This window comes from Heteronotia binoei, chromosome 3 (genome assembly GCF_032191835.1).
Source record: "Heteronotia binoei isolate CCM8104 ecotype False Entrance Well chromosome 3, APGP_CSIRO_Hbin_v1, whole genome shotgun sequence".
Taxonomy (NCBI): Eukaryota; Metazoa; Chordata; class Lepidosauria; order Squamata; family Gekkonidae; genus Heteronotia; species Heteronotia binoei.
The window spans coordinates 126,973,274-127,117,452 of NC_083225.1; positions in this window are offsets into that span (position 1 = coordinate 126,973,274).

Genomic DNA, 144,179 nt, shown 5'->3' on the forward strand with positions numbered 1-144,179 from the left:
CTGCTGGGATTGAACTCAGGTCGTGAGCAGAGTTTAGGACTGCAATACTGCAGCTTTACCACTCTGCTCCATGGGGCTCTTATAGCAATCTAAAACAGCAACCTAAAAAGCAACTTTAAAAAGGGAACAATCAACCCAAAAACTTCAAATTAACACAAAACTCAGAGCCAGTAAAGGAGAGGAGGTGGCATAGTACAGCCTGATCTCATCAGATCTCAGAAGCTAAGCAGGATCAGTGCTTGGAAGGGTTTTCTACCGCTGATGAGTCATATATCTTCAGATGTATTAAATGGAGACTATGGGAATCGGAGGAAATGAAATTACGGCCAACTGACCCTTATATTTGCTCTCCAGCTTCCTTAGGTCTTTATGCTTTTTGTGGCAAAATGCCCAATTATCTATCAGACCTAACCACTCCAAGTCATCGCAGGGCATTTATGTTGGCTAGACTAAACGCGTTTCCCTCCAAAGTTTTACAAGGGAGATATCAGCGAGTCCCTTTAGCCGACAGACTTTGCTCCTGTGGAGCAAATACCCCTGACTCAATCCAGCATATATTGCTTGATTGTTCTTTATACCATAACCTCCGTAAAGATTTATTTGGCAAGCTTTCTTTTTCTCCAGATTTGTCTATTCTGCCACCCTGTTATTATTTATTGAGTGATACTGAGGGGGTGGTTAGTGAGGCTGTGGCAAAATTTCTGGCTGACATCCTTAAATTTAATTGTGACCATGTTTGAATGCATCTGTAAGCTCAGTTTTATTTTGATTTTATCTCCAATGTTTAAATTTTTATATTCTGTGTATTTTTATCTGAATCTATTATGCCATTAAAGGTTTGGTATGGTATGGTGCTTGGAAGGGACACCCTACCTTGAATTAGGAAGCTAAAAAGGTAAAGGTAGTCCCCTGTGCAAGCACCAGTCATTTCTGACTCTGGGGTGACATCATATCACGACATTTTCATGGCAGACTTTTAATGGAGTGGTTTGCCATTGCCTCCCTAGTCATCTACACTTTACCCCCAGCAAGTTGGTACTCATTTTAACAAACTCAGAAGGATGGAAGGCTGAGTCTACCTTGAGCTGGCTATCTGAACCCAGCTTCCACCAGGATCAAACTCAGATCATGAACAGAGAGCTCGAACTGCAGTACTGCAGTTTTACTACTCTGCGCCATGGGGCTGCTACATAGGAAGCTACATACTGGGAAATTCCATTAAGCACACAAGGACTTACTTTCTGGTATAAATTTGCTTAGGAGCAGACTGCACAGCCAGTGAATCCATTACTGCCAAGAAACCACTTCCTCGAGTGTTAGGGCCCATGTTAGCAGCAGTATTATATGCAAAGGTATCCAAGAATAAGGTCTGGAGTTCATCTGATTTTTTTTTTCAGTCCTGTTATTAGCCAACAAACAAACTCAGAAAGAGTAAAACCTCTCATAGCTGGACTTTTCCCTTATCTAGATCCCCCCCCCCCGTTGTTGATTAACTTTAAAACTTTAGAAAAGAACAAGAGTCCAGTAGCACCTTAAGGACTAATAAAACCTGTGGCAGGATATGAGCTTTCATGACCACACACTGGGTTCAGTGTGGCTTACACCCAAGTAAGCTTGCGTACAAGTGAATGCCTTCACTTGCAGATGGAACCTCACCCAGAGCCTTGTTCTAGAGCCTATTGTATTTTTCTTTACAATGGGCCTTATTCCACGTGTGTGTGTGTGTATGTGTATAGTAAACAGACAATTTATGAAATAAAATTAGTTCAGCCAGCTCTGAATCAATCAAGAACAATTTATTGCAAGAAGAAACAGTCACAGAGTAACACATGCAAAACTGCAACTATATACAATCTGGCCATGTTTAATCACACCCCTCCTCCCCAACAGGCAACAGTTACTCCTGTTGACTCACTCCAGAATCCTTCATTTGCATCTGTTACAAGTTGTTACATGCCTACCATCCTGATTGGTCAGTTCTTCCAGGCTTCAGGATCCTGGTTTGCAAGGAATGCCTGTCTCAAGCTCAGACAACAAGAACCCAGTGAGATGCAATACATAATACCCCTCTCTCCTAAGTTAGGACTGTACTCAGTTGCACATACAGTCTTGTAGGTTTTGGAGGCGAGCCCACATGTTCTGGAAGCACAGCAGTTCCATAGCTGGCTTTGGTACAGCTGGCGCAGTCACCCCACAAGGAGAAGCAGTGTCTGGAGTAGTCACCTCGCAGGGAGTTCATTGAGTTCATTGCCTCACCTCTTCTGTTGGAGTTTTCTATCCCCTGAATGTGTACCTTTGAGGGTCAGTGGATTCCAAGAACAGAGGGCTGCAGTAAAAGTGGGGAGTTGGTTAAAATTACCCTTTGCCTCTTTTACAAATATTGAGTAGAAATGGCACATATCATCGAAGTCCATATTATGAATATTTTATGCTGTGGGGTATGTCTATCCTAAACACTATAGATGATCTATCAGGTCTTATGGAATCAAATTGTTTCACTGACTGAAAAGCAAGACTTGATTCCTCAAGAAAATAAAGAATGTCACCCAATAGGCTAACATTATTGCAATTCTAGTGAACAAATCAGCATTATTTTGTTCTGCATACAACATGTATGATCCAGCATTTTGTGCATCTGTCACTACTACTTGCATACCAAAATTGATCGATCAGTTAAAAAAAAAAATATGATAAAGGTGGAAAATGTAGTGTAATGCTTGACATTAACAGTTTTATTTTTTTAAATGGTTGTTATAGGTATAGCTGAAGGAAAGGCCAATAAATCTTGATATTCATGTAATTTGGATTTGTGCACATGCCATCTCTTTCTGGATACGTTCCAAAATATTTAGGATCAAAATGTCAATATTTCCATGGTGCAGCAAGTCGCAAATGAAAAATTGAAACCTTTCTTCAAATAGTTGTACAGCTATGCAATTTCTATCAAGTATATTAATGTAAACTAATGCACAATGCTTGAAAAAACCTCAGTGGTTGCTAAGTTTCTAAATATCTGATCTACAAAATCTGGACTATTTTTAATTGCTGATATAAAAATTGATTTTGAAAGTTGTGGACAGTCAGAAGACCAAAACATGTTGCCTGTGGCTACATTTCAAGAAGATCAGTGTGTGAAATTGAGCTGTTTCAAAAATCTGTCCATACTTTTAATTGCTAGGCTTCTCTTTCAAACTGCAAGTCCAAAAATGAAACAAAGAAAAGGGTATTTGCAATATCACCAGGTTATTTCCACTTATCTTTTGTGTGTGTATGTGAACACTTTAAACTACAACTATTTAGAATTTCAAATGATGTGAAATTTAATATTATCAATGTTAATAAAGATTTAATAATTTCTATAACTAACCAAACATAATTGTTGACAACTGGCACTTTGGCTGTACTTCATTTTAAGCAGATGCCCAGAGGCAAGTTTGAAATGAAGAATCTTCCTCTCCAGGTGGCCCAGCACCTGCAGTTTGTGGTGGTTTTTTGTTGTTGTTGTTGGTTATGAGTCTACACTGGCACCAATTGATGAAGCTGATGTTTTCTGCTAAATTCCCTCCACATCTCTTTCTTATCTGGACCTTATGATCAGGGAGATGATGTATTCTTTTTCTTCACAATAAGCCAGGCTTCAGATCTCCTTCCTCTGTTGTGCTTGGTATGAACTCTGTTGCCAGGTGACAGATTGTGCAAGGCTTTGACTGAATAATGGCTGTTATAAAAGGGTTCATAAACTATTCTTGCCTTTTTAATCACACTTCACTACTTTTCTAAAGCCAGGCAACTTGTGGAACTGGATACTTTCCCAAGGTTGAAACAAGTTAATGGCCATCTCCTTCCGAGAGTTGGTCTGGAGTTTGCCCAGGCCATATTAAAAATGTAGAAGCTTAAAGAAGGTGTGTGGGGGGGTGAATTCTTGTGATGCAACTTCCTACTTTGAAATTTCGTTCTATTATTTGGATGTTCTCATATTTAGAGAAATACATGTAATGCAATCCTTTATATTTTAAAGGATGTTTCACTTGGCATAGAAACCCTCCCCCATAAAGATATGAGAGACCAAGCATGGGTTCAACCAGGGGTCGTTTTGTAGAATAGGGGGTGGAGCTCATTAGCATATGCCACACACCCCCAGCCAAAAGCAACCTGATGCAAGAAAGGAGAGCCCCGGGTGAGCAAGGCCTGCTTGGGATGGCTAGATATCCAACCAGCCCAAGCAGGCCTCACTCGCCTGGGGCTCTCCTGCCCCCCCCCCCAGTCAAAAGTCCAGCAAGCCACCTGCCAGCCAAAATCACATGAGAAGTGGAGAAAGGGTGGTTTGGGCTTCTCCATGGGTTAATGAGGGCTGCTGGGGGGGGGGGTGGCTGGCTGGCTGCCCACTCTCCTAATCCAGGAATTGTTATGCAGCTGCACCTGCTACTCAATGGACAAGATGGGGGGAGGAAGAGGGGGAACCCTCTGAAAAGTTCAGGAGCTGTGCTCCTGTGAGCTTCTGCTGAATCTGAGGCCTGGGTTCAACTAATATACTTATTAAACTATATTCAACTTATGTAAATGGCTGATTGACATCAGAGTCAATTTCAATAAGCTGACATCAATTTCAATAAGCTGACAATTTGGATAATGGACTGCATTAGGTGCTGTGATTTGTTTCTTACAGGTGCAGTCATATCACACAGCCTGGTCATCCTGGTACACATCTTTCCTGGGCAAAAAGAAGGGCAGATGTAAGTGCTGGAGGGACTCAGTTGGCTTTCTCCCTCTGGCAAATGTTCAATGGTGTTGCAAGAGGGCAAATATTATGATGGCAGCTCCTGTCCTCTTTCCACCAGGTCTGGGGAGGCAGCATTTGTCCCAAAATTGTAGTAGTAGTACACTTAGTTGAGAATGATTGAGTGCAGACTAAAGATGATGCACTAGTGATAAGAGTAATTAGGGACAAGAAGAATTCAGACAGACTGGCCCAGAGTATCGTTGACTTGGTTGGAGCTCCTCTAAGAGTGGTCTGGAAAGGCACATTTACTTCTCTGACCATTGAGAAAGTTCAGCATAATGAAAATATGTGCATCAAAAATGCACTTTGGAGTGTGTGTGGGGGGGTTGTACCTCATTCTTCCATCTACCATGATATGCCATATCTGTATAGAAATGATGGAGTCCACCCATCTGAGGACAGGTGTGGCATTTATCTCACTGATCTTCTTGAAGGCCTGTGTCAGCAGGTGGGATAAGGGGTGTGGCAGGAATGGGGTTGGTTTCTTTGTATAGGTTGGGTTAACTGGCAAGCATTCTGAGACAGCTTTGTGCTTGAGGGTATGTCCGGAACAGGCCATCATATGCATGCAGCTGGGTATGCTGTGAAGGAATGTACTTGATGCTATGTGGCATCTTTTGAACCTGGTAGTAGCCTTGCAGCATGTCAGGGAATAGAGATAAGAACATAAGAGAAGCCGTGTTGGATCAGGCCAATGGCCCATCCAGTCCAACACTCTGTCACACAGTGGCCAAAAAACCCCAAGTGCCATCAGGAGTTCCACCAGTGGGGCCAGGACACTAGAAGCCCTCCCACTGTGCCCCACCCCAAGCACCAAGAATACAGAGCATTGCTGCCCCAGGCAGAGAGTTCCAACAATACACTATGGACCTCTGCTCCATATGCTTATCCAATCCCCTCTTGAAGCTGTCTATGCTTGCAGCCACCAACACCTCCTGTGGCAGTGAATTCTATGTGCTAATCACCCTTTGGGTGAAGAAGTACTTCCTTTTATCTGTTCTAACCCGACTGCTCAGCAATTTCATTGAATGCCCATGAGTTCTCGTATTGTTGTGAGAAAGGGAGAAAAGTACTTCTTTCTGGGCACTTCTCTGTATATACAGCTGGGGAGAATCTGTCAAGTCAGCAATCTGTCTGGATACCTACTGCAGTCCACCATCAAAATGCCATTATCAAGACCTGGCATGTGCTATGCCTTAAAGAGACTATTAAACTGCAGGCACAGCAGCACCAGTTTCCTGACTAAATGCATTGCCCTAGGGCTGCACAATGACTGGGTGTGGACACCACAGCAGCATTCTCTCACCAGAAAATGATCACAGAATTCATCAGCCCACTTCCCCACAAAAAGACTGCTATCATTATCAGAAGAAAAATTCTAGAAACATTAAAGCACACAGCAAACCCTGCTTCTCCCAAGTAGGCAACTATCTCTGCACAAACCAACGGCTCAGAAGATATATGCCAAACTCAAGCCCCCCAGCAGCATCAAATTGGACCTGTAAATTTTGACTAGCTGTCTCCAAGAGAACACTCCACTGAAACTTTATAACAAACCACACAGAAGCATCTTCCTTCAGCTGGCTGGTAACTCAAAACTTATAGGTTCCCTTGACCACCTTTGGCGGGCTCTCCTGACACCATTTGTGGCATCTACTATGCTCTAAGAAAAATCCTACTTGGGGCTACCCCTGAACATGCAAAATTAAGATGTCCTATCAGAGACTGCATCTCCCTTAGAGTAAACTTCCTACTCATCCAAAGAGCCCTCAGAAGGACTGCACACTTCTGTAACTAGTACACAGGGAGTTGCAAGCCTCAGCAATTGTATCGGTTTATATGGCTAAAAATGATAAACATCTAGACAGTCTTTTCAGATGCCAAAGGAACACCCAGTTCCTGTGCCAACTCTGCAAAGCCCATCATGAGCCAAGCACATTTCCCCAAGTCACTTGGTCCTGCAAACAAAAAATTATCCAATTAGTGTGTCATGTGCAGTGTCCTTGCTTTTTCCTTAATTCCCCATCCTAACAGCCAAGCACAAAATGGAACATCCCATGGACAACACCTCATCAAAATAGAATTGCTCTTCAAATTGCCCAACAGATCAAAATCATTGGGATGCATGAGTGAAGCTGAAATGCAACTTAACATTACACTTCCCTAACCACGGTGCCCTTACACAGGACAACACCGTAGCAACTACAGAATCAAAAGATGCACACCAGATGGAATATAGCTCCTCAAATATCCTCATTTACTGATTCACCCCATAAAAATGACTAGAGACAGAAAATTCTACATTCCCCAGAGGACTTCTTCCATGCCACTCCTAATGGAGAAATCCTCAAATTCTTTAAGACCACGGTCTGGAAAGGCCCCAGTATCCTATCTTCTTTTTTCTTTCCTTAATTTAATCCTAACCATATCCTCTAAACCCAAGACTGACCTCAAATTCTGTGCCCTATAGCCTTCATATGGAATCCTAAACCATGAGTAAATTCTTCCAATGAATAAACAGCAATCTAACCCAGGGGTGTCAAACTTATTTGTTATGAGGGATGGATCTGACATAAGTGAGACCTTGTTGGGCCAGGCCATGTTGGGCCGGGCCATGTGTGTACAGCCGAGGATGAACCAATTGCAGACAGCTTAGGACTGATTGCCACCCCCTGCTTATAGCACATTATCTGACACTTTAAAAATCAGATGCCTACTGTCAGAGTATCTCCCACACATGGCCCATGCTGAGCCCATACACTCTGGCCAAAGTTGCTCTCTCTCCTTGTCCCAAGCCAACTCTGGGTCCAAAGTAACTCACATCCTAAAATTCTCATCATACCTCAAGCAAGCTGGTCTGGCATGTTTAGCAAATGCCCTATGGATGTATATACTTAATGCTGGGGCTTTCTCAAGCTGAATTTGGATGACAACTTACATAAATACTCTAGCCCCTTAACCAATTGTCCCATGACCTCTCAGCCTGGCACATCTTAATATGCTCTCTCTTTAGCCCTCTCATCTGTCACCTCAGGGTCATGGAAAAGTAATAAAAACATCTATGTATTCACCACACTGTCTTTACCTTAGTGAGTGGCAGAAAGTGATCTCCAAGTGGTAAAGACTGCTTGGCTTTTGGATAATGTTTGGGCAAAACCTGCTGTTGACCTAACTTGGAAATCAGACCCATTAAGAGGGCAATCAACTGTGAAGCACTAGGCGGATTTCTGGGGGAGGAAAATGCCGAGCTGAGCTGTCTCTCATAGCGGGAGCAGGCTGGAACTTCTGTTCGGGGTAGTGGAAGGCAAATTAATGCCTACTGCCTACTTTTCTCAGAGAAAAGTCCAAGACATGTACGGAAAACTGAGGAGATTTACCTTGGCTTAAAGGGAGCCCCGGAGGAGACTTCTTTGAGGCTTTGAGGGGTCTCAGGGGAAGTTGCATAGTCATCATCTGCAGAAGTGCCCAGAGTCATTTATTTGACATAAGCTCGTCAGGATCCTAACCTTCTTGGACATTGCTAAACATCTAAAGCTTTGAAAGTCCAGTGGAAACTTGGATAATTGGAAGAAAAGGTACAGAAGATTATTTTTTCATTCCAGAGCTATTTATAGCCTAAAGGGACAAAATTAAAAGGTGGGAAAAGAAAGTATAGAAAGCTTGGAAGAAGAGGGAAGGAAGAGGTGAAATTTGGATTTTATAAATATAAAGGACAGTGTTAAAACTGCTAAAAAGTGAGAAGAAATTTATTGTTTTGTCTTCTTGGGGTTTGGAAGTAAAAGCAACATCGTCTCACTGGAACAGACCTGCAGCACATCTGAGCAAGACAGGAAGTACGTCAAGTATCGTGAGATCTCCTTGTGAGTTGGTGGCAACAAAAACAGGAAGCAGTAGAAAGAAAACCTACTCTAGGAATATATACCATTGAGAAACATCGGCGGCCATTGCTGGGAGGCTAAATTAAAAACATTGTTTTTAAAAGAATTTGGGATATCAAAAATTGTTGGAATCAACTGAAAAGAGGGTAAGAAGATAAGTACTATTGGTCATATTATTTGTGGGCTCCTCAGAATTTTTTAAAAGGAAAAAGAAATTATAAGAAATAAAAAGTCGCGGCCCCATTTTGGAAAATTTAAAGATTTAAAAAATAAATATATGGACTTTGGGGGCTCAGATGATGGCGAAATTGGGCTTGCCATAAAGGGCAAGTCCTAATCTATTGAACCTGATAGTCAAATTGAAAATTGGTGAGGTCAAAATTGTTATTTTTGGAAGGGTTTAAAAGTCTTAAAACTTCATATCTTGGCCTAGGACGCTCTGAGGAAGATGAAATAAAGCTTATTATAAAAAGTAAGCCCAAATCTCTTGAATCTGATAACTAAATATGAGATTTGTGAGATTAAAATTTTTGATGTTTTTTTTTAAATGTCTGAAGCCAAGCAGCCCCGAACAAGGGCTCTTTCAATGGAAAATTGCAGGAACAATTGGATGCAATGGAAGCCAGAATGATGAGAGGGGTCAGGAAGATGATAGATGAATCGAAAGAAGAAATTATTGCAGAGATTAAAAAAGACATGGAAGATCTCAGAAAGCAAACTGGGGAAACAGTTAAGAAAGTGCAGGAAGTAGAAGGAAAAATGAAAGTATATGATTCCACCTTGTTGAAAATTCAAGAAAAAGTGACAATTCGTGACTGCAAATTGATGGAAACTCAGATACGTCTGAGAGGAGTACCTGAAGTGGAGGATGGTAATCTGAAAGGATATATAATAAAAATAATTGCAGAATTCCTAGAAGAAGATCCTGATGAGACCAAAAATATGTATGACTATGTGTACAGAGTGAATTCACTTTTTGCCAAGAAAAATAATTTACCAAGATATGTTGTTATAAAATATATGACAAAGGAAATGGTGGGAAGGATCATGAACAAAAATTTTGAAAAGGCATTGATAGTGGGAGGCAGTAAAGTGAGAATCATGAAGGAGCTGCCAAGGCAAGTGATAAATGATAGGAGAACATACAAAAAGTTGACAGAAAAATTGAGAGACAATGGCATGAGGTTTAGATGGATAATACCTGAAGGTTTGAGCTTTGAACTCCAGGGGAAAAGAGTCACAGTTACAAATGCTCAGGAGTTGTGTAGATTTTTTGAAGAAAATAAAGAATTTGCACCATGATGGATTACAAATTATTGTCTTGGAATGTTAATGGACTAAATTCACCACAAAAAAGAAGGGCAACCTTTCATTGGATTAAGAAACAAAATTGTAATATAATTTGTTTGCAAGAAGTACACATTAAACTAAAGGATTATAAATGTTTATGCAACAAACAATTGGGAGCAGAGTTTTTTTCACTAGCTGAACAGAAGAAAAGGGGAGTGGTTTTATATATTAAAAAATTGGAGCCAAAATTAGTATTTAAAGATAAGGATGGAAGATTTGTAGCAGCGGAGATAATACTGAATGGGGGAAAAGTTGTTATTGGGACTGTATGCGCCTAATGGTGCAAAGGATGCCTTTTTAAAAGACATTACACAACAGTTGGATGAGCTGACTTATGACCAAATATTGTAAATGGGAGGCTTTAATGGAACAGTTAAGAACTCATTGGATAGATCTGGAGGGAAAAAAATGATGGGAAAGAAGGGAAATTGCCAAAGTCTTTCTTTGAATTGGCTCAACAAGAAAATTTAGAAGATATATGGAGGAAATTTAATCCAGAAGTATGGGATTACACTTTTTTTTTCAGCAAGACATAAAACTTTTTCTAGAATTGACATGCTGTGGGGAACTAAAGACTTAGGTCTTATGAGACTTCCGGGGAGGAAAATGGCGAGCTGAGTTGTCTCTCATAACGGGAGCAAGCTGAAGGTCTTGTTCGGGGTAGTGGAGGGCAAATCAAAGCCCACTGCCTACCTTTCTCAGTGAGAGAAAGGTCCAAGACTTGCACTAAAAACTTTGGAAGAGATTTACCTTGGCTAAAAAGGAGCTCTGTAGAGGGTTCCTTTGAAGCTTTGAGGGGTCTCAGAAGTTTGCATAGTTTTCGTCTGCAAGATTCTTCAGAGTCATTGATTTGGCATAAGCTCGTCAGGATCCTAAGACTTAGGTCTTATAACAAGGAAGATAGAGATTTTACCTAAAATTGGGGCCGACCATAACCCAATAATGTGGATTACAAAACTGTCCAAGAAATTGAGAAGATGGAGATTGAATGAAGATTTGCTGCAGAATAAAGGAACAGTGACATTCCTAGAAAAGGAAACTAAAGCTTTTTTCCAAGTGAATGATAAAGAAGATATTGATTTTCAGACGGTCTGGGATGCTTATAAAGCAGTAATGAGATGGGTGTTGATTACTTTGAATAATAAAGACAAAAGAAAAAAAGAAAAACAATTGTTGGACATTCAAAAAGAAATAAAGAAAAAAGAAGGGGAGCTGAGAAAAAGACCAGGGGAAAAGAAAATTCTAAGGGAAATTTCAATATTACAAACTCAATTGAGACATTTGTTAAATAAAGAAGTGGAATGGAATTTGAAAAGACTTCAGCAGAAATCGTTTGAAGGGGCAAATAAAACGGGAAAGTATTTGGCTGGGCAATTGAAGAAAAAGAAAGAAAATACAAATAATAGAATTGTGATAGATGGAAGAGAAGTGGTTACTCAAGAGGGAATAAAAAGAGAATTTTTAAGTACTATGCCAAACTGTTTAAAGGTGTTAAAGAGAAGATGGATGAATATTTACAAAAGTTAAAAATAGAGCCCCTAACTAAAAATATGCAAAAAGTTTTGAATGATCCAATTGAAAAGACAGAAATTGAAGTAGCAATCAACGCAATGAAACATGGGAAAGCTCCGGGGCCAAATGGATATACAGCTATATATTTTAAAACTTTTAAGGACGAATTAATACCAAAATTGCAGAAGTTGATGAATATAATAAGAATAAAAGGGAATGTACCAAATACATGGAAAGAAGCTGTTATTTCCTTGATACCTAAAGAAGATAGAGATGCCACGAATGTAAAAAAATTATAGACCAATTTCGTTATTAAATAATGACTATAAAATATTTACAAGAATCTTGGCAGAACGATTTAAATAACATTTGATAAATTTTATAAAGGAAGATCAAGCAGGATTTCTTCCCAAAAGACAAATAAGAGACAATATTAGGACTGTTGTAAATATTGTAGATTATGAAAGACATCCAGAAAAAGAAGTAGCATTATTCTTTGCAGATGCAGAGAAAGCATTTGACAATTTAAGCTGGGACTTTATGTTTGCGGTAATGGATAAGATGGAGCTGGGAGAAAGTTTTATAAGAATGATAAAAGCAATATACTCTGAACAAAGGGCAAGGCTGTGTGTTAATGCAGACCTCACAGAAGAAATGAAAATTAGCAAAGGTAATAGACAAAGTTGTCCACTTTCACCATTGTTGTTTATAATGACTCTTGAAATTTTATTGATGCAAATTCAAGAAGGAAAAGATATAGAAGGCTTACAAATAAAAGGATGTTCTTACAAATATAGAGCATTTGCTGATGATATAATGTTTATAAATGAAAATCCCATACAAGTTACACCTTTGTTGTTAACGAAAATACAAGAATATGGGGAGTTGGCGGGACTTTCTATAAATAGAGAAGAATCTAAAATTCTGTGTAAGAATATGCAGATGAATAGACAACAAGAATTACAAAGACTAACGGGCTGTGAAGTCACCTCCAAGGTAAAGTACCTAGGGGTGGCGATAACAATGAAAAACATTGATCTGTTTAAAAATAATTATGAGAAGTTATGGCATAAAATGGATGAAGATATGCTAAAATGGAACAAGCTTAATTTGTCATTGCTGGGCAGAATAGCTGCAATAAAAATGAATATTCTACCAAGGATAATGTATTTGTTTCAAACTATTCCTATTGTGAAAAATGCCAAACAATTTGATAAATGGTGTAGGAAAATTTCAGAATTTGTGTGGGCTGGGAAGACGCCAAGGATTAAAATGAAAATTCTGTCAGATGCAAAAGAGAGAGGCGGATTCCAACTACCAGATCTAAAATTGTATCATGAAGCAGTTTGTTTAGTATGGATGAAAGAATGGATAACATTGTTAAACAAAAAACTTTTAGTGTTGGAAGGTCACGGAAATAAATTTGGCTGGCACGCATATTTGTATTATGGAAAAAAGAGGATGGATGGTCTTTTCTCTCACCATTATATAAGAAGCAACCTATTAAATACATGGATAAAATATAAGAAATATGGTGATGAGAGAAGACCTTTATGGATAGTGCCAGCTGAAGTGATAAAGATAACGGCTAAAACAGCCAAAGAAAAGTGGCTGTCATATAATCAATTAAAAATACAAAGTGGGAAAATAGAACTGAAAACTGCTGAAGAATTGAGTCATAAATATGATTGGTTTCAAATGCAACAAATAAAAAGCTTGGTGGAGAATGATATCAAAACTGAAGGAATAAGGAAAGAACAAACAGAAATGGAAAAAGTTGTGCTTGGAGACAATGAGAAATTAATTTCAAAAGTATACAAATTACTTTTACAATGGTCTACAGAAGATGAAGTAGTGAAATCTCAAATGATAAAATGGGCAATTAATGTAAATAAAGAAATAAAGATGGAATCTTGGGAATATTTGTGGAAGAACTCTATGAAACTTGCAACATGTCAAAGTATTAGGGAAAACTGTTTTAAGATGATGTATGGATGGTATATGACTCCTAAAAAATTAGCAAAGATGAATAACAAGATGCCAGACAGGTGTTGGAAATGTAAAAAGCATGAAGGCTCTTTCTACCATATGTGGTGGACTTGTGAAAGAGCTAAAATGTTTTGGCAGATGATTCAGCAAGAGATGTCTAATATCTTGGGATATGAGTTTAACAAAGCTGCAGAGACTTTTCTGTTGGGATTACAAATGGAAAAATTTCTAAAAGAAGATAGAACTTTAATCTGGTACTTGCTCTCAGCTGCTAGGACATTGTATGCGCAGTTGTGGAAGCAAGAAAAAATACCAGAGAAATGGGATTGGATTATAAAAGTCATGTCATGGAGTGAAATGGACAAATTAACAAGAATATTTAGAGACTATGATTTAGAAGTTTTTAAGATGGAGTGGAAGAAGTTCAGAAGATACGTAGAAAACGAGTGGAAAATAAGAGGACATTGGACAATCTTTGATAATGATTAAGTTTTTTAAAACAAGAATATAACTTTTGGTTTTTTAATAGTTAAGGGTACCTTTAATATTTGTTGTTCTTTAAGTAAATAACACTGGCGGGGGTCAAGTAACGGGGGAGGGGTGGGGGAAAAAGTAAGATATGGGGTAGGTAAATCTTTCCTTTTTTAAGTTGTAAGATATAGATATAGATTTGCTACCATATGTTACCAATAAAATTGTTTTAAACAAACGGTGAAGCACTAGGCATTAGAGCCTGTATGACTGCATTAATCAGTTATGTGCTCTCCTCTGCCTACTTAGTTTACAGAGGTAAATGGGGCAGGGTCCTTTTCCCCTCCCCATGGGATGCCAACCCATGGCACTTCTTCCACCTGTGTGCATGTGCATTGCAATGTCATGACACTCACCCAAGTAAATCCAGTGGTGGCTGAAATCTCTCCTTGATTCTCTGGGCCTGCTTGGATGGCATATGTAGTTGGCCGCTGCACTAAGAATGAAGAGGATGCTAACTACTGGCTTGACTGGTTCTGGCAGATCTGACACCCCAACCTCTACAGTTCCAGACACTCTTCCTGACACTCTGGTTTCTGATGTTGCTACCCTAGTGTCAATGAAATGCAAGATCAGTTAGCTGCCCAATTAGGCACCCTCCTGGATCAAGGCACTTGCCCAGTTGAAACTTGGGGTTACCAAACATTTCACTCCAACTCCTCAGTTATCACCAACAGCCTTGCATTCCCTTTGTCATGGATTCATGGACATTCTTTTTACTGGTTGCTGTTTTACAACACCACATCATCTCTGCCCCACTCTATTGGGACATATTGTCAGACACTGGAAAATTACTCTGAGAAATATTTAGCTTATTAACTGAAATGAAATGCTTAGCTTAACTGACTCCATTTTCTAGCCTCTGTTACTAACCATGGGAAGAGACCTTGCATATCAAAGTAGAAGCATAGTTGTTACTAACATTGGTGTGAATTCCTATCCCTGGAACTAACAAAAGCAATTTCTCTTTGAAGATAAAATGCCTCCAGGGAAGGTGGTTTGGCCATCCCTGTGAGATCAAGGACCACTAGGAGATAAGAGAAAGTGACTGTGTGAAATGTATCACTTTATGCTTAGAATGCCTGGGAATGCAGGGTTGTTTAGAAACCTTTGATGTGCAGTTCCTTAAAGTAGTTCCTCACCTGCAAAATTGTATCAGTTCCAATCTTTCCACGCTCAGAAACTATGAACTCTCAAATAAAGCCTTAAACTTTGTATCGAATGGAGTCTGGTTGATTTGAAGTTCCATTGTCTGACACATATGCTGTTAAACACTCTGAAAAAATCCAGTTCCAAGACCCATACCCCTTTAATATTCTTCAGAACACAACTCACAATCAGACATTCTAACCATTAAACCATCACTCCCAATGAGATCAAATCACACACTCTAACCATTATAAATCAGAGACACTAATCACTAGACCAGGGATCAGATACTCAGATCCCTCTAAACCACATTCAAGTGATGTGGATCTAATTAACTATGAACTATCTACCTTTCAACATATACCTATACCTGAATCTACGGGTTTTTATTATGTAATATTAGATAGACAGACAAATAGATATTTGAGAGTATAACTAGGGATGGGCTTGAACTGGGGGAATGTGGTTCAGTTCAGTTTGTAGTTCTTGGCATGTGCAGTTCACAAACCATGGACCATCATGAATTTTCTGATGCTAGCTTCAGTTTGTGAAGATCATTATGCATAGAATGCTGCCCCTGGTATGCTAGAGTTGCCAGACTTGCAAGAGATCTCAGTCTGTGTCTCCTCTATCTGTCTTCCAATTTTGGTAACAATTGGATTTATGGGATCCAAATTATGCCACCCGCCAAAGGAGGTGCCCCCAGAAAAGTGCTTTCTGGGGAAATAACAGGCACAGGTTCAAGAGGTTCAGGAATGTATAAAATGGATTTTGTAGAGGCTAAAGACACCAAACTCACAGCATTTCTTTGGCTGCCTCTCCTCTACCTGCAGGTTTGGTGGGGATTGGATTGAATTTTTGGGGGAGGGGTCTGAGTTACAACTCCCCAAAGAAGGTGCTCTCATCTCCCATTGTTTTCAAAAAAGGGGGAAAACAGCAAAAACAAACAAGGGCACTAGAAACCTAGCAGATCATAATCAAAGTTCCTGAGAATCTCTGCAGTAAAAACTGGATATGAGGAGCATTTTTGCAAGCCCAGCAGAACCAGTGCTGTCAAGAGTACTGTCAAGCTAAGGAAGTGTTGGGAGGAAATGTCAGGCACAGGCTCAAAGGTGTATAGAATGGAACCCTTCCAAGCAAGCTACACAAACAATTACACAAGAAATCTCAACCTGCTGCCCAGTCCCTTATAATCTTTTGAAGTTGGAAGCAGATTGTTTCTGCCTCAAAAGGTCTTCCCAATGCTCTCTCTGATAAAGACAGCTGCAGTTACAGCCAGGTGCCTATGGAATGGCTCAGGAACAAACCATTGACACCAAACTCACAGGGACACTTTACCTGAGTAGACCCCCCACCCCCAGCCAGAAACTCAAAGCAAGGCAAGCATCTTCCAAAAGTTCACAGCCCTCCAAGTCTCCAAAGACATATTTTGAAAGACAGAAAGGCAGACATCCCCAGAGTTTTGACAGATGTTCGCGAAAGTTATCCCATGACAACAGCCTGGTAGAGAGCCAGTTTGGTGTAGTGGTCAAGTGTGTGGACTCTTATCTGGGAGAATCGGGTTTGATTCCCCACTCTTCCACTTGCAGCTGCTGGAATGGCCTTGGGTCAGCCATAGCTCTCGCAAGAGTTTGTCCTCAAAAGGGCAGCTGCTGTAAAAGCTCACTCAGTCCCACCTACCTCACAGGGTGTCGTTGTGTGTGGGGGGGGGGAGGTAAAGGAGATTGTGATTGCTCTGAGACTTTGACATTCAGACTATAGGGAGGGATATAAATCCAGTAGCTTCTATCTTCTTCTTCAAGCTGTGTACTTTATTTGTAGCCTATCTTTCTCATTGAGACTTTTCAGACACCAAAAAACAAGCAATGAACAAATTGAGAAGACTAGGATTATAGAGTTAGAAAACAATGTGAACAACAACTGCCTAAGGCAAAGTATACTATAAACAATGCATAAAGTGAAATTACAAAAATAGAAGAAAATTCAGTAATAGCAAGATGATACCTACAGTAATCATAATAATATGCTATTATAAAGATGCCTCCTCAATTATTCCATTTTTTTTTAAATGGCCTTTTCAACATTTCTATTTGGCACTTTCTGTGGAATGATAGAAAAGTGATCCAAAGCCCTCTTAAAGATAATATTTTAGATAATATAAATAATAAACATATGAAGTTGTCTTATACCGAGACAGTTTATTAAGCTCAGTAATATATACCATGACTGTCAGTGAGTATCCAGAGCTTCAAGCAGAGCAAGGAATTTTGCAGGGACTGAACCAGAGTCTATCTGGATACCAGGAATACCACTGAACCATGGCTCAGTTTGGTGTAGTGGTTAGAAGTGCAGATTTTAATCTGGTAGAACCAGGTTTGACTCCCCACTCCTCCACAAGCACCTGCAGGTATGACCATGAGGCAGTTACAAGTTCTTTCAAAGCTGTTCTCAAAAGAGCAGTTCTTGAAAGAGCTCTCTAAGCTCCACCTACCTCACAGGGTGTCTGTTGGGGAGAGGAAGGAAAGGACATTGTAAGCTGCTCTGAGACTACGAGTTAAGGGTGAGGCATACTGTGAGAGAATTTATGCGCAGTTCTCTGTAGGGGCTGCTGAAGGAAAGGAATGGGGAACACAGGAATTAGCAGACAAGAGACAAACAGTAGTCACAGTGAATATATTTACCAGGACAGCATCCAATATTCAAAGTTGTTGCCAAGCCAGGGTCATACACAGTAATCAGTCCAAAATACAGCAGATAACAGTAATATCAGCAAGTACACAGAGAATAATCTAAGCACAGTAGCTAAGATCAACACACAGTACTTGCTGCCAAAACAGACCTTGAGTAATGCAGTACCCACGTCCTACCAGGAAGGAAGAGCAAGGTCACTGACCTTCCTTTAATACACATACCAATCATGCAACCTAAGCAGAGATTGCATCAGCTCCATGAGTCAGCACAAAGCCTAATCACAGGTGAGGTCATTCCACCTTGCAACAGTAACAAGAAGCAGCTGGTGCATGACTCAGCATGACTTGCAGAAACAACATCACTAGTACTCAAGATGGAGTCAGTTCAGCCATTTTAAAAACTGATTCCTAACACATACCGTAAATCCAGTCTCCTCTTCCACTTCTACAAATAATGAAAATGCATTAGATTCAAGAGGCATAATTCTCTGTATTCTCTTTTTAAGGGAAAAGTACAATTTGCTAAAAAAAATATTTGTGATGTAGCATATTGTGTTTTAATTTTGTTTGGTCTTTTAAAGATTGTAGCTCTAACCAATTACTTATGCTCACTTCCAAGTAAATCTACCTTTGTGTAATTATTATGGTGAATCTGATTGTTTACAGCACATGTAGAATTTGTTGCAATGATTTTCAAATTTCCTACTTTCAGAAGCCTCTTTTCACTTCAATATGTCTTCTACAGAAGATTAGGCAGGCAATCTTGGCATTTGGTTTTCATAAAGACTGTAAAGTCTTTCTGTTTAAGTGAGCTTTTAATCTGTGAAGAAAGTGACATAATGTTTATTGCAGGTGTGTTTGAGTATGGTGTGTGTTTTCAAATATTGAAGTAAGTGTTGCTTGGTTCTAAATTACTGGATTTTTAACATGATGCACATTAAAATTTTATTGCATTTTTACTGAATTTTTAACAAAAAGCTGTTTCTACATTCCTCCCCCTGACAAGACTTGTGGGAAGGGAGAACCACCTAAACTGACACTATGTGCCTTATGCACAACATTAGAGGCAGCACAGAGAAAGACCATAGAGGGGCTAGGCTTTGCTCCACCCATTCTCTTTTGTCCCAGCAAGTAGAGAAAGCACATAGGAGCAGCCAAATGGAGGAGGAATCTTTAGTGCTTTGGTAGCCCTTAGCTCACTTGGTTTGACACTTCAGCGAGCTCCATCCTAGGGAGAAAATACTCAGACAAAAATACTATCCTGAACGCTAACTAGGTGGGTGCTTCCTATGTACTCGGTCAGTTTGAGCTGGGCTTTGTTGCTTTCTTTTTAAGTCTTTCTTCACCCAGGCTAGGAAACATGTTCAGGATGGAGTTGATGGCTTTCATTGTTTTGCAGCCAGCTCCACAGAGTCTTAGAAGAAGGTGAATACTCTGACACCAATAGGGAGCACAGCTTTCCACATATGGCAGAGCTGTCAGTACCATCTTCATACGCTCATTGGGGCATCATTAAGGCTGTTAGCTCCAGGTTCGAAAATACCTGGAGCTTTTGGTGGTAGAGCCTGAGGAGGGTGTGGTTTGGGAGGGAAAGGACTTCAATGGAGTATAATGTCACAGATCATTTTAGATCACAGAACCATTTTAACTGTTTTATCTCTGATGTAACCTGCCCTGAGCCTGCTTTGTGGGAATGGGGAGGATTAAAGCCTTAATAAATAAAATTTACCTTCCAAAGCAGTCATTTTATCCAGGTGAACTGATATCTGTCACCTGGAGATTACTTGTAATAGCAGGAGATCTTCAGCCACTACTTGAAGGCTGGCAACTTTAGGCATCATTGGCATGCTGTCTGCACACCCAGCAGTGAAGCCTACAGACTCTCCCTGTTTGACAACAACTACATGGGGAATTATGCTGCACAGTCAATATGCCAGTTCACAGTGGACAGGTCATATCAATGGGGGGACAGATATATTGTGCCCTAAGGGACAGATCCATGAACAAACTGGGCAAGCAGAGGTGGGGTCCATGGCCTTGCCCCTGCTCCCACAGACCAGCATGGGGTAGGAGCCATAGGGGATGAGGGTCCTTGATGCAGCAGCCTGGTCCTGGCCCTTCATGTCACCACTGGGCAGATGCTGTGGAGACAGGCAAAGTTACAGTAACTGGTTGGAGTAGGAGAGCTACCGCCACAAGGCAGCACATGATATGTATCATGGGCACAGGCAGTTATGAGGTTGACCCCAGGAGGGTTGTTGGGATTGCTTTGAACATGGCTCAGCTCTCAGGACAGGTTCCAGTGTGCACAGAAGGATAATGTTTGACATGTAACCAAGTATGGTAGGGTCAGCAGGCTGTGCAGCAGGCAGGACAATAGTTAGCAGGCAACTTGCACTGGCAGGGAATGTAGGCGCTGCAACAGTCAGTGATTCCACTTGGCCATTCACAACCCAGGTAGTGATGGTGGGGCTATGTAAGCTCCCAGAAGTGGTCTTTCCATTGGGCAGCCACCTTCCTCAAAGCACAAGGGAAAGAATACTAAATATGTGGATTTGTTCTTGGCCCTGGATGGAGAAGAGGAAAGTAAAAAGAAGGGTAACATTGGGAATAGGGGTGATTATAAGCTAAAGAAGGAAGAAAATAGTCTGCAACTGGACCAACTGGTCAGCAGGATATCTCATTTGCATGAAAGTGATTATGTGCGAGCAGAGTCAGAAGGCTTCTGCATTGACTAAATACCTGAATATAATTAGTTGTGCATTTAATGCATTTGTAGAGTTGGTATGGCTCTGATATGATACGACCTTTAGCATGAGGATGGTCCATACTCTTGTTCTTGTCTCACAAACTAAGTCATGGATGCAGGGCATGATGCCAACTAAGGCCCCACAGGAGGAGAGATCCTACAGCAGACACCATATTGTCCCTTGTATGAGGGACCAGATACAAGCCTGAATGTATAGCCAGGCAGTTTGGCCCCTCCTTGCTGTGCTGGGAATGAGCTGGCAACTCTATGCTGCAACAAACCTGTTTTGCAAATTACTCTAAGTTGCTCATTACATTTTCATGCAAGCTTGTGAAAGCTAACTTGCTGAACTATTCTTAAGTGTCTCCTAGTTCATTCTCATTTCCAGGGCTTTTTTAGTAGAAAAAGCCCAGCAGGAACTCATTTGCATATTAGGACACCCCCCTTGATGTCACCATTGTTTCACACAGGGCTTTTTTGTAGAAAAATTCCAGTGGGACCTCATTTGCATATTAGGCCACATCCCCTGACACCAAGACAGCCAGAACTGTGTTCCTGTGCATTCCTGCTAAAAAAAAGCCCTGGTCATTTCTCTCTGTGACTTCACACTTCATGAAAATGTTGGTAATGGCTGGCAACCAACTTTTCAAGAAAGTTCTCCACTAATACTGATTATTTAATTGGTGAAATTCTGATAAATTTAATTGGAAATCCAAGATTTTTAAAATGTGCTCTGAAAAACACAAAACTAAAGGATGTTTATAAAAATGTGATTTATTTTATTTATGTTTAGCCTATCTCTCCAGACATCTGTTTGAGGCAGCTAACAATACACACACACACACACACACAGATATTCAATAAAACAATTCAATAAAACTCATCTCCCAGCAGTAACAACATCCCAATATATGTATTATATATCTTCAGCTTTTGATACCAAAGAAGCTGTTCTTTTTCAGAATCTTCTCCCTCTATTTTTCCCGACTTGATATATCCTTCATGCAGTGCAGTAACATCTTCCAGGAGAGATTTTTTTTTGTTCTGTACAGAATATTTTGAAGGCATTCTGTTCTTACTAGCTATAGCCTCTAATCTCATACAGTGGCTACATAATCCATTATATTTCCTTCAGTTTTAGTGCGGTTTTGTACAAGCTACCAATTTCTCAGTTTCTGTATCTTCTATTATCTGATTTGTATTAGGAATATACAAGGGTGTTCTGGAATATAGCTACTTACACTGATAAATCAAAATTTACCATTTTTAAACTACATATTTTTGAAATTGGGTTAAATCATATGAGCTTAATCTAAACATATTGATATTTCAGATGGATTTTATTCAGGACATTACTTTTTATAAAGGTCAGGAGAGTTTTAAAATGTGTACTTTATTTAAAAGAGTGATATTCATGCTGTTAGCTTTCAAAGTATTCATATATCCTTTATTATTATTTATTGGACTTTTATCCTGCTCTCCCCTGTATTGCAGGGCTCAGGGCAGATTTCAACAAAAGTAAAACAATGTCATGAGCCCTGATGAGGGGGAGCTGGAAGGGTTAACAGACCAGGAAGAGTGGCCTACCAGCTCCTCAGCTGAATGTCCAGTAGCTGGTGTTGACAATCAATCTCCTCCAAACTCTCCCCCTCCCATCTCAAGAGTGTGGAGACGGCTCCGAAAGGCACTTTCAGAGCGAAGGCATGAGGCACGCCGGTGCTTCAGATCTCTTAGCCCCGAGTTCTAGAAGAGTCACGGCCACCCAGGGAGCAGGCTGATTGAGGCTCCCATATAACTCACACCCAGGACTTGGTAACCTCGTAGAAGCAACAAGTCAATCCTCTGGCTTGCATTTACGCGCCTTCCTGATTCCAGATCCTGATCTGCTTGAATTCCTTGGCACCCTGACCCTTTGGCTTTTGGACACTGACTTCTGATTCTGGTTTGTGATTTTGCTTTGGTGACTTGGCTCCTGCTTGACTTCCTAGACTTTGACCTTGGACTGGCTTTGGACTCCCACCTGCCTGCGCCCTGAGAACATGACAAACAATCAATTAAAACATAATTCAAAATTAAAACTGTAACAATGATTACAGTACACCAGATAGCAATCTGGCACAATTGGGGAGTGCTCCCAGAGGTTTCTCCATGTAGATGCGCCCATAGTGGAACAATTTCTGAACAGTGGGCAAGGCCATCAATGCACCAGGTGAAACAGTATGGACAACACAGTGGATAAGGACAGTAGAGCAGGGGTGACCGATGTAATTTAGACAGACCCTTCCTCAACCCAAAGCCTGGTGGAACAACTCTGTTTTGCAGGCCTTGCAGAAATGAAGCATCTTCTATAGGGCCCTGATCTCATATGGAACAGTGTTCCACCAAGTTGGAGCCAGAACCAAGAAAGCTTTGGCTCTGGTTGAGGTTAGATGGATGTCTTCTGGGCCTGGGATCACCAGCACCTGTTGGTCTGCTGAGCGTAATGCCATTCTGGGAATGTATTGGGAGAGAAGGTTCTGCACAGGGATTTAAAAGTTAATGTTAGAACCTTGAACTTTATTTGATATTCAACTGGAAGCCAATGCAGCTGACAGAGCACAGGTTGTACGTGTGCTCTTATGGGTGTCTCCAAAACAGTGTGTGCAGCTGCATTTTGAGCTAGTTGGATTTTCCAGATCAACCTCAAGGGCAGCCCCTGTATAGAGCAAATTCCAGTAGTGCAGCATGAGGGTGACCATTGCATGGATTACTGTAGCTAGGTCAAATGGGAGAGGTAGGGGACTAAATTGCCTGTCCAACTGAAGATGGTAAAAAGCTTATCTGGCAACATTCATTATTTGGGCCTTCATTGAAAATGAGGCACCTAAAACCATGACCATGCTCTTCACTGTTGGTGTTAAAAATACTCCATCAAAGGGTTGGATCTCCAGTTCTGCCAGCCCCCCGTGGCCCAGACACAGGACCTCTATCTTTGATGGATTCAATTTCAGTCAACCAACCAGCCATATCCTCCAAAGCCCTGGCCAGAACTTCTGGGGCAGAGTTCAGTTAGCCATCCATCAACAGATACAGCTGGGTGTCATCAGCATATTGGTGACAACTCAGACTAAGTCTCTGGACTGGGCAAGGGAGTGCATATACCGTAGATGTTAAACAACGTGTTCCAGATATTCTTTTTCTCCAAGTATACTTGATAATTCTGCATCACTGCACACACACACACAGTGTCATCTTAAGCAGTTACATTTTTAAGCCCATTGACTTCAATTGACTTAGAAGAATATAACTGATTAAAGTGGCTCTGAAACACACACAGCCAGCAAATATAATAGGGCTATAAATCATAATTATTCATATCTGTGTTACCAGCATGGATTTTAATATTACGTTACTGTTTATTTACTGCATTTATATGTCACCTTTTTCCTCAAAGAGACTCAAGACATCTCACAAAAATATCAAAATGCAACAATACAATAACAAACACAAGCAAAACTAACGGGTCTTTGATTGCTCCTACACAAGCCCCAGGCTATGAGTTTCAGGCTAAGAGCCAAGGCCAAGTGCTCTTTGGTTCATACCCAAAGGCTAGTCTCTACTTTTGCCTAGGCTTTAAATAACTGCAAGAAGAAGACTTGAAGAAGAAGAAGACATTGGATTTATATTCTGCCCTCCACTCAGAGTCTCAGAGCGGCTCACATTCTCCTTTATCTTCCTTCCCCACAACAGGCAACCCTGTGAGGTGGGTGGAGCTGAGAGGACTGTCACAGCAGCTGCCCTTTCAAGGACAACCTCTGTGAGAGCTATGGCTGACCCAAGGCCATTCCAGCAGGTGCAAGTGGAGGAGTGGGGAATCAAACCTGGTTCTCCCAGATAAGAGTCCTCACACTTAACCACTACACCAAACTGGCTCTCAAGGAGAGGGTCTGACACAGTCACATAGTAACTATTGCATGACAGGAGGTAGACTGTACAGATCCTTGTTCAAAGTGAAAACACAATTAATTAGCCAGATACGTTTGTCAGTGGTTAGTTTGTTATTCAATATGCAATAGATATTATTTCACCTACCTAATCACATTCTGCCCAAAAGGTGAGTGCACACATAAAATAGATTCTCCCTGCAAATACCTCACTCTTGTATTGGCATTACTGAGCAAATTTGTGTTGGGAATCTCATGCTTGCCTTCTGGCAGACAGTTGTGCTGCCACTGTAAGAGTAGTGTTGTGGGAAGAATGCCAGTGCAGAAATGTGTTTTATTAGGGTTTGTAGAATCTTTCGGGATCAAGTGCCATGTTCTACAGGAGAAAGTTTTCTTTCCAGACGTTTCGTTCTCAGCTGCGTCTGGAAGGAAAACTTTCTCCAGTAGAACACGGCACTTGATCCCGAAAGATTCTACAAACCCTAATGATGTTACCAGCCGTGAAAACCTGAATTCTTTGAGAAATGTGTTTCTTTAGTTGTACTTCAGGTAAAATAAATAATTGTTACTTATTTTGGTCAACAAATTGATCGAGGAAATATACATTTCACTGTGAAATTTTAGGTCATATTCTGTCATTTTGGCATCTGTTTTGTCCTTTCATCTTACGAAGTCACATTCCACAGTTTCTGAACTGAAAAATAAGCTTATGTGAAATGTATTAAGGACTTTTAAAATCCTTTGCGAATTTCAGCAAATGATATATTTCCCAGGGAATGTTAAGTAGCCACACTCACACATTTCAGCTCTTTCCTCAAGGTGATTTAGCACCACAGTGTCCTGTGCTCCAACAAAAGGAAGCAGGGAAGATATACAGCGGCCATTACTAGTCAGAGCTGATTGTTACATGAGGTGATCTGCAGCTCATCTAAACTGGGTACATCTGTAATTTACTATGTCCTAATATTGTCTTTCTCCCTTGCATTTTTCTAAGAGACAGTAATTGTGTGGTTTTGTATTATGTAGAGCTGTTACACAACTTGGAATTCTAACCTCTTGCAAGGATTCTCTTCTAGTAATAGCTAAATAACCCTCAAAAGGCCTGTTACTGGGACTGTCAGATTAAATAAGGTACAACTGTGCTATACGTTTAATAGTTGCAGAAAGGAGAAACTTTATATGTGCAGTTTAGATACCTATTGAGTACATGCTGTTTCTGATTTCTTTTTCTATACTGTTGTGAAACTTTTTGATCTGCCTAGTTCTGTTGCTTAGATTCCCAATAGATTTGTGTCTGTTATCCTTTTTAATTATATGTCATTTTTACAACACGTATATTATGAATCATCAATACAACATTTATACAGAATTAATGTAAAAATGACATTGAAAATGCGTTAATTTTAATGCGAAAAATCACTGTGAGGAAACAGAAAATGGCACAACAATACAGGTTTATTAGTCTGTTGGCCAAGACTCAAAAATTGACATATTGGTATCAGGTGGCAAAACCTCTTTATGTTGTCCCTCCTCCTCTTCCTCCAGAGAGAGAGAGAGAGGTCTATGTATTATGTTTTGATGTGATAACATGTTCTGATTGGTAGCTTATTTTTTATTATTTCATCAAGATAGTCAAAGCTATTTTTTCTTGTACGTCACTGTTTTTGTGATATAAGGCATAAATCACATTTTATAAGGCTTATGAAACATAGCACTTTACCTAATCCAGATAGTCACCTAAAGTATATTAGACTTTTCCCCCTTTCCAATAAGCCATAGCATGAAGAAATTCATTTTGTTATGCCACAGTGAGGCACATAAAAGATAGATCCACATTTTATGTGATTTTTATCCAATACATCAATAATAGGAACTTTGTGTTACTGCAAAGAAACATCTTTTAATTTTGTGAGTTCAGGAACTGTTCAATATCCATATGTTTTCATTTCCAAATTGTATGTTATTACATTTGCAGAACTTACGTTATCATTTCATGACAGCAGTGAAACCTATTTTTTTCAAACTATTTTTAATGTTAAAGAGGATTTTTGATTTGAAACAGTGGAATCATTAAATTAATTTTATTGAGAGTCATGATCAGACATGATAATTTGTAAAAAAATTCCTCTTGAACTACTGTTAAATACATAAGACACTTAATATGCCAGAAGATACATTGATTCTGGCAACCCTGTCAGGAAAGGACATAATGGATTTTAACAGATTTTACCTCTTTCTATTCCTTTATTATTTCTACAAATCTCCATGTTGCAATCCATTCTCTCTTGATCCTAATTTGACTAGAAGAATGTAAAAAGAAAAGAATAATAATAATAATTCTAGAATGTGATATGAGGAATTTCCATCAGATTTCAGTTCATCTCTATTTCTCTTCTTCCCACATTAACAATATGATAAAAAAGTGTCCTGGTATGACCATAAATGAAGATTATATCATGATTGTTGTACAGTGTTTGACCTAAACCTATCGTGAGGAAAAGCCCCCTACTTTTCGTACATATGGACATCATGATCACCAGTATGGTTGCCAGGGTGCCTGGAGTTTTGACTCTCACACATCTGCTCTAAGAAGTGGACTTTGCCCACGGTTTCTAAGACTTATGTGGATACTATAAGCCTCAGCTTTGCAGCAGCATTCTACATCTCTGAAGGGTGTTAGCCAGAACTACAGACATGCTCCAGCTGCTCCTTGTGTGCCCAGTCTTGGCCACTGCAGTGGAAGAAGCCAGGCCACCATGTTTCCAGCCTGCTTCCATGAACCAAAGGCTTAACACCACCAGAATCCATCTTGCTTTCCTGATCCAAGCATACCCTGCCAGGCTGGACTCCATTCCTTCTTAGTGGGAAGATCACCCACCCTGTGTCACCCTTTGCCTGCAAGCAACCCATTTGCCTCATGAATGGATTAATAGCCCAACTGTTAGTCCTGATTGTTTAGCAGAACCTTAAACAATGTTTCCTGCCCATAAGATGATGGGATAAGAAGAAGAACATCTCCTGTCATTGTCAACTCTTTTGTCTACACCGGGGACACCTAGGCCAGTATTTGATTCCCTATTGTCACCTTCCCAGATAATCCCATTTAAACTTAAGTATCCAGCCATTCCCATTCTCACCCCAGTCTAATACCTTGGAGCCGCCCCAGGCAGCATTGCAGCTTGGAAATTTCCAGGTTCACCGGACTAAGGTGAAGTTCATTGGCCCAAACTGGCATCCAATTAGGTGTCAGCAAGAAACTCACCATTGGCTCTGCTAATGTCCAGCCTTCATGGTCATCACAGAGCCTCCCCCCTGCTCCTCCCCAAGACCTCCCAGCCCCTCAGGGTCTAAGGGAGCCTATTTAACCTCTGACCCAACTCCACTCATGTGTGCATCTAACAGTATCCCAGTTCCGCTGTCTAGATCCATCCCCAATTCTGGCCACAGTTTTGGGTCCATTTCCCCTGTCCTCTTATGTCGCCATTGGAAACCTTCCTGGAAGACTACGATGGTAAATATTACCCTGTTTGTCTACCCATATATGTTCCCCTATCAATCTATCTGTGTTTCCTAGACCTGTGTGAATGCGTGAGTGTTTTGTATTTTTACCTTGTATGAAAGAACTATTTTTCACAATAAATTACAATTGGTTTTTATTAAATTAGAGTCCTTTTATTGAGCATTCACTCTCTGGATGATTGAGCCTGGTATACATTTGGTAAAAAGATTCCTATTAAGCCAGGTGTCCACCTAACTAATTCCCCAACCTCGTTTTGAGGGCATTTGGCTTAACACTATATACAAACTAGCATAAAATAACAAAAAAAATAATACATATGATTACATCAGGGCTGCTGTTTTCTAGTGACTTATAAGGATACTGGGAGTAGCTGTTGAATAAGTTGGCTGCTGCTGCTAGGACTACCATCTTTCACATTTGATAGAACAGTTATTTTTTCATTTGGTCTTGGCTGATCTAGCTACACTGATCCATGGTTTTTTGTCTTCCAAGAGCAATTGCTGTAAAGTGTTCTGTGCAGACTTGCTCTTGAAGACAACTTGGAAGTTTTAACTAGACCCCAAACAAGACTTCTTTATTTACTCACTGGCATGAACCATTAAAACTATATAGTGATCCTAAAATAACTTTACTGGGTACCTATCTGTTTCCAGGGTCAGTTCAATATGCTTACCAATACAGCTTTCCTGATCAGTGTTCTACATATCTCAAGAACTATTTATCCAACTATCAGCTCATGTAGGGTTGCCAGGTCCTACCTTTCTGCCATGAGGGGTCAGTGGACCTTTCCAGGAGCTTCTGAAAGTGGTGTCATCATGCCAATGATGTCATGCTGTGATGCTCTAGTTTGGGGGCAAAACTCTAATGCTCTGAGTCCAATTTTATCATAGAGTTTTCCCAAAAACCAAGGGGTTGGCATCCCTAACCTTATGTGCCAGTTGTGCTCCTTGCTAATTAGTCCCTGTTCATTATCCCTTTCTAGCAAGTGGTGCACAGTCCTTCCATTCTCAAGCTTTTGCCTTAGCTGCACCCATCCTATAATTATTTGATTGAAGAACTGCAGTAAAACACCTTCACTATCAGTGTTTTGGGAAGTCCCAAGACTATATTTTTCCACAAGGTTTTTTGCTGACATTGTTGTTAAGCTCAGTATTTGTGTCTTCTGATAACTTATTTCTTGAACTTTTTTTTTGTTACTGAAACCTCATTGCTGTGCCAGAATCTGATTTTGCTGCTGAGTTGATAATTTGCTGAACAACTGATTGCACAACTGATTGTTTTGTATACATGGTTTGATTTTTTCTGTGATTTTGTACTGTGTCTGTTGCCAATGTTGATTTTTTATCTTGGTTTTTCAATGAATATTTTGATAGCCAACTTGAGTTAAATTGTGGGAAAATACAAATAAATGCAGACAAAGAAACAAATGTAAACAAAGGGGAATTCTCCATTTTGGAATCAAGAAAAGTTCATTTGGAACTTTAGAACTCAAGGGGAAAAGTTTCTTATATAAGCATCTCCTATACAAATTCCACTTAAATGTCTAAATTATTTTCTACCACTGAGGCTACATACAGGCTTAAACTCAATGTTTGCAGAAAGGGGGGAAATTGCTTTCTTTCAACTGATAGATAGTATGCCTAATTGCTGAATAACAGGAAAGCAGCATTGATGTTTGATGACTTTAATTTTCAGGAATTTTTTTTAAAAAGGTATTTTATAGCATTCAAATTAAAAACAGTCTGATTGCTCAAGGCTCTTATGTTTCTGCAGATAAATTAGATACAGACCTTGTGGCCTATCTGCCAGAAGCAGGTACTGTACAACTGAATTGAAATGAGTCACACAAATATTTTATTTTTTCCCTTTAAATAGAGGTGAGAAGAGGTTTTCCATTCATCCTTAACACCCTCTTGCTAATATGTATGCAGAGATGCATTTTTACTAAAGGAAAGACAAATTATATGTGTTTCAGCTTTTAAAAGAAACAGCAAGGGACTAACACTAACATGTTTTAGAATTTGCATAAATGTCCTGATTTCTTCCGAAGCAGTGTAGTAGTATAGTCATTGTGACCTAGCTCAAATCTCACTACAAGCATTAACTCACTAGTTGGGCTTTAGGTAAACCATTACTTCTCAGTGTTAGCTTCAATCTATATGAGGGAAATGATGCTGACAGGATTAAGGTAGGACATATATGAAGTGTTATACAAATGTGTTATATAAATATTAAATAGTATTTTATATATTTTCTTCATTACAGAGGGACTTTGTTTCCAACAAGCTTCATCATCCTTCATCATATGATTTCATCCTGCCCTTATTCAAACATTCAGAGCCTTCAAAGTATTTACTCCACTATGCTATGAGGCATGTTTTCCAGCCATCATTTCTTACACCAAGCTTTGGTAAGGGCTTTATATACTGTGGTGGGACTGCCAGTCCTGAACCTAGCAATCTGGGAGGTGGGCCTGGAGGGGGGGGGGAGTGTCATGGATGCAGGTTATCACCTGGGAATGTCATAACAGTCCCTGTGATCCTCTAGGAATTCCACCCCCCTCAAACAATAAAGACCACAAAAATGCCTAGAACACTTCTGATGCTGTGACATCAGTTCCAGCCACCCAGAAATGGTGTAACAGAATCTGCTATGTTGCTCCCCCCATTTTGATTCTGCTACTTAGTTGATCAGGGATGGTGGAGGGAGAGGATGTTTGCCCACTATTGGCAGGCAGAAGATTAGCTTAATTAAGAGAAGGATTTTTAGCTAGAAAGTGAAGCATAGCCTAGCCTCTGAGGATTAGACTAATAAACGTAAAGCCAAGCCAGCCTTTATTGGCATAAAAATAACAATACAGATTAATATAGTATAAAACAGGATAAAAACACAACTTTCATATACATTTTTATGAGCAGAAATTATTTCTGTGATATCCTTTGGCCAAACTTTAGAGCAGAGTACAGAAACTTGGCTGACCTCTCAGTAACATTGATAGAAAAATCATTCAAGAGTCTATGGACCTTAAGTGCATCAGAGCAGTCAATCACACTGGCTAAACCAGGGTATAAATACATATAACGTAGATCCGCATACAGATGGCAGTGCATGAGAACATGAGTAATTGACTCAACACATTTTTGTTTACAAGAGCAATACCTAGCTGAATAGGCTATTTTATTGAATCTACAATCAAGAATAGCAGAGGGCATAGCATCGCATCTAGCGAGAGAAAACACTCTGCGTTGTTTGGCACCTGCAAGGAAGATAGGCCATTTTCCCTGTCCTGAGAGGAAGCTCAAAAGGGAGCAGACTGTGTTAGCCAGACTATTTAACTTCTGGTGCTCAATGTCTAACATCCTGTTTTTGATTTGTTGGAATGCAGGGAAGGAAAGAACACAGTCACAATATAGGTTCCCAGTTTTTTAAACATAGGAAAGGTGGCCTGGGGAGCTGTTTCTTTACTGGGAAAACACCACAAGAGGAAGAGCCGGTGCCATGACATCTATGCATACCATTCCCACCCCATTATTTTTATGGCCAAAAAGTACATCAGAAATTCACACATGTATAATTGGTCTTTAGATTCACTTTTAATGTATTTTGTATAGTTCTGCCAAAGTTGTGTTTCATGCCCAGGATGTGGACAAAAAAGCAGAGAATACATTTTCATTTTCTTGCCATTTGTGCTGTTCAAATATGCAAATAATATTATCAAAAAAATTAGGTGTTTTTTTTAAAGGGGAAACATCCTATGCAGGTCCACATGTAGATATAAAATGTAAGGCAGAAATAAAATATGAAAATGAATGTTAATGTATGAAGTGTGTGAAATGTCTTCACTTTATACTGCAATTTTAATACATGCTAATAAGAAGTAAGCACTGCATATTTCATTACTTGGTATACTTTCTTTCACTATATTCTGAAAAGTACCTTAGAGCTAGCAGCCATTCTCAGGTATCTTTCATGGATTCCAACATGTGAAGCTTTCACAAGAGTTGCAAATGGGCACTTTCTTGCAAGCAGTGGTGTTATGATTGACTTCCAAACTGAACAAAATATTAAAAATGGAGGAGCAGTCATGAGCAGAATGTGTGAACTGCATCAGTTCTGGAAGCCCTTTTATTGGACTGTCACAGAAATTTTAGAGCAGGTGCAGAGGACAGAGATTAGGATGATTAGGGATTTGGAGACTAAGATTTATGAAGAAAGGCTATGGGAATTGGGATTGATCAAAGGAAATGAGGAGTTTGAGATGGGATTGATTACTCTGTCATTTAAAGGCTGTCATTTATAGGAGGCTAGGGAGCTGTTTCAGTTGGTAGTGGAGGACAGCGGTTGCAATAATGGGTTTAAATTATGGGTATTGTGAGGAAAAACCCCTTTACAGAACATCGTAATCACCAACTTGGTTGCCAGAGCACCTGCAGAAGTGACTCACACATGTCTGGCCAGAGAGTGTGAGCAAACCTATCCAGGGGTAAAAGGGACTTATGCAGTACTAGCAGCCATAACGCTACAAAGGCACTCAAGACTGGTACATGAGTGCCCACCAGAAGAACAGATGGCTTCCCGCCATTTCCGTATGACGTTCATCCCAGCCATGGAGTGGAGGAAACTGCGCTGCCAGGAGCTATCCAGGTGAACGGTTTTGAAGCACTGACCATGGAATCCACTGTGGAGGGCTAACACCACACGCAGCCATCTTCCTATCAGGCCTGACTCCATTCCAGCGAAGCAGATGGCTCACGTAAACGCCAGATGTCACCTGTGCCTGCAAATAATCTACCCACCCCAGGAGTGGATAATCGTCCAACCGCCACTGCCTTTGTTTAATGGAACTCAAGACAAAGACGGGTGCCAAGGAGAAGACAGAAGAAGAGGAAGACCATCTTCAGCCTGAGCCAAGTTCCTTTGTGTAAACCGGGTGTTACCTAGGCAATGATTTGACTCTCTATTGTCACCCTTTTAGATAAGTTTGATAATCTTAAGTATTCCCCCACCCAGTAATCTCTCTTAATCATCTCCCCAACTGTCATTTTGGAGCCTCACCCTGGTCCATTTCAACCTGAAAGTTCACTCAGGTATCCAGGATCCAAGCAAGACCATTGGTCAGGAATGGGCACCCAATCAGGTGCCACCAATGAACTTTCTATTGGTTGTCGCAGTAGTCCAACCCTTATGGTCACTGCGAAACCTCCCCTTTTTGGGAGGTCATGCATCATCTGACCACCTTCCTCCTCCCTCGTACCTCCCATACCCTAAGGGCTCAAGAGAGTCCTTATAACCTGTGGACTAGAAGAAGAAGAAGATATTGGATTTATATCCCGCCCTCCACTCTAAAGAGTCTCAGAGCGGCTCACAATCTCCTTTACCTTCCTCCCCCACAACAGACATCCTGTGAGGTGGGTGGGGCTGGAGAGGACTCTCACAGCAGCTGCCCTTTCAAGAACAACCTCTGCCAGAGCTATGGCTGACCCAAGGCCATGCTAGCAGGTGCAAGTGGAGGAGTGGGGAATCAAACCCGGTTCTCCCAGATAAGAGTCCGCACACTTAACCACTACACCAAACTGGCTCTCCCATAGGTATGGGAGCTACCCACAGGTGTGCTTCTAGCAGTATCCCAATTCCGCTGCATAGATCCATCCCCGATTCTAAGGCCAAGTCTCGGGTCCCCTTTCCCACTTCTTCTTTCATCGCCATTGGAGCCTTCTTGAAGACTACGATCAGTAATTATCACCCTGTTTGTCTACCCATGTGTTGTCTCTATCTCTCTCTCTATTTTTCCTAGGGCTAAATGTATGATTTTATGAGTATTTTTATCTTGTATGGAAGCCTATATTTTTCTTAATTAATTTTAATGGTTTTACTTAATTAGAGTCCCTAATATTTTTAAGCATTACTTTCTGGACGTGGAATCCTGTATACACAGGTAAAAGATCCTGATTAAGCCAGGTGCCCACCTGACAATTCCCCATCCTCGTTTTGAGGGCATTTTGGCTTACAGTATGGAGATACTAATGGAATATTAGGAAAAAATTTTTAACAAGAGCACTTCAGTGGTACAATTTGTTACCCAGGTATACTCCTTGAAAGCATTTAGCAGAGGTTGAATATTTGTTCAGGATGCTTTAGGCCATCCTGCATAGTGAGGGGGTTGGACTGATGGTCTTTAGCCCATTTTAATTCTATGATTCTAAAGTTCCTTAAAATGGTACTCTTCATGGGACTCAGCATACACTGAGTAAAGTGTGTGCAGATGAAGTAAGGAACAATGGTCTTCTGTTGATGTTTGTGAGTATTCAAGAAAAAATATTTTTCTAGTTGTATACTGTCAGTCTTATACACCACCTTGTTAAGAAGATGTGAGTTAGTTTGAGTACTAAAATACTGTATATTAGCTGTATGAAATGCCTTAACCAAGTCAAAGCTTTGGTTGGATATTCTCTACTCTGACAGGTTAGTATCTTTCCCACTTTATCTTTTCTAAAACTTGCAGCCCTGGACGTCCTGGGAGGAGCCAGCACCTTTTACTCAAAATGTTTTTGAACTGAGTGCAGATATATGAAGATTTGCACGACCCCAGCATGAATATCTGATGAAGCCTCCATGTGAAACAGCCAGCTCCAGCTTGTGACCCCGTGCAACTCATGAAATTGGGATTCAACTTTGATGCCACTGACAACCTCTGAAGAATGGCACTGGTCTTTGCATCTGAATTATTGGAAGGATTGCAGTGGAATTATTTGTATTTTGAACTGCTGTTCTGTGGTCTCCCGGACTCACTGGGAGTTTGTCGGGTCAAAGTGAAGGACATAAGAACAAACTCATATGAAATTGTTTTTAAAATGTTTGTTGCACTTTGGAATTTCTGAACAATTACACTCATTATTTTGCAATGAGGAAAAGCTTTGTTTTGGTGATATAGTAGGCTAGACACAATAGCCATTATAGAAGGTGGCAATGAGGTGAGACCTACAACCATGTATTCATTGTGACTCTTCATGAAAATCTTTGGACTGTAATGAAATTTTGATTTTTGAACTATATATTAGCAATGCTTAAAATAAATTGTCATGCATCTGAAGACTTTAAGTCTGATGTGCTCTTTTCTCTAAGGATATCTTCCCAGAGTCTTGGTTAACAATCCCCTCTTGCAAATTTGGGCTGTGGCCCATAAATCACAGAGGTTAACAAACCACTCGTAGACCTTAAAAAAAAGCTACACTGAAATGGACCAACTGTCTTAAACAATGCTAAAATAAAATAAGCTAAAGAGACAGACATAAACTCTTGATCATTGTAAGGAAATGGAAAGAAATCCAAATAGATTTTTTTAAAAATCAGCAGTTTTCAATAGGAGCTCACAAACTAGTCAATTCATTTGACAGTTTATATTATACATAGTCATGATGTGCTCTGCCTTAAGGGGGAATACAAATTTCATCCTCATTACATTGGAGGGCTACTGAGATGATTAAGAGCATGATCTCATAAAAGAAGCAACCGGTGGTGGTGGTGGGGGGGGGACCCAAGACAGATAGCAGGGGATTGTGGAGGGAACTGGGGAAAGAACTTGAAAGAATCACAACTTTTTTGTACTGAGTCTGGAATTTTTTTTTTAAATGTCATTAAGCAGAAAACACAAAGTTATGTGGATCACATAAAATGCCCACAAGCTATGACAGAAAGACTTTAAAAATAGCCGAGCAACCATAACTGTTGATGTGCATTTTTCAGTTGTTAAATGTACTCAAAATGAGTTCATTGTATTAACAGAAGAAGCAAAAGTGAGATAAAATGGGGGAAAGGAGTGAGTTGCTAAAATGGTGAACATTCACAGAGTCAAATAGAAAATAAAGTGCAGTTGCTAATGCTACAATCCCTCTTTCTCTCCCTCTCCCTCAAACACACACAACTGCTATAAATCACAACATTTATGGTATATCATATTTATTTTAATTCATTAAAATTGTACTCAGCAATAATTGGACTACCAATTGCAGGGCTAAATGAAGTTGCTGGACCAAAAGAAAATTAGCATTGATTGCAGGTTGAATAAATTGAGCAGATTTGTAAGGTCCTGATTTATTGAAGTAGGAACTGCTCCTAAGCCCATTAACACAAAGATTTAATTAAAGTGTCATGGTTTTTAACAGCAAGTGCAAGGAGAGGTAGTAGCCATAAAAATATTATTTTGTTATTTTGATCAAAAAAATAAATAGGAAAATTGTAAGTAGCAGCAATATCAAATTAGATGACTGGACACTCATAAAAAGGAATTTGTGATGACAACCATCAAACATATGGAAGACTGCTAAAGGTATTGCAGCTGCTACTCCCTTATGGGTAGTTGGTGAAAATCACAAGTCCTTTGCAGTCATGTGATTAACTTTTCAGATAAATTTTCATCAGTCTTAGTACTGAAGTGAAGTATCTTGGCTGTATGGAGTATGTAGTATGGCAGGGGTGGCCAACAGTAGCTCTCCAGATGTTTTTTGCCTACAACTCCCTTCAGCCCCAGCCATTGGCCATGCTGGCTGGGGCTGATGGGAGTTGTAGGCAAAAAACATCTGGAGAGCTACCGTTGGCCACCCCTGCAATATGGCCATATGAAGCCACCTAGCAGAAATATCTAGGACATGCATAAATGCTACTGCTAGTTATAATCTCCCTTCATATTCTTTGTAATTTTATAGTATGATTCAGGATGATATATTGTTGCTAATATTCCTTCAGCATGAGTGACCAGACAGAACTGAAACTGAACCAATTCCCTGTGTTTGAGAGTTTCTATAAATGGAAACACAAACTTTTCAGAATAATTTGAGGACTATTCTTAGTCATATATATATATATATATATATATATATATATATATATATATATATATATATATATAATCTGATCCTGATTAATGTTTTGAGTGGGGGAAAAAAACAAGATAGAAAAGAAGTTCCACAAAAAGCAGGAAAGAAAGCCACATTGTTCTGCTGTACTGAGGCAGTGATTTTAGATCAGTGATTTATGGGGAGGGCTGTAGTTCAGTGGAAGAGCTTCTGCTTTGTATGTAGAAGGGCCTACGTTCAATCTCTGGCATCTCCAGTTAAAATGACCAAATATTAGGTGATGTGATGTCTCAGTTCACAATATGCAATCATTGATATTGTCAGCATAGTTACTACAATGGGCTACTTTCATTTATATACATGTAAATATTGTCATCATTTTAGCACATGTACATACTATTAGATTATTTTGCAATGGTTGCATTCTTCTTCAGGTGCCACCAGTTATTTTTACATGGCAAACAGTGTGATGCCTACCTGATACACAAAAAAGGAAAGTGTTGAAAGAAACACATATAAGCTGACTAAAGGATTTTAAACTTAGGGATGTTTAGTTTCATCTAGACTTCTGGCTTTTATATTTAGGAATATTTATTCTCCAAATATTCATTTCCAAATCCTGCTACCACTTTCCTCTATTCTGTACATTCAAAGGATTGGGCCACATTTCCAGGTACACTGTCTGGGTGTAAGAAAGTAAATCTCATTCAATAAAACGGAATCTGGTTAAATATGCTTAAAATTTCTCTCCAGGTATGTCAATTTTTTGATTGATGATTTTTTAAAGAACACATATTACTGAGATGTAATAGTTGCAAGATCAAGGATATATGCTAATTCACAAATAAAAATCTATATATTTAGAAACAATTGTGCTACAGTATATGTGAGAGTCAGTGAAAAGTTTTAGTACCCATGTGGTTTCTTTTATAATCTTCAGAGGCTGGAGATATAATCAGAGATGCCCTCAGTATCATATTTCTTCCACAGACATTTATTTCTTTCCCCTTCATTTGTCTTCAGCCCAATTCTCACATTTATTTTTAATCTCACAAGGTGACTTCTATCCATTATTTTCAGGTGATGAACATTTTACCCACAAGGGGAGATCTGAGAATGATGGCATCCTGAAAAATGATTGAAAGTGCCATGTGATGTCACTTATGGAAGGATGCATTAAGAAGTAATGTTAACCACTCAATAGCTGTGTTACAAAAAGAGAATTGTTGGGGTTTTTTAATTTGGAGAGTTAGAACATACAAGCAGAAATCCTATGAGCTTTTCTTGCGAATAAGCCCTATTGAATATAATGAGACTTATTTCCAAGTATATCTACTCCATACAGTACAGTGAGTTGTGGTTTCTCCAGTCTGAGCCCACTGAAATAAATTATAGCTTTCCAGCCTCACATCATCATTTTTAGTAATACTAGAAGCTACTGAAAGATTCATCCCATCAAACATTTATCGCTATTAATTTGAGTCAATATTAATAAAAGTTCTTATTGATGGACGGACAGATGGACACTGATCTGGAAATCTTGGACAGGGCTTTGGGGCCTGTGGCTAGGTGCTTAAAACAGAGCTGACTGAGATTAAATCCAATGAAAATGGAGGTCCTGTATCTGAGCCATAGGTGGGAATCAGGAATCAGGCTCCCAACCCTTGGCAGGGTACCACTGTCAGCACTGGAAATGGTCTTGGATGCCTCACTTTCAATGAAGGCCCAGGTCACCACAACTGTCAGACTGGGCTTTTACCATCTTCAGCATAACTAAACTTGTTATGGCCTAAATAGTCAATGACCAGGCCTAGTTAAAGCTTGATTAAAGACCACAACCTGAACATCACAAAGCCAGTGGGAAAAGGCTCTACTTTATTGCCAATCTGGGAAAAAGCCCAAAAAATCCTGCTTGGCTCTAAAGAGTGACTGGCTAGTCCTGCAATATTCCAGGGAAGGAGGGTGGGTCAGCAGCAAGTGGCAAAAGCTGGATCATGAGGGAGATGCAACAATATAAAGTTGGAAGGGACCTCCAGTGTCATGTAGTCCAGCCCCTGCACAACCTATTCTTTCTGCTTTCTCACTGGATGGCTCTTCTCAGCCTGCAGCCAATCCAGCCATAAACCTCATTTGAAGAGGAACTGGGGCAAATCAATCCTCAGCTCAATGGCTATGAATACATCTTCTTCATGATTCAAGAAATTATATATATGGAGTTAAATTTGGAAATGAATCAAACAATGCAATCCTAAACAATTTTATATTCCTTTCAGACCCACTTGGTTTATAAGAATATAACGCTGCTTAAGATGGCATTGTACATAACTAGTTTGCACCTGGCTCAGAGAAAGATCCTGAATATGACTAGGTATATTTTTGTCCAAATGAAGTTCTAGAAAATTTCTTTAGTATTTTGATAACCAAAACAAAACCAAGTGGGTAAAAAACTTCATTATGGTTTGAAAATTATAAATACTGTGTTTAATCAGAAGAAACTCATAATTTATGTCACTCTTTTTGTTAGGAATCGTCATAAACACGCTATTTCTAGTGTAGGGATTAACTGTGATTTCTAAAATGGAGTGGGGGATTAAAGAAAGCAAGAGAGAAAATTCTGCCCATTTTATAAATTGCTAGCAAAGACCCATGTTTTCAAAGTTGCTATGTATAAATGCAACATAGCAATAGATCAGTTACCATAGTATCAGGATTTAAATCTTTTAACAATTCGGCACCACCCAGCCGAGCGGCCGCCTTAGGCTGGGGGCTGCCCATTGCCTCCCCTGCCGGATGGGAGACATTTGGTTTGCCATGGGCTGCTTGGGGGCGGGCAGCCTTATATAGGCCCGTCCCCCTTCTCCAGGGTTTCGTCGGAGGAGAACTTACTGTGCGGCCACAATCAGGCGTGGCTGTGTGCTGGGCCTTCGCTGGTCGGACGGAGCTGCTTGCATTGCGGTGGCTTCGGGCAAAAGGAGGAGCGGCGGCTTTGGAGGCAGGACAAGCGGCTGGCGTTGTGAGGCTTTGGAGGCAGGCGGAGCGGCCTGGCGGTGCCGACCATTGGCACGCTTGTCGGCCTCTGCAGGGAGTATTCCAGGCCTCTTTCCTTCACCCATTCCCATTTAAGTCCGGGTGGGGGCCTGTTTGAGGGAGCGGGCTTTTTAGTGTGGAGGAGTGTCAGAGGGCTTCATCAGGGCGGCCGCGGTAGTGGTTGCTTCTTCCTGCCCTTGTCCATCCACCCCCTCCCCCCTCGCCTTTTCTGTCGGCTGGTTGGGCGCGCTGCGGGGAGCGCGCGGCTCTTCCTGCCTTTTTTCATTCGCCTTGTCTGGTGCGCGCTGCGGGGAGCATGTGGCGCTTCCCGCCTTTTTTATCCACCCCCCCCTGCCTTTTCTGTTAGCTTGCGCGTGGCTGGGGTGTTGGCTTGGGGCTTGGGTATTTTCTTTGCCGAGGGGCAATTTGATCTACCCCCCCCCCCCCGATCTGTTCAGCTGGTGAGGTGCTGGGATGGTTGGGGTGGTGTGTTGCTGGCCTGAAGGGTTTAGGTTGCTTAGGCAGCTACACAGTAGGCAAGTCAGAGCAGGGAGGCAGGCTTGCAGAGCCCCCCCTTCCCCATTACCTCATTGGGTACTGCTATCCTTAACATCCTTGGTGAGTTTAGCAGAAGGGCGAGGGATAGAGGCACTTAGGCAGGTGCCTGCTGGTAAGTGGATACGCCTGGACTGTAGTTACACCGCACAGCTGAGTTTTGGCCTTGAGTGGGGGGCGTTTGTCAGCAGAGTTTTGGCCTTGAGTGGGGGCGTTTGTCTTATAGGGGCTATGGGGCCAAAAAAGGGACAGGTCCCTTCAAAAGGTAAACAGCCTGCCAAGAAACCAGTGAAGAGGCCCTGTCCAGCGGAGCCTCCGACTGAGGAGTGGGACGATGCGGGCACCCGCCAAGTGATTTTGGACAGCTTGGCGACTTTGGAGGGCGAAAGAGGTGTCGCCGGTCCCTCGCGGCACATGTCAGGTCTTACGGGCAGTGGTAGGGCGGCAACAATCACTTTCCAGAGGGAGGTGCTCGCTCGTTTATCTGCCTTACAGGGCAGCAATGATGGCGACGCACCGGATCAGGTCGCTCCGGAGGAGGAACACGGACGGGAGCCCGAGGAGGTTGTAGTGGTTCCGCTTGAACAAGACGGTAGGTGGCCCGCTCAGCCTCGGGGGACGGGTTGGCCGTGGGGTCCTTGGGGCCTGGTCATAGGACCCGGGGTAGGCACATCTGTGCCTTCACAAGGGTTGGGTTTTCCGTATTCAGCTGGAGGACCCTCCCTGAGTCAGCAGTCACCGTTGGGGTGGTCACCTTTCTTGTCTCCCTCACCGGGGCAAGCAGGCACGGGGTCCTCTTGGGCCTCTTCGCCATTCACCGTGGGACAGACTGGTGGGGCCGGTGGGGTGTCAAGCCCCATAGCCAGGGGCGTTCTTCCTTGGGCAGGCCAGTTAGCGATTCCGACTACTTCACATTGGTCCTCACAGCAGTGGGGAGGGCTCGGGTTTCCATCACACCCCTCTGTGTCGTACGCTTCGGATCCTTTTCACGCTATCCCTTTTGGCAACTCGGCTATGCCATTGGGCGACCACCTTACGGTCGCAACCAGAGAAAAGATCTTGAGGGGTGAATACGTCGACATATTCAGTTTACTGTACAGGGAGCTAGAGAAGAAGCCAAAAGAGGAGATGGACGAGAAGGATAAAGAAAAGCTTAAGAGGAGGAAAGTTGACAGATCTTGGTCGAACTGGTTGCCAGGGTTTTTAATTTATGCGGGGGTAATTGCTAGGGCCCAGCCTTGGAGGGCCACCCCGCTTTTTCAATACTGCGATATTGTTTATCGCGCCTATAGTGATTTTGTGGGTGGAGTGTGGCTCCAATATGACGAGGCTTTCCGCATGAAGGCGGCAGTTAATCCAGGGCTACTGTGGGACAAGATCAACCAACAGCTCTGGTTGCAACTTATGGCTCCCGCAAAGCCCAATATGGGCAACAGATCGGACAGTGGTCACATTGTACAGAAAATGACTCATTCTGCCATTACCTGCGTGACAGCGGGGCAGCCGGTACAACCTCGGCTGCTTTGCTGGGAGTTTACCTCCCAAGGGGCGTGCGCTAGGAAAGCCTGTAGATACCGGCACAAATGTCCGGTGTGCAGGGGACCCCATGCTTTTACGGCATGTAACAGGTCGAAGCCAAAAGGTGGCTTCAAGAGGCCGGGAGGTCCCAATCAGCCACCTGGAAAAGGGCCCCAGCCCCATCAGAACAGCGGTTCTCAATAAGTTGTTGCTTTATTATCCGCGTTTGGATGATAGGTGTTATTTGTTAGATGGTTTTACATTTGGGTTTCGGATTCCTTACCAGGGTCCGCAAACACCCTTTTTGTGTTCCAACTTGAAGTCGGTTAAAGGGTTAGAGCAGGTAGTGCGAAGTAAGATTAAGAAGGAATGTGCAGAGGGCCGCGTTTTGGGTCCCTTTCAGGAACCACCTGTGCCTAATTTGAGGGTCTCCCCTTTAGGGTTGGTATCAAAAAAGGCCAAGGGTGAATACCGGCTTATACATCATTTATCATACACAAGGGGTCAGTCAGTTAACGACGCCATTCCAGATGAGTTGTGTTCGGTTAGGTACACCTCTTTTGACTGGGCAGTGCGAATAGTGCACCACTGCGGGGTAGGTGCGGAGCTCGCTAAATGTGACATTAAGTTGCACCCGGATGATTTCGAGTTGTTGGGTTTTTGTTTCGAAGGTAGTTTTTATATGGACCGGGCCCTCCCTATGGGGTGTTCAGTGTCCTGCTCGGCCTTCGAGCGGTTTAGTACGTTTTTGGAGTGGGCATTGCAGTTCAGGACAGGGATGCGGGATACTGCACATTACCTTGATGACTCCCTGTTTGCTGGCCCCGCGGGTTCTGGCCAATGCGCTTATCTGCTCAGGTCTTTTGAGTGGTTGGCGGCCGAGCTGGGCATGCCGTTGGCAGTGGAAAAGACGGAGGGCCCCTCGACTGTGTTGACTTTTTTGCGTATAGAGCTTGATACCATAGAGCAGTCTTCACGGTTGCCGCTGGATAAGTTGAGAAGCTTGCGCGAAAAGGTGGCTGAAATGAAAGGGAGGAAGAAAGTTTCGCTGCTTGAGCTCCAACAGCTAGTTGGCCACCTGAATTTTGCATGTAAAGTGGTGGCGCCCGGCAGGGCATTTTTGAGGCAATTTTGTGACGGCATGATGCATTGCATTTGCCTCACCACGTTATTAGGGTAATGAGGCGCATGTGTGACGACTTAGAAGTTTGGGAAACCTTTTTCCATCATTTCAATGGGATATCTTTTTGGCGTGAGATTATGCTGTTGGAGGCCGAACTGCAGATTGTCTCTGATGCTGCTGGCACCACCAGGTTTGGTGTGTACTTTCGGGGACAGTGGTGTGCTGAACCCTGGCCATCTGAGTGGTGGAGCTCTGATTTGGTTCGTAACCTGGCCTTTTTGGAGTTCTTCCCCATTGTGGTTGCAATTTTTATTTGGGGGCGTGCTTTGGCTAACCATACGGTGCACTTTTGGTGCGACAATATGGCGGTTGTCCACGTCGTCAATAATCTCACTTCCAGGTCCCCCCCAGTCATGAGTTTAGTTAGGCTTTTTACGTTACGCTGCCTAGAGCTGAATGTGCTGTTTGCCACCTGGCATGTACCGGGCTCCAGTAACGGTGTGGCGGACGCTCTGTCTCGCCAACAGATGGTGCGGTTTCGGCAACTCGCCCCGGAGGCCGACAGTTGTCCAGTGCCCATGCCGGCAGAGCTGTGGTGAATTGGAAGGAGGAAGTGAGCCGGGCCATCCAACTTGAAATTGCACCCAGTATGAGGAGGTCGTATGATCGGGTGGCAAAGCAATTTTCATTGTTTAGAGCAGGTGCCGGGCTGGAGGAGACTTGGCCTGTCCCGGTTGAGCAGTTGCTCCAATTTTGCGTATGGCAGAAGGAACGCGGTCTTTCCGTGAAGTCCATCAAGGGTCAGCTTGTTGGGTTGGCTTTTACCAGCAGGTCGTGCGGGTATTCAGAGGGCACCAAGGACTTCCGGATTGCCAAAATGTTGGAAGGGTGGTCATGGGAGGCAGGCCGCCAGGTCGACAGCAGGCTCACAATTTCGTCCTCTATGTTGCGGGGACTCCACTCCACCTGGGCTTCAGTTTGTGTATCAAGTTATGAGCGGGCGCTATTTCACGCCACGGTGGTGATGGTGTTTTTTGGGGCGTTGCGGTTATGGGAGCTGGTTGCAGGTTCTCGCAATGACGTTTTGGACAGGGCCCTGAGGGTGGGTGATGTTGTGCTGGAGAAGGGGCAGGCGGTCATTCGAGTCCGCCGGTCTAAAACCGACCAGAAACAGAAGGGTTGCGTGATTACGCTGGGCCCCTGTTTAGAGGAAGAGTTGTGCCCGGTGTGGGCCTTGGCGTTATATTTGGAAATGCATGGAATGGCTCAGGGCCTGTTATTTCGCCATGTAGACTCCTCCCCTCTTTCCAAATTCCAGTTTTGGGCAGTCACCACCCGGGCCCTAGAAAAGCTGGGATTTGGGGGCGTGAAGTTCGGTACTCACTCATTTTGAATTGGTGCAGCGTCTACTGCTGCGGCCATGGGCTATGAGGTTGAGGTCATTCGCCGAGTGGGCCGTTGGAAGTTTCGGGCCTTTCGGGCCTATATATGGCCTTTGGTTTCTTAGGAAGCTGTGGTGGGTTTCCTCCGGTATGTTATGGTATTAATTGTTCTGAATTTACTGTTTCTTTTCATAGGTTCTGTGGCTGGCCCGAAAAGGAGGAGGATCCTTATTTGCGGCCACAGTATCATTTTCTGGGCAGCACATCAGGCCTGTCGGATGCCGGGAGGATTTCAGTTGGGCCTGACCGAGCAGGCCACAATTGAATGGCAGGGCCGGCATGGCATGAAGTGGGCGGGACTTCTCTCACTTCTGTTTAAGGAGCGAAGGGGCCCGCCACCGCACATTTTGGTGAGTCACCTGGGGGAGAATGATTTGGGCCTAATGAAGGGTAAGGCCCTTTCAATTCAGGCCTGGGATGATATCACCCTGATCAAATGTAGATGGCCGGGCGTCCTAATCTTGTGGTCAGCCATGTTGCCGTGCCGGGTGTGGTGGGCAGCGTGGGACCCAGAGGGCTTGGAGCGGGCCAGAAGGAAGGCCAATAGAGCCTTATGTATCGTCATGGAGGCAGGGCTCGGAATTTACATGCCCCATCCATCCATCAGGGCCAGTTGTACGGATTTGTACAGGCCTGATGGAGTTCACCGGTCGATAAAGGGCAACGAGGCCTTTTTGGCTGAGTTGAGGCATGGGCTGGAACATGTTCTGTTTAGTGGGGGGACAATTGCCTAAGCTGAGGTTTGGCACTGTCTGTGGCGGTTTTGCCGTTGGGAACATGTTCTTTTGGGGGCATTTGGTGAGGTCACATGTTAACAAACCTTTGGGGGTGTAAGGCATCCCTGGGGGACCTAAGCTGCACGGCTCAAGGTTGGCTCCAGGGAGCCTTGTGATCCAGTCACTAGGGAGTGGTCCAAAGCCCAGGCTGCATGGCTCGGGTGAGGGTGGAGCTCAGTGGACTGGATCTAGTGCCTGGCCGGCCGGGTTTGAGCCGTTGGTCGGCTCACTCCCGGAGCCCGGTGCTCGCCCTGTTTTCAGGTTGAGGAGGTCGTCTGTGTTGTGACCCCTGGATCAACCTGGCCCCATGTTTTCCCATTGCCGTTAATTTAAATAAAGTGGCCCTTTATCCCATATTGTTGTCTGTCTCGTTATTCCAAATGGGGGGGGCAATTCGGCACCACCCAGCTGAGTGGCCGATCGGCCGCCTTAGGCTGGGGGCCGCCCATTGCCTCCCCTGCCAGATGGGAGACATTTGGTTTGCCCTGGGCTGCTTGGGGGCGGGCAGCCTTATATAGGCTGGCCCGTCCCCCCATGGTGCATTTCTTCTCCAGGATTTCGCCCGCCTGCCATGCAGTGTAGGCATAGGCTGGTCGCCTGTTTTGGGGCCAGGTAGGAATTTTTCGCTTCCACGCAAATTGGCTGGCTTGGGAGTGTTTTCGCCTACCTTATACTGCAGAAGGTGCGTTGGCAATTGGCTTTGGCGGTGCTGTTATAGTTTGGTCACTGGCGGTTTTGCCATTGGGAGCCGTGCAGCTTAGGTCCCCCAGGGACGCCTTACACCCCCAAAGGTGCGTTGCCATGTGAGCTCACCAAATGCCCCCAAAAGAACATGTTCCCAATGGCAATTCGGCACCACCCAGCTGAGTGGCCGATCGGCCGCCTTAGGCTGGGGGCCGCCCATTGCCTCCCCTGCCAGATGGGAGACATTTGGTTTGCCCTGGGCTGCTTGGGGGCGGGCAGCCTTATATAGGCTGGCCCGTCCCCCCATGGTGCATTTCTTCTCCAGGATTTCGCCCGCCTGCCATGCAGTGTAGGCATAGGCTGGTCGCCTGTTTTGGGGCCAGGTAGGAATTTTTCGCTTCCACGCAAATTGGCTGGCTTGGGAGTGTTTTCGCCTACCTTATACTGCAGAAGGTGCGTTGGCAATTGGCTTTGGCGGTGCTGTTATAGTTTGGTCACTGGCGGTTTTGCCATTGGGAGCCGTGCAGCTTAGGTCCCCCAGGGACGCCTTACACCCCCAAAGGTGCGTTGCCATGTGAGCTCACCAAATGCCCCCAAAAGAACATGTTCCCAATGGCAATTCGGCACCACCCAGCTGAGTGGCCGATCGGCCGCCTTAGGCTGGGGGCCGCCCATTGCCTCCCCTGCCAGATGGGAGACATTTGGTTTGCCCTGGGCTGCTTGGGGGCGGGCAGCCTTATATAGGCTGGCCCGTCCCCCCATGGTGCATTTCTTCTCCAGGATTTCGCCCGCCTGCCATGCAGTGTAGGCATAGGCTGGTCGCCTGTTTTGGGGCCAGGTAGGAATTTTTCGCTTCCACGCAAATTGGCTGGCTTGGGAGTGTTTTCGCCTACCTTATACTGCAGAAGGTGCGTTGGCAATTGGCTTTGGCGGTGCTGTTATAGTTTGGTCACTGGCGGTTTTGCCATTGGGAACATGTTCTTTGGGGGGCATTTGGTGAGCTCACATGGCAACGCACCTTTGGGGGTGTAAGGCGTCCCTGGGGGACCTAAGCTGCACGGCTCAAGGTTGGCTCCAGGGAGCCTTGTGATCCAGTCACTAGGGAGTGGTCCACAGCCCAGGCTGCACGGCTCGGGTGAGGGTGGATCTAGTGCCTGGCTGGCCGGGTTTGAGCTGTTGGTCGGCTCACTCCCGGGGCCCGGGGCTCGCCCTGTTTTCAGGTTGAGGAGGTGGTCTGTGTTGTGACCCCTGGCTCAACCTGGCCCCATGTTTTCCCATTGCCGTTAATTTAAATAAAGTGGCCCTTTATCCCATATTGTTGTCTGTCTCATTATTCCAAATGGGGGGGCAATAGCTGGATATCTATTAAAAGATATATTAATGCTTAGATTTTCAGCAAATAAGTAATAGTATTTTTGTACAAGCATGAGTGGTACTTAATGTTCCTCATTCACCACCTTTTATTTTTAAAAATGATTTGGAAAATATTTTTAAAATATATATTTAAAGTCTTTTACATGAATTTCTCCAAATTCGTTAGAATTTTTTTTTTCCTTTTTAATGTCCTCAGGAAAGAAGATTTTATGAGTGAATTAAGGCTGATGCTTGCATTCTAATTCATACTCTTAAGAATCAAGAATAAATTTAAGGTTTAACGTCCTTTCAGAAAGACCTTTATTTCTGGCCAAACTTCATTTAAAAAACTGAATAACATAAATGCTACCAGTAGGCAGAAGCAACAAAAGGAATTGTCTCCTGAAAATGTCATCCTCTAGCTATCAGCAAGAGTATGTCAATTGCTACATAGCAAAATGTGGGAAACTTCAAATTGGGGGAGAGGAAGATATAACAACCAAGATTTCCCCCAATTATCTTCCAGACATGTTATAAAAGGTAGAGTGGCTCATTAGCTGCAAATTTCAAGAGAAAGGTATCTGACTGATAACCTAATCAGATCAACAATAACCTAATAAGAGAGCCAGTTTGGTGTAGTAGTTAAGTGCATGGATTCTTATCAGGGAGAGTCGGGTTTGATTCCCCACTTAGCCACTTGCAGCTGCTCGAATGGCCTTGGGTCAGCAATAGCTCTCACAAAATTGTCCTTGAAAGGGCAGCTTCTGTGAGAGCTCCCTCAGCCACACCTACTTCACAGGGTGTTTGTTGTGGGGGAGGAAGGTAAAGAAGATTGTGAGCTGCTCTGAGAGCTAAAACCCCACATTTTTAAAAGAAGATGTCTATTTTTAAAAGAAGATGTTTAAAAGAAGAGGCCTAAAGAGAGCACTGAAGGGATTTACCCAATTCTGCTGGAATAACAATTTAGAAGTAAACCACTCTAAGACCAAAGTAATGGTCTTTGCAAAAAGGTTCCCCAGAGTATGCCATTGGTCATTAGATGATAAGCCTATAGAACAAGTTTCAAGTTTTAGCTATTTGACTTCCAGGCAAATGGTACAAGATCATGCAATATGAATGCAATTATTTTAAAAGCTAACAGGAGCATGGGAGCAATCCAAAAAAAATTTGGCACAAGGGTGGCAGATGTGTAATAGCAACTCTCAGGTTGTTTAAAGCCAAGTACTTAACCAACTTACATATGGTGCCCTAATTAATATCACCATGAAACACAAAAGGTTGGAAATTGTTCAATCTAAATTTTTGCATTCAATTCTTCAGATACCTCAGGGCCTTGATTTAGATAGAATGCCTTGATTTGGATAGAAACTGGCATGATCTCAGTGGAGGTGAGGCTTTGAATCATGACCATACAGTATTGACTGAAATTAATCTTTTCCCCTAAGAGGCCAACAAGCTTAATCTTCCAAGATATCTCAATTCTACCATGGCTTAGGGTCATAGAGGAAAAACTTCCCTATTTTGGCCTTACAAAACAATATTTTAGCTCTCTTACATACAATAAAGCCAGAGAGCTGATGAAACAGAGAATATCAGATATTGCCAGACAGAATGATCTTAATAGTAATTCAAAATGGCAATCCCTTGTGGAACCGGTTAATAGAATAGCATCCATACCATACTTATACCAGCTGGAAAATTATGATACAGGAGAATTTTTACCCTCGTGAGGCGGGACACCCTCCCTTCTGAAGCCTTGGAGGGCAGATATAACAAAATACCTTTTGAAGATTGTATATGCCCCTGCTGTAATGAAGGGATAGAATCTTTAGTGCATGTCCTGTATGACTGCAAGGTGTACAGCATTCACTGTGAAATCCTTCCTTTTCCTGCAATCTTGTCTACCACTCTTAATCAAAAAATGCAACAACTGAAGGATCTTTTGAATGATAGGGACCCTAGGGTTATACTCAAATTAGCTAAATTTGGCTGGCTTGCCACCAGAACTAGAAAGTCACTCATAGCTCTGAAGGGAAATAGCTAGGCATTTTCTTTCTCTTTCTCTTAGTTGGTAGTTTTTAAAATGTTTAATCCCATTATTAACGGTATGTATGTATGTTTTATAATTGATTGTAGCAATTTTATCTTTGTTCTCTCAGCACAATTTATATGGGTTACTGTAACCAACATTGGTTTTATCTGTATTGTTTTTGCTGGCTTTTGCTGTGAATAAACTTGCTTACTTAAAAGATCTGCACAAAATTCATATAAAATGTATTTGAAATGAACAGGGCTTTTTTTTTTTTAAGCAAGAATGCACAGGAACACAGTTCCAGCTGGCTTGCTGTCAGGGAGTGTGGTCTAATATGCAAATACGTTCCTGCTGGGCTTTTTCTACAAAAAGCCCCGTGTGAAACAAGGGGTGTGGCCTAATATGCAAATGAGTTCCTGCTGGGCTTTTTCTACAAAAAAAAGCCTGGGAATGAACATCATATATGGCCTAAGCAGGCCTCATTTTGGTCAGGAGCTCACAGGAGCAGAGCTCCAAAACCTTTACATTTTACTGTGCTCTTTCTTTCTTACCAACCCCCCCCCCCCGAAATACTTGTTTCTGGGATCCGTTGTTCAAACCCCCGTGAGAATTTTGCAGACTCTAAGATCTGACAAACTTTCTAACATTTCCCCCCATAAAAAAGGGAAAATAACCAAAACATATAAAACAGACAAATGGAAGTCTTCATCATGCCACTGTGGCCACATGGGAGAAAATAATTTTAAAAGTATGATGGGATTAAGGTTTTGTTATAACAACTGTAATTCAAGAAGCATTTTAAGGTAGTTGCTGAGCTGATATAATTTAGTACATCTTTTGGTGATGTCAGGGGTGTGTGGCATATGCAAATGAGTTATACAAATGAGTTGGACTAATGAGCTCTGACACTTCTTTTTCTACAAAATGGCCCCTGGGCCTAAGTACAAAGAATCTGCAATACTGCATCCATCTTTGGGAACCTGCCCATGATCTGAGATTTAGTGGAGGCTCAGGTGAAAGGAATTCTACTTTGGGGTATGAAGTTAGCAGTTATATGAAAGCTTTTTCTATTGCCAATCTTACCGTGCAAAATGCCTTCCATATACAGTTGTTCTTGTCTCTGTTGGCATTCAGGTTTAAGTTATAGATCAGCTGTACAAAAAAAAAACTTTCTAGGTTGATTCCACCCCCCCCCCCCCCAAGTAGGATTTGTTTGCCATTGCTGCTGTTTTCACTACAGTTTTATAAAGTTTTATTTTTATTACAGGTTAATTTTATTTTTTTAAATAAACTATTCTTCCTATTGGATCAATTTCTTTTGTATTTATTTTATTGTCTTAAATGACACATATATTCCTTGGGATAGAAAGGTAAGATGTAAATTTTTAAAACAAAAAAACCCTCTTTCTGTATGAATGGAAATAACTTTGCATGAAGGAACACCATATATCTGTTTTGTACAGAAAATATTCACTTATCCCCAAATAGATCCTAATGGTTCGAACTAAGCTGAGTGTGTATGTGTGTGTTTGTACCCTGAGAAATACAACTTGAACATGGTGCAAAGCATACCTTTTGTTTTACTATCTGCAAGTGTGAATGATATATAAGGAAGCAATATAATACAATGAGGACTTCCTAATCATAATCTCCATTTCATAATATTTTTTTAATTTAAGGAAAATCATTGTTGAATGCTAAAAGACTCCAAACCATAATTCAATCCTCACTTATAATCATGAAAATTGAGCAGACAATAAAATATTAAAAGCCACATAATATGGATATGTTCAATACATGCCTAAAGACAAAAGAAAATACTAAAAGTGATAAATGTTGAAACACTGGGGATACAGACCATTTTCTCAGGCAAAAAGATTAATTTCATTCAATTGTTACTACCATTTTATTACTGTATTACTGTTTCTAAGAGGATCAGTGATGGTTCATCCTGGTATCTATATATAAAGCCATAAGTTTCCAGGATATGTTATGAACGTCTCATTTGCAATCACAGAAATGGTCTGTGACAGCATTTAATTTATTTCTCCAAGGCTTTTTTTCTGCTGGAGCCCACAGGAACAAAGCCGGCTGGGGCTCCAGGATGTTTGGGGCTCCACCTCACCTGACCTGCCATGTAGCAACCACGTGCTCCCAGCCCAGGTGCTGTGGCCTATTATAAAAATGAGCTCCTGCTGGGCTTTTTCTTCCAAAAAAGCACTAATTTCTCACTGCAATGGTAACAGATACATAAAAGTTCCCAAGGCTGTTCATGTATCTCTAGGCACAATGCAACTATTCCTTTTTGACTTAGAATTTTATTGCTTTTCATTTTTTAATTAGCAGTCTTAAAATTCTTAAAATTCATTTTCCAGTACTGTAAAATTTCACTCTATACTCGGACTAAACAAGTTGCAAACTGTCACCACCCCAGTCCTCAGAGAAAAACTCCATGTTATCTGTAGTTCTGTGATCATATTAAAAGACATTTTCTTCTTTCCCAAATACAGTCACCAAGGCTGCTTTTCTAAGGAGGAGAATGACAGGAGGGCAAAAGGATCCTTACTTCTTCTGCTAGATTCCCATTGAAAATGCAACCCCACATTTACCTGCACTGGGAGAAACATATGGATAGAATTAGGATACATACATACCATGGCAGTCTTACACCTGAGGACATAGCCTGCAAGGGTGCCATTTATTTATTAAGTTATTAGAACGGTGTAACTTGACTTAGGATGTCACTGTGTTGTAACCTAAGACTAATCTCTTGTTCTGCAGGAAATATACCAGACTGCTTGAGAATGGGGTTTAATTATTATTGAAATTGGTTCCTATTTGAAGGCTATGTCTTGTCTGTGATCCAAATATTTTTTATAAGCAAGACTTAGGTTAAAATATTTGGCAACAAAGGTAAAATAATTCATCTTTTTTCTCAGAAGGGATGCATTGTCCTGGAAATAACAATCACAACTAGGGGTTAGAGAAACCGTCACAACTAGGGGGTTACCACAGTGACATGTCCAAAACCTCTCAAGAGCCAAATACAAATACTCCAGTTCCATGTGGGTTTGCAAGACCTGAAACCAGGATTAAAGATAACATTGGGGAAAATAATAGTTTAAAAAAACCCACTACAACAATATCTAATCAACTACTCTCAATACTCAGAAAAGCAGTGACTCAGTTTAAAGCCTTGCCCTAACTGCCCTAAAAACTGCCCACCATAAGAGTGTAACAGTTCCATGCAAAAAACAAGAAAGGAAACTGACCATGGCACAGCTGTATTTATGCAACTTGACTCTAATTAGCCCTTCCTGGCAACTAACCCCAGCCACCTATATTTGAGGCATGAGGAAAACTGTTTCAATGTATCTGAAGAAGTGTGCATGCACATGAAAGCTTAGACCCAGAATTAAACTTTGTTGGTCTTAAAGGTGTCACTGGATGCAAACTTTGTTCTATTGCTTCAAACCAGCACAACTACCCACCTAAATCTGTGTGATATGCCATAGGACATAGGAAGTCTAGCAGTTCAATATTGTTTTTTACCCATGCTTTTAATTTTTAACCCAGTACATTTCATAAATATATGAAAGACCTTATCTTCAAGACTACTTTAGAAAAAGCTGGGCAGAATTATTTGCAGGCCAAGGGGGCAAAAAACCTCTTAAGTACTCCAGTTCTCAGAATGCAGACATCAGCAGGCAGCCCAAACCCAGAAAGGAAGGGGACAATATATTGGATCTGCATTAGAAGCCGTGTCACTATTGTAGGATTAGCAATGTTACTGCACAAAAAGGAAATGTGATTTGGATAGTTTGCAGTTTGCCTCAAGAGTTCCAGCAGAAGTTGACAAATATCCACCATTCACCATATGGAAGCCAACAAGTAATTTTATCTTAGTGACTGATATGAACATAAATTCCATCCAATTAGAAGTAGACACAGGAGCATCTGCCACCATCACAGGATAAGGAACATTCCAGAAACTAACCCAGTGTAACTCAAGCATCAAACTGAAGCCTATGATGGCTTTCCACAGGATATACACAGGGGGTAAGATTAAAATTCCCAAGATTTTCCCAAGATTGCCCTGTATGGCGAACTCTCCACTGGCCATCAAAATAGAGGGGCACCAAAGAAGAGGTACAAGGACTCCTTGAAGAAATCCCTTGGCACCTGTCGCATCAACCATCACCAGTGGTCTGACCTAGCCTCAGATAGCAAAGCATGGAGACACACCATCCACCAGGCTGTTCCTTTGAGAACGCACGCATAGCTGGTCTTGAGGACAAAAGGAGATTGAGGAAGAATCGCACTGCTACAGCACCAACCCTAAATCAGACTTTTCCCTGCAGCCACTGTGGCCGGACCTGCCTGTCCCGCATTGGTCTTGTCAGCCACCAGCGAGCCTGCAGCAGACGTGGACTATTGCACCCTTCTTAAATCTTCGTTCGCGAAGCCAAGCCGAGAGAGGGGAAGATTAAAATACTGAGTTCTATAAAAGATGATGTCACCTAGGGTATACACACAACCAGAGATTCCTGGTACCTCAGGGCCAGGAGTGATGTCATTTTTTTTTTTTTTGCGAAACTATCTCCAAATTTTAAAACTGGCTTGGCAGAGCATCAAATTCCTTAAGGGCATAATTTCCATGCCCTGGTAGAATTTCCTATTTGAAGGGGCTTACCCTTGAATTTCAAATGAGAAGACAGCTATGTAACTAGAAAGAAAGCCATTCATCCTATAGAAGTAAATAAGAAAACACACTTGAACTTGAGTTTCATATGTATGTTTGAATGCACATGGGATCCTGAACTGGACATAATGGGATGGAACTCGTATGTGGATTATGTGCTATCAAGTCACTTCCAATTTATGGCAACCCTATGAATTAATGACCTCCAAAACATCTTAATTTAATGTATCCCACAAGCGAGCTCAGGGCGGCTTACAACAATAAAATAACAGAGTTAAAATAATGTCATAAAAAACAGACATTACGAAACAGGAGCAGCACAGTAAGCAGTCCTACAGACATAGCCGGTAAACAGCATGTTGCTGAAGTCTGACAGCACAACATAACACCATAATGGTGAAATGCTGGGGAAGTGAGGACTTTCAAATCATTAGCAGCCTTGTACAGGTCTTGCAAATTGAAGGCTGTGGCTCTTTTTATTGAGTCAATTCATCTCACGTTGGATCTTTCTCTTTTCCTAGTACCGTTAACTTTTCCTAGTATTATTGTCCTTTCCAGTGTCTTACTTTCTCACACTGTGACCAAAGTAGAATAGCTTCAGTTTAGTGTTTTAATTTCTAAATGGTATTCAATCTTGATTTGATCTAGCACCCATTGATTTGTCTTTTTCGTGATCCATAGGTATCCATAAAAATCTCTTCCTATACCACATTTCAAATGAATCAATCTGTTCCTGTCAGCTTTCTTCACTGCCTAGCTTTGGAATCTGCATCTACTGAAATCAATGAGAAGTTTAAATTAAAGACCAAAGTTGTTTTAAAAGGTAAACAATATTGTTCCATTCCCCCCCTCACATATCCATTTCCCCTTATTTTTAACAAAGGAAGAACCACACACAATGATTGCCTTAAAGCTATTAAATACTAAGACACACAAAACATGACAATTGTCTTGGTTCATTGAATTAATTAGCTACTTCTTTTTTGTCTCAAGCTCACATTAGACCTGCAGCTTTCCAGATAGATGCTGTTTTTCAAATGACAGCAGTTTTCCATTCTATCAACAGAATGCTGAGAAGTTCAACACTTAATAGCTAATTTTTCATTTCTAGAGTTATAACATCTTTTTAGAAGGTGTTCAGCAACTATATCATTACAAAACCTTAGCTGACTTCAGCTGATGTCATTTATTAATGAATATACGCTGTTAATCATTCAAGCTCTTCTTCTAATTAATCCAGAGGGCTACAAACATTTCATTTTTATAGTTCTGCATTTTCATTTTAAATGCATTGAAAATTTATTTAAGTTTTATTACATACATGTCCTGAGATCTCTGATACTTGTTTCTATGCTGTTGATAACAGACCAGGTGCTACAGAGAGACAGAGAGGGTGACAGATGCCCCTCCTCCTGTCTCTGATGTTGCAGCAGTCAAGTAAATAGGCAGATGCTGGCAGGATGGAGAAAAAAACTCCCCAATTCAGATTATAATCCAAATAGAAAAAGAACTCTAGGAAGAAGGTAATGATGTAAAGATTGCCATTTTGAGCGACAGCTTAGAGGACAGACAGGGTTTTTTAAAAAAAAATGTTAAAGGAGGTATATTAGATCCTAGGTTAATTTCATTTTTGTGTTTGTACCAGTGACACCATTAATTTTTAAAGCACTGAAAATCCCCCTTAGAATGTTTTTCATTAGAGATATGTAAAATTGAGTATTCATAATAATCTATAAAATAATAAAAAACCCTTTCACCATGGCAAAACAGAGCAACCTGATTGGTTGGGACTATGGTGCATCAACTTTTGACTCATCAAACTATCAGTCAAGCATACTTGTGTGTCATTGGTTGAGTCCACTCCTCTCTCCTGCCCAAGAGGCTATGGCTAGCCAGCAAAGCTGATTCTGTCAGTAAAAGGCAACCAACTTAGTTCCAGCAGTTACTGACTCTCCTTACTATCCCATTGGCTGAGCTGCCTGTCACACTGATTCACAAAGGAGAGAAAGAGACCCTTCCATTGGCTGAGTGCAGGAGGAGGAGGGAAACAGCCAGAGAAAGGCTTCCCTTGATTGGCTGAGGACTCCTCCCTATCCTCCTCTAGAAGGGGAGGAAATGGTGTCATGTGGCAACAGACCAGATACACAGAGAGAGAAAGAGATGGAGGGAAAGCAAGACACAGATTGAAGTCCTGTGCTTAAGAACAACAATGTTCACAGAGACAGACTGTTGGTCTGAAAGGTCAAAGGCCTCTGAGACAGAACTCATTGGGGCCAGTCCTGACTATGGTTGCCAGTTCCAGTTTGGTGGGAAATTCCTGGAGATTCTGTGGTGGAACTTGAGGAGGGCGTAGGAGTTTGGGCTTCAGAGCGGGGTCTGCCAGATCCAGGTTCTTGCTGTGGTAGCTGACTGGGTGATTTTGGACTAGAAACAGACTAACCTGACTCATAGAGCTGTTCAGATCAAAGAAGGGAGAGGAGAATGATGTTCGCTGCTTTGGTCCCATCCACACTGAAGAAAGACTGTCCTTTTCCTATGTAGTGGCTGCAGGGAGGGGAAAGGCAATGGAAAACTGAAGTCATAGGGGCAGAAGAAGGGAAAGAGATAGGGTTGCCAACTCCAGGTTAGGAAATTCTTGGATATTTAAGGGGTGGGGGCTGGAGAAGGTGGGACCTCAGACAGGTACAATGACATTTCCTCCTTGGGACATGTTGCTTGGGATTCTCTGGAACATTTCTCTTTGCCACCTGCAGCAACTAGCTGTATCTCATGATCTGTTGAGCAGGTTAGCAGGATTGGAATGAGGTTCTGTAGAACAGAATGAAATGTATCTTATGATAGGGTACCCCATGATAGACAACTGATTCTTTTGTTTTGCCTCAATTTATGTGCAAATATCAGCATGTGTCCAGGACTGGAGCCCCGTGAGGCCTAGCTGGCAAGTGGGAGCCTCTGAGGGTCCAGCCATTAGAGAGCACAGCCAGGGAAGCACTGGCAATCCAGTGCTGCTGGGGGTGCAGGGTCAAGATCTTTGGCCAGGAGCTTAAAAGGGGAAGGACTTACCCGTGAAAGGAGAGAGTGGTGCAAAGGTGGAGGCAGGACTGTGGGACTGGGAATGGAAAGAAGAAGTAGGCTGTCTGCAGACACCACCTGGGGCCAGGGATATGTTAAACCTTAGGGAAGTCCCAGCCATGAAGACAGCTTGCTCCAATGCTCAAGAGATGACTCCATATCTGGAAATATGGGGGGATGTCTTGGAGAGGCAGGAGGAGGAGATAGCAGCAGAGGCAATGTGCTCCAAGCCTTGAGAGATAGCTGGGAGAGGTCATAGAGGAGTCAGATAAGTTGGCAGTGAGAGGAAAGCAGCCAGAAGTGGCAGAGCACTGGGGGCATCAGGACTTGTTAGCAACAGTGACAACAGCAATTCTGGGGCAGGTGACATCCTAAAGAGGACAGTAGCTGATGAGAGGCAAGAGAGATGCAATAAGCAACAGACTGAAGAAGGTGACATCATTCAGCTTGTGGTAGAAGGGGCCCTGGGAGGTGCTGGCAGGAATGTGGAGATTATTACAACAAACATTAAGGGTGTGTATTTATACTGAGGACATATGTTTCCTTCTATGGTTTGATAACAGCTTGGAGCATGGTAGCATTCGAGCCTGTCACGGTGCTAGGATTTTTTAATGTATTAGGCATATAACAAGAGCCTCCCAGGAAGAACCTGGGAGGGAAACTTCTGCTGAAAGTGGGGAGATCCCCTGGTCTGAGGCCATGAATTGCCACATAGCCCAATAATAAACATGGTCCCATGAGAGTTACATGGTTTGAAAGTACTGAACTAACTAATCGGTGGCCTGGCAAAATATGCACTATGTCCTGTGATTTCTAATTTATTTTCTGTTCCTCCTTTTCCTTTCCTCTTTCCTTGACCCAATTCAATACAAATAACTTTCAAAACGTCAGCCTTCTGCATTGTAAAAGATGAAGACGTGCCATGTTTTGGCTGGAGGGGGGGAGGGGAGGATTTCTGTAACAAAGTTAAAGAAACCCAGTCACACCTGAGAAAATTAAAGCTTATGCCATTTGTATATTTTTGTTTTTAACAGCAATCTATTTTTTCCCCATTTTTAATTGCAGAAAGGAATTTTAGTTGTAAAGATGTTTCTATTCTTTACAGGAATCAGAAAAACCTAAGAACCATAAGGCCATGACTTGCAAGAAAAAGAAGAGAAAAAAGGAATATACGTATGTGATACAAAAATGCCTACGGAGTTTTGGTAACCAAAGAAATCACATACACCATTAACATTTTCCACAAATGAATTTTACTGCAGTCTATATGACTTGTAAATGTGATGTACTGTCTGAATCTGAAGAAGTCTAATTTGGGTCTCTGCAGGTCATTATAAGTCTAGTCTGGTCTTGTGTAAGATAATGAAGCTGCCACCCCTGTTTGTATGGGTCAGTAAGCATCCAGTCATGGTCTGTCCATGGTAGTAATAATTCAAAGTTGGTACTTTTATAGAGTAGAGCTATGCCAGGGTGCTGTTTACATCAATGAACAATTTGTGGGTAGTCATATTTTAATTGCTTTTCTCAAACAGTTCCCCTGCCAGTCGAAATAAATTGCATGTTGAATAGCTGCTGCTTAAGATATTAGAGAATATTTGCCAAACTGATTAGAGCAGGTTGCTTTATAAAATATAAAGGCTTGGGTGACTTGGGCCAATGGTCCATGAAGTCAATGGGAATATCTGTGCTGATATCAGTGAAAATGGAAGACTTGCAAAAGTTTTAAAAATCTCAAAGAGAATCTAAATAACAAGATGCAAATGTAAATGTAATATTTTGGTAACTTTATGGATATATCTCCTTTACAAGAAAACAGGTCATATGGAAGTAAATATGAACATGTGAAGCTGTATTCTACTAAATCAAATCCTTGGTCCATCAAAATCAGCATTGTCTACTCAGACTGGTAGTTCCTGTCCAGGGTCTCAGGCAGAGGCCTTTCACATAAGCTACTTCTTAGTCATTTTCAAACTGTAGATGCTGGGATTGAACCTGAGACTTACATGCCAACCAGATGTTCTAACACAGAGCCACAGCTCCTCCAATGTGGAAATCAATATTCAGATAGCTATTGGAATGGATGATGAGCTACATACAACATAACTTAAGCAAACTCTCATGCTTTGAAGGTCTTTAGGCAGAGGCTAGATAAACGGCCGGTGCATCCATTAGGCAGCCTTAGGTGGCTGCCTGGAGCATGGCCCAGGAAAGAGGGCACCAGTTTCAGTCTGCCCTCCCTCCCACAGCAAGGGAAATTTACAACATCAGCCAGCGGCAGTGCAGCTTGCACAGTGCGCCCATCACTGACTGCTATAGTTCCACCTTCTGCACCACATCTGTGCTTGAAGCACAGACACAGAATGGGAGGCAGAGCTACAACAGCCAGCAGTGGGGCACGCTGTGTGAACCGCACCACTGCTGGCTGAGCTCACCCACACAGGGGGGCAAGGGTGGGGGGAGGAGGAGTGCATCAGGCAGGGAGGGGCGCCATGCCTGGGTGCCAGCCTTTTGCCGGCACGCTAGCACCAGTGCTGGCTAGATGGCCATCTGACAGCAGTGCTTATTCTGTGAACTTAGGCAGATAATGGCAAGAAGGGCAGGAAGGGTTGCTTCAGTTCCAGGGAATATGCTTATCCAGGGAAATGCTGATTGCCACTTTGGGATCAGGAAGCAATTTTTCTCCAGACCAGTTTGGCCAGGGTTCCTGGAAGGTTTTTTCCCATCTTCTGGGCATTGAACATGAGGTCACGGGATGTATATTTGGGGGAGAGGTATTTGTGAATTTCCTGAATTGTAAATAGGATCCTATCTATATAATTTCTGTACCATTTATGTGTCATGTGAATACTTACGCTATGCTTCAGTTCTTCCTGGGGGTTCCAGACTTCTAAAATCATTTGGTTACTGAATGTCCCATTTTGTTGACTGTACTGACTTATTCTGTGTAATCTACCTTGAGTCCTTGTGAGAAATACGGACCATGAATAATCTCTCTCTCTCGGCTTGGCTTCGCGAACGAAGATTTAAGAAGGGTGCAATAGTCCACGTCTGCTGCAGGCTCGCTGGTGGCTGACAAGACCAATGCGGGACAGGCAGGTCCAGCCACAGTGGCTGCAGGGAAAAGTCTGATTTAGGGTTGGTGCTGTAGCAGTGCGATTCTTCCTCAATCTCCTTTTGTCCTCAAGACCAGCTATGCGTGCGTTCTCAAAAGAAGAGACAGCCTGGTGGATGGTGTGCCTCCATGCTTTGCGATCTGAGGCTAGGTCAGACCACTGGTGATGGTTGATGCGACAGGTGCCAAGGGATTTCTTCAAGGAGTCCTTGTACCTCTTCTTTGGTGCCCCTCTATTTCGATGGCCGGTGGAGAGTTCGCCATACAGGGCAATCTTGGGAAGGCGGTGGTTTTCCATCCTAGAAATATGCCCTGCCCAGCGCAGCTGCGTCTTCAGCAGCAGTGCCTCGATGCTGTTAACCTCCACCCGCTTGAGGACTTCAGTGTTGGTCACAAAGTCACTCCAGTGGATGTTGAGGATGGTGCGAAGGCAGCACTGATGAAAGCGCTCAAGGAGTCGCAGGTGATGACGGTATAAAACCCACAATTCGGAGCCGTAGATGAGGGTTGTCATCACAACCGCTTTGTAAACATTGATCTTTGTGCCTTTTTTCAGATGCTTGCTTCTCCACACTCTTTTGTGCAGTCGGCCAAAGGCACGGTTTGCCTTTGCCAGCCTGTTGTCGATCTCCTTGTCGATCTTAGCATCTGAGGAGATGATGCACCCCAGGTAGCTGAACTGCTGGACTGTCTTCAGAACTGATTCACCCACAGTGATGCAGGGAGGGTAATAATCTTCCTGGGGTGCAGGCTGATGGAGAACTTCTGTCTTCTTCAGACTAACTTCTAGGCCGAATAGCTTGGCAGCCTCTGCAAAGCAGGACGTCATATGCTGCAGAGCTGATACCGAGTGGGAGACGAGTGCAGCATCATCAGCAAACAGTAGCTCTCGGATGAGTTTTTCCATTGTCTTGGAGTGGGCCTTTAGTCTCCTCAGGTTGAACAGGCTGCCATCGGTGCGATAGCGGATGTAGACACCATCGTCATCATCTAGATCTACTGCGGCTCTTTGAAGCATCATGCTAAAGAAGATCGTAAAGAGAGTTGGCGCGAGAACGCAGCCTTGCTTTACACCTGTGCCTATTGGGAAGGTCTCCGAGAGGTCGTTGCAGTGTCTGACTTGGCCTCGTTGGTCTTCGTGTAGCTGGATGATCATGCTGAGGAACCTTGGGGGACATCCTAAACGTTCCAAGATTTGCCACAGGCCTTTCCTGCTAACGGTATCGAAAGCTTTGGTAAGGTCGACAAAAGTCACATACAGAGCCTTGTTCTGTTCCCTGCATTTCTCTTGGAGCTGCCTGAGAACAAATACCATGTCGGTGGTGCTCCTGTTAGCTCTGAAGCCGCACTGGCTCTCTGGGAGGAGTTCTTCTGCAATGGCGGGCACCAGTCTGTTCAGGAGTATTCTGGCAAGGATTTTGCCTGCGATGGAGAGCAGGGTTATCCCCCGGTAGTTGGAGCAGTCTGACTTTTCCCCTTTGTTCTTGTATAGGGTGATGATGATTGCATTGCGAAAGTCCTGTGGTAATTTGCCTTGTTCCCAGCAGGTGACAAGTACTTTGTGAAGTGAGCTATGTAGTACTGTGCCCCCATGCTTCCAGATCTCTGGTGGAATTCCATCAACTCCCGCTGCCTTGCCACTTTTCAGTTGCTTGATGGCTTTAACAGTCTCTTCTAGGGTGGGGATCTCATCCAACTCTGTTTTCACCGGTTGAAGTGGGGTGAGGTGGATTGCTGAATCTTGAACTACACGGTTGGCACTGAAGAGAACCTGAAAATACTCCGACCACCGGTTCAGTATGGATGCCTTGTCTGTGAGGAGCACTTGGCCGTCTGCACTATGCAAGGGACTCTGAGCCTGATATGATGGACCATATACTGCCTTCAGGGCTTCGTAGAACCCTCTTAAATCACCAGTGTCTGCACACAGCTGGGTTCTCTCAGCAAGCTTGGTCCACCACTCGTTCTGAATGTCTCGAAGCTTGCACTGGAGGTTGCTACATACAGCGCGAAAGGTTGCTTTTTTCCTAGGACAGGAGCGCTGAGCAAGATGTGCTTGGTAGGCAGATCTCTTTTTTGCCAGTAAATCTTGGATCTCTTGATTGTTCTCATCAAACCAGTCCTTGTTCTTCCTTGTGGAGAACCCGAGGACGTCTTCAGAAATCTGCAGGACGGTAGTTTTTAGGTGTTCCCAGAGTGCTTCTGGAGAAGGGTCTGTGGGGCAACTGGGGTCCTCAATTCTTGACTGGAGTTTTGCCTGGAAGGCAGCTTTAACTTCGGCTGACTGGAGACTGCCAACCTGAAACTTCCTCCGAGGGATACCTCCTCTCCTGGGTGTGGGTTTAAAGTGAAGACGGAGATTGCAGCGTACAAGACGATGATCCGTATGACATTCCGCACTGGGCATTACTCGGGTGTGTAAGACATCTCGAAGGTCTCTCTGGTGCACCAGAATGTAGTCGATAAGGTGCCAGTGCTTGGACCGTGGGTGCATCCAGGTTGTCTTCAGACTGTTCTTCTGCTGGAAGATAGTGTTGGTGATGGTGAGCTGGTGCTCCATGCAGAATTCTAGCAGGAGGCGCCCGTTGTCATTGCAGTTGCCAATGCCGTGTTTGCCAAGTACTCCTTTCCAGGCTTCCGAGTCTTTACCTACTCTGGCATTGAAGTCGCCAAGGATGATCACCTTGTCCTCTGTAGGGGTCTTCCGTACGAGGTTGCGTAGATCAGCATAGAACTTGTTCTTTTCTGCAGGATCTGCTTGAAGGGTTGGGGCATACACACTGAAGAGTGTTGCATGCTGCTTGTTTTGAAGTGGGAGGCGCATGGACATGATGCGATCTGAGTGACCTGTTGGCAGGTTTTCGAGTTTGGAGGCAATGGAGTTCCTTACCATGAAGCCAACGCCAGAAAAGCGGCTCTCAGCCTTTGACTTACCTGACCAGTAGAGGGTATAGCCAGCACCGTGTTCTTGAAGACTACCTTCCTCAGGGAAACGGACCTCACTGAGAGCTGCTATGTCGATATTCAACCTGAGAAGTTCGTGGGCAACTAGAGCAGAGCGTCGTTCAGGGCGACCACTGTCTACTGTGTCAAGCATGGTTCTGATGTTCCAACACGCAAGCTTTAGTCTTTGCACACTTTGTGAGGCAGGTGCATGCCTTTTCTTTGTTGTTATTTTTTGACCGCAAGTAAGGATGCCCGTTGACCGCGGCTAGCCAACTGGGGTGGAGGAGACGAGCTTTGTTTAGGCCACTTTTTCTAGGCCCCTCTCCGTGTGGAGCAAGCAGTGCTGTCCCTAGATAAGGCTGCTTGGTCGTTCAGGGTGCTGCCGAAAAATGCTTTCGTCTCCGGGTTAGCATCAGGCAACCAATACCCTGAACCGTCTACATGCAGGATCGGGACTGCGGCTTCCAGTGGCACCTTCCACCTGCCGTTTCGCCCCTTGCCCATCGCTGCAGGACTTGATGCGTTGTGGGTTGTGTATGTGGATATGCCCTTCAGGCCTGCGCAGAGGAATTTTTTAGGTGAAGCCCAGTGTGCGCGGTACTGGCTCCACCTTTTCACCTGGGGGTCATCTGCCATGGCCCAGTAAGCTGGGATGCCGGCAGCGAGTCCTCCAGGTGGTAGGTGTTACATTAACGAGCTCTATCTGCCTGGGTTTGATGTTAGTGTTTTCCTTCTCTTAGGCTGGCGAGGTTGGTGGGCCCAGCCTGCCCATCCGGTTATACCGCCGGACAATTCGGTCGCACTATGACGTAGCAAACTCTGTGAAAAACGGGGGGGGGGGACCAGCGAGAAGGTGTTGCTACGGATGCAGTAATGCAGGAGAGGCCATTGCAGTGACCATCTGCCAGGCATAGCCAGACAGTGACCACGCGGCATTCACTACACCGGGGGAGGAGAGGCTATGTATTGCGCATACACTTTCCCTGGGGGGGTAGGATACCCAGAGGGAGCCCGCCCCCCCACCCCCCGGCAGATTTTAAAATATATATAAATCAGGGGTGGAATTCTAGCAGGAGCTCCCCCGCACACTAGGCCACACCCCCCCCGATGTAGCCAATCCTCCAAGAGCTCACAAGGCTCTTTTTTTCTAAGCTCTTGGAGGATTGGCCACATCAGGGGTTTGTGGCCCAACATGCAAAGGAGCTCCTGCTAGAATTCCAACCCTGATTTATATATATTTCAAAATCTGCCGGGAGGGTGGGGGGGGCGGGCTCCCTCTAGGTTGGACCATGAATAATACAAATTAATTAATTAATTAATATTCAATTTACAGTTTCCACAAACTTCAATTAGCAGTGAGAGAGAACATTTATTTCTAAAAAGCCCAGTCCCATGCAGACCTGACCTCTTGAAGGTCATAAGCATTTCTGTCCTTACTTAAAAAAAATAAACAATTTTGAGCAGTTTTAAGAGATCCCTAGCACTCTTTCCTCCTGAGAGAAGGGCTACTGAGATTCCCAGACAGCTTTACCACCTTGTTTGCTCAGGGAAAGAAGAGGAGAACATTGTGAGTAGTTGAATCTTAAAATGGTGGTTTCTTATCTAATAAGTCACCGAACAACCACCTGGTGGTAACAACACACCCAAGGTGGCATCACATATGGCCATTCAACTAGTTGTTCACATATTGGATAGTGGCTTTCTGCTTCTCACACTATGATCCAAGATAACACAGCTTAAGGGGGCAACACTGGTTATACAGGGTCATTCTTACAGAGATTCAGAAGAAGATTTGAAAGTGAATGGCCATGGCTCAGTGGTAGAGCATCTGTTCGGCATGAAGAAGGTCCCTGGCATCTAGCAGTAGATGATCAGAAATCAGAAAGACCTTTCTTTGTCTGAGACCCTGGCAAGCTGTTGCCAGCCTGAATAGAACTTGATGGACTGATTCAGTATAAGGCAGCTTCATGTATGTCTCTAAGGGATGGATATCAAAGATTTTAGAGGACAAAAGGTCCATGGTCATCCCTTTGATCTCCAGCATGGAATGCTAATAAAAGGGGTGGAGCTAACTTCTATCTATTTTAACACAGATTGGTGAACTGTGCAGAGAGGGTGGGCATTCTTCGTATTTGGCTCCAGAAAGACTACTTTGCAGACCTTATGATAATTTACAACTTGTGGCGAGGGGGCATTCCCTCCACCGTTCTTTCCTCCCCCTACTTCTATGCTTCTCACTTTCTTCATACAGCAACTTCTTCTTTTATTCTCTCTCTCATGTCTGTCATTCCCTGTGCCCCATACCTCATCATTCTCTCTTTCTTGCTCTTTTAGCCTCCTGCCCAAATATCTTTCTGTTCCCAACCTCATTATTCTTTCTGTCTGTTTCTGCTTCTGTACCCCATCAATCTTTCTTTCTGCCCTCCATACCTGTTATGGACTGAATCCGCTACTTGAATTGACTGCACTGAATTTATTGCTCTGCTGTAGTTTCATGGGCATCTGGGAAACTGCGGGTCTGCCTATGGACTCCAATTGATTTGAACTCTATACAGCAACCAATGAGAGATCTTGGTGCGAAGTTTGACTGCTGTGATTTGGTATGGACTGGGTAGGGGGGCATTATTAGGAATGTATATAAATGGGGTCTTGGCCCTGCTATGTTGCTTTTTAGTATGTAGTTGTTAATAAAGCAAGTGCTGTGTGAACTCCAAATGCATCGAACCGAGAATATTACAATACTCCAGCACTCTCTCTGACTGCCCTCCCAACTCTGCTGAGCTTCCCTCCCCACTGCTGTTTACAGTTCATCCAGCGTTGCTCTGGGCAGGCCAGCCAACCTTCCCTACTTCCTTGCTACCCTTAGTGGCTCACTCTGGAGCTGCTCCATCTGGCATGCTAAGGTTTCCCCCCACCCCATCCTCAATGGCTCACCAGGAGCTGCTCCATATGAGCCATCTGACCTTCCCTTCCTGCCCTTGCTGGCTTGCCTGGAGTTGCTTCAGGCAGGCCCACTGAGAATTTCACTGGCTTGTCTGGCACAGCTCCAGGCAGGCCAGGCCTGGCAGTGACTCCCACGTTATGCTGCCACCACAGCCCCAGCCCCAGCTGTGGGGACTTTCAAAGGTAAGTTCATTGTAAGTGCCTGCACAGACAATGGTTTTAATTCAGGGGCAGGATTTAAACCCCCAATGTATTTTTTAAAAACTTTTCAGATTTTTCTGCAAACTTAGGAGTTTATACAAATTTGCAGAAAAGTCTATTTGGAGTAAGCATACCCCCTGTCTGTGGATCAAGATATCCACAGATAGTGGGCACAGTTAGGAATCAGATATATAGATTCCTCAATCTAACCAGGATTACTGAGAAGAAAATCCTATTTTATTTATGGGGCATACTACCAGTAAAATGTTTTTATGATTGCAGTGCAGGTTTTTTACTACGCTATTGAAAGGCAGTTGGGGGATATCTCTTCAAACAGTTAGAACAATCAACAAGATATTGTAGCAAACACAACATTGTTAATTTACCAATATTTATACATGTGAGTCAGGCTTTACACTAACTACTACTAAGATAAATAAACATAATTTTGATGACGTCTATAGGAATCCTTAGGACTGACTTGTGATAAGAATTTATCTAATACTACTCAGTTTTAATCTACTAAGTGGGATGTTTTGTGGTAGGATTGTGTGGTACTCACATAAATGTTGACAATAAATTTTTGCCCACTGTGTAATCATATTGGTTTTCCTATGTGAAGGAGAATAAGTAATTCAACTTGGTTTCAGTGGATCAATATCTTCTATCTTTCCAATGTGCCCAATTGGTATGTGCTATCAGAAATAGTAATGTACACAAGCAGTATCCGATTTAAGATTTTTTAAAATAGGAGGTAAATGTGCAGTTTTGTGATAAGAAAATTGAATGTTTTAGAACAGGACTTGTGGAGTGCTGAAAATACTTTTAGCATTTTATTCTGCATCATACATTTATGAAACATTGAACAGAATCAAAAATTTCATCGTGCTGAATTATTCTATTTTTGCTTATTTCCAAATGAAATGGTCAGTACATAGAAAGAATAAATTTAATAATGGATTCACTATGCAGTGTAGAACCTGTTAAATAGGTGCAGTATTTAGACTGCCTTATGGCTCAGTTAACATTAATGATGTAGGGAAAGGACAAAGATAGCAGAATTACCCTTGAAGAATCCATTTTCAAACAATCATATAATCTTTCATTCCTAATCAATGCTGATTTTATTTGTTGGGATTAGGGACTCAATCCAGCCACATGGGACCTGCCCCCTTGTTATAGCAGCCAAAGTTGTCAGAAAATATTGTAATGATTGCCTTCTCAGGAGGGTAGAAGGAGGAGTTCCTCCATCCCAATTGTGATCTCTTAATCAATGTGCTTAAAAAGAATTTGACACTGAGCTTTGACTAACCTTTTTATTAATCTTGAGCAACCCACAACTTCTTGTAAGAATAAAAAAATATATAAATAGGATAAATCACATTCTATTTTAAATTAAGCCATAACAAAACATTTATTGAATAATGAATGTCATTGCATCTTAAGGAAGATGTACAGTTATAATTTCCATTTTAGGAATAGCTCCAGTGAATATTGAGGCTGGATTGAGATGAACTGACATGGAAAAGTGACTTGTTTCATCCTTTCATCCATCCATCCATCCATCCATCCATCCATCCATCCATCCATCCATCCATCCATCCATCCATCCAAAGTGCTGCTATTTCTGAAGACTCTCCAATTTAAAACAAAACACACTAGCATATTTACATGAAGAAGGAGTTTTATGCTGTCTTTATCACTTCTGCAAAATTGTTCCCAGCTCAATTATTTAGATTAATTCGGTCCTTAACATCTTTGCCTCAGGGCATGCCAAATGTTAGGGAATTGGATATTGGCTGCGTGGCTTTTGCAGATTATTTTGCAGATCAAGTCTTGTCACTCTGCCGTGACCTTCCAGCCACAATTAATACAATAATAGAACTGGAAGCTCCTTGCCTATCTTCAGGTCCAGTTTTGGACCATTTCAGTTTGCTCTCCCAGGATGAAGTTGATAAAACCCTGGCTCCTGTGAAACCTACCACTTGCCCCCTTGATCCTTGTCTGCCATAGCTGGTTAAAGCCTGCAGTGACGGCATATGAACTTCCCTGAGGGAGTTCATATCATAAACTTGTCCCTTTCAACAGGGACATTCCCAGGGGTCTTGAAGGAGGCAGTGATCTATCCTCTCCTGTAGAAACCATCTTTGGACCTTATGATCCTAGAAAACTACTGCCCAGTTTTGAACTTGCCGTTCCTGGGCAAGGTAGTGGAGAGGGTGGTGGCAACGTAGTTTCAGGCTTTCTTGAAGGACACTGATGTCCTGGATCCCTTCCAGTCTGGCTTCCGCTCTCCCCATGGGACGGAGACGGTTTTGGTCGCCTTGGTAGATGATCTCCAGAGGCATCTGGAACAAGGCAGTTCAGCGTTGCTGGTCCTTCTTGATCTGTCAGCAGCATTCGATATGGTTGACTATGAAGTGTTGGCCCACTGCCTCGCCAACACAGGAATACAGGGGCTAGCCCTACAATGGCTGGTCTCCTTTTTCCAATGTCAGGGACAGAGGGTGGCACTTGGGGGTGAACTATTTCAGAGGCACCCATTACAATGTGGTGTGCCACAGGGAGCAATTCTCTCCCTAATGTTATTCAATGTCTACATGCACCCCCTTGCCCAGTTTATCTGGAGGTATGGGCTGGGGTGTCGTCAATATGCACATTACACCCAGCTCTATTTGCTGATGGATGGCTGCCCAGATTCAGTCCCAGAGGAATTGGGTAGGGCATTGCAAGCCATGGCTGGTTGGTTGCCACAGAGCCAACTGAAATTGAATCCATCGAAGATTGCCTAGGTTGCCTGTGCCTAGGTTACAGGGGGCTGGGATCAGAGATCAAGCTCCCATCCTTTGATGGGGCTCTATTGATGTCCATGTCATGGGTGAAGAGCTTGGGGGTATTCCTTGATGCCTCTCTGACTATGGAGGCCCAGGTTACCACCCCTGCCAAATCAGTCTTTTTCCATCTGAGGCAAGTCAGACAGTTGGTGCCATATCTCACCCCCCATGACCTGGGCACAGTGACCCATGTGATGGTAACTTCCTGGCTAGATTACTGTAACTTTCTCTACATGGGTCTGCCCTTAGCCCTCCTCCAGAAACTCCAGCTGGTGTAGAATGCTGCTGCACAAATGTTGACATTGTTGCCTGTACAGGCATGGATCCATCGTGTGCTGTGTGAACTGCACTGGCTACCTATTGAGTATTGGATCTGGTTCAAGATGTTGGTACTTACCTTTAAAGCCCTATACGGACAGGGACCAGCATACCTTCAGGACTGGCTCTCCCAGTATGAGCCCCATAGGTCTTTATGATCAGCTCAACAGCTTTTGGTAATACCTGGCCCCAGATGCATCCATCTGGCTTCAACGGCTGGGGCCTTTTCAGTCCTGGGCCCTGCCTGGTGGAATGAGCTCTCCCTGGAGATTCAGGCCCTGCAGGAACTGCTCCAATTCCGCAGGGCCTGTAAAACAGAGCTATTTTGCCACACTTTCAACTGAGGCAGTGGATGTCACTTGCTACTGGCCTCCCCCCTTCATTCCATCTCAGTGCTATATGATCTGCTGGACCTGGACAATAGGCCATGTCTGTGAGGCAGAACCTGCCATTTTAGTCTCTATTGTCACTCTGTCTTTTTAGATTATATGTTTTAAATTGGTCTTTTATTGTTTTTATTGTTGGTTGTTTTTATGATGTAACCTGCCCTGAGCCTGTCCTATGGGAAGGGCAGGCTAAAAACAAAATTAAATAAATAAATGATCCCGCTAAGCTAGTTTTCTGCTTGTAGCCAACTTTTAATTCAAACTGCATAAACCATTCATCTGCTGTCTTCAGTTTGAAGTCGTAGAGACCACTTTATGAGGAACCTGCCCATACATATGTATTGCATGAACATAAATTATTCAGGAATTTGAGAATTAAATTACTCGAGATAAAAATATCAATTAGCATTTAAACAATTCATAAAATCTTGCTTTGTGCGACTATTTTGTCCAATAAGTGGATTTAAAAGATAAATGTATAAAAACTGTAAAAAAGTATAAGGGATTGAGATTTTGTCATGGAGTATTATCAAATAACAAGGCTCAATATCTCTCCTTCCAGAGTTTAAGGTTAGGGTCTTCATTTAACACAAGAGCAGGGGTGCTTGTTCTGATGACCATTCTTACCTTTTGCCTTACCAGTCTGTATCACAGGAGACCTTTACTACTATGTTAACCATGCAAATATTTTAACCCTGTGATTTATTTTAACCTTTATGCAGATAATTCTACTTTTGTTTCTGTATCCCATCTATGTTGGAGGCAGTATGCGAACCCGAGGCTCCTTGCCTGTCTTCAGACTGTATTCTGGATGGTTTCGGCACTCTCACCCTGGAGGAAGTTGACAGGATCCTCCTATCTGCACGCCCTACAACTTGCAATTCAGACCCGTGCCCCTCCTGGCTTATTAAATCCTGCCAGAGGGAGCTCAGGTATCCTATACAGGATATCATAAATAGATCCCTCATGGAAGGGCAATTTCCAACACCTCTTAAGGAGGCAGTGGTCCGCCCCCTCTTAAAAAAACCAACACTGGATCCGGCCGAATTGGCACACTATCGGCCGGTCTCGAATTTACCCTTTTTGGGTAAACTCACTGAGAGGGCAGTGGTGTTGCAATTACAGAGCTTCCTGGAGGATGCTTCCGTCCTTGATGCCCATCAGTCGGGCTTTCGCCCGGGTCATGGGACGGAGACAGTGCTGGTTGCCCTAGTGGATGATCTCCAGTGCCATCTGGACCGAGGCGGCTCGGCGGTACTGATGTTGTTAGACCTATCGGCAGCGTTCGATATGGTCGACCATCGGGTGCTGACCTGCCATCTCGCCGACGTGGGGATTCAGGGGTTGGCTCTACAATGGCTTACCTCTTTCCTCAAGGGTCGGGGACAAAGAGTGGCGATTGGGGGTGAACTGTCCCGGAGGTACCCGCTGGATTGCGGGGTCCCTCAGGGGGCAGTTCTCTCCCCGATGTTGTTTAACATCTACATGCGCCCTCTTGCCCAGATTGCCCGGAGATATGGGCTGGGTTGTCACCAGTATGCTGATGACACCCAGCTCTATCTACTTATGGACGGCCGGCCTGCCTGTGTCCCAGAAAACCTGGACCTGGCATTGCAGGTCGTATCTAGATGGCACAGGCTGAGCGGACTGAAGCTAAATCTGTCGAAGACAGAGGTCCTTTGCCTGGGTCGCCGTGGTCCGGGGAGGGAGATTCCCTTACCGGCCCTCGATGGTGTGCCTCTGTCAGCGGCGCACAGGGTTAGGAGCCTGGGGGTGCTATTGGAGCCTACTTTAACTATGGAGGCTCAGATAGCGGCCACTGCCAAGTCCGCATTTTTTCATCTCAGGCGGGCAAGGCAGTTGGCTCCTTTCCTGGAGGACGACGACCTGGCAACAGTGATCCATGCAACAGTCATCTCGAGGTTGGACTACTGCAATGCCCTCTACATGGGGCTGCCCCTGTGCCGAACCCGGAAGTTGCAGCTAGTGCAGAATGCCGCTGCCCGGCTGTTGTTAGGGCTCCCTAGATGGGAGCACATTCAGCCGTGGCTTCGGGGACTGCACTGGCTGCCGATAACATACCGAGTTTGGTACAAGGTGCTGGTTATGACCTTTAAAGCCCTTTATGGCCTGGGACCTGCCTACCTTAGGGACCGTCTCTCCCCACATGTTCCCCAGAGAGTGCTGAGATCGGGGTCCCGAAACCTTCTTACAATCCCTGGGCCAAAGGAGGTCCGTCTGAAAGTGACCAGAGACAGGGCCTTCTCGATTGCAGCTCCTTGTTGGTGGAATCAGCTCCCGGAGGAGGTGAGGGCCCTGCAGAGCTTTGAACAGTTCCGCAGGGCCTGCAAAACAGCCCTCTTCCGATTGGCATACAATTAATTGTTATCGGAATGCCTGAACACTCAATCTCGAACACCAGATTATTTAATACTGGAATATTGAAGAATTGATTTAAAGAAGGTAACATAGTACATACTGAAGTGAGCTTTATGTGTTTTTATATATTTTATATGTATTTTATGTATTTTATTGTATAATTATAATTATTAATGTATTATTAATGTATTTAAATTGATTTTGTTGGTTTTTATGTTGTAAGCCGCCCTGAGCCCACCTCGGTGGGGTAGGACGGGATATAAATCGAATAAAATAAAATAAAATAAAAATAAAAAATGTTAACTCACACTTTTTCTTTCTCCTGCCCACAATGTTCCTTTCTTTCTCTGCATCCTATATGAATTTCTTGCTGTTGCATTTATCTTTTTTGCTAACTCTTCTCCCCCATCACATCCTACATTTTCCTCCCTTTTCTCTTTTCCATGTCTCACTCTCTTTTCTGTCTGCACTATCACAGACCTGCATCCCCATCTCTGTCATTCCTATTTCTAAGATTTCAGGTTTTCACGGCTGGTAACATCATTAAGGTTTGTAGAATCTTTCGGGCTCAAGTGCCGTGTTCTACTGGAGAAAGTTCTGTTTCTCTGCACCCATCTTTCAAATTTAGCCTATTTTTTCTTCTGTGTCCTGTAATGAACTCTTCTCCCCACCAGACCCTCTCCATTTAACAGCTTTCCTCCTCTTATTTCTTTCATCATCCCATAGGACTCTCAATACCTATACCTGTCCCCTTTTATGACTTAGTTTCTGTTCCTTTATTGCCATCTTATTGCCACTCTTCCAGCTATAGCAGCACACATATTTTCAGTGTTTCAGATGTAAGTGAAACATATTACACCAAGAAAATCAGTGCCAATTCCACTGTACCCTTCTGAATCAAGGAAGAAGATGAATAACATTCTACTCTCCCCATGCTTAATGATTATTTATGAGAACTACAAATAAGAAACAAACGGTTCCGATATAGATTGCTTTAATTTTGACAGCTAAAAAATGAAGTGAGACCTGGAAATGATGTCGTCATGCAGATGCAACATACTAGCATTTGTCCAAAACTCTAAAGTCACCTGACATGGTGACATTATTTCCAGGTCATGTTGGAGGTGGTATTGTGGTGCTGGTGTGACACCAATAGCCCTTCATATCCCGCCCCCTGGTACGGGGTAGGATGCCAGCATCTCATACATATAGGGTTGCCAATCCCAAGGTGGGGGCAGGGGACCCCCTGGTTTGGAGGCCCTCCCGCCATTTCAGGGTCATCAGAAAGCCGGGGGGGGGGGATGTGTGCTGATAAAAGATAAGAACTGATAAAAGGAAGTACTACTTCACCCAAAGGATAATTAACACATGAAATTCACTGCCACAGGAGATGGTGGCGGTTGCAAGCATCAGCAGCTTCAAGAGGGTGTTGGATAAACATATGGATCAGAGGTCCATCAGTGGCTATTAGCCACAGTGTATTGTTGGAACTCTTTGTCTGGGGCAGTGATGCTCTGTATTCTTGGTGCTGGGGGGGCACAGTGGGAGGGCTTCTAGTGTCTTTGCCCCACTGATGGACCTCCTGATGGTGCCTGTTGTTGTTTTTTTTGCCACTGTGTGACACAGAGTGTTGGACTAGATGGGTCATTTGCCTGATCCAACATGGCTTCTCTTATGTTCTCATGCTGGGCACTCCATTATTCCCTGTGGAGACCAATTCCCATAGGATGTAATGTAGAATTGATCTACTGGTATCTGGGGCTCTGGGGAGCCTGTTTTTTAAGGTAGATGCACCATATTTGTGGCATAGCATCCAGTGCCTCTCCCCAAAACATCTTCCAAGTTTCAAAAAGATTGGACTAGGAGGTACAGTTTCATGAGCCCCAAAAGAAGGTGCCCCTATCCTTCATTATTTCCAGTGGAGGGAAGGCATTTTAAAAGTGTGTGGTCCCTTTAAATGTGATGGTCAGAACTCTTTTTGGAGTTCAATTATGCTTGTCACAACTTTGCTCCTAGCTCCACCCCCAAAGTCTCTCCAAGGGAGGGCAGGATATAAATGTTATAAAATAAATAAATATTATTAGAATTGGACTTGGCAACCCTACACACATAACTGTTTTGCATACCTAGCAGCCAAGTTTAGAAAGATGCTGAGCACGTGCAACATCACACAGTATGTTCTTCTGCCCCATTACAGTCACATTTAAGTCAAAACGTATACTCATCTGCAACTAAAATGTGGGATTTCATCATAAATAATTTGCCCAAGTTTATTTTCATACCAAACACAAATAGGCCTCAAGCTATAAGGAAACTTTGGGAGCAACACCCTCTCCCCAAATGTGCTGTGCCCCATCTCCAAATTTCCAGCAAAAAAAAAAAAAGCCTCTAGCTTTGTTTCTTTGTGGAGATATCCAGGAAAACACAAGCAGTTTTTTGTCCAGACTGCCTGTGAATGAATAGGAGACTTAAAACTGGCTGAACCTGAGTCAGCTAGCACATTCTAGCTATTCTCCATTCCTGTTCAAACCCTGAATAGCCTTTTATTTCTGCTAAAAATCCCATTTTTGAAATATGGGGAAATCTAGATACACCTTCTGTTTGAATGAAAGAAAGGCTCACTTTGCCCCTGTCTTCTATATTTTTACAATTGCAAAAGAGAAGGGTGGAACACAGTATACCGCTAATATAAACTGAAGAATACGGTGCATCTAAACATTAAAGAAATCTAATAATTTAGTTTTTAGATTTACAGTATTTTTTATTTATATTAATCTACATTTTTACAGCCAACTTCCTTGTTGCTAAAACCAACAATTTATTTTAATTTTGGGTGGTTGGATCAGGCAATGTAGCAATGCTAATGTAGTAATGCCACTATGTCCAGGGAAAGGTTTTTTTGTTTTTGTTTTTCCCATCTTCTGGGTGTGGAACAGGTGTCACTGGGGTGTTTGGCTGAATATATTTGTGAATTTCCTGCATTGTGCAGGGAGTTGGCCTAGATGACCCTGGAGATCCCTTTCAGCTCTATGATTCTATGATTCATTGACAATACAACTGGCAAGTAGGGGTATATATTACAAAATCCACAAGTTGAAAATATACACAAAAATTACTGTTCTGGGTTATTATCATGATTCTCTGGAACAGTAACACAAATCTAGACTGGAAAAAAAATTGGGGAGGGGGGTGTTTTTCTTTTTCTTTCTGTATTTGGATGCTCACAGTCAGCAGCAGGCAAGGCATCTTTTTTTTCTTTGATTCTCTACATTTCCTGTGCAGAACCATTTCTTCCTTTCAATCAGATCCTTACAAGGGATCAGGAGTGGAGTGGTCCCAAGTTCCAGCCAATCACCTTCGGAGGCAAGCCCCAGAGAATGGTAGTGGACCCTGTACTGAATCGTGAGTGCTCAGGTTACTCCATGTACAGCTCCAAATGTATGTGAATAACTTCTCACTGAGGGTTCTTTTGGATAAGCAAAAAGGCTGCTGGGCAAGTGTGACTGCTATATGCCAGTAGTGCTGACACTTGTCAGGGAAACAGTTAGGTATAGTGGTTAAGAGTGGTGAACTCTAATCTGGAGAACTACGTTTGATTCCCCACTTCTTCACATGCACCTGCTGAGTGACAGGTCAGTCACAGTTCTTGAAAGAGCTTCTCTCTCAAGAGCAGTTCTGGAAAGAGCTCTCTCACCTACCTCACACGGTGTCTGTTGTGGGAAGAGGAAGAGAAGAAAATTGTAAACTGCTTTGAGACTCTGAGTGAAGGGCAAGGTATAAATCCAATCTCCTCCTTCTCTTCCTTCTTTTTCAAAATCAGGTTCTATGGCTTTTAAACAATGTTCCTCCTCCAGGAACTCCTTAAATAGTAGTAGTACTAATTACTAATTAAGGTGTCCCTACAGCAGACACCCAGTGTGAAGATTAATCACATGAAATTACACACACACACGCACTTTATCTTTTCAGAAGATTAATTGAGGCCTAAGACACATGCAGCCAGATCTGCTTTTTGCCATCTTCTTCTGGTGAGGCAACTGGCTCCCTATCTCTCCCTCGAAGACTTAGCCACAGTCACAGATTGGACTACTGTAACTCGCTTTATGCAGGGCTGCTCTTGAGACTGACCTGGAAGCTTCAGCTAGTCCAGAATGCAGCAGCACTTATTCTCATGGGTAGGGCTGGTGTGTGGGAGTAGAACAAGTAGGGGGCCACAAGGTGCCCCCTCTCCTCACACCCCATGCCCGCTGCTGTCCTGACTTCGCTGAGGCTTCCTGCGGCTTGGGAGCCTTGGCAAAGGTGGGGGGCCTGGCAGCGAGTGCGCTTAGAGCCCGGCTCTGAGCTCGCACACTACCTTCCAGACTTCGCTGAGGCCTTCTGAGGTTTGAGAGGCTTTGGCGAAATAGGGTGGCGTGGTAGTGAGTGCACTCAGAGCCCAGCTCTGAGCATCCCACTGCCTTCTGGACTTCATCAAGGCCTCCCGAGGCTTGGGAGGCCTAAGCAAGATTGGGGGCATGGTAGTGAGCATGCTTAGATCCCAGCACTGAGTGTATCCGCTACCTTCCAGACATTGCTGAGGCTTCCTGAGCCTCCGGAAGCCTTGGTGAAATCTGTGTGTGTAACAGTGACATCATCGGCAAGGGGAGAGGGCGTGGAGGAGCAGGGTTTGGCCTGGGGTGCAGGAACCGCTAGCGCTGGGCCTGGTCATGGTAACATGGTAATGCCGAGAACATATTCATATTCAGCCTGTGCTCTGTCAGCTGCATTGGCTCCCAGTTGAACACCAGATCAAATTCAAGGTTTTGGTTTTAACCTTTAAAGCCCTGTGCTCTGGGACCAACATATCTGTGGGACCATCTCTCTTGTTACATCCCTTGAAGAGCTCTCCTCTTGATGGATCAAGATCTGCTGATGATTCCTGGCTCAAAGGAGGTTTGCTTATTGCCCCCCCAGTCGGAATGAAGAAGCAGACACAAGTGTTGGGTTTTAATCCGGGCCGCTTTATTAAACTTAAATACTGAGAACTGGCAGGGGTGAAACCTAACCAGACAAGCCCTGGGGTCAACCCCGGACCCCGCCTTGTCCAAAGGGCGAGCCACCCTGCCCCCAGCACAAGCCCGCCGCATTCGGGTTGTAGCTGAGCGGCCAGGCCTCCAGCCATACACCACCTGGGCAGCATCAATCCCCATGGAAAGATCCGCCCCAGGTGAGGCTCCCTGTGATCTGCATTCCCCGCACTGAGCCGTGTAGCCCATCTACGGTTCATACAGACCACTGCACCAACGGTGCTAGGCCATAGGTGCTCCCCTGAAAACCTGTGGCCAAACCACCTCCAGCCTGCGACCATAACAAATACCAATAACAAACCTAACACTACTAGGCAGTACAAGGTAGGCGAAAAAACACCCCCACATGGGCCAATTATGTGGAAGTGGAAAAATTCCTACCTGGCCCCTAATAAGGCGACCAGCAGATGCCTGTACTGCCAAAGGGAGGGTGGGCGGGCAGAGAGCCAAAAGAGACTGCGTGAGAAGGAGCGGGGAGCCAGGGCTTATATAGCCCCGACTCCCGCCCGAACTAAACACCCGTATATCGGGTGATGCAGCTCCTCCCTCCTTCCGGGGAGGCAAAAGCGGCCCCCAGCTCGAGCGCCGGCGAGCCGGCTTGGCTGGGAGGGGCCGAACCTTGCCCCCCCAGTCGGAATGAAGAAGCAGACACAAGTGTTGGGTTTTAATCCGGGCCGCTTTATTAAACTTAAATACTGAGAACTGGCAGGGGTGAAACCTAACCAGACAAGCCCTGGGGTCAACCCCGGACCCCGCCTTGTCCAAAGGGCGAGCCACCCTGCCCCCAGCACAAGCCCGCCGCATTCGGGTTGTAGCTGAGCGGCCAGGCCTCCAGCCATACACCACCTGGGCAGCATCAATCCCCATGGAAAGATCCGCCCCAGGTGAGGCTCCCTGTGATCTGCATTCCCCGCACTGAGCCGTGTAGCCCATCTACGGTTCATACAGACCACTGCACCAACGGTGCTAGGCCATAGGTGCTCCCCTGAAAACCTGTGGCCAAACCACCTCCAGCCACCGCCAATGCCAAGCCTCTGCTTAGGCATTAGCGCCCCACCGGGTGGCCCAGAGCCAACCGCAACCCCTGCCATATCTCGTCTAAAAAGGCCCGGTTGCCCAACTCTAAAAGATGAACACCATCCGGCCGATACAGGACAGCCTGCTCTACCCGTATGGCCAGATGCGGGAAAAGATTCCCAGTCCCTCTTCCATAGCTTTCTGAATGGCCCTATTGGCCTTGCGCCTAGCGCGTTCGACTACAGGGGCCTATCGGCCTTGCGCCTAGCGCGCTCCATCCTCCCAGGTGAAAAAAGGGGAGGGGGCACCTCCGGTCTTGCATGGCGATCTAGCTGCCCCGCCCGGGACCAGCCAAGAAGGACAAGCCCTGGGGTCAACCCCGGACCCCGCCTTGTCCAAAGGGTGAACCACCCTGCCCCCAGCACAAGCCCGCCAGATTCGGGTTGCTGCTGAGCGGCCAGGCCCCGAGCCATTCACCACCTGCGCTAGCGTCAATCCCCTATGGAAAGAACGCTCAGGTGAGGCTGTCCAGTGATCTGTAGTCCCCACACTGAGCCGTGTAGCCCATCTGCGGTTCATACATACCACCTGCACACATGGTGCTGGGCCATAGGTGTTCCCCTGAACGCCCAAGCGAAAGACCCAAATGAGCGGAGAAGGTGCCCTGCCTCACTCCGCACTACGGCCACACTGGCCCCTGGCAGCCCCTGGCGACCCAGCCATTCCCCAACTGCACCGACGCTGAGGCCCAGCTGGGTGCCTGTTGAAGACCGCCTGGCCCAAGGGGCCGCCTGGAACGCCCTGCTGTGCGCTCAGATGAGGACACGCTGCCACTCCCTACGAGCCACAGCACCTGAAAAACAGAAAAATTGTCAGAACAAATCATGACCAAGAGGCGATAAAAACCCTCGCCCACTAAAAATGCCCCCTAGGCAACCAGCGGGTGCACCTGGTTCAACAGGTTGCCACCCTCCGCAGGCCAACCAATGTTGCATCCCGACCTGGGGCGCCCGTCCCGCAGTGTCAGTCATGAGACTGAACAGCTAACGAGCTAATACATAGCACCCAAAACAAGCCATCAACAAGGCCGCATGAAGCAGCCGATCCCGAAAGGGGGACAGTGTCCTGCGGTGCTACCAATTGCCCGGAATTGGGAAGCCGAATAGTCCTCCACTCCACTTCTCTCACTGCAGCTTGCAGGATTGCATAATATGAACCGTCTAAATCGGCCAGTAATCCTGCAGCCCGCGGCCCCATGGAACTCCTGCATAGAAAAGCCGCTCTACTATAATCCCCTCTGGAACTAGGTGCCAAAGCCAGCTGAATGTCCCTACCAGCTTCAACTTCCCAAATCACCAGGGGTCCGGGGGGAATCGCCCAGCCGCGAGTCCACTTCCGGGGCGAGCTGCCAAAAGCACTACAGCTATTGACAATATAGAGCGTCCGCCGCCCCATTACAGCCTCCGGGTACGTGCCCTACCAGGAACCAAATATTCTACCAGAGGTAACGAAGTGTGAATAACCCGACCAGGGTCATTGCCCACACCACTTAGAAGCCTGGAGTTGGTAACATATACTACCGCCATGCTATTACCCCCGACTAGCCCAAAACCAGTCAGCGAGTAGCTCATACCAAAGGCAAACGGCTACTAGACTTGGAAAATCCAAAAAAAAAAATAAAAAAAAAAAAATGGCAGAGCCCTACTGGATCCGCTGTCCACGTAGTCGACCCCTAGCGTCCCAAATACGCCTGAAAAAGGCCGCGTCAAGTGCCACCACATTACAAGTTAAGGTGACCAACCCCCTACTGTAATTAAAGCGGCGACACCTTACGTTGCCCACTAAGAGCAGCCAACCGGCTCTTAAAATCAGCAACCTTTTTCACCCGCAGCCGAAATGCCTGCTGGTGGGTATAGAGCTCAATGCCCAAGGAATGTAAACACCGTAGTGGGCCCCTCAGAGTTCACGTACACCAAAGGTACCCCCAACTTGATGGCCAACTCCTGAAAAGCATGCAAGAGCCAGCGCATGACCTTGTACCTGCTGGACCGACAAAAGGTAGACGCCCCGATAGTGCGCCATGTCATTGAACCCGGTCCAGTCCTATAATGCCCACTCCAACAAAGAGCCAAAGCGCTTGAATGCAGCGCGGGAGACCGATGGGGTGCCCGGTCCATGTAAGATTTGCACTCAAAACAAAAGAAAAACCCCAGAACTCAAAATCCTTGTGATAAACTGACAAGAGGCGAAATGGTGCCTGGATGGCATATTGCCATTGCTGCCCCAACGCCATAAACCCCATGCTACTTTAACCGACAGGTCAAAGGAAGTGTGCTTCAAACCGAACACAATTCCATAATTCACTGTCACCCCTCTGGGTAGGATGGAAAAAAGTGTGGCGATATTCCCCCGGCGCTTCATAAGCCCCACCCCCAGGGGAAATACGCACAATGTGGGTCCCGGCGGCGTACCAAAGGGCGGTCCTAAGACCCCGCCTTCCTGGCACTCTTTGGCCATCTTAGCCCCAACTACGTGCTCAAGACCAGCCACTGACTAGCCATCGGCAACGCCCGATCCATATAGAATTTCCCTTCAAAGGAAAGCCCTATAACTCAAAATCCTTGGGGCGGGCAGGCAAGAGGCAAAATGCTGACTTGGTGACGCATATCGCCATCTCAGCCCCCCAACCCCACACCCCGAACTACTTTGACCGCCTAGTCAAAGGAAGTATAGCACACCGAGCATAGCCCCTCAGGGCTGGCGTCATTCACCGATGTTCCCTTGGGGAGGACAGGTGGCGGATAATACGATAATCACCTGCTGCCTTCTTGGGCACAACCCCAAAGGGGATACCCTCAACGTGGAGACCGGCGGTGCATCAAAGGGTCCAAGGACCCTGCCTTCCTGACATTCTTTGGCCATTTTGCCCGGACCACCTGCTCGAGCCCAACAACTGAACGCAGATTAGGAGCTAAAAAAGGGGGGGGGCCCTAGGCCCCCGATATGGAATTCGAAAACACCAGATAAACCCGTCCTGTGAGTATCGATCGTCTGCCTTCCACAGGAATGTACTCCCCAGCATATTGAGTGCCATCAGGCGAATGGGGCTGGGCCCCCTTTTCAAAGGGCTGCTGACCGCCACCGCCGCCACCGGAGCGCTTACCGCCCACTCTGGGCTTTGATCTGCTGCAGGCAGAAAGTGCGTGGGCCCCGCTGCAGGGCGGGCACTCATGTCGGAACTTACAGGGGTTTCCTGGGGCACACACCCTTGGATGCGAACTCCCAACATAACACGGGCCCCTGTGGAAAACCGTTGTTGCTGCCACCTCTGCACTAGATGGCCACTGTCAGATCTGTCTCCGGCATTTGGTTTTGCTGGGGACATCAACTGCAGCCGCAGCTGCTGATTTATTTGGCCCCACGGCATCGCAGGGTTGACGGCAGCCCTCATACTGAAGGCCACGTCGTATCGCAGCCATGCTGCACCGACAAAGTCCGTATACGCCCTAGGAATGCTAGCATGAGGGTTCGGGGGGTAAAACCACCCGCCACCCTGGGCCGCCGGCCATGCCCCTTGAAATTGGGCATACTGATGACCGCCCCAAGGCAAAATGGCCAGGGGGGGGACGGGGAGGCCGGGACAGCAGGCGGCGCCACGGCGCATGCCTGTTGGCCCACTGGGGAGAAACTGGACTGGCAAGCGGGCTATCTCCTTGAAAACCCCAAGCCCACATCTGGCCAGGACCTGACTGCCAACAACTCCAACTTGCTCAGCGCCCCATGCCACCCCTCCTGACACCGGCGGGGGGGGGGGTGTGGAGTCGTTTGAATAGGACCCCATGGCCACCCTTGAACTGGCGGAAGAGGGGGCTTACCACCGTCACCCGGGGAAACTCCAGCCCCACCAGGGGCCTGCTGCACCCACTACCAGATGCGCCGCCGCCCTTTGCCGCAACCGATGGGCCCTCCTCTGGATCCTCCTCCTGGTCCGGTTCCAGCGGTGATTCAGGCTCAGATGGCCCACCCACCATCACCGGGAAAAACACCAGCACCTCCAGGGGCCTGCTGCCCGCTACTTCCAGATGCACCACTGCCGAATGCCGCACCTGATGGACCCCCCTCAGGATCCTCCTCCTGGTCCTGTACCGCCGGTGGTTCAGGCTCAGGCGGCCCACCCTGCAAAGCAGATAGACGTGCGAGCACTTCTGCCTCAAAAGTCAGGTGCGCCGACCGGCCGGAGGCACGGCGACGCCCCTCCCAAATGGGAGCGCCCCTCGCCAGTCTATCTTGTTCTAAAGCATCGAGCTGACTCATGATAGCGAGCCAGACCCTCTCACCTTGGCCAGGCTCCTCGACTGGAGTACCCTGCTGACCGCGCCCACGGGGTGGGCGGGCGGGCTGTTTACCTTTTGACTTGCCCTGGCCTTTTTTTTTTTTTTTTGGAGCCATCCTGCACAAGCCACCAAATAGCAATGTCTAGCAACCCAGGCACTCAAGGAACCTTCTGAACCACCCACCAACCAGGGGTATGTTTTTGCTATCAAAGAGAGCGGGGGTGCACCAATGAAGCGCTCCTGCCGAGAACCAGCAGTCCCAGCTCAGTAGCCTGGGCCGAAGTGGGAGTTGGGGGGGGTCACCCCAGGAACCACCAGCTCCCTTTGCCCCAAAAGTGCAGAAGAAGAAGAAGACATTGGATTATATCCCACCCGCCACTCCGAAGAGTCTCAGAGCGGGTCACAAACTCCTTTCCCTCCCCCCCACAACAGACACCCTGTGAGGTGGGTGGGGCTGGAGAGGGCTCTCACAGCAGCTGCCCTTTCAAGGACAACCTCTGCCAGAGCTCTGGCTGACCCAAGGCCATTCCAGCAGGTGCAAGTGGAGGAGTGGGGAATCAAACCTGGTTCTCCCAGATAAGAGTCCGTGCACTTAACCACTACACCAACTGGCTCTGTGCAGGGGAAAAGAGAGGTTGAATGCCTAGGAACCAGCCTCTTCACCAGTCCACAACCAGCTACTCAGATGAGGTAGGGCCCTATAGGTAGCTGGGACTGCCTGCCTGGGGGGGAGGGGGGGGTGGAAGGAAGAGACTTATTGCCCCAACTGGGGTCCCTCCTATTCACTCCCACCAATGTGCACTTCCCACTCCCCAAAGCACCAGTTTCCCCACTGCAGGCCCCTATTAAAAAGCCCCCACAGGTGGCAATGAGGCTGCAGCCTCAACTCGCCCCCACAAGCGACCAGCCAGCCACGCGGGATCCCTGCGCTCTTCCCTCGACTCGAGGGTAAACTCAATAGCCGCCCAAGGCCAGCCTCCCACAGGACCAGGGGCCCAAATATCGGCCGCCGCGCGCGCGCTCCACCAGAGCCTCCCGGCCGCCGGACAGAGCAAACCGCCTGGATGAATCCGATCAGCCTCGCTGGCGCGGGGAAAAAAGCCGCCGCTCGCGATCTTGCCACCGCTGGCGCAGGGGAGCCGGCGCACATGCAGTCCTTCCAAGCAGGCCTCAACACAGGCCCCCTCCAGCACGCGGCTCTCCTCCAGAGAGCCAAAAGAGACTGCGTGAGAAGGAGCGGGGAGCCGGGGCTTATATAGCCCCGACTCCCGCCCGAACTAAACACCCGTATATCGGGTGATGCAGCTCCTCCCTCCTTCCGGGGAGGCAAAAGCGGCCCCCAGCTCGAGCGCCGGCGAGCCGGCTTGGCTGGGAGGGGCCGAACCCTCTCAACCAGAGCCAGGCTTTCTTGATCCTGGAGCCAGCCTGGTGGAACATGAGATCCAGGCCTTGTGGGATTGAATACAATTCCATAGGGCTTGCAAAATGGAGGTGTACTGCCAGACTTATGACTGAGGTGACAGACTTCTATTCACATTGGCCTCCCCCCTGTTCTGTTTTGCTCATTCTGTGACCATATTTAATCTGTCCAAACATGTTCCATTCCATTCACTATTCCATCTGTCTGCACCTTGCCACCAATTCTTTTATTATGTGGGCTCCATCTATAACATATGCTGAATATACTGAGATATAGACATTCTGTATTCCATATTGTATTATTAATCACCATCAGACTGTAAAGCTAACTGATTTTTAATTGGGGTTGTAAATGTTGGTTGATGTTTTAAATGCTGTTCCATTTGTATGGTATGTTGTAACCTGACCTGAGCATGCTGTGCAGAGGAGGGAGTGATTGAAATAAAATAATTCAAAAACAAATTAATTAAAATATATTAATAGAAAAGTTGGACAAATCTTAGGATACTTACATCTGGTGAGTGGAGCTATTAATGGACAAGACTGATCTTTCTACAAACTTGAAAGGTGAATTTTTAAAAAAAAAATGCATTGGAGTTTTTAAAAATCCCAATATGATAGAAAGAACACCTATAGCTTTAAGCAACAGATTCCCTTAGTAGCTGTTGCTAGGCAACCACAGTATTCCAGGCTGGGTTTCTTCAGGGGGAAAAGGCAACAGGAGAGGGTAGGGTCCTTCCCAGATTTTTGAGGGATGACTTATTGATGAAAGGCCATTCTTGCCATCTCCACATTGGGAAATTTCTGGAGATGTTTGTGGTGGCATCTGAAGAGGACAGGATTTGGGTAGGGAAGACGCCTCAGCAAAATATAATGCCATACCATCCATCCTCCAAAACAGTAATTTTCTCTATTGTCTGGAGTTCAGCTGTGATTCTGAGAGATCTCTAGATACAACCTGGAGGTTGGCAACCCTAGACCTGACTTGCATGACTCAACTAGGCCAAGCTGCTTGCTACTGTTCAACAATACAATAATAATGGGAAATTTCTGTGTAATAAGACTAAATATGAAACTGAACCTGAAACAATGAACTAATAAATGTAATGCAGAATATTTATTATTAATTACTCAAAGTATTAATAAACATTATATAGTATGCTTGTTATTAATTTCTCAAGGTATTTCTTTCAAAAATTATATCACAATTTATCACAGTTCATAAAAATACGTAATTGGTTCACACAGGCACGATAAGCACATAGTTTCATAAAAAGTACCAAACTCCACAGAATGCTAGCAATTCCTTGTTAGGGATTTAAATGAAGCAATTCAGGATCTCTTCAAAATTCATTAGCTGCTAAGTTCAAGGGAAAGTAATAACAAACATATTGTATAATGTTTATTAATACTTAGAGAAATTAATGAGATATCCTGTATAAAGTTTATTGGCTCATTGTTTCAGTTTCATATTTAGTGCAACCACCCTATGAAAGTCAGCATAGTAGAGCTTCAGAGTAGGCTCTGGGAGACCCAGGTTCAAATCCCTAACTTGCTGTGAAAGCTTTGGAACAGTTACATACTTCAGCGTAACCTATCTCACAGGGCTGTTGCATGGATAAAAAGGAGGAGATGAGACTTATGTAAGCTGATCTGGTTCCCACTGTGGAGAAAGGTGGGATATAAATGAGGTGAATAAATCACAAATATACCTGAAGATGGGAGGCAGGTAAAAGGCAGGCTGGTGAATAGCTGAGAAGGAGAGAATGAGGCAAGGAGAGGATATTGGGGTTGCTAAGAGGAGGGAAAGAGGCACCCATAGGTGTATTTCTTAGTGAACAGTTTCTTCTTCCCCCAAAATACTGTTCTGAAACAAATAATGAGTCCTGGCAGGTGATCAGAGTCCTGCATCTATACTAACTTTAGAAAGCAACTTTAGACCATGGATATTGAAGACCATGGATATTGAAGTCCAGCTTCCCCTTCAACTCCCTTCTGCTGCTGCCTCCTTAAACAGAAAAAAAAAGAAAAGCAAGTAGGAGAGACCACCTTATCCTCATCTCCCAGCTAGAGTATAAGATTTCTGATTTTTAACAAATCAAGCATATTCCCTATTCTTAGGCCTTACTCTAGTTAGCTGGGTTCTGCCCTTGTTTCCTCAAAGTGTGACTATGATGGTGCTTACTTACATGTAAATCTATACATGTAAATCTCGGCGGGGAGGGCGGGGTATAAATAAAAAAAAAAATATTTATGTATGTATGTATGTATGTAAATACACGCAGGAGGACTGCAGCCTTAAATTCCTTCCCACACCTATTCTCCTCGATTCACTAGCCCAAATCCATCCTGCATCCAGCCCTTTCCACTCAGCATCATCACATCTCCCCCCACCCCCTGCAATTACCCTTATCCAGATCTAGGAGCTGCCAACTTATTTTTTACTGACTCCTACTCCCGTGCCTTTCACAGCAGCTTGAACTGCAGGAACAAGCCAGTAATAAGTGTTTGCTCTGTTTTGTCAATAATTCCCTTGTTTATTTCTAGAGATCACACTACCACAATGTGGGTTTTAACAGCCCTGCCCCCTACATCATATTCTTCTCTGGGACATGAAAAAAATGAGAAGTCCCTCCTCCACGCACCTCTTTAACTGCCTCTAGTTAGGGACTTGTTTACCAGATGACAATTATTATTACTGTTATTGTGGTAGATAAGCTTCTCTAAACAGCTCAGGAAAATGTGACAGGGGATTTAGAAAATGGTGGGCTGTTTGCAAGGCAGATCATGCAAAGAGGATGACAACAGATAAGGGACTGGCTGCTGCCATGCAGATCATTGTAAAAGGGAGAAGGAGTGCCATGTGCTGCCTTCCCAGCATGCAGAGTGGGAGGCTGGTTGGCTAGGTAAGTTTAAGTTCAGGAAGGGGACAGGCAGAGGAAACTGAGTCAACCCCCAGTATCTGCTCTCTCTCAGTCACTCACTCTGTTTGTTGTGTGTGTGTGAGAGAGGGAGAGGACTAAGGTTCTCTTTAGTGTGAGCAACTGAGCAAATATGCACAGATTTTCACTGGTCTGCTCACAGCTTTTCAGTCTAAATGCACAGGTGTTTCCTCTAGGCTAGTCAAATGATAGTCAAATGTAGGCTTGCTCACAACTTTAATGCTAGCTCACACAGTAGAATTTTTGCCCACAAAAATCCCCACCTTAGAGAGAACATTAGAGAGGATGGGAAGAAGGAGAGAGATTGCAGCCCAAAGGGTAGAGTAGAGGCATTCCAGGGGAAACTAAACTCTACTGTGTTAGCTGTCAAAGAGCCCCAGCTGGAGCCCCTCAAGCTGATGTTGGGGCCCCCAAATTCTGTCCCCCCAATCCTCCTTTCTCAGCAGCCCTGAGAAGGAGAGATGGTTTCAGAATTTTCTTGACATTTCATCAGGGTTGCCAGTCCCCAGGTCCCAGCTGGGATTCCCCTGCTTTACGGGACTTGGATCTGCCACGAGGCAGCTGACTGGTGGGAGACAGCATTGCTTTTGTGCAAATGCTATGATTTTGAAGGCAAAAAGCCATAGAGTTTTGTTCAAAACCCAGAGTGACTCCTGTTGCCCACACCTGGAATGCCAAGGGGACCTGGCAATCCTACACTTCATAGGGAAAATACTATCAAGGTAGCAAGGGAGAAACTGAAGTATGCATTGTATAGTCTGATGCATAAAATGTGTGCACATGAGCAGTAATAAGTTCAGGGAGGTCCTGTTGGTTAGAAGAACATCTGAACTGCATTCAGAAGGTCTGGGGTTCAGTCTCTGGCATCTCCATTTAAAGGACTGTTCAAGTAGGTGGTGTGAAAGGCTGAAACCTTGGAGAGCTGCGGCCAATCAGAGAAACAATATTGAACTTTAACAGACCAATGGCCTGACTTAGTATAATATAGCTTCATGTATTCCTCAAGATCCATCTTATTTTCCCCCCGAAGAGTATTTCAGGGGAAAACAGGAGGAATGTGATGCATAAGCATTGTTGACAATTTCCCTTTAAATAACTGGCACCATTACTCAAACTGCCTTTTGAACTTGACATTTAAGCACAATGGTGGGTTGAGGTGAGAGCTTTTTAAATAGCAAACAACAGCCAATGCCACTTGGCCAGTGTGTTCAAGTACATTATATGCTATCTGTTTAACTTTTGAGGTTCTATGGGTTCTGATCTATCATTTTGAGCATTTTGAGCATAACAGGCTATTCTGCCCTCCTGCTAAAAAACTGGGTTTTTTTTCCCAATTTGGTTAGCATAATGAACATGTTTAAAGAGACAGACACAGAAAATATAGAAGTAAGATCTCTTTTCCAGTCTTATCAGAGTGAAGCACCCCTTTCATCAGGAGACAGTTGTAGGCAAAAGTATGTTTACTATTATAGTCTCAGCAGGTTTTGCTTTTAAGTGCACAGCCAAAACACACAAACCACATTAATCCTTTCATTTCACCAGCATTTTTCTTTCCTTTGCTTCTTCCTCATCTATTTTCCATACATCACATTTGCTGCTTTGCATGTTCTGTTCTATGCATTGTCACTATCATTCAAGTCTTGTTCCTGTTTTCCTTCCACTAGACTTTAGAATATATATTTTCCTTAAAGACTGAATGCCATCTTTTTACTAAGCTTTTCTGAGCTAATTAATTTTTGCCCTTCTCTTGATGATTAGGGTTTTTTTTGTTAGCTAAATCTTACATCTTGACATCCTCTATTTTTCTTTTTTGTTTATATAGTTTAAAAATAACAAAAATCTATGCTAATATAAAAAATAAAACAGAACTAAGCACATGCAATTACACTATTTTCCCCCTTCCTGTTGGTGCAATGAAGTTGGTAAGGCTGGAAGAGAGATCTTATTCTACTCAATTTCCTTTCTTCTGTTATTGACAAAGAGGGCACTTAGAAAACAAGGCATGATTTGTAGAGGCTTTTACATACTTGTTTTAAACCTGTCTAACTGACAAATATTTGACAACTTGGTTTTAATTAGGACTAGTAGATGTAACTACTATGAATGCTCAAACACCTACTAGTTCAAATAAAGGGTTAGATCCAGGCAGTGTTTTTTTTTGGGGGGGGGGGGGTTGGGGGGGAGTTTGCTTTATCTCAGCAAATTTACCTCCTTATTATATCTCCTGTTCCACATGACTTTTGTCTATGCAAGCCCCATGGTCTCCAGTATAGCCTTTTTGGTGGTCAGTGTGGAACTTTATCTTCCTTTTTTTACCAGCAGAAAGGCTTGTGAGATCCAACCCAGTGTTCTCTTTGCCAGTCATGAATGGAGATTTGATTATCATCAATCATTTGGGTGCTCACAAGCAGCACGTTCATTGGGTTGTTTTTTGCATAATCAAATACTTGGTAGTGTTTCATGCATGTGTGTTTTCACACAGCCGTATAGAGTTCTATCAAGTTGCATAAATGTGAGCAAATCAATTAGCCAATGATAATCAATAAAAAGATAAAGTGTGTTGCTTTTAATTTTTACCATCTGGTAGTACCCAGCTTGCTGGGGAGAAAGTGTAGATGACTGGGGAAGACAATGGCAAACCACCCTGTAAAAAGTCTGCCATGAAAACATGATGCGACGTCACCCCAGCATCAGAAATGACTTGTGCTTGCACAGGGGACTGCCTTTACCTTTTTATTCATGTTCTCATATCCAAAAAATACCACATGGTATTCATGTTATCCAGGTTGTTTTACACATGGTTATATCACACAGCCTTAGAGTTTACTGTTTGGAAAATTTTTCATAATACACATTGTCTTTTATCATCTTAGTTATCTTCTTCAGTTTGATATTATCTGGCAAACTTCATCACAACACTGCTCACCCCCAGTTCCAGATCATTTCCATACAAATAAAAAAGCATCAGTCCCAATATTAATCCTTACTTCCTCATTTGTGATTACTGTCCACTTGTTCATACTCTCTGCTTTCTGCTGTTTAATCATAAGAAGGCATGCCTCCTCGTCCCATAACAGCTAAGACTGATCATGAGTCTTTGGTGTGGAATCTTATCAAAAGCTTTAGGAAATTCCAAACATATAATATATACTGGATAACCAAGAACATGTGCTGGACTAACTGACCTGTAGTTTCCTGGATCTCCTCTCCAGGCCTTTTAAAAAATGGATATAACATTTGCTCATTTATACCATTTAGTTTTAATGACAAGTTACATATGCCAGTTAGTTTCATATGAGAATCCTTAAGAATCCTCAAGTGTATGTCATATGGACTCACAGACTTACTAGTTTATTTATTTATTTAATTGATTGATTAAATTTTTGATGCCTTTCCGGATAGCTAGGCTCCAGGCGCTTCACAACAAAATTATAGTTTACAAACAGAATAAAACCAAGATAAATAAGCAATGAAACATTACAGTTCCCTAAAAGCAATATGGTGTCAAATCTTAGTGATACTTCTATCTTGTAGGGGGAGTACTGCCTGTCCCACATTGGTCTTGTCAGCCACCAGCGAGCCTGCAGCAAACGTGGACTATTGCACCCTTCTTAAATCTTCGTTCGCGAAGCCAAGCCGAGAGAGAGAGAGGGGGAGTGAAAGCATAAGTGAAAGTGGGAGTGCCAGGATAAAACCATAGCTCCCCTCAGTCAAATACCTGACAGAACATTTCTGTCTTACAAGCCCTGTGAAATGGTAGTAAGTCCCACAGAGCCTGAATGAATTGTGGCAGAAAGTTCCACCAGGTTGGGACCAGGGCAGAAAAGGTCCTGGCCCTGGTTGAGGACAGCTGAATATCTCCCAGGCTGGGGACCACTGGAAGAGGCACTTTTGGGTTATACCAGGAGAAAAGGTCCTGAAAGTACATGGGTCATTGGCTACTAAGGGCCTTAAAAGTTAATACCAGGACATTGAACCTGATCTGGTACTCCACTGGAGCCAATGCAGCTCCCACTGCACAAGGGAGATATGAACTTTGTGGCGGGGCTCCTATAAGGACCTGGGCCACTGCATTCTGCACCAGTTGGAATTTCCAGGTCAGTCTCCAAGGCAGGCCCATGTAGAGTGAGTTACAGTAATCCATCCTGGAAATGACTGTTGCATGTATTACAGTGGCTTGGCCAGGGTGAGGCAGGTAGAGGGGTAGCTGCCTGAGTAGGCATAGTTGGTAAAAAATACCAGCCTGGCAACATTGTAAACTTAGGCCCCCATTGTCAATGAGGCATCCAGGAACACCTCAGTCTCCGGGTGGCAAGTGCCAGTTTCAATGGCACACCATCCATGGTCAGAAGTTTGGGCCCTGTAGTAGCATCTCCCCAACTCATCCTTTGAACCTCCATCTTAAAAGGGTTCAGTTTCAACTGGCTCTGCTTTAACCATCCCATCACAGCCTCCAGTCCCTTGGCTAAATCAGCTGGGATGGTATCTGGCTGTCCAGCTGCCGAACAACAGATAAATCTAGATGTCATCAGCATATTGATGGTAACCCAGCTCAATGTTCCATGCCAGGTAGGCAAGGGGGCATGTGTTGATGTTAAATAACATCAGGGAGAGGATGGTTTCCTGAGGCATACCACATCTCAGGGGGTGCCTAGGGGACACCCTCTCTCCCAGCACCATCCTCTGTCCCTGACCTTGGAGAAACAAAAAGAGCCACTTCAGGACAGTCAGAAGAACTCATACAATGGCAAGGTGGTGGGCCAAAAGATCATGGTTGATCATGTTGAACACCACTGTGAAATCAAGCAACAACAGCAGCACTGACCTGCTTTTTAGCCACTACATCACACTGTTGGCTCATGTTCAGCATATGGTCCACTAAGACCCCTAGATCCTTTTTGCATATACTACTGCTAAGACAAGTCTCCCCCATTCTATAACCATGCATTGGATTTTTCCTACCTAAATGCAGAATTGTACATTTATCTCTGTTAAAATTCATTTTATTGGTTTTTTACCCAGTTTTTACAGCCTGTCAAGGTCGTCCTGTATCCTGTTTCTGTCTTCTACTGTATTTGCAACCCCTCCCAATTTAGTATCATCTGCAAATTTAATAAGCATTCCTTCTATTCCTTCATCCAAATCATTTATAAAGATGTTGAACAAAACAGGTCCCAGGACAGATTCTTGAGGCACTCCACTTGTCACTCCTCTCCAAGAGGATGAGGAATCATTCACAGGCATTCTTTGAGTGCAATCTGTCAACCAGTTACAGATCCACCTAAAGGTAACAGGATCCAAACCACATTTTACCAACTTGTCAACAAGGATAATATGTGGAACCTTATCAAAAGCCTTACTGCTATATATCTACATGGCAACTCTGGACTTCCTCAGTCATGTCCCATCCAAATATTAACCAGGGCTGACCCTGCTTAGCTTCTGAGATGTGATAAGACCAAGCTAGTCTGGGCCTTATAGATCAGGGAAATCTTATTATCTGCCTTTAATTCTATTTTGGTAGAAAGGCAATTTATAAATGTCATTAAAATAGATAAATACGTAGTCTTGTTTTTGTTTCAACAGTGTGCTATCTTTTGTCTTTGTCCCCAAACAGCCCCTGCACAAGTTATATCAACACATTCCTAAATATGTAGAGGTCAAAGATGAATCATGCATCCCCATTATCTAAGTATTCTCTGAACTTGTTTTGTAACTTTTCCTATCAGCAGTTTCCCACTAGCACTCCACCAAATTTGTACCAAAGTTTAAAACCTCTTCTGTATTTTTATGTGAGAGAGTGTGTGCTGCAAAAAGAGAACTTTAGATTAAAAAATAGTACATATTCAATGAAAGCTATTTCTCTTTCAGCAGCGGCTTGCATCAAATTCCCAAACTTCCTCTAAGCTCATGGGAGTTTAAAGGGAATAAAGGGAATTGGTCTATCTCTGAAGAGCACTTCAAACCTATTTTAAGAATCAGGTGACGTATATAGAAAAGCTTTAATTAAGCTCTTCCTAAGCTTGTGGACTGTCTGAATGTGTACATAACTTTCTTATGCTTATAACTCTAATTGGGAGAACACTCTGAAGAGCCATGCATTACCTTTGAAATGTTACAAAGAGATATTAGATTATTTTAATGACATTGGTTTAATATATGTATTATACTCTTCAGAGCCTACAAATTGTATAGTAGCCTCACAAGAGACCACTGAGCATATATGCACCACCTTCAATAAGTATTCATTTTGTCCAGCATGGTTTAACAATGTTCATTACATCCTCTGTCCTTTAACAGTATGCCATTATTCTTGTAATCCCTTCTTTAACATGTATGTCTTCCATACATATTTGTGCTTATCTTTCCTTACCGATACTGTTTAACATTTTTACTCTCTCCCATATGCCTGAATAAATAATAATTCCATTCACCCGGAAAACTTTTTTTCATTCTCTAACATAGCTAGCATGTTTTAAGGTTAAGTCATTATAAGCATCTATGGCTGAAACAAAGAATTTACATACAACCGATGCCTAGATCACTACCTGTATCATTTCAGTGGGCTACCCAAAATAACAGCAAAATAATACAAAAGTAGTCTTAAAGGTAGGTAGTCCCCTGTGCAAGCATCAGTTGTTTCTGACTCTGGGGTGATGTCACATCACAACATTTTCACAGCAGACTTTTTACGGGTGGTTTGCCATTGGCACCCCCTGTCAAGCATGAGATTTCAAAATAACTAGTCCTTGGATTTTTGAAACAAAGTTTGGTTTATTGATAATCCATGTGGCTCAGCCGAGCTGGGTATTGGAACTGATACAGTGTAACAGTGAGATGCATACTTAAAGATGGCACATCAAAGGTTTCTATAAACAATTCTACATTCTCTAAACCATTCTACATTCATGTGTGAAACTTCACACTGTAACTTTCTTATCTCTATTATGGCTGGCACTTTCTGGGTCCAAGCCTGGCTGGCCTGGGAATTGGTCCCAGGAGGTTTTATCTTCAAAGAGTACATTCCTGCATTTGTTAGTAAAAGCAAAAGAGTTCTCTACTTTGATGTGCCTGAGTTTTGTTCATTCTTAGTAACATTTCTATATTTTGATAGCTACCATCAGAAAGAAATAAACAATGCTTGACATACTGCCCCCCCAAGCTCTTGCTCGGGGTTTGTCTGGGTGCAGTAGGTAAAATCTTTTCAGAAGGAGGGGGGCTCAAAGGTCAGAAGACTTTACCCATTCATCACAACTGGGGGGAAAATACTTCCAACGAACTAGGTAGTACAGGACCCCCCTTTTTTCTTTAACATCCAGTATCTTCCGCACCTCATGGTGACTCTGACCCTTCACCTGAATAAGTGTGGGCTCTGGCGGGCGGGGATACCAACTCGTAGCCCCTGGATCTCGCCGAAGATGGCTGCAATGGAAAACAGGGTGGATTTTACTAAACAGTTTTGGTAGTTCCAGCTCCACTGTCATTTTGTTTATTACCCTCTTTATTTTAAATGGCCCCAGATATTTGTAAGCGAGCTTTCTGGAGGTCTGGGGTAATGGTAAGTTCTTTGTGGATAGGAACACAGTTCTATCCTACTTTGAAATCTCATTCTGGTGTGTGCTTTTTGTCATACTGAGCCTTATAGTCCCGTTTGGCCATTTCCAGGTTTTCTTGGATTATGGCCCACCCTTTCCCCAAAGTTTTCCACCACTGTTGACAAGAACTGGGTGGTGTGGTTCAATTATTACTAGGTAGCAAGGGGGAAGAGTTTCCCTTCATAGCCATTAACAATCTCAAAAGGGGTTGCTTTTGTTGAGCTATGGAGGCTGTTGTTGTACCCATACCCTGGAAACGGCAGTAGCTCCACCCAGTTGGTCTGTTGGTAGTTTACATAGCACTGCAAATATTGCTCTAGAAGCGCGTTCACGCATTCCATCTGTCCATCCGTCTGCAGGTGGTAGGCAGAGCTTAAGCCTTGCTCCATGCCTGTTAGTTTACAAAACTCCCGCCAGAAGTTGGCAACGAACTGCGGCCCGCGTCACTAATGACCTTATCTGGGAACGAGTGGACTTTAATAATGTGCTGGAAAAACAGATAGGCTAGCTTTTTTGCAGTGGGCAATTTCTTACAGGGCATAAAATGTGCTTGCTTTGAAAAAGTATCTACTACCACCAATATTACAGCTCGCCCCTGGGAGGCTGGCAGTTCTACTATAAAGTCCATTGAAACCACAGACCATGGGTGTTCTGCCGTGGGGGTGGGTTGGAGAAGAACAGGGGGTTTCCCACCTCGTTTCTTGGCCATTATGCATACTGGGCAAGTAGTCACAAATTCGGAGATGTCTTTTTTCATTTGGGGCCACCAAAATTGTCTAGTGACCAAATGCAGTGTCTTCACATATCTGAAGTGCCCAGACAGTTTGTTACAATGGCAGTGTTGCAGGACTTCCTGCCTTAGCGCCTTTGGCACATACAGTTTCCCATCATGATACCAAAAAACCCCGGTCCCCTTAATCAACTCCTCTGGTCTTTCTTCTCCTTCACGTTCTGCTTCCTCGATCAGTCTATTCCCCCCATGGTTCCTCCGTTCCTTTCTTTATCCCCGAACGGGTGGTCACTACTCCTGCTACAGCGCTGGGAGGGACGATAGAGTCTACTACCTCCTCTTTTTGGCTCTCGTGCTGGGGCAATCTGGAGAGAGCGTCAGCTAAAAAATTTCTCAACCCGGGGATGTGTTTAAGGGTGAAATTGAATTTCGCAAAGAATCCTGCCCACTGAATTTGTTTCTCGGTCAATTTCCTGTGCCATGTCAGGGCTTCTAAATTTTTGTGGTCTGTCCAGATCTCAAATGGCACTATCGCTCCCTCTAGCCAAGACCACCATGACTTTAGTGCAAAAGTCACTGCAAATGCCTCTTTATCCCACACCGACCAGTTGCACTGCTCTTGTGAAATTTTTTTTTTAAATATACGCGCAGGGACATAACCTCCCCTCCGAGTCTCTCTGCATTAATATGGCTCCGACGGCCACGTCGGAGGCGTCGCACTGGACCATGAAGGGTTTAAGCTAGTCGGGGTGGGTTAGTACAGGCTCGTTTGTGAACAACCGCTTGATCTTCTTGAATGCCTTTTGGCAGGTGGGAGTCCATGTGAGCTTTGCTCCCAGTTTTTTCGACTCAGATCCCTTCCCTTTAGTTTTAAGTAAGTCCGTTAGGGGTAACATCACTTGGACAAACCCCTGAATGAAATTTCGGTAAAAATTTGCGAATCCGAGGAAAGATTGTAATTGTCTACGTGTCCTCGGGGTTGCCCAGTCCAATACTGCTTGGATTTTAGCAGGGTCCATGGCTAGCCCTTTCCCGGACACTCTGAACCCCAAATAGTCTAATTCGGTTTGATGGGACTCCCATTTGGACAGTTTGGCATACAACTTATGCTCATATAAGGTAGTCAGCACCCTCCTCACTCACTAGACATGGGATGCCATGTCTTTTGAATAAATAATGTTGTCATCCAGGTACACCACCACCCCCTTATACAAGTAATCTCTCAGCACTTCATTTATAAAGTTCATAAACACTCCCGGAGCCCCTTGTAATCCAAAAGGCATCACCAGGTATTCAAATTGTCCCATCGGGGTGTTGAAAGTTGTTTTCCACTTGTCTCCCTCTTTGATCCGCACTCTGAAGTAGGCGTCCCTCAGATCCAGCTTGGTGAAAATGGACCCTTCGGACACTGTGCTTAGGAGGTCTTTGATCAGGGGGATGGGGTAGGCATTGGACATAGAAATCCCATTTATCCCGTGAAAGTCAGTGCAAAGCCTGAGGCTCCCATCCTTCTTTTTCCGGAATAGCACCGGTGCTGCATGTGGGGCGGTGGCTGGTCTAATAAAGCCTCTTTTGAGGTTTTTGTCTATGAATTTTCTCAGTTCAGCCTTCTCCGCCCACCCCATGGAGTATAATTTGGTTTTAGGTAGTTCCTGCCTGGGAATTAGCTCAATGGCGCAGTCGGTGCTCCGATGCAGGAGAAGTTCATTCTCCTCCTCCTCACTGAACACCCTCCGCAGGTCTCTATATTCCCGGGGGATTGACTGAATCTCCTCTACTGACACACACATTTTTTCATTTCTGGGGGGAGGATCAGGCCCCCACTCCCCTAGCCAGTGGTGGTGTTTGCACCTCCTGTCAGTAAAGTCTATGGTTTGATTCCCCCCATTGTATGTCCGGTTGGTGTTTGGCTAACCATCCGACTCCTAATACTATGTTGAAAGATGAGGAGGGGGCGATCACAAACATCTCTATGTCCCAATGGTTTTCTACCCCCACAGGTACTCCCTGAGTTTCCTCTACGCATGCCTCCCCCCTTCATTACTGACCCATCCATTTGTTCAAATTGGATTGGGTGGGGGAGGGGTTTCTGCACCAACCCCAATGCGTCCACCAGCTTTGGGATGATAATCTCTTGCGTGCACCCTGAGTCTATTAGGGCCCGGGCATGGATAAAGCCTTTAAGCTTTTGATTCAACAAAATCATTGGCACAAAAACCAAAGATCCAGTTATTCTCACCCGCAACGGTGCCGTTAGATCCATGACCTGCCTCCCAGCACCTCTCAGTGCAGGTCGCTCTCGTTTTCCTCCGGCTCCGCTTCCCACGACTCTTCACTTAAGTCGTCTAAAATTATAGTATCCTCGTCTAGCACCATCAATGTTGCAGTGCTTCCTTGAACCGACTCTTTAGGCCTGGTCGAAGTCTTCTTCGGTGCCATCCCGGTCGGCTTCAGGGTTGGGGGGGGGCTCGAGGTTTCTCAGGGCAGTTGGCTGTCAAGTGGTTTGGGTCACCACATCAGAAGCACTTGTGCACCGGAGGGGTCTTGGATGCTCCCCCTTGGGTAGTTCCCTTCTTCCCATCTGCTTTAGCCCCTACCGAGCCTCACATCCCCCCTTTCCTCCTTGCTGCAGTTGGCGTTGGAGGGCTACCCGCTTCATATTTGTCTCCGCCTCGCTTGCCAGTTGTACCCATTCCACGAGTGTGGTGGGGCAGGCTTGTTGCAGGCCCCGATCCAGTAGACTTGCATTCAGCCCTCTCTGGAATGCCTCAATCTTGATCATCTCACTCCAGCCTCGGACTTTGGCCGACTGTGCCCGAAATTTGGCTGCATATTCTCTCACCGACTTTGCCCCTTGTTGTATATTGCACAAGGCCGTGATGACCCTCGTCTCCTGGAGGAGGTCTTTGTATTGGGTCAGTAGAGCTTGCAGGAACCCCGCCATGGTGTCAAGCTCGAGGCCCCTTGTTTCGTATAGGCTCTCATACCATCTTTTCGCTTCTCCAGTTTGGACCCGAGATAGTCCGCTCAGCTGAAGTCATTCGGGAACGTGTCCCCCCAGTAATGCATGTAACTATTCACTTGAATGGTGAAGTACTCCACCTTTTCGCGGTCACTGTCGAAAGTGGCATCCAACTCCCTGCCTCTCCCATAGTCCCGGGGCCCCGGAAGCGGTGGTTGTGGGGCTGGCAGCCCCGGTGGTGCAGGGACAGCTGAGGGTACTGGCTGCGCCGGTACCGCTGGAGGCACTTGTGTGGCTGGTGCAGCGGGTGGAGCCGGTGGGGATCTTCTGAAGTCCCGCATCAGTAGCCGGTCAATCTGCCTCTTCATCTCTCTCGCCATGAAGGTGGCGTTCGCTTGAATTGCATCCCGTAGTTCTATTGCCATGGCAGTCATCTCACCCCTCACAGTTTTCAGAATGTCCGTTTCTTTAGGGGGGCCCCCGTCCTCCTCCTTCAACTCAGACCCGCTGGCACGGTCGTCCTTGGGCCGTGGCCCACCCCTTTTGTCCTCATCTTGGCATGGGCTCTCCTCCCTCCTCTCTCCGGGTTCCCTCTGCCTTTTCCGCCTCGTCCGGGTCTTGCCAGGATGATTTCATGGCAGGCTGGTGCCTCGTCCATCAGGGAGGTAGAAGTACGCGGCTCCCACTTCCGAGGGGTGATGAACAACTGCTGCATGTGCAGAGGGGATCCGCGCCCCCGACTCTTCGAGCTCCAACGATGTGCCAGGGGGGTGTCTTTCAAATGGATCCGTAGGTTCTCTGTTATCCGGCCCTCTTTCAGCCATCCTGCTTAAAAGTTGCCAGAGCAGATAAACTCTTAATAAAGGATCAGTTCCAAAATGTCAAGCATGAGATTTCAAACTAACCAGTCCTTGGATTTTTGAAACAAAGTTTGGTTATTGATAATCCATGTGGCTCAGCCGAGCTGGGTATTGGAACCGATACAGTGTAACAGTGAGATGCATACTTAAAGATGGCACATCAAAGGTTTCTATAAACAATTCTACATTCTCTAAAGCATTCTACATTCACATGTGAAACTTCACACTGTAACTTTCTTATCTCTATTATGGCTGGCGCTTCCTGGATCCAAGCCTGGCTGGCCTGGGAATTGGTCCCAAGAGGTTTTATCTTCAAAGAGTACATTCCTGCATTTGTTAGTAAAAGCAAAAGAGTTCTCTACTTTGATGTGCCTGAGTTTTATTCATGGTTAGTAACATTTCTATATTTTGATAGCTACCATCAGAAAGAAATAAACAATGCTTGACATCCCCAGTCATCTACACTTTCCCCCCAGAAAGCTGGATACTCGTTTTGCAACCTCGAAAGAATGGAAGGTTGAGTGAACCTTGAGTCGGCTACCTGAACCCAGCTTCTGCTGGGATCGAACTCAGGTTTTGAGCAGAGAGCTCGGACTGCAGTACTGCAGCTTTACCACTCTGTGCTGTGAGGCTCACAGTACCCTAAAAATGATCAGATTTACACAAAGAAACAAAGAGAGAAGCATAAGGGCTTGTGGGGGCGGGCATCTCATTTTCCCCTCCTTCACTATTTCTTTTTTCCTTCCCTGAAAGCCCATGTAGCCTCTTCCCATTCCATGCCATCTTCTCTTCTCCCCACCCACCAGTTCAGTTAACTTTATCTACCCCACCATCTTCAACTTTTTATCCTCCTGGCAGCCTCTACCTGAGACTTATGGCCCAGTTGCACACTGCCAGCTGCCAGGCCCAGTTGCACAGTATGGAACCTGAAAAGGGCACCTCACTTTCCCCTATATCCCCTCCCATACTATTTCTCTTGCCCTGGCAACCTCTTCATTAACCAACCTACCTTTTATCAGCCTCCCCATCTTCAGTATATTTCTTTACCTCATTTATATTCTGCCTTTCTGCACAATGAGGGCTCAAACAGGCTTTCATCATTTCTCCTTCTTTGATGTTATCCTCACAACTTACCCTCACAAGAATTCCATGTGATAAATTAAACTGAGAATATGTAACTGGCCCAAGGTTACCCAATTAGCTTCCATGGCAGAGTGGTGATTCAGACCTCGGTCTCTAAGATCCTAGTCTCAAATTTTAATTATTACACACACTTTCTTTTGTGATGTGGTTGCTGTTGAATAGTAGCATCATAGGTGAGAAATGCAAGTTGTGTAGTATTAAGTTGCCTGGGGGTTGCTGCCAGGCCTAGACTCAATAAGTTTTCCCTGAAAGGTCCTGGAAAAGGCCCTTCCTGCCTTTACTGACATAAAACAAGCCTCTGAAGGAAGGAGATACTGATGTGCTTGCCTAGCAATGGTTACTGTGATCAACAATTTCTTAAAGCTACAGGCTTTCCATTTATCTTTTTTTTGGGGGGGTGAGGTTCAGTCCCCTAAATGTGTTTTTTTTGGGGGGGAGGGGATTTCAGATTTTTGTCCAAACTGTGGGTGGCTGTTTTTTTCTTCCCAATTTGTCAAAAGATCTGTTTTATCTATTCATGACTTATCTGTTTTATCTATTCATGTTTTATCTATTCATGATTTATCTGAGATAAATCAGCACTTTTGTATTGTGCACACAAAGAGCAGATGATGTGGTAAAGCTGTTTTTGGACTGCACCATTTCATATTGCAAGCAGGGATCATAAATTTCATGATTAAATATATTGCATGGAGAAGGATTGAAATATGTAATTTTCCCTCTAGCATTATGTGCCGCCTGAAATTATGCTGAGAATGAGAATATCTTTGGATTCAAGAATACTGTGTTCTGTTTGCTTATTGTGAGGTGGGTGTTAATTATTTGCTGGACAAGCAGCTAGAATTTGTTTTTTATGGTGGTTTTCTGCTAGGGTTATTATGGATTGAGGATTTTCTCTTTTTCCAAAATGCACTGTTTTAGATATAACCATTGGTTCTTTTTATTATTTTTTTTTCCTCTTTGAAAATAGGGACTGATTTTCATTTTTCTTCATTTCTCTTTGAACAGAAATCAATACATCCCTTTTGGAATTTCAGCCTTCAGTTTTATGTGATGTATAACAGATAGGTGCTATAGGAGGGTTTGGGAAGACATTGCCTACCTCTGAACATCTACAGAGTAAAATTTTGAAATTTTGCAGATGTTTGCTTTCTACTCTTCTTCAAATTTCTCTTTAATCAAAACTGATTCTAAGGTCCTAAAAAAGGGAAAATTATTGTTGCTGGATTTCAGGGACAGAAGATGGTACAGAGGAATTCAGAGCAGTTTTTCTTAATTCTGTTTTTTGTACATTCAGAAAGGCAGGAGGAATACACACACACATCACTTCCATATTGGCTCAAGGTGGCTTAAAGGAAATAATCGAATCATTTCAAATTAAATTATTACCTGTAAGCCAACTTGAACTAATAGGAAGGTGAGAGGTGTCTGTCTGTCTATCTATCTGTCTGTCTGTCTGTCTATCTATCATCTGTCTATCTATCATCTGTCTGTCTGTCGTCTACTGCAGACTGTATTTGCCAGTTTGCTATACTTTGAAGAATAAACAAAAACAATTCCCATAAAGAACTAAACATTATGCTTTCTTTTTAAAAAATCTACAATTTGGTGTTGAATTAATTTTAATAACTGCACATCTATCTGGCTCAGCAGTGGTTCACATGTGTGTATTTTCACACAGTTCCATGAGGTCAATTTAATTATCTGACCGCACCATCCATAACTCTGGGTGAAATATATTTTACTAACTGATCGGGTGGGAAAGTGATCATAAGGCAGAAGCAAATGAAATTTCTCCACCAAAGCTGACAAAGATGTATGTTTACCTAACATGGTTACCATGAAGTTCTCAACATACTGGGAAAGGCTATGGCTTCTGTGCCCCACTTGTAGGCTTTCTGGGGGCATATGTTTAGTCAGGGTATAAAACATGATGCTGAACTAACTGGCTGTTTGGCTTGACCCAAGCTGCCCTCACATTACCACTTCAATGTCAGTTTGCATAAACTGGCCTTTTAATTCATAGTCCATGAGAATTTCAAGGTCTCTAAAGCATCTCTATTTTAAGTTCTCCAAGCCAGCCTATCTTTGTAATACATTTTTTTTGTTTGCTGATGGGATATTGTGAGATGTAGTAAACTGCCTATGAATGTTGTAATGTATTTTCTCATTACAAAAATATCTTTTTAAGGGTCGTTGGAGACAACATATTCTCTTAAAATTATTTTTCTAAGACCAGCCTTAGAAAAAAGTTTCTGTTTTTATCATATGGAAGTAAGCTACAGATGTTTAAAATATTTTTTCCTCCTTTCAGCATGGTGTATGAGGTGGGGGGAAACACAATTGTTCACCAATATATGCAGGAAGAGGAAACTCTATCAAAGGGCTCTCTGAGATATCAAATGGATTTTTTGTTTGTTTTTATATCCTCTTCATATAATCCATACAAAGTGACAAACATATGGCCTAACAAAATGCCATGTGGGGGTTTAAAGTGGCACAATCAGTTATCTTATTTATAAAATGGCTGTTCATGTTAACATATATTTTTTTAAAAAAATGCACAATTCTTAATAGCAGCAAATGACTGAAGTGCAAGTTCTAAGTCCTGTGTCCCCCCGCCTCTTGTCCTACAGGTTTGTGTTGGAAGATACTTGGATACATTGGGAGTGGATCCAAGAGAGAGAAGGTGTTGGAGGGAGGAAGGGGCCTCAGCACAGCACAATTTCATAAAGTCCACCCTTCAAAGCAGCCATTTTCTCCAGGGGAGCTGATCTCTGCCAGCTGTCAAGTCACCCATGCTAACAATAATGAAATCCTTTGTATTTCCAAATAGATTCATTTATTGCAGATAGGATAATAATAATAATAATAATAATAATAATAATAATAATAATAATAATAATAATAATAATAATAATAATAATAATAATAATAATAATAATAATAATAATAATAATATTTTATTTATATCCCGCCCTCCTCGCCTAGGCAGGCTCAGGCGGCTAACAACATTTATAAATATACATAACGGTAAATATAAGGCTTTAAAATTAACATTATTAAAAACCAGTCAATATACAATTAAAATTTAACTTAATCTGGCAGAGATGATGGTATTTCCAGTGCTAATTTCTGTCAGTTTACATAGTTTACATACTAACATAGGTCCTTAAGCGGAACCATTTTTGGCGGCTCCCTTTGGGCATCATTGGGCATCATTGACGAGGGCATCATTGGCGGCATCATTGACGAGGATAGGGCATCATTGACGAGTCAGTGAGAAGATTAAGGAATGAAACCAAGGGGAAGCATTATATAGATGGGCAATAGCCATTAACAAAGGTGCTAACATTTCAAACCTAAAGGTTATAAGGTTACAATAACATCTATAGCTCACTACAAAAGTTCTACAAAGCAATTCTACAGAGTTCTGTATAGCTGATAAGGAATCTGAGAAAAGGCAGAGGAGGTTTATAACTTCAACACTTTACATTCTTCTGTAGACACAACACAGAGAGGGCCAATAAAACATGAGTAATCACACAGCAGTTGTAAACCAAATAGGATGAAAGAATGGGGGACTTGACACGAGCTGGAGATCAGATGTAAAAGTGGGAGATCTTCAGGCCCCACCTGAAGGCTGGCAACCCTAACTGTAGTTATTTATTTATTTATTTATTTGGAATCATGTGAAATGTTTAATGTCATATTCTTCAAAGAATGGACAATATCAGTAAAAATTTGCCACCTTGAGTGGATGTTTACAGTTACCTAGTCAAGCCCCAGCATTTCTGACACATTCATTCTCCTCATAACACAATCACAAATGTTGGTCATATCATCAAACTGATATATAAATATGAATGATTAGATATCTTTACTCAATACTGATACACCCTGATATAATATTCACTGGATCTAGCAAAACCCTTCCATAGGCATACCAATGATCAAAATGTCAATGAAGCATAGGGTTGTCAAGTCTCCCATGGCTGCAAGTGGGGCATTTTTTTTTTCACTTGCATGCACCTGGAAGTGACATATTGTACTGGGCATTTTGCACAGGGACACTCTAGGAATTCACGTGAAACTCTAAGGTTCTGCACAGGAATGCTCTAGAAATTTTGGGGGAAAAACTGTTAGCTTAAGACCTGTTTGAATTATATGATTTATATGATTTTATAGACATTTGATATTTGACATTTTAGACTTATTTTAGACTTTTTTGGATTCTTATAAGGTTTGAAGGTTTTTATAACCAAATATACTTTTTAGATTTTTTTTGTGGTTTTAACAAGGATGTATTATGATTAATCACCTGTGGCTTGTAAATAATGGTCTTTGACTGTAAATAAATAAATATTCATTCATTCATATGGTACCATAGAGTTTCCCCCCAAAATGCTTGAGCATCCCTACACAAAACCATAAAGTTTCCCATTAATTCCTAGAGCATTCCTGTGCAATGTGCCCAGTGCGGTAAATCACTTCTGGGCACTACATACACTACAAGGCAATGGGACTCTTTGGGCAGCAGGGTTCCTTCTGGCAGCATCTTCCCTGCTAGCAGGTTGGGGCCCACCAAACTGAGGGATTCCCCACCCCTACGGCGGGAACTTGACAGCCCTCACTAAGCATAACCCCCCCCCCCCCAAAAAAACTAGATCTAATTCTACATTGTGGTTTTACTGTTGTACTTTTAGTGTATTAACAGAATATTTTAATAGATTTTATTTTATTGAATCTAATCCAATACAGGGGGAACATAGGGAAAATAAATAACACAAATATAGATCTAACATACAAGAATCCAATTTAGATCATTGGATGCATATAACAAACAATTTGTATTAACAGAATATTCATAGGATTTTATGATCACAAGTTACTTTGGATACTCTCTGAAAGTGAAACAGTAAAAATGAAACTCATGATTTATCAGTTTATTAAAATAAATATTTTCCCCATTTTTTTTTCTTTTTTACATGAGAGAATTTGGGGTATTTTAAGAAACACACATTTTAAAGATAAATATTGTTTCTAGTATCAGGGTCATATATAGATAACGGAGCCATCAGGCCTTGGTAAAGAGCTAGTTTGGTGTACTGGTTAGGAGTATGGACTCTAATCTGAGAGAATCAGGTTTGATTTTCCACTCTTCTATATGCACCTGCGGAGTGACTTTGGGTTAGTTATGGTTCTCAAAAGAACTGTGCTCTCAAAACCAGTTCTTGAAAGGGCTCTCTCAGTCCAACCTACCTCACAAGGTGTCTGTTGTGGGAAGGGAAAGGGGAAGGAACATATGAACATATGAAGCTGCCTTATACTGAATCAGACCCTCGGTCCATCAAAGTCAGTATTGTCTACTTAGACTGGCAGCAGCTCTCCAGGGTCTCAAGCTGAGGTTTTTCACGCCCATTTGCCTGGACCCTTTTTAGTTGGAGAAGCCAAGGATTGAACCTGGAACCTTCTGCTTACCAAGCAGATGCTCTACCACTGAGCCACCGTCCCTCCCCATTGTAAGTCGATCTGAGACTGCAAGTGAAAGGCGGGGTATAAGTCCAATATCTTCTCTTTTTCTAAATACCCAATAGGAGGGTAAGATGCTGCTAGTGGGTTTGACAAAGCAAATAATTAGAGATACACTACTATAAGTTAACACTGGGTTGTGTATGACCAATACAACAATGGGCATTTATTGTACAAAAAAGTGATTGTGCTGAAATGTTCTTGGATCTGTGCCAAGAGACCTTTTCATCAGATGTTATTCAGAACCAGCCGGGTTTTTTTTTTTTTAGCAGGAACGCACAGGAACACAGTTCTGACTGGCTTGGCATCAGGGGGTGTGGCCTAATATGCAAATGAGTTCCTGCTGAGCTTTCTCTACAAAAAAAGTCCTATGTGAAACAATGGTGATGTCAGGGGTGTAACCTAATATGTAAATGAGTTCCTGCTGGGCTTTTCCTACAAATAAAGCCCTGAGAATCAGTAATGATTGAGTGAATTATATATTTCCTTCCCTCATGGATTTTGTGTCAAAGTGTAACTCCAATCCAGTTTTGGCACCATATTATTTATTTTATTTATTTATTTATCTATCTATCTGGGATTTATATCCCGCCCTTCCCACCGAGTGGCTCAGGGCGGCTTACAACATATGTAAAACTAACATAAAATAAATTACACTTTAAAATTAACATTTCATATTAAATAATTAAAATCCAACATTTGTTATAAATATATTAGATACAGGTAAAGGAGTAGAAGTGTTAGAAGCAGATTTTTCTCAATAGTTTTGGGTTGGTATCTCTGAAAATTATATTTACAGACCCCTTGGGGCTATGTACCCCAGCCTCTGTGGCTTGGATCCATCACCTACTTGGCTGATTACATTTTATGAAGTTAAAATTAATTACTCTGCTGACTAAGATCCTCTAAATTCCAAGTCCCTTAATTTGAAATGATTATTCACCAACAGAAACATTTGTGGCCAAATATATGTCTGATTTGCCATTTTGGTCAAACTAGTTGAGAGTGTGGTAGAGTTTGTCTTCAGGCCTGGCTTTGGAACAGAGTGCCTTTGTTCCTCTGGTGTGTAATCTCTTCTTGCAATTAGATAAAGCCACTCTGTCTATTTTAAATCTGGTTTGATCTTCCAGTTCATTTTGCTTTGAAGTGAGCTTGAAAGGTTTGATACTACATTGGTTTCAATCTTTGTTGGTAGCAAATTGATGATAGAATGTGGAATCTATCCCATTAAGTTTCCCATTGTGTGTGTGTGTGTGTGTGTGTTTTACCATTTTGCCAATGGTGTTTGCTTTGTATGATAAACCCTTGCTTGAGATTTCTGGTGGATTTTATTAGTATGCCAATGGCATCCAGCTCTATAATCCATCTTGCTTCTCAGTGGGAAACACCTGCTACAAATGCAATTACTAATAACAACAGCAACTAAGCCACCAGAAGCAGCAGACTTTCTACTGGACTGGTACTCATGGACAAGTGGATGAGGAATAACATGCTAAAATTGAAGTTTTAGAAGGAATTACTTGTCCCACTTTAGATAGAGAGGTGTTGAACTTAACTGACTCAGTGAGAAGTTTCACTGGATTCCACTCTGTTGTCTGAAAATCAGATAAATACAGTTGCACAGAACTATATCTTATGGTGAACTTGCCACAGGTGTTGGAATCTGTCAATCCCTGTTACTCATATGCTTTGAGGTTCAATTTAAGATGCTTCCAGTTTCATTTTAACCTTTACATAATTTGGCAAGCATATTTGAAGCATAATTTCTTCCAGTATCATCATATGAATCAGCTGACTTGTCAGCACTCTCTTCTGTCTCAGTCATTAAGTCTGTCACAGCTTCATCACCTCAGGCATAAATGCACCAGTAACATCACTGCATCACTGTGATACTTTAGGATCCCCCAAAAACTCGATAAGTGGTGTCACTTTCAGGCTTATGTCAAACAAGAAGCTGTGCCATTAGCCCAATGATTATTCTGCTCCCCCATTTCCTCAGCAACCTGATAAGAGGCAGAAGGGACAGCAGGTGGAGGGTGAGAAATCTCTCACTAAAGCAAGAGACTTGATAAATCTACAGTGACACCAACCCTTTAGAATGACATTCCCAAGGAGGTAAGGAGAACTCCCCTGTAGGCTCAGTTCCAAAAGCTCCATCAGGTTGTTTTAATAAACTGGGATTTTGAAAGTGTGTAAATGGATCTCTGCAGGTATTGTAGTCAGAGATGGAGCTGTACATTGTTGTTTGGTATAATGGTTAAGTGTGTGGTCTTTTATCTGGGAAAACAAGTTTGATTCCCCACACCTACACATCAACCGCTAGAGTGACCATGGATCAGTCATAACTCTCTCAGAGCTGTTCTGCTTAAGAACAGTCGTCTCAGAGCTTTCTCAGCCCCACCTAGTTCACAAGGTGTCTGTTGTGGGAAGGGGATGGAGATTGTAAACCACTGAGACTCCTTCGGGTAGTGAAGGCCAGGTTATAAATCCAATCTCCTCCTCCTCCTCTTCTTCTATGAGGAGCATATTGCAAAAAACATAAAGACCAACAATAAAAATTTCTTCAAATATATTAGAAGTAGGAAACCAGCCAGGGAAGCAGTGGGGCCCTTGGATGACCATGGGGTAAAAGGATTACTGATGGAGGATGGGGAAATGGCTGAGAAGCTGAATGCATTTTTTGCCTCCGTCTTCACCGTGGAAGATGAGAAGTGTTTGCCCGCCCCAGAACCACTAATATTGGAAGGGGTGTTGAAAGACCTGAGTCAGATTGAGGTGACAAAAGAGGAGGTCCTACAACTGATAGACAAATTAAAAACTAATAAGTTACCGGGTCCGGATGGCATACATCCGAGAGTTCTGAAAGAACTCAAAGTTGAACTTGTGGATCTTCTAACAAAAATCTGTAATCTTTCATTGAAATCTGCCTCCGTTCCTGAGGACTGGAAGGTAGCAAATGTCACCCCCATCTTTAAAAAGGGTTCCAGAGGAGATCCGGGAAATTACAGGCCAGTCAGTCTGACTTCAATACCGGGAAAGTTGGTAGAAACCATTATCAAGGACAGAATGAGTAGGCACATTGATGAACACGGGTTATTGAGGAAGACTCAGCATGGGTTCTGCAAGGGAAGATCTTGCCTCACTAACCTGTTACATTTCTTTGAGGGGGTGAACAAACATGTGGACAAAGGAGACCCGATAGATGTTGTTTACCTTGACTTCCAGAAAGCTTTTGATAAAGTTCCTCATCAAAGGCTCCTTAGAAAGCTTGAGAGTCATGGAGTAAAAGGACAGGTCCTCTTGTGGATCAAAAACTGGCTGAGTAATAGGAAGCAGAGAGTGAGTATAAATGGGCAGTCTTCGCAGTGGAGGACGGTAAGCAGTGGGGTGCCGCAGGGCTCGGTACTGGGTCCCATCCTCTTTAACTTGTTCATAAATGATTTAGAGTTGGGAGTGAGCAGTGAAGTGGCCAAATTTGCGGATGAAACTAAATTGTTCAGGGTGGTGAGAACCAGAGAGGATTGTGAGGAACTCCAAAGGGATCTGTTGAGGCTGGGTGAGTGGGCGTCAACGTGGCAGATGCGGTTCAATGTGGCCAAGTGCAAAGCAATGCACATTGGGGCCAAGAATCCCAGCTACAAATACAAGTTGATGGGGTGTGAACTGGCAGAGACAGACCAAGAGAGAGATCTTGGGGTCATGGTAGATAATTCACTGAAAATGTCAAGACAGTGTGCGTTTGCAATAAAAAAGGCCAACGCCATGCTGGGAATTATTAGGAAGGGAATTGAAAACAAATCAGCCAGTATCATAATGCCTCTGTATAAATCGATGGTGCGGTCTCATTTGGAGTACTGTGTGCAGTTCTGGTCGCCGCACCTCAAAAAGGATATTATAGCATTGGAGAAAGTTCAGAAAAGGGCAACTAAAATGATTAAAGGGCTGGAACACCTTCCCTATGAAGAAAGGTTGAAACGCTTAGGGCTCTTTAGCTTGGAGAAACGTCGACTGAGGGGTGACATGATAGAAGTTTACAAGATAATGCATGGGATGGAGAAAGTAGAGAAAGAAGTACTTTTCTCCCTTTCTCACAATACAAGAACTCGTGGGCATTCGATGAAATTGCTGAGCAGACAGGTTAAAACGGATAAAAGGAAGTACTTTTTCACCCAAAGGGTGATTAACATGTGGAATTCACTGCCACAGGAGGTGGTGGCGTCCACAAGCATAGCCACCTTCAAGAAGGGGTTAGATAAAAATATGGAGCAGAGGTCCATCAGTGGCTATTAGCCACAGTGTGTGTGTGTGTGTGTGTGTGTGTGTGTGTATATATATATATATATATATATAGATTTGGCCGCTGTGTGACACAGAATGTTGGACTGGATGGGCCATTGGCCTGATCTAACATGGCTTCTCTTATGTTCTTATGTTCTTATGTTCTTCTGCAAATTTCTAATGCTAGAATTTAAATTAGTTGTAGTAGCAAGGATTGCTGGCTTTGTAAATTGCCTTGAGTCATTTCTGACAATGATGATTTATTTTAAAATAAATAATTCATTCATTTTCTAATACAGGTATGCAGCCTGCTAATTGGAACAATGTATATATTTTCTTTCATATGTGAGCCAAGAAATCCTGGAGGGAAGAGATGCAAAAATCATTAATGTATTATCTTCCCATTTTTATGGTCATGTATGATATTTTAAAAAGTGTGTGTGTGTATAAAGGTAAAGGTAGTCCCCTGTGCAAGCATCAGTCATTTCTGACTCTAGGGTGATATTGCTTTCACAACGTTTTCATGACAGACTTTTTATGCGGTGGTTTGCCATTGCCTTCCCCAGTCATCTACACTTTCCCCCCAGCAAGCTGGGTCCTCATTTTACCGACCTTGGAAGGATGGAAGGCTGAGTCAACCTCAAACTGGCTACCTGAACTTAGCTTCCACCAGGATCGAACTCAGGTCATGAGCAGAGTTTAGGACTGCAGTACTGCAGCTTTACCAGTCTGTGCCAAGGGGCTCTTATATATACATATATATATGTGTGTGTGTGTGTATGTATATATATAAAATCAATGGAGCAATCAGCCATTGCCCTACAGTTCATGACTATTTATTTACATTTTAAGGCATTCTCTGGGGGGGAAAATCCACGCCATCTAATTACATTTGTAAAAACTCCTTTTTAAAGCCTTCTATTAAGTTACGGCCTGTTGTTTCTGATCTGGTTAACAAATAGTCTCTCTACTTGTTTACTTGTTTTCTGGTTCTACTTTGACTTTGTTATCATGTCCTCATTACCATATTCAATTAATTAGTATATAAAAGGTAACATTCCAGTATGCACACCTTATGAACAGCCCTATTGACTTCAGCTAAATAGGGCAGGGTTGTTGTTACATAAGGGTTGTGGGTGGCGGGGAGAGGCAAGCTTAAACAGATTTGGATAATACTGGGATAAAATACTGTGAAATAGTTTCTATTCTAAAAGGACAAGAAGCAAGGACACAAAAAGAGGGAATTATACTTTTGGAGTACAGCAGTGTGTATGACTACTGTTGAAAGGCTACATTAAGTTTAACCTTGACCTGATTATGTTTATTAATGGAAAACTGATTGTGACTTGCACATGAGCATAGAACATAATCCACTTCATCGTCTCTGAGCAACCATAAATGTTCTTTCATGTAGTTTTTTTTTTTTAATGTCTGGATTCATTGTTATATATTATTAACTGCTATAAAACCATTTCGATCTATCATGGTACTACTGAGAGGTAAAAACATTTTTATGAATTCTTTATAAGGCTAATACTTGTATATGAATAATGAAGGCAAATAAAGGTAAGCCTATAGAGCAGAATCCTACCAAGAGATGTTTTGAGTGATTTTCTGCATTATGTCAGGATGTGTGTTTATTCTACTTGGATACATCATCAAGATAACTTTAAATATGAATTAACCCTTACTATCCTTTGAGTTTAACCATCACAATCAGAATGACACTTGTGTGGTGAACTCGTGGCTTTTCCTTCACTTCTGATGTATTCGTTAGTGATAAAATAGCAAATTCCAATTTACTTAGCTGCTTGTATGTTCAAATATGGGAATAGTGCTTATTCTGGATTAGCTAAATAGAGTGCAATCCTAGGTCTAATCTATGGCACATACATTTCAACACCATGACTTAAATTCAAATTTAGAGATGTTCAATTAGCTGCCTGTTCAGCTCATGGTCTGTTCAGCTCATGTACAGGAACCAGGAACTGACTTTTTATCAGGAGGGTTACCAGTAGGGGTGTGCAAAAGAAAAAAAAATCAGAAAAATTCAAATTCGGGGGTATTCGGGGCTAAAAAATATGGGAGGCCGTATATAAAAGGAGATTCAGGCGCCAAATCTGATTTGGGAGATACCCGGCTATTCCTGAATATATGCCACCATTATACCCTATGGGCCATTGAAATCAATGGCAAAATAGGGTATAATGAAGTGCGGCTGGCGGGCAGGGGGTTTGAGGTAGAAGCTCCAAATTTTCAGGGAAGCTTCAGGAGACTCTCCTCTACAGAACTTCCAAGTTTCAAAAGGATTGGACCAAGGAGTCCAATTCTGTGGGCACCCAAAAAGGGTGCCACTATCTCTCCATTATTCCTTGTGGGCCATTGAAGTCAATGGCAAAATAGGGTATAATAAAGTGCGGCTGGGGGGCAGGGGGTTTGAGGTAGAGGCCCCAGATTTGCAGGGCAGCTGCAAGGACTTCTTCCCTACATAACCCCCAAGTTTCAAAAAGATTGAAAAATGGGTTCCCATTCTAGGGACACCCAAAAAGGCCCATTTCTCCCAATGGTGGGGGGAAAGCAATCAGTCAGTTTTCCCACTGTAATAATAGTGGGAAAACTGATTCTGGAGAGCAGAGGGTTTGAGGGAGAGCCCCCAAATCTGCAGAGCAGCTGCAGGGGCCTCTCCCCCATGGGCAGTGCCATGTCCCTGAGTAGAACCATGCTGCTGCCATTGGCACAAAGAGTACATTAGATCAAACTAGAGAATCTCTCTCATTCAAAAATTGGGGTACAGGCTCTTTGCAAGAACTGCTGCACAGAACCAGTGCATTGAATGCACTACTGCCATGCAGCAGAGATGAGGTATGAACTTCCTGCATGTCAAGCATCTGCCCACTGAACCACAGCCCCACAGAAGAAATACCTGTGCGGAATCCCTGAACACTCCACTTGTTGTTTGTCACTGAAACTGGGGCACTTGGGTTTTAAAAGAGGCTGATGAAAAAACAAGGCTGCTCAAAGGGAACCTTAATTTATGTGGCGATAAGTTTCATGGATATCACCTCTAGTCTTATTTTAAAAGCAAGTAACTTGGATACCTGTCACTGCACTGTACTTATTCTAGTTCTCTGTTCTGACATGGCACACATCTGAAGAAAGAAGCATTCCTATCTATGATAACAAAGCTGAGACCCCTGGTCTCACAACCGCAGTATACAGCTCCCGAATCAGATCAGAGAATCTGATTCGGCTCTATACTGCTTTAAAACAGCCGAATCAGCTGTTTTTCAAGGTTGTATTTGGTTTGGCCGAACCGAATGCACACCCCTAGTTACCAGCTCCAGCCTGGGAAATTGAGATTGAGAAATGGATCCTGGGGAGTGAGAATTGAGGGGGAATTTCACCTAATATCTATGGTATAGCATAGAATCTATCCTCCGAAGCTCCCAATTTTAACCAGGGAAACTGATCATAGAATCACAGAGTTGGAAGAGGTCATACAGGCCATCTAGTACAGTGCTCTACTCCGTGCAGAATCATCCTAGAGCATCCCTCACAAGTGTTTGTCCAGCTGCTGCTTAAAGACTGACAATGAAGGGGAGCTCACCATCTTCCTAGGTAGCTGATTTCACTGTTGAACAACTCTTACTGTAAAAAAAAAAATCCTAATATCTAGCCGGTACCCTAATTTAAACCCATTATTGAGAGCCCTCTCCTCTGCTGCCAACAGGAACAGCTCCTTGCCCTCCTCTAAATGATAGTGCTTCAAATACTTAAAATGTGGCAATAAAAATCATGTCCACCCTCAAGCTTCTCTTCTCCAGACTGAACATTGACATCTGCAGCCTGGAGATCCAGGGTAGCTGACTGGATTAGAAAGTCCTGAAGATTTGGTGGTGGAGCCTAGGAAGGGTGGGCTTTAAGGAGGGCAATTACAGAACCACAAGGAATAAGGTGTGTTGCAGTGGAAAATGCAATGGGCTCTAGAAAGAGGCTGTGGGCAAGGGCCCCTCATCCTTGCTGCCCCCCCACTCACCCAAGTGAAGGCATTCACTCCCCCCAGCATTGGTGTCTTCCCACCCACCCAAGGTGGCTGTTTTCTGTAAGGGAATCGATCTGACTTCAGTTTTTCATCTCCTCCCTCCTCCGCACAGCCTCTACCTAGGAAAAGTATAGTGTTTCTCCACAATGTAGACCAAAGCAGCTCACATCATTCTTCTCTCCCATTTTGATCTGCACATTAACCCTGTGAAGCAGGTTAGGCTGAAAATCTGCGAATGGTCCAAAATCACAGCATGGACCGAAGGAGGAAAGTGACCACAGCAGGATAGAATGACAGAGTTCACCCTGCAAAGCAGCTGTTTTCTCCAGGTGAGCTGATCTCTGCCATGTGGAGAGCAGTTGTAGTTCTGAGTGATATCCATCCCTCACCTGGAAATTGACAGCAATGGCTCCTCAGGAGGAAATGGCTGGTTTAGAGGGTGGAGTGAATGGCATTGTACCCATCTGAGGTCCCACCTCTCTTCAAACCCCACCTTCTCCAGGCTCCACCCCTCAAATATCCAGAAATTTCCTAACCTGGTTTTGGCAACCCTATCTCCTTCCCTTTATCTGCCCCTCTGATTTCAGCTTCCCATCCCCTCCCCACTCCCTGCAGCCTCTTCCTAGGAAAAGCACAGTATTTTTCCACAGTGCGTGGGGGGTGCAAAGCAGCTTACATTATTCTTCTATGCTCCCTTTTGATCTGTACAACAAACTTGTGAGGCAGGTTAAGCTGAAAGTCTGTGACTTGTCTGAAATCACCCAATCAGCTTCCACAGCAAGAACCTCGGTCTGGCAGACCCCACGCTGAAGCCCTATGCCACACTGGCTGTCATGGAGGGCTGCTGCTGAACAGTAGCTAGCAGTTAGACCTAGTTAAGTCATGCCTGTCAGGTGGCATTTAGTCATCTAGAGGGTGTTGCCAGGCTTAGGGTAGCCGGCCTCCGGTGGAACTTGAAGATCTTCTGGTATCACAAGTGTATTCTAGACAACAGATCTGTCTTCCCCCCAGAGAAAATAACTGCTTTAGAGGATGGACTCTATGGCATTATATTCAGCCAAACCCCTACTCAAACTCTGTCTTCTTTAGACTTCATCACAAAATCTCCAGGGATTTCCCACCAACTTGGAACTGGCAACTATAATCAGCCCAACTATAATGAGCCCAGTGTTCTCCCTCAAAGGCCAGTTAGGACTGGGAAGGGCCTTCCCCCACACCTTTTACTAAGAGAACCAATACTCATCTTTCCTGGGTCCGGCAGTGGGCAGCGGAGAAGAGCGGACCCAGTCAATGGCACACAAGTTGTCTTGACTGGCAGTTCATGGGCCAATAGCTGATGTGATGGGGTAACCACCACAGCCAATGGGAGAGTGTAAAATGCCAGGATGTTAGGCTTGTATATATATATATATAAGATGGAAAGCACTTCCAGAGTAATCTAAGCCAACCCCCTGCACAATGCAGAACATTTACAAATATCTCCCCCGCACCCCTGTGACCCCTGCTCCATACCTTGAAGTTGACAAGAAACCTCCAGGATTACTGACCAAACTGGTCTGGAGAATAATTGCTTCCTGACCATGAAGTGGTGATCAGCATATCACTGGATGTATAAGAAAGGGCCACAAGAATTAAGCATTGATGCCACAGTGCTACGCATTGATGCAATCCTACCTAAGGAGAGGAACCTTAATGGGTATAATTCCATAGCATCCACCCTCCAAAATAACCTTATTTTTTCCAGAGGGCTCAATCTGTAATTTGGAGATCTGTTGTAATTCCAGGAGATTTCCAGCTCCCATATGGAGGTTGGCAACCCTATCAATCAGCTCAGATCACAAATACTTCAAGCCTGTCTGTCAAGTTATGTTCATGTATCAAGACAGGCCAGTACAATGCAACTGACAATGTTTCATTCATGCACATTTTCACCAAGCTTGATGGTAGTCCCCCCCACACAGTTTCATTTTCATTGCAGACTATGCAGCAGCCAGTTGTATAAATACACAGTGAACAAATTAGTCAAGCAGTAATTATAAACACTATATTTTTAAAAGTCTTACCTTTTGGTTTTTAACTGTGTTCTAGTCCAGAAAAACCTTATGGTGAAATAACATTTTATGGCACCATAAGACTACAGTTAACTTTTGCTGCAACGTGCAAAAAAGATAGGTATGCTAGGACAATGATGATGATGATGGATTTGTTAGGTCACCCTTCCCTGCAAGCAGGGCTCAGATAATATAGGGTATAATATAGTGGGTTCTATGCAAAGATGAGGCAAGGTGGTAGTACAACACCAGCTCTTTATTGATAATCAAGGCTAAGCATAAGACTGGTGAACTGGGCCAATGGGGCCAACTATATACACACCCGTGTTCCCACGCAAGCATTTGATTGGTCCATTCAAACCAGTAGGGGGCCCATGATTAGAGCAGGACATCAGGGTTTAAGATCCTGCTGCCCATTGTTCCCTAGTCCCCAAGCTCTGACTGTCTGGCTCCAATGAGCCAGGCAGAAACACCCAACTCAGTTTTCACTTGAGTCCACATACATCCCTCCTCTTCTAGTTCACAAGCCCTGACATTCATAGTCCTTTAGGTAAGCAGACTTGTGGTGCTCCCTTGTTGACCGCCTGGGTGCTAGAGAAGGTGGCGGTGCGGCGGCTGCTTCAGGCATGGTAGACGGAGGGGTCGGGGATGCAGGAGTTTCTGTTGGCGGTTCCAGTTTCCTGGATGCTTCCAGCTCTGGCGGAAGGTCGAGGGTCGAGATTGATGGCAGGAGCATGCGCTGAGTGCAGGTAGACCAAAGCAGTAACTTGCCTTAGCAATAGGAACGTAGATATGAAGAGCCAACACACCAGTTTGGTTGTATACCAAACCGTGTATTATACAAATATTTCTTCTTCTTCATATTTTAAGTTATATCAGAAGGATAGGGAGGGAAGGGTTGGAGGTGGGGTGGCTCTGTATGTCAGAGAGAATATACAATCCAGTAAGACTGAGGTCAGAGAATTAGATTCCCTTTTAGAAATGCTTTGGGTTGAAATAAAAGGCCCAAAAGGAAATTTAACTATGGGAGTTTGTTATCGCCCACCAAATCAAAAGAAAGAGGACGATTATAATATGATGGAAGGCTTAAAGATAGTGGCTAAACGTAAAAACTGTGTCGTAATAGGTGATTTTAACTACCCACAGATTGATTGGGTCAATATGTGTTCTGGTCGAGAGAAAGAGATTGAGTTTCTTGATGCTCTCAATGACTGTGCTATGGAGCAGATGGTCTCAGAACCTACCAGGGGTGGGGCGATCCTGGATTTGGTCCTAAGTAATGCCCAAGACTTGGTGAGAGATGTGATTGCGCCACTTGGGAGCAGTGACCATAATGTTATTGATTTCACCATTTGTATAAATAGGGAGTTGCCCAAAAAGACCGCCACAACCACGTCTAACTTTAAAAGGGGTAAATTCTCTGAGATGAGGAGGCATGTGAAAAGGAAACGGAAAGAAAAGGTAAATACGGTCAAAACCCTTGGGGAAGCTTGGAGACTATTTAAAACTATAATCCTAGAAGCTCAGACAAAATACATACCACAAGTTAGGAAAGGCACAAACAGGCATAAGAAAAGGCCTGCATGGTTAACAAACAAAGTAATGGAAGCTGTAAAAGGTAAGGACTCCTTTAAGCGGTAGTAAAAGGGAACACATGCTGTGGCAAATCAAATGCAAGACTATGATCAGGCAGGCAAAAAGGGACTATGAGGAGCATATTGCAAAAAACATAAAGACCAACAATAAAAATCTCCCTTTCTCACAATACAAGAACTCGTGGGCATTCGATGAAATTGCTGAGCAGACAGGTTAAAACGGATAAAAGGAAGTACTTCTTCACCCAAAGGGTGATTAACATGCGGAATTCACTGCCAGAGGAGGTGGTGGCGGCCACAAGCATGGCCACCTTCAAGAGGGGTTTAGATAAAAATATGGAGCAGAGATCCATCAGTGGCTATTAGCCACAGTGTGTGTGTGTGTGTATAAAAATTTGGCCACTGTGTGACACAGAGTGTTGGACTGTATGGGCCATTGGCCTGATCCAACATGGCTTCTCTTATGTTCTTATATTTACAGTGAAGTCATATACAGATACAGTCCAGAGTAGCAAAGTGCTTCGCCAGTAACCCATATACATAGAGAGAAAAACCACTCTGGTACTCTGCTGTTTATATAGTACTGCCCACCAATCAGGTAAACTGCTGACTCATGATGACTCCTCTGGACAGATCCAGATATTGCCAGTTCTTGCATCAGCCAGGTTGAGTAGTCCTGTGACTCTTGTCATTTGATTAGCTGTCACTTTGGCAGTTCTTGATCTAGCATGCTTCATAGCAGGCTACATAATACTAACAGAGATCGCAGCAGCTGCTGGATTGGGGGCTGTCAGAGCCGGAACTGTCGGTGGGTCCCGTGGCCCGCTGTCTTCCTTGACCTTATCGCAGGGTGCCTCCCATGACCTCAATTGGTCTATGTGTCACTCCATGGTGAATCCCCCCATCGGTTGTGACCTTGTACATGACTGACTCCAGCACCCTGGAGACTGGCCAGAAGCCATGCTGGGCTACCCCCAAAGTTCTTGATGTACACTAAGTCCCCTGTATCAAATCCCCTGGATGCTCAGACCATGCCAGGCATTGCTTGCAGGTCTGGGACCCAATCAGGGTGCATGCAGTCTAGGAGCGTCAACAGCCACCAGCCCATGAGGAGCTTGTGCGAGCAGTGGCCAGTGGCAGTGCAGGGAATGGCATGCTGGGCTAGCAGTAACTCAGCGAGGTGGACCTCCCATGGTGGCATCCACCGGGAACTGTTGATAGGCTGAGCCAAGTCCAATTTTCCCAAAAAATTTGCCTCTGCTAAGGAGGCCAACACGTGGCTCCACCGGCACTAGGTAGGCATGGCCTTGCAGCGCTTTATTTATTGTACACTTATAGTCCGCACAGAGGTGGACGCAACCGTTGGACTTGACGGGGTGACGATGGGATTTTCCCAGCGGGCATTAGCAACTGGCTCCAACACTCCCTGAGCCACTAGGAGGTCTAGCTCCTCCTCTATCTTATGTTTGAGGGCGAAGGGAATGTTCTGGGCCTTCGGCCTTATGGGCTGAACATTCGGATTTAGTTGCAGTGACACTGGGGGGCCCATGTAAAACCCCAGGGTCCCATCAAAAACTGCCAGGAACTCTCCACAGATGCTCTGAAAGTCCCTGGGCTGTGTGGGAAACTGATTTAATCCTGTTACCTGGTTCCCTAAGGGTTCAAACCATGTTCAGCCCAGCAAGCTGCCCAAGTCTTCTTCAATGACTATCAGGGGCAGCTTTCCTGAGAAGTTTCCATACTTCAACCTCGGGAACCCGACTCCCTTAACTGCGATCTCCCATTTCTGATAGTCCTGGATCATGAACGAGAATGGCTGCAATTTGGCTCCCCCCCCCGGGCTTAACCTTTGGAAAGTCCTAAGAGTAATTACAGTCTGTCCAGCCCCAAGTTCACCTCCGTTTTGCATTGCTTACCCTCAATGCGTACAGTCAGTTGCAATTTCCCCGGGGGAGGGCGGGGGAAGTTGGCATACCTGCTCATCTTGGGTGTCGATGGAGTGGAGGTCTTCCTCCATGGTGGCATCCTGGTTTCTGCCCAGATCCCGCAGGGTGGTGCTTCTCAGGGTTGAGCACTTGGACTGGGAATGGCAGACTCTTGCTAGATAGCCTATTTTCCCGCATTAGTGGCAGACTGTGTCTCGAAATCAGCAGGAATGTTGCTCATGGGGGTCTCCGCAGCTGGCACATTTTTAAGCAGGTTCAGTCTGGGACGAACGGCTAGGCAGTTTCTTATGTGCAGCGTGCCGTAGTTTGAGTGCTTCATCTTCCCCAGAGTCTTCTGACTCGGACGAGGAAATGGCAGCATGATGTGTAGAGGCAGCAGCTGGTACCTTCCTTGATTCTCATACACTGTAGCCTCCTTCATAGCCTTGGCTAGGTCAGTGTTGTCCTTACCCACCAATTTTCCCCTCAGTTTTTCGTCCCGCAGGCCGAAAATGAACCGGTCTTTAAGCACTTCATCGAGGACCGGGAAGTTGCAGCAGAGTGATAACCGGCAGAGGGCAGCACTGAAATTGGCCACAGACTCATTGGGTTATTGGTGGCGTTCTGAGAACTTGAGGTGGCAGGCCAGGACGGTGGGTTGCAGGGTGAAGTGCGTTGTGAGGGCTGCAATAATCTCATCAAATATAGCCACCTTGAGGGTCACAGGTGCCATTAGACCTTGGGCCAGCTCCTTGACCCGCAGGAGCTGAGCAGCCGCACCTTCTTCTTGCACCCCGTGACCTCATTGTAGTCTTTGTGGTTCTCCAGTTGCTCTAACCAGGTGTCCCATCTCTCCAGGCAAGCCACATTGAAGGCTTGAATCGGTCCTGGCATAGCGGCCATTTCGTCAGCTGTGGCGGTGTGGAGTGCGATGCTGGATCGGAGCAGTGATGCATTATACAATGCTGGCTGCCCAGAGCAGCTGCGTCTTCAACAGCAGTGCCTTGATGCTTCTAACCGCAGCCCTCTTGAGGACTTCAGTGTTGGTCACAAAGTCACTCCAGTGGATGTTAAGGATGGTGTGAAGGCAGCGCTGATGAAAGCGCTCAAGGAGTCGCAGGTGATGACGGTATAAAACCCATGATTCGGAGCCGTAGATGAGGGTTGTCATCACAACCGCTATGTAAACATTGATCTTTGTGCCTTTTTTCAGATGCTTGTTGCTCCACACTCTTTTGTGCAGTCGGCCAAATGCATGGTTTGCCTTTGCCAGCCTGTTGTCAATCTCCTTGTCGATCTTGGCATCTGAGGAGATGATGCACCCCAGGTAGCTGAACTGCTGGACTGTCTTCAGAACTGATTCACCCACAGCGATGCAGGGAGGGTGATAATCTTCCTGGGGCGCAGGCTGGTGGAGAACTTCTGTCTTCTTCAGACTAACTTCTAGGCCGAATAGCTTGGCAGCCTCTGCAAAGCAGGACATCGTATGCTGCAGAGCTGATACCAAGTGGGAGACGAGTGCAGCATCATCAGCAAACAGTAGCTCTCAGATAAGTTTTTCCATTGTCTTGGAGTGAGCCTTTAGTCGCCTCAGGTTGAACAGGCTGCCATCGGTGCGATAGCGGATGTAGAAACCATCATCATCATCTAGATCTACTGCGGCTCTTTGAAGCATCAAGCTAAAGAAGATTGTAAAGGGAGTTGGCGTGAGAACGCAGCCTTGCTTTACACCTGTGCCTATTGGGAAGGGCTCCGAGAGGTCGTAGCAGTGTCTAACTTGGCCTCGCTATTCTTCATGTAGCTGGATGATCATGCTGAGGAACCTTGGGGACATCCTAAACATTCCAAGATTTGCCACAGGCCTTTCCTGCTAACGGTATCGAAAGCTTTGGTAAGGTCGACAAAAGTCACATATAGACCCTTGTTCTCTTCCCTGCATTTCTCTTGGAGCTGCCTGAGAACAAATACCATGTCGGTGGTGCTCCTGTTAGCTCTGAAGCCACACTGGCTCTCTGGGAGGAGTTCTTCTGCAATGGTGGGCACCAGTCTGTTCAGGAGTATTCTGGCAAGGATTTTGCCTGCGATGGAGAGCAGGGTTATCCCCCGGTAGTTCTTGTGTAGAGTGATGATGATTGCATCGTGAAAGTCCTGTGGTAGTTTGCCTTGTTCCCAGCAGGTGACAAGTACTTTGTGAAGTGTGCTATGTAGTACTGTGCCCCCATGCTTCCAGATCTCTAGTGGGATTCCATCAACTCCTGCTGCCTTGCCACTTTTCAGTTGTTTGATGGCTTTAACAGTCTCTTCTAGGGTGGGGATCTCATCCAACTCTGTTTTCACTGGTTGAAGTGGGGTGAGGTGGATTGCTGAATCTTGAACTACGTGGTTGGCACTGAAGAGAACCTGAAAATACTCCGACCACCGGTTCAGTATGGATGCCTTGTCTGTGAGGAGCACTTGGCCGTCTGCACTACGCAAGGGACTCTGAGCCTGATATGATGGGCCATATGCTGCCTTCAGGGCTTCGTAGAACCCTCTTAAATCACCAGTGTCTGCACACAGCTGGGTTCTCTCAGCAAGCTTGGTCCACCACTCGTTCTGAATGTCTCGAAGCTTGCGCTGGAGGTTGCTACATGCAGCGCGAAAGATTGCTTTTTTCCTGGGACAGGAGGGCTGAGCAAGATGTGCTTGGTAGGCAGATCTCTTTTTCGCTAGTAATTCTTGGGTCTCTTGATTGTTCTCGTCAAACCAGTCCTTGTTCTTCCTTGTGGAGAACCCGAGGACTTCTTCAGAGATCAACAGGATGGTAGTTTTTAGGTGTTCCCAGAGTGCTTCTGGAGAAGGGTCTGTGGGGCAACTGGGGTCCTCAATTCTTGACTGGAGTTTTGCCTGGAAGGCAGCTTTAACTTCAGCTGACTGCAGGCTGCCAACCTGAAGCTTCCTCCGAGGGATACCTCCTCTCCTGGGTGTGGGTTTAAAGTGAAGACGGAAATTGCAGCGTACAAGACGATGATCTGTATGACATTCCGCACTGGGCATTACTCGGGTGTGTAAGACATCTTGAAGGTCTCTCTGGCGCACCAGAATGTAGTCGATAAGGTGCCAGTGCTTGGACCGTGGGTGCATCCAGGCTGTCTTCAGGCTGTTCTTCTGCTGAAAGATAGTGTTGGTGATGGTGAGCTGGTGCTCCGTGCAGAATTCTAGCAGGAGGCGCCCGTTATCATTGCAGTTGCCAATGCCGTGTTTGCCAAGTACTCCTTTCCAGGCTTCCAAGTCTTTACCTACTCTGGCATTGAAGTCGCCAAGGATGATCACCTTGTCCTCTGTAGGGGTCTTCCGTACGAGGTTGTGTATATCATCATAGAACTTGTTCTTTTCTGCAGGATCTGCTTGAAGGGTTGGGGCATAAACCCTGAAGAGTGTTGCATGCTGCTTGTTTTGAAGTGGGAGGCGCATGGACATGATGCGATCTGAGTGACCTGTTGGCAGGTTTTCGAGTTTGGAGGCAATGGAGTTCCTGACCATGAAGCCAACGCCAGAAAGGCGGCTCTCAGCCTTTGACTTACCTGACCAGTAGAGGGTATAGCCAGCACCGTGTTCTTGAAGACTACCTTCCTCAGGGAAACGGACCTCACTGAGAGCTGCTATGTCGATATTCAACCTGAGAAGTTCGTGGGCAACTAGAGCAGAGCGTCGTACAGGGCGACCACTGTCTACTGTGTCAAGCATGGTTCTGATGTTCCAACACGCAAGCTTTAGTCTTTGCACACTTTGTGAGGCAGGTGCATGCCTTTTCTTTGTTGTTATTTTTTGACCGCAAGTAAGGATGCCCGTTGACCGCGGCTAGCCAACTGGGGGGAGGAGACGAGCTTTGTTTAGGCCACCTTTTCTAGGCCCCTCTCCGTGTGGAGCAAGCAGTGCTGTCCCTAGATAAGGCTGCTTGGTCGTTCAGGGTGCTGCCGAAAAATGCTTTCGTCTCCGGGTCAGCATCAGGCGACCAATATCCTGAACCGCCTACATGCAGGATCAGGACTGCGGCTTCCAGTGGCATCTTCCACCTGCCGTTTCACCCCTTGCCCATCGCTGCAGGACTTGGTGTGTTGTGGGTTGTGGATGTGGATATGCCCTTCAGGCCTACGCAGAGGAATTTTTAGGTGAAGCACAGTGTTCGCGGTACTGGCTCCACCCTTTCACCTTGGGGTCATCTGCCATGGCCCAGTAAGCCAGGACCCCGACAGTGAGTCCTCCAGGTGGTAGGTGTTACATTAACAAGCTCTATCTGCCCGGGTTTGATGTTAGAGTTTTCCTTCTCTTGGCTGGCGAGGTTGGTGAGTCCAGCCTGCCCATCCGGTTATACCGCCGGACATTTGGTCGCACCATGACGTTGCAAACTCTGTGAGAAATGGGGGGGGGGACCAGCGGGAAGGTGTTGCCACGGATGCAGTAATGCAGGAGAGGCCATTGCAGTGACCATCTGCCAGGCATAGCCGGACAGTGACCACGTGGCGTTCACTACACCGGGAAAGGAGAGGCTATGTATTGCGCATACAATTCCCTGGGGGGGCAGGATACCCAAGAGGGAGGCCCCCCCCCCCAACTCTGGCTCCAATAAGCCAGGCAGAAACATCCAATTCAATTCTCACTTGAGTCCACATACATTACATCCCTCCCTTCCTAGTTCACAAGCCCTGACATACATAGTCCGCCACTGCATTTTGCCCCCCCAGGTTCCAGTCAAATTTCTCAATTGCACCTGTGTTTTTAGTTGCACTTGTAGTAACATAATCCACATGCACCTTCCTGGAACCTGAAGACTGAAAAACTATTCCTAAATATTTGAAACAGCAAACCTGCTCAATGTCTACTGAGTTAATCCTCCACTGATATAATAAAATAATAAACAATGGCATAGATACAATATATAAACTAATATTAAAATTAAGCTATTAAAATTAAGCTAAAAACATTACAATGGTGCTACAATCTCTGTTTATCCAAGATAGCGTAATATTAGTTCTGGTTCCATCTTAAAAGGCTAATTGGAAGAGGGCGGTTTTGCAGGCCCCAAGGATCTTATTTTGTTCTGTTCACTCACACAATTTTCCTTTCAACCGAATGGCATGCAATTTGCTTACTATTTTGGGGTCTCTTTTATTACCTTTCTTATAAATGGGCATTATGACCCTGGTGTCCCAATCTTTAGGAATAGATAGGCTGTCCTATCTATTTCCGTAAATAGTTTTGCAAGCAGTGGGACCCACTGGTCTACATTTTCTTTGCATAGTTTTGCGGGGGTCAAATCAAGACCAAAAGCTTTTTTGGACTTCACGGCCATGATTAGAAATTTTACTTCAGAGGGTTCAACAGGGTGCCAATATGGCAAGTCCTCCTTCAAAGGAGTTGGTTCCTCCATTGTTCCATCTGAGATCTCATTTAGGGAAGGGGTAAAAAACTTCCGCATGGTAAGTGTATGTAAGACAAATTTTAATGTGATCATTGTATCCTTAAGATATACTTAAATATCCTTTCAGTTCTTCATCTTGGCCAAAGTTCTGGATTGTGTATGTGTATTCAGAATTTGTAAACTGACCTTGTTCTAAATTGTCTGTTTTCAGGCAATTCAGTGTACTTCTCCTGGCCCTCATCATTACTGGGGCTTGCATAAGGGAGAGTCTTAGTGGAATAAGGGATCTGGTACTTGTCTTTTCTAATCAAATACTGAACCTTCAGACTTATACTTTAGAGGTCATGGGATGTGATGCTGCACTTCCTCCTAATCTGCCCTGCTTGTTGGTCAATATGTAAAGCAAAGATTATGTTTCTGCCTAACAGCACAGCCTGACAATAAAATAGATAAAATAAACACAAGAACAATGCTTATCCCTCTCAAAACCAATAGAACTATGAAATGATTGGTGAGAAGTAGAAATGGTATAAACAAAATGTCATCTGGCTAATCCTGTTGGCAGGAATGTCAGGTGATATCCCTGAGATGTATCTGCTGAGTCATTCTTTCCTGGCTGCCCCTCCTATTTGCTGCTACCTAAGAAAATTAAACCAGATAATGATAAACAATGATATCAGATTTTTCCAACTATTTCTGAATTTTGGAAATAATTTTGTTTAGATTAGACAGCATGGTGTAGTGGTTAAGAATGGTGGACTCTATTCTGGAGAACTGGGTTTGATTCCCCACTCCTCTTCATGAAGCCTGCTGGGTGACATTGGGCCAGTCACAGTTCTCTCAGAACTCTCTCAGCAGCACCTGTCTCACAAGATGACTGTTATGGGGAGAGGAAGGAAAAGCAATTGTAAGCCACTTTGAACTCCAGAGGGTAGAGAAAACTGGGGTATATATATATTAAAAATATCCTTCTTATTATTATATCTGATTGTGAACAAGGCAGAAACAGAACAAGATCTATGCAATAAAGCCAAATACTTGGGGCGATTTTTCTGCAAATCTGGGTCAGTCTGCAAGTTTATGGAAACATCTGAAAATTGGGGGGGGGGCAGTAAATAGCCCCTCAAACTGCTAAGTGTATAGGAAAATAAATGAGATTCATCTATAATGAAAAAAGAAAGATCTCATGCAGTATGTCATAAGATATCATTTTGAGATCTTAGCCAAGGGTTGCATAGTAACTCCTTTAATTGACTCCTTTTATGGGTGCAACGAAGGAAAGAAGATAACATGATTGGCATACATACCCTCAGCACTCCTGGAAGCCTAGAGATAGGATTCCAGGCCATGCCTGGCAGCTAGAGGAAGTTTTGGTGCAGAATCTGGGGGTGGACGGGACATAGCTACAAACTATCACTTCTGGGTTTTCCCAAGTAGAGATGCTGCACACAGCACTGGATATATTTTTTTTTTTAATTCCCTATTGCTTCTTAGAGCAATGGCAGGCAATGAAAGCTGACAGTGAGAGGCAACCCTGATTGCAGGACAAAAAGATGGAGTGTGGTTACCTAGCCTATTTGGCTCCTGGGGGTGATAATTTTTAACACCTCCCTCTTCCTCCTCCTCTTCTTCTTCTACTTCCATGTTCAAGAAAACCCCTCATCCATGGAAACTCATTGGATTAGAGATACATAATTCCCCATCTGATGTCTAATTCTAAAAATTCAGGTTGTCAGTTTAAATCACCTGCTAGTGGCAACTCAGAATTCTTTCCCTTCCTGCAGTCATTTGAGTGGCATCTTACAGTAGCGTGGGACAAACCAGCAAATAATAGGCAGTTTCCACAGATTGTAAAGAAGTTGTATGCTTTACCAAGTTATGCCAATGAGTTACTGCAAGTACCCCCAGTGGATGGTCCAGTTGTTGCGCTTCAGTCTTCAGATCTGCTGTCTGAAGATGGTCATGGGTCTATTTGAGACCCCCTGGATAAGAAGGCAGAATCAGCATGCAAGCATTTACACGAGGCCATAGCCATAATTGTGAGAGCTTCTATCACAGCATCCATCGTCAATAGAGCTTCCATAGTTTGGATCAGAAAGCTGATAAATATTTTTCCTGAGAATGATTGCAGTTTTCTAGAGGGAGCAAGTTGTATTTTAAAGGCAGCCTCATTCTCAGCTGATGCTATGCTGAACATCATCACCTTCACATCCAGAGCTCTAGCTTCTACAGCTGTCTCCAGATGTCTCCTTTGGATGTGAGCTTGGCTGGCTGATTTTTTATCTAAATCTTTAGTCTCAGCTTACCCCCTACAGGGTGACAGATTACTTGGAGACTCCCTTGACAAAATCCTTGTGAAAACTCAAGACAAGAAGGCCATGCCCCAATCCATCAGGTGGTCCAATCAAAAACGGAATCAGTCCTTTTGTACCAAACACATCTTGCCAAGATTTCATCAGGACTCCAAGAAGACATCATGGGAGCCTCCAAGACTTCCTTTAAAAGAGCCAATACTGATTCTAAGTTCCGCAGACAGAACTTCAATAAGGGAGATTGCAACAACTGGGATGCAAAGTCCAAGCAAGTGTGACTATCAAACCCTTCTGGTGGGGGCATTACTCTCAGTTTCTACCTGCTTGGGAGGCTTCCCTTGCAGATGCTTGGGCCTTGGACATGGTTTTCTCAAGTTATACCATGGAGTTTCTTGAACTTCCCCCTCAAAAGATTTGTTCTGTCTCCAATCTGCAAGTCCAGCAGCAGATGAAGTATCCTCAATCAGGAATTAAATCATCTCTTAGACATTCATGCGATAGAGCCGGTTCCTTTAGAGGAATGGGGTGAAGGGGTTTATGCCATCCTTTTCACTGTCCCTAAGAAGAACAGGGACACAAATTCCTTAACAAATTTATCATGCTTCATCATTTCTGCATGGAGACATTTAAGTCAATAACAGAGTCCATTCAGCCAGATGACTTCCTGACTTCGGTGGATTTGACAGAAGCTTATCTCAATATCCCAATCCACCCAGCTCACAGGCGGTATCTTCACTTTGTAGTCCAAGACTATCACTTCCAATACAGGGCTCTGCCCTTCAGCCTGTCCACAGCCTCCAGGGTTTTTTCGAAGATCCTCATAAATTCTGTAGTTCATCTTTGGAAGCAAGGCATCCATGTCCACCCGTATCTTGATGATCTACTCATTTGTTCCAGCTCACTTTCCAAGGCTTTCCTAGACACAGAGAGGGTTCTAAGTTGTCTACAGGAACACGGGTTCTTAGTCAATCTGACAAAGAGTCTTCTTCAGCCTACTCAAAACCTCTGGAGACAATCATTGATATGACCTGCAATTCCCTATTTCTTCTTCAGAAAAAAAAATCACAAGCATCATGGAGACTGCTTCTCTCATTATCAGGAGCAGGTAGTCTTCCTTAACAATTTTAGCCTGACTAATGGGACTTCTGATCTCATGCCTAGACATGGTCCAATGGTTGTGTCTGCATTCTAGAGCACTACAATGGTTTCTTTGACCATACCAGCGTGCCATCATGGAGAAAAGACACATGATCCTGATTGTTCCAGCAGCAGTCAAACAGTTTTCGGTGGCCCTTCAATCTCCAGCACGGCAAAGTCTTTTATTCCCCCAATCTCCAGGAGTTGTTCATGGATGCCAATCTCCAGGGTTGGGGAGCCATGCTTAATCAGATTCCAGCACAGGTCTATGGTTGGTCCAGGAACAAGCTCTTCCTATCAGTGTCTTGGAACTCAGGGCCATCTGCTTAGCTCATTTTCAACTACTCCTTTTGCTTCAACATGTACTGATAAGGATGGACAATATATCAGTGAAAGCATACATCAACAAGCAGGGTGGCTCAAAGTCTCATCTGTTGCATCAGAAAGCCATGAGGATTCTCAGTTAGGCAGAAAAACATCCCCAGTCCATTCAGCTGAACACATCAAGGGAGTACTCAACATCCAGGCAGATTGGTTGAGCAAATAAACTGTCAACGAAGAAGAATGGTCTCTGCATCCAAGGATCTTCAAGTTCATCTATCATCATATGGGGCGTCCCAAGGTGGATCTCTTCACGTCCCCAACAAAACACCAGTTACCACAATACTTCACAAGAGATTTCCATCCCAGGGCCAAAGTGATGTCTCCTTGGTCATCGGAAATGCTCTTTGCCTTTCCTCCAATTCCACTCATTGCCAAGACAATTTGGCAAGCCAGGGAGAAGAGGGCAGAAGTAATTTTGGTTACTTCCTTTTGGGCCCATTGTCCGTGGTTCTCAGTCCTTCAAGAATTAATGGCCCGACCTCCACTGTCTCTCTCAGTGGCTCCAGACATGCTTCTCCAAGGGTCCATATGGCATCCACACCCAGAATGGCTATGCTTGACTGCATGGAAATTGAACTGGAGCATCTGTCACACCTAGGTTATTTTACTCAGGTACTCCTCCAGACGACAGTCCACCATCTGCATCTATAATGCCACCTGGAAGGCATTTGTCAGATGGTGCTGGAGAAAGAAGGTGGATCCCCTGCAACCTTCTGTATCATCGGTGTTGTCCTTCTTGCACGATGGTCTGGAGTCCAGTTTAAAGGCATCTGCATTATGAAGACAAACAGTTGCTTTATCCGCTGTCATTCCATTGATAGGATACAAATTAACAATGCATCCTCATGTTCTTCTCTTCCTACAAGATGCGACACTCAAGGCTCCATCACAGGTTCATCTATTTCCTATGTGGCATCTACACTCTGTTCTTACAGCTCTTATGAAATCTCCATTCGAAACCCTTAGACAAGTGGATCTTAAATAGCTCCATATGAAGGTTCTTTTTCTGGTGGCCATTACATCAGCCCACAGAGTATCAGAGCTCCATGCTCTTTCCATTAAGTCTAGTCTATGTATTTTCCACAAGGACAAGGTGGTGTTGAGGACAGATTCCACATTTGTTTCTAAGGTTTCTTCTTTATTTCATCAATATTTTTACCCAGTTTTTGTCCTAATTCCAAACATGTCAAGGAGGTTGCATGGTACCCATTAGAAGTCAGGTGAGCTCTCAAGATATATATATATATATATATATATATATATATATATATATAGAACAGAGGGGATCTAGAAAACAGACTCCATGTTCATAAATATTTCTCCTCCAAAATCAGGTGTTTAGATGTCTAAGACTTCCATCAGTTCCATGCTGAAAACATGTATTATAGAGGCTTATAAAGCTTCAGGCCTTCAGGTGCCCACTGGATTTATGGCTCATTCCCTTCACAGTGTGTCCACGAATGCTGCCTTCCTGAATCATGCATCAGTGGAAGAAGTTTGCAGAGCATTACAAACACCATACTCTGGCATCTGCTGAAGCAGCATTTGGAAGGAAGGTTCTGCAACGCATCGTGACTAAAGCCAAAAATAATGACCCACCCAATTGAAGGGACACTGCTCTGACAGACCATTGAACTTACTGTGAGGGATCCTTCTCCTCTGAGTCCAGGAGGACATCTGGGCCCTCCATTTCATCTTCTCTTTCTTTTTACTTCTGTGTTGCTATTCTCTTCTTTACTTCCTGCTTCTACCTTTTTACTGTTAGAAGTTCAGTTTATGACTTAGTGCTAATGTTACGCAGTTTTTTCTTTTCAGCCTAGTTATTAGTTGCAATTTACAGTTATGGCTTTCAGAGTCCCAGAATTGAGGGATGGATATTCCAAAGGTGCCAAAGGGAAGTGGAAAAAAGTGTTTCCTGCCTCCCAAAAGGAACAATGAAAATACCCAAGCAGATGTCCTCCTGGACTCAAAGGAGAAGGACCCCTCATGGTAAGTCCAATGGTCTGTTTCCAGCATGCCACTCCTCCTCATTCCCTCAGGCCCCATCTGTGTAGTCAAAAGTGGGGAAGCTGAATGTCTTTCTTGGCCCTTTTCCCACTCCCCTTTGGTGAATGCCTGGCACCTTGTACAGCTCTTATTATTCCACAGACTTCAGAAGTCACCAGTCCTAGCATGGTAGGTTCCCATCCCTAGAGATCAGGGTCCTGCAGAACCTATGATGGTTCCACAGGGTCTGTAAGATGGAGCTCTTTCACCAGGCCTTTAATTGAGGCAGTAGGCACTCATTTTATATCAGGGCTCCCCTCCAGTCACCACAGATCTGAGTGACCACCTGGGCCCAATTGGGTGGATATCTGTTGAGACACTGACTAGATATTGATGCTGATGCTCTGACCATTTTAATTGTACTTTAGTTAGTCAATGTGTAATTTTTATGATGGAACCTGCCCTGAACCTGCTTGTGGGGAGGATGGGATATAAATGGAATGAATGAATAAATGAATGAAGAGAAGAGAAGAGAAGAGAAGAAAAGAAAAGAAAAGAAAAGAAAAGAAAAGAAAAGAAAAGAAAAGAAAAGAAAAGGAAAGGAAAGGAAAGGAAAGGAAAGGAAAGGAAAGGAAAGGAAAGGAAAGGAAAGGAAAGGAAAGGAAAGGAAAGGAAAGGAAAGGAAAGGAAAGGAAAGAGATTGGATTTATAACCCTCCCTTCACTACCCAAAGGAGTCTCAGAGTGGCTTACAATCTCCTTTCCCTCCCCCTCCCCACAACAGACACCCTGTGATGCAGGTGGAGCTGAGAGAGCTCTAACAGAAACTGCTCTTGAGAAGAACAGTTCTGTGAGAACTGTCACATAAGCAGGTGCGTGTCAAGGAGTGGGGAAACACTATTCTAAGTGTCCACACATATGACCACTACACCAAACTGGCTCTCCTTGTAGTCTTAAAGGAAGTTTGAAACACTAGCATTTTTGTTAGATGCCAGCTTCTTCTGATTTCTTTTAAAAGATCACTTACTGTAAAAGCAAAATCTGCCATCACAAATAATAGGGTTGTTAAATACTTAGATAGGTGAACTAATGGTCTCAGTATAACAGTGCACCTACTGGCCCCATGAAGGCTATATGTATTTTGTGCTCACCTTGCACTAGCCTTGCCTATTAATTAGCATTCATTATATATAACCAAGTCATGTAAAAATACAAGGGAAGTTATGAAAAACAGGACAACATGGCCCATAACAACATGTGTCTCCAAGGAAAATAGAAGGCAGTAATGGATATGTTACCAGATTGTCACTGATACTCACAAACAGTAATTGCTGACAAATGTCACATAAGCATCAGGGTAATCCTCTCATCTGTGAGAGACAGGCTGAATTCATGTTACTGAGTCTACTTTGATGAGTCTGTTTGTTCACCTTGGCAGTGGTCAATATTTCAATGCATTCTATTGATGTGTTGTAGATTTGGAGTGGAGAGTTCACAAACAAAGAAGCAGTGCCCTGCAAAATCATGGAGCCCTCTCCAACAACAGTCATATTATTATCCCAAACATTTTCCTGTGACAGAAAAAAAAGATCATTTGCCATCAGTTCAATATGTTATTTGTTTAAAAACAAACCAGTTTTTATTTTTGTTGTTTGTTCATTTATTCGACTTGGTGAATCACCCCATCCCGGCTGTCATGTAGCTACCTAGGCAGTGTGATGCCACCTGCACTGTAATTCTCAAGCAGCAGTGTAAAAATGTGCCTGACTCCTATAACAATCTTTTATTTGTAGACACTATTCATAATTGGTTATCCAATTGTAATTAAATCCACAGGGAACTCACCTATTACTATGCCTAATATGCCATTGAATCCAGCAATTCTAGAAGTGCACATCAAAGAAATCTGGAGGCTGAGGAAAAATTTCAACCACTGTCCACACATGTGAATGTTGATGGTTATAGGAAATGTTCTTCCAAGCAGCATTGACCCTTGCTTGGTAGGCATTTTAGCATAACTTCATTCTGCTTTCAATATGGTGTACTGTGGTATGGTCTGATGGTATATAGAACTCCAGCTTCTTGGCAGGAATTGGAACTTATTGCTTTTTGTATTTTCCAAGTTTGGAGAGCTGGTGTGTATGTGTTAAATTCTTTAAAGTAACTTCCAACTTATGATGACCCTATGAATTAACATTCTTCAAATGTTCTGTTGCTAAAGCCTTGCTCAAGCATTGCAAACTAAGGCTCATGGCACCTTGATAGAGTTACTCAATCTTTTATTGGGTCTTCTTTTCCTGCTGTCTTCCACTTTTCCTAACATTATTGTCTTTTCCAGTTACTCTTGTCATTTGGTAATGTGAGCAAAGTTTGATAGCCTAAGTTTAGTCATTTTAGTTTCCACAGAGAGGTCAGGTTTGATTTGGCCTAGGACCCACTTATTTATCTACAATACCAGTAAAACTCACCTCCACAACACCAGTAAAACTCATCTCCAATACCATATTTCAAAGAACTCTACTTTCTTCCTGTCAGCTTTCTTCATCGTTCAGCTTTCACACCCATATATAGTAATGGGAATTACTATAGCATGAATTAACTTGATCTTGGTGAGCAGCAACACATCCTTACACATAAGGATCTTTTCTGGAGAGCCAGTTTGGTGTAGTGGTTAAGTGTGCGGACTCTTATCTGGGAGAACCAGGTTTGACTCTCCACTCCTCCACTTGCACCTGCTAGCATGGCCTTGGGTCAGCCAGAGCTCTGGCAGAGGTTGTCCTTGAAACGGTAGCTGCTGTGAGAGCCCTCTCCAGCCCCACCCACCTCACAGGGTGTCTGTTGTGGGGGAGGAAGGTAAAGGAGATTGTAGCCGCTCTGAGACTCTTTGGAGTGGAGGGCGGGATATAAATCCAATATCTTCTTCTTCTAGCTCCTTCATGGCTGCCCTCCCCACTCTCAAGCTCCTTCTGATTTCTTGTGTTCAGTCTCCCTTTTGGTTGATGATGGAGGCAAGGAATAAAAAATCTTGAACAATTTCTTAATTGTCAACCTTAAAGTCATATAATTCCCAGTAGACATTAGTTGTGTCTTCTTGATGTTCACTTATAATCCTGCTTTGGCTCTTTCTGCTTTAACCTTCATCAGTAGTCATTTCAGGTCTTCACTATCTTCTAGCAGTAATGTGGTGTTATCTGTATATCTCAAATTGTCAATATTCTTTCCACCAATTTTCATTCCATCTTCACCTAAATCTAATCCAGTTTTCCTTATGATATGTTCTGCATACAGACTGAAGTGATAGGGAGATAAAACGCAACCTTGTCTGACACCTTTGTCGATTGGAAACCATTCTATTTCTCCATATTCTTCTGTGCAGTGCTGACCTGGGTTAGCTGAAGTGGCACTTCCATTGTCTACAAAAGATCCTTCACCAATGCCATCTTCCACTACTGCTGCTGCTCAGTAGCTACCCTTCAAGAATTCCTCCACACCCATCACCATTGGAACTGTCTTTTGCTGATGTGGCCATTGATCCCTGAAGTGGGTGGATGCATCTTAGTCCGGTGTCTCAGTTGTGACCATTCTGCCTTGAGTGACTCTGCTAGGAGTTTAGATGCCTTACAGTATTGCTCTCAGCTTCACTGACACACACAAACCCTCTCACCAAATTAATGTGTATGTCAGGAGGAGGGGAGAGACCTGGTAAGGTACACATAAACATGAGGATGAGATGTGGCAGTGTATTTTGCTAGTTGTATTACCATTATTGAGAGTTACCAAAGACAACTATGAGTGCTACTTGGAAATGTAGGGTTACTGACATTTAGGGATGCCTGAAAACTCCAAGTCTGCAGAAATATGCCCTGTCTTTTAAACAGTTGATGTTTTTTACCTCTATGCCATAAAAAGCTTGAGCTGTCAATTTCCACAAATTAAACCTCTGTTAAAGAGACAGGATCATTTTTTCCAGGTTTGTTAGCAACTCTAGATCCTCCCAGGAACTTGGAAGGCAATGTGCTGAAAATCACACTGAGACTATGATCACACACACTAAATAAAGCACTTCAATTACTTTCAATGCATTTTCCAACTGGATTTTACTGTATGAATTGGCAAAATCCAGTTGGAAAGTGCATTGAAAGTGGATTGTAAGAGCATTATTTAGTGTGTGTGATTGCAGCCTGAGAATCTGTTGTTCTGTCCCTAGTCATCCCAAAGCAGGAGAAGCTCTTCTTAATATTTAGAGAGAAGAAGCTAATAATGTGACAGAATGCATATCAAAAACAGTTGATTAACCTCATTAAGAAATAGATCTAGAAAATGGAATTGGATGTGTGTGTCTGGAGATGGGAGGTGTTCAAGTGAATATATTAGCCTAACCACAGGACTGTTCTCAGTAGTTCTCACAAGCATTGCAGATCTGGTAATACTTTGGAAGTGGAATTTACCTAATCAGGAGAATCATGAAATTGAGATCAAGGGAGAATGAGGCTGCTTAGATCTGGCTGCTTGTTAATGTTCAACAGCATTCACTCCACAAAACCAGTGTGGTGCAGTAGTTGGAATTTCAGACTTGGACATCAACTCCTCATTCTGTCCTGGAAGCTCAATGGTGACACACTGGGTTACATTCTCAGCCTAATTTAACTCACAGGCTGAGCCAAGATTAAACATTAAACTCGTTCCTTCCTTCCTTCCTTCCTTCCTTCCTTCCTTCCTTCCTTCCTTCCTTCCTTCCTTCCTTCCTTCCTTCCTTCCTTCCTTCCTTCGCAGGGGAAAGCATACAGCAGCACCCAGCTATCTACCTGTGCAAGGCAAGCCAGGGTGGAGGGCAGTACCCAACCAATCCCCATGCAAGGTGCAGCAGAGAGTGGTGCCTGGCTCAGCCCAGCTGAGCCTTGCATACGATGAGGAAAGTGCTCATCTGGCATGGCCAAGGTGAGGGAGTCAGTGCCCATTGGCAGAGAGACAAGGGAAATGGTACCTGGCCTGTCTAAGGCTTGCCTGAGGTGATAAAAGCATCAGCTGACTAACTGGTTAGGCAGGATGCCTCTTCCTCTTTCCTTCCATCACCCATTTGGAAAGGAGGGTCAGGGTCAGACAGACCTCTCTCCCTCCCTCCTTTGGGGGCATTGTTGTAAGATTAAAATGGAGAAGACAATGAAGTAAGGTGCTTTGAGTTCCCATTACGGAGAAAGGTGGTCTATACATGAAGTAATTGATAATTAATGCTATAATATATTGGGTTCTATGCATTGATGAGGCAAGGTTGTAGTGATAACAAGCTCTTTATTGAGTACAGCATGGTGGGTGGCTGCACTAACCAGACTTAGGAACGGGGCCCACTGGGCCAACTATATACAACACTGAGTTCCCGTGCTAGCAAGTTATTGGGTCATTCAAACCAGCAAGGGGCCTGTGATTGGAGCAGGGCAGTTTGGATTTGGATCCTATTGCCCTTTGTTCCTAAATCCCTAAGCTCAATCCTTTAGGCTCCAATGAGCCAGACAGGAACACCATTTGGTAACAACATGAATTCTCATGCATAACAAATACATTTAAATAAATAAATAATAAATATAGCTGAAGATGGAGGGAGAGATAAAATGTTGATGGTTGCAGGGAACATAAGAACATAAGAGAAGCCATGTTAGATCAGGCCAATGGCCCATCCAGTCCAACACTCTGTGTCACACAGTGGCAAACATTTTTTATATATACACACACACTGTGGCTAATAGCCACTGATGGACCTGTGCTCCATATTTTTATCTAAACCCCTCTTGAAGCTGGCTAAACTTGTGGCCACCACCACCTCCTGTGGCAGTGAATTCCACATGTTAATCACCCTTTGGGTGAAGAAGTACTTCCTTTTATCCGTTTTAACCTGACTGCTCAGCAATTTCATCGAATGCCCACAGGTTCTTGTATTGTGAGAAACGGAGAAAAGTACTTCTTTCTCTACTTTCTCCATCCCATGCATTATCTTGCAAACCTCTATCATGTCACCCCGCAGTCGACGTTTCTCCAAGCTAAAGAGTCCCAAGCGTTTCAACCTTTCTTCTTAGGGAAAGTGTTCCAGCCCTTTAATCATTCTAGTTGCCCTTTTCTGGACTTCTCCAATGCTATAATATCCTTTTTGAGGTGCGGCGACCAGAACTGCACACAGTACTCCAAATGAGACCGCACCATCGATTTATACAGGGGCATTATGATACTGGCTGATTTGTTTTCAATTCCCTTCCTAATAATTCCAAGCATGGCATTGGCCTTTTTTATTGCAAAAGCACACTGTCTTGACATTTTTAGTGAGTTATCTACCACGACCCCAAGATCTCTCTCTTGGTCAGACTCTGCCAGTTCACACTCCATCAACTTGTACTTGTAGCTGGGATTCTTGGCCCCAATGTGCATTACTTTGCACTTGGCCACATTGAACCGCATCTGCCACGTTGACGCCCACTCACCCAGCCTCAACAGATCCCTTTGGAGTTCCTCACAATCCTCTCTGGTTCTCACCACCCTGAACAATTTAGTGTCATCCGCAAACTTGGCCACTTCACTGCCAACTCACTTCACTCCCAACTCTAAATCATTTATGAACAAGTTAAAGAGCATGGGACCCAGTACCGAGCCCTGCGGCACCCCACTGCTTACCGTCCTCCACTGTGAAGACTGCCCATTTATACTCACACTCTGCTTCCTATTACTCAGCCAGTTTTTGATCCACAAGAGGACCTGTCCTTTTACTCCATGACTCTCAAGCTTTCTAAGGAGCCTTTGATGAGGAACTTTATCAAAAGCTTTCTGGAAGTCAAGGTAAACAACATCTATCGGGTCTCCTTTGTCCACATGTTTGTTCACCCCCTCAAAGAAATGTAACAGGTTAGTGAGGCAAGATCTTCCCCTACAGAACCCATGCTGAGTCTTCCTCAATAACCCGTGTTCATCAATGTGCCTACTCATTCTGTCCTTGATAATGGTTTCTACCAACTTTCCCGGTATTGAAGTCAGACTGACTGGCCTGTAATTTCCCGGATCTCCTCTGGAACCCTTTTTAAAGATGGGGGTGACATTTGCTACCTTCCAGTCCTCAGGAACGGAGGCAGGTTTCAATGAAAGATTACATATTTTTGTTAGAAGATCCACAAGTTCAACTTTGAGTTCTTTCAGAACTCTCGGATGTATGCCATCCAGACCCAGTGACTCATTAGTTTTTAATTTGTCTATCAGTTGTAGGACCTTCTCTCTTGTCACCTCAATCTGACTCAGGTCTTTCAACACCCCTTCCAAAATTAGTGGTTCTGGGGCGGGCAAAAAGTTCTCATCTTCCACAGTGAAGACGTAGGCAAAAAATCCATTCAGCTTCTCAGCCATTTCCCTATCCTCCTTCAGTAATCCTTTTACCCCATGGTCATCCAAGGGCCCCACTGTCTCCCTGGCTGGTTTCCTACTTCTAATATATTTGAAGAAATTTTTATTATTGGTCTTTAGAGAAGGAGAGAAGGAAGCAGAGAAGGTTGAGGATATTCGGCCCCCACCCAGCCGAGAGGCCAATCGGCCGCTAAGGCTGGGGGCCGTCCATTGCCTCCCCGGAAGGATGGGAGACAGTATACTCATCCTTGCTGGGGGGGGGGGTGAGGTCGGCCTTATTAGGCAGGACCCGCCCCCGGTGGTGCAGTTCTGAAGCCGCGTTTGGAGGAGCAACAGCATGTGAGGCTGTTTGCTCCCGCGGCTTTTTGGTGCGGCATCGGGGCATTTGGCGGCTGGGTAGAGCTCTAGCCCAGCCCCTGGATGGCATTGTCTTCACGTGCGCCTGTTTCAGTGCCGGCTGGTGACAGAGGCTTGAGGAGGAGGCGTCGGGCGAGCGTCTTTCCTGACGCCGAGTCGGGAGTGGCTGTGGTGTAGTGTGGGTGACTGAATTCTGGGCGGCTGCTCCGGACTGTAAAAGGGGGTTTTGGAGGGCCCCACCCCACCCGCTTGCTTCTATTTCGGGAGGGTGCTGGCTTGCGGGTTGAGGCCCGTTAGTTGGGGGTGGCCGTTCTGGGTGTTGGTGCTCTGGCCCATCAGTGGGTGGTTGTCTTACACATCCTGACCTGGATTGCCCAGGCTGGCCGGATCTTGCCAGAGCTCAGAAGCTAAGCAGGGTCAGTCCTGGTTAGTCCTTGGATGGGAGACTGCCAAGCAGTTCCCTCTGAGCTGAGTTAGTGTTAACCAGCTCACAGTTTTGGACCTTGCTTTGCTTTGGCGCAGTGAGGCCTCGGTGTGTCCTTGGCTGAGCTGTTTGAGTTTTGGGACTTCACTAGAGGGTGTGCTTGGAGGCAGCATGGGGCCTAGAAAAGGACAGGGCCCATCTAAGGGGAAACAGCCGGCCAAGAGGCCTCTTAAGAGGCCGGCTCCTGTTCAGCCCCTGGCTGATGACGGGGATGAGGTGGTGATGCGGCAGGCCATTTTGGACCACTTGGCCATTTTGGAAGAGGCGAGAGGGCTGGCTGGTCCGTCTCAAAGATTTGCTGGGCTCAAGGGTTCTGGTAGGGCTGTCACCATTTCTTTTCAGAGAGAGGTGCTCGCCTGGCTTTCTGCTTTACAGGGTTCCGAAGAAGGCGGGAATAACCCGAGTGAGGCAGTGCCGATGGATGAGGAATAGCGCTAGGAGCCTGAAGCGATTGCGGTGGTTCCCACCAATGTTGAAGTTAAGTCACCAGCTTTGCATCAAGGGGTGGCATGGCCATGGAGTCCCTGGTGCCCAAGTGTTGCCTCTGGTTCAGGTCTGGCGGTTGTGTCCCCCGCTTCAGGGTCGCCCTTTGGCGGCATGGTCCCACTTATCAGTCAACATGGGGCATTGGTGGCAATGCCTCATCAGTCGGGTAGCTCGCTTCCATTTCAGGTTTGGCCGACTTGGAGCTCGACTACAGCGGTTGGAGGTCAGGCCGGTAGCTTGGGGACAATGGGGTTTTCTCCGGCAGGAGGTGGGTTGCCTTGGAGTTGGCAACAAACTGCTTCTTCGTACCCAGCCTGGTCTTCGCAACAGTTGGGCGGTTGGGGATTTCCATCCCATCCCCCATTTCCTTATAGTTCGGTGGCCTTTCACGCTCTACCTTTTGGTGATCCAGCAATGCCTCTAGGTGATCACCTTACGGTGGTGACCAGAGAGAAAATCTTAAAAGGTGAATACGTGGACGTGTTCAGCCTGTTATACAGGGAGTTGGAAAAGAAGTCCAAGGACAAGCTGGATGAGAAGGATAAGGAGAAGTTGAAGCGGTGGAAGGTAGACAGGTCTTGGTCGAATTGGCTGCTGGGATTTCTTATATATGCGGGGGTCATTGCCAGGGCCCAGCCTTGGAGGGCAGCCCCACTATTCCAGTACTGTGATATAATTTATCGCGCGTACAATGATTTTTCTGGAGGGGCGTGGCTGCAGTATGACGAAAAATTCCGCATGAGAGCGGCAGTGAATCCTGGTCTTCCTTGGGATCAGATCAATCAACAGCTTTGGTTTCAGCTTATGGCACCTGCGAAACCAAATACTGGAGATAGATCTGACAGTGGTCATCTTGTGCAGAAGACTGTTCATTCTCCTGCACCCGCACGGCTGCGGGGCAGTCGGTTCAGCCACGGCTGTTTTGCTGGGAGTTCACCTCCCAAGGCACGTGTGCCAGGAAGGCTTGCAGGTACAAACACGAGGGTTCGTTGTGTGGTGGGCCCCATGCCTTCACGGCCTGTAACAGGTCCAAACCAAAAGGGGCCAACAAGAGGCCAGGGGGCGGGTCAAGTCAGCCTCCTGAAAAAGGGGCCCAGTCCCATACATCTGAGGGTTCTTAAGAAGCTATTGCAGGATTATCCTCGGACTGAGGAGAGAAGTTATTTGTTGGAAGGGTTTTCCCAGGGGATCAGAATTCCGTACCAGGGTCCCCGGTTCCCGTTTTCTAGTTCTAATTTACGGTCTGTTCACAGTTTAGAGCACGTTGTTAGGGCTAAAATTAGGGAGTGGTTGGAGGGACGAGTGTTAGGCCTTTTTGCGGTTCCTCCAGTGCCCAATTTGCGGGTTTTGCCCTTGGGGGTTGTACCTAAAAAAGTTGCGGGCGAGTTTTGTTTAATTCACCACTTGTCCTACCCTAGGGGGCAGTCCGTGAATGAAGCCATTCCCTCAGAACTATGTTCGGTTAAGTACACCTCTTTCGACCGGGTGGTGCGGATCGTGCGTTGTTGTGGTGTTGGTGCTGAGCTGGCAAAATGTGACATTAAGTTGGCCTTTTGCCTCCTCCCTGTGCACCCAGAGGATTTTGAATTGTTAGGCTTTTCGTTTGAAGGCAGTTTTTATTTAGACAGAGCGTTATCGAAAGGGTTTTCGGTATCTTGCGCTGCATTTGAGCGATTTAGTACTTTTTGGGAGTGGGTGCTTCGGGCTAAGACAGGGGTGTGCGACACGGCGCATTACCTGAATGACTTTCTCTTTGTGGGCCCCGCTGGCTCCGGGCAATGTTCTCATGTGTTGGCGGCGTTCGGGCAATTGGCAGAGAAGCTTGGTGTTCCATTAGCTAGGGAAAAGACCGAGGGCCCGGTTACAGTTCTTACCTTTTTGGGTATCGAGCTGGACACTGTGCGCCAATTGTCAAGACTGCCGGGTGATAAGTTGACTAAGGGTGCGGCTGTGTTGGTTAAGGTCACCCTTCTCAAGTTGCAGCAGCTGGTGGGGCACCTGAATTTTGCCTGCAAAGTGGTGGCCCCTGGTCGTGCATTTCTTAGGCAGTTTTGCGACAGAATGGTTGTCCTGAGTGCTCCGCATCATTATACCCGAGTTACAGAGGGGATGCGCAGGGACCTGGAGGTCTGGGAGTCATTTTTAAGGGACTTTAACAGCATCTCTTTCTGGCAGGAGGTTATGCAATTGAATGCAGACCTTCAGATTGTATCTGATGCTGCTGGCTCTACTGGTTTTGGCGTGTACTTTCGGGGACGCCGAGCATTGGCCTAGTGAATGGTTTGGCTCTGAGATATGTCGTAACTTGACGTTTTTGGAATTTTTCCCCATTGTTGTCGCTGTTTTTCTATGGGGACATTCTCTCGCCAACCACACAGTTAATTTCTGGTGTGACAACATGGCGGTTGTCCACGTGGTCAACAACCTTACCTCAAGATCCAAGCTGGTTATGCGCCTTGTTCGGGTGTTTATATTGTGTTGCCTTAAGTTAAATGTTCTGTTTTTGGCAAAGCATGTTCCAGGCATTTGTAGTGGAGTGGCGGACACCCTGTCTCACCAACAGATGGTGCAATTTCGACTGCTAGCTCCAGAGGCCGATCCGTTCCCCGCTCACATCCCAGTGGAATTGTGGCAGATTGGAGGGATGAAGTTAGCCGGGCAATCCACCTCACCATAGCACCTAGCATGAAAAGGTCGTATGACTGGGTGGCTAGTCAGTTTTCTGTTTTTCGGGAAGGGACAGGGCTATCTGTGACTTGGCCTGCACCAGCTGAGCATCTGCTACAGTTTTGTGTTTGGCAGAAAGAGAGAGGTCTCTCTGTGAAATCCATCAAGGGACAGTTGGATGCCTTGTCCTTCCTCAGTAAGGCTAAGGGGTATCAGGAGGCGACTAAGGATTTTCATATTCTGAAGATGTTAGAGGGTTGGTCATGGGAGACGGGGCAATGGGTTGATCGTAGGCAGCCAATTTCCCCAGCAATTCTTCAAGGTTTGCATGCCACTTGGGCTTTGGTGTGTGCCTCAGCCTTCGAGGAGGCGCTCTTTCATGTGGCCTCCCTGACGGCTTTTTTCGGGGCCTTGCGGGTGCTGAGTTGGTGGTGCTCTCCCGTAGGGATATTTCTGTTAGGGCTCTCCAGTTTGGGGATGTTAAATTTGTTGAGGATCGAGTGATGCTAGGTGTCCGTCAGTCAAAGATGGATCAGATGCAGTGTGGTTGCACGGTAACTTTTGGACCTTGCTCGGAGAGGGAGTTATGTCTGGTCGCTGCCCTCGCGCATTATGTGGATTTGCGGGGGTGGGCAGATGGCCCTTTGTTTTGCCACCAGGATTCTACCCCTTTGACCAAATATCCGGGCCGGGCCTTGGATAAGCTAGGTCTTAAGGATGTCAAATTTGGTACCCATTCCTTCAGGATCGGAGCTGCGTCCACAGCCACAGCTTTGGGTTACGGGGGCGAGGCCATTCGTCATGTGGGACGATGGAGATCTGGGGCCTATTGGGCCTACATTCAGCCTTTGGGGCCATAGGCGGTCTTCCTTGTGGTAACCTTGCCCGCTGCAGTGAGTGTTTAAGTTTATTTAAAAAGAGAGAGAGAGAGAGAATTTTAATGTTTTTTCTGTTCTAGGTGCTGTTGCTGGCACTGAAAGGAGGAGGGTCCTTATTTGTGGCCACAGTATCGTTTTCTGGGCGGCACATCAGGCTCGATGGATGTCAGTCGGTTCACAGTTGGGCCTGAGTGAGCAGGTTGTTATTGAGTGGCAGGACCGCTGGTGGGCTGCATGGGTCCAGCAGGTTTGGAGAGAGCCTGGAGGAAGGCCAACAGGGTTAGGGTTAGGGTTGAGCATTGCCCTTGTGCCACATCCATCCATTAAGGCCTGTTTTCAGGATTTGTACAGGCCAGGTGGGGTCCATCTTTCATTAAAGGGCAACAAGTTCTTTTTGGCTGATATACGGCAAGGGCTCGAACATGTTCTGGGTGTTGGTGTGGGTGCAGTTGCCTAAGCTGAGGCTTAGCTGTTTGTGGCCATTTTTTGTTGGGAACATGTTTTGTGGGGGATTGGTGAGCTCCCGCGGCACTGCACCATTGTGCTGATTGGCTCCCTGGGGTGACTGTTAAGCTGTATGGCCCAAGGTTGTCTCCAGGGAGCTTGGGGATCCCATCACACGGTTGAGTTGTCCACATCCCAGGCTGTACGGCTTGGGGGAGGGTGGAGCTCAGGGGTATGAGATCCCATGGCCTGGACAGCCGGATCTGAGCCGTTTGGTTGGCTCACACCCGGGGCTTTGGAGCTCGCCCTGTTTGCAGGTTAAGGAGGTGGTCTGGTATTGACCCCTGGCTTTACCTGTCCCCATCTTTTGACCCTTGCCGTTAAGTTATGTTAATAAAGTGGCCCTTTAATCCATATCTTTGTCTGTCTCTTTATTCCGACTGGGGAGGCAAT